Genomic DNA, 132,507 nt, shown 5'->3' with positions numbered 1-132,507 from the left:
ATCCTTGCGATGGAACTATTCCGGTCTTAACTGGTGGTGATCACACGAATCTACACATGTGATTAAATTGCATAGAACTAACTACATGTGTGCACACACACATATGCAAATGAGTGCATGTAAAACTAAGGTGGGTGTATTGTATGTTGTCAGTTTCCTGGATGTGATACTGTATTATAGTAATGCATGGTTATGTAAGACATTACCATCAGAGGAAACTGGGTAAAGGGGAAATGAAATCTCTGTATTGTTTCTTACAACTGCATATAAATGTACAATTGTCTCCAAGTAAAAAGTTTAAAAAATAAGCCTTATTTCATTTTATTCCATCACTCCCAACTCTTTCCTTGCTAATTCTGTTCATTTTTCCCTGCCCAAATCATCATGGCAACTTATATATCATTTTAAATTAATGGGGGCCTCTTTAACAGAGAGAAGAATTAACTGATGTGTTTGTTCTATTGGGTCTCATTTGTGTGAATTATCTTCCTCTCCTAGTCTCTTAGGCCTGCTATGAAATGTAGCCCCAGCCAGTCAGCACTTGACTCCCATCTGGATCAGGGCTCCATTCCATCTTCAAGAGCCAGGAGATTGCCTGGGATTCCCCCAACATCTAGTGCACACGTTGGTTTAATGTTGATCTCTTAGCTGGAATATAACTCTATGAGGATAGGAATTCATTTATTTGTTCCTTCAGGAAATATTTATTGCATGTCTACTAAGTGCCAGACACCGTTCTAGGTGTGAGGATACTCAGAGGTGTGAGATTAGTAGCTGTGAAGTGTATGAAACTAGAAGCAGGAAGGCCTGTTTGATGGCTGTAGCAGAAATTCCGGTGGGAAGTGATAATGGCTACTAAGGTAATGGTTGTGGGGTTGGAGAGAAGGACCAAATGCAAGAGATGTTAGAAAGAAGCTGACAGATGTGTATAAGGCATTAATGAGAGGCCTGAGATAAGGATGCCTCCCAGGTTTCTGGCTTTGGTGCCTCAGTCCCAAAGAGTGAGAAAACCAGAGGAAAGCAGACTCTCACCGAACAGGGGCCTCTCACTAATTCCATTTTGGACATTTCATTTGGCACCCAGAGCGTCCAAGTGGAATTGTTCAGTCAACAGTTAAGTCATGGACTTGGAGTTCAGAGGGATGTTGCCTAGAGTTAGAGATTTGATAGCTGAAGCCACAGGAAGAAATGAGGTAACTTAGGGAAAAGTATATAGAGGCAGAAGAGGAAAGAGAAGCACCAAACTGAATGGTTAGGTTGAAGAAGAGGAATCTGTTTACTCTGTTTACATAGGACAAAAACTGAGAGAAGACAGTGAGGAATAGAAGATTAAAGACGGAAAGCCCAAGAGTGTCAAATTGTGCGGAGATGTCAAATAAAAGTAGGATTCTAAAGAATCCAGGAAAGCACACCCATTCCCTGAGTTTGAGCCCCGAAGTCACTTAGGCAGCTGTGTGCTGTCCGAGGTCATTACAGAGCTGAATGAACAACCGCCTCTGGGAAACACACCCTCCTTCACCAAGCCGTCTTCTGACTATAATTTGACTATCTGGATAAATTTGCATTTTGAGAGGAAAAACAACAACAATAATAGCTAGTATTTAGCACCAACTCTGTTCCAAGTACACTTTACATGGATTATCTCATTTAATCTTCAGAACAACCCTATGAGGTAGGTTCTATTACTTACCCCATTTTATAGATAAAAACACTGAGATTCAGAGACTTTAATTAACTTCCCTAAGGTCACATAGTTAATGAGCAACTCAGTTTTATTAAGAGTCTACAAACTGAGAAAATATGCTATACTTTATCTCCAGAATAAGTGGATGACACTGATACAAACATCCTATTCTGTTTGGGCTATATTTCTCACTATAAATAGGCATTCCAGTGATATTAGCAATTGGAATAATATAGATTTGTGAGTGATTTGGGTGCAAGCAATTGCCAGTATTAGGATGTATAGACAGCTCTAAGCTTGACTGTGAAATAAACGGGAGAGATATGAGAAGTTTGCAAGAAAAGTGTATTAAGGACGTTTTTGTTGCTATTATGGGTTTGTTTTGTTTTGTTTTGTTTTAATGGGAGAAAGATTAGTTTGTTAGCCAAAGACAATGAGGTAAGGGAACACATCAGGGAAAAGGGGGGGAAATTGAGAGATTAAAGGACCAGAGGAGGTAGCAGTTCATAAACTCAAAGTACAGGCAGCAGGAATAATTTGAGATGGGAGAAAAGCTATGTCACTAAGAAATGGAAGCAAATGCAGATAAACTGCAGGAGAGGGAAGGTGCTGGAAACTTCAGACGGTCTCCATGTTCTCAGCAAAAAAGAAGGACATGTCTTTACTTTGAGGGTGGGAGACATAAAAGAAGGGACTTGAGGAGAGTGGCAACAGTGGCAAAAGCTGCTCTGGGAGAGGAAGCTGATGAGGAAGGGGGAGTGCACACAGGAAGATAGCTGGGTGGTACCGAAAGTCCCCCTGAGGTTGGAGACCAGGGACTTGTAGGGGCAACACTCTGAACAATTATGTGACTTTTCTCTAGCAACTCTTCCCAACCTGGTGTGGAAACTGAGAAGCCTGTTAGTGGGAGTGTAATTTCATGATTCAGTTAAGGCAGAAGAATAAAGGCAGAAGGGGCTGACAGGCTGTTCATGGTTTCAGCTAGCTAGAGGAAGGGTTGAAGATGAGGGTGATAGATTGGAAGGAAAAGGGGGATCAAAAGAAAGACATAAAGGAGTTGGAAAGAAAGTGGTGGTCCGAGCATGAGATATGAGAGTTAAAAATTGTAGAGGAAGTTCTGGTGAATAGTTACAACGTACAATATTCTATTAATTGTACAATTCAACTAATTGAACTGAAGTGCTTGCTGGCCAGCAGGAAGGTAATGTAATAGCTGGAAATGCTATTTTCAGCGTTGAAATTTGGCATTCAAAAAACAATTAGGAATGTCAGTGTTTAATGTATAAATGTCAAGTATGAGGCATGTTCTGCTTCCCTATCTCTGGCACAGTGTACCCATTGCCCTTCCTGTTGGCATCTAGATTCTATCATTAATATTTTACTACACCTGCCAGGCTTAGTTTTTGAATTAAATATTTTATTTTGAGATAATTGTTGATTCACGTGCAGTTGTAAAAAATAATACAAAGAGAATATTTGTACTCTTTACCTACTTCTCCCCAATGGTAGCATTTTGCAAAACTATAGTATAGTGTCACAACCAGGATATTGACATTGATACAGTCAAGATACAGAACATCTTCATCATCATAAGGATCTCTCCTGTTGCCCTTTTATAGTCACATCCACCCTCCTTCTTAACTCTAGAAACTTCTAATCTGTTCTCTATTTCCACAATTTTGTTATTTCAAGAATGTTTTATAAAATGGCATCATACAGGTATGTAACCTTTTGAGACTGACTTTTTTTCTCTCAACATAATTCTCTGGAGTTTCATCTAAGCTGTTGTGTGTATCAATACTTCATTCCTAAAAAAAAAAAAAAAAAATACTTCATTCCTTTTCATTGCTGAAAAGCATTCCATTGTAAGGATATACAACAGTCTGTTCAACCTGTTGAAGGACATTTGGGTTGTTTCCAGTTTTGGACTATTATGAATGAAGCTACTATGAACATTGATGTACAGGTTTTTGTGTGAACATAAATTTTCATTTCTCTGGGATAAATGCCCAGGAGTATAATTTCTGGATTATATGCTAGTTGCAAGTTTAGTTTTTTAAGAAACCACTGAACTGTTTTCCAGTGATGAGTACCATTTTACATTGTCATTAGTGATGTGTGAGTGATCCAGCTTCTCCCCATCATTGCCAACATTTGGTATTGTCACTATCTTTTTTTTTTTTAGACATTCATATAGATGTGTAGTGGTGTCTCATTGTGGTTTTTTTTTTTTTTTTTTTTGCGTACGCGGGCCTCTCACTGTTGTGGCCTCTCCCGTTGCGGAGCACAGGTTATGGATGTGCAGGCTCAGCAGCCATGGCCCACGGGCCCAGCCGCTCCGCGGCATGTGGGATCTTCCCAGACCGGGGCACGAACCCGTGTCCCCTGCATCGGCAGGCGGACTCTCAACCACTGCGCCACCTGGGAAGCCCTCACTGTGGTTTTAATTTTCATTTCCTTAATGGCTAATGATGTTGAACATCTTTTCATGTGCTTATATCCCTCTTTGGTGAAATTTTTTTTTTATGCCTTTTGCTCATTTTCTATTTGGATTTTTTTAACTGTCGAGTTTTTTTTTTTTTTTTAAATCAGCCATGAACAAGATTTCATGGTGAAATTATTATTATTATTACGTTTTGTGGTACATGGGCCTTTCGCTGTTGCGGCCTCTCCCGTTGCGGAGCACAGGCTCCGGACGCGCAGGCTCAGCGGCCATGGCTCACGGGCCCAGCCGCTCCGCGGCATGTGGGATCTTCCCAGACCGGGGCACGAACCCGTGTCCCCTGCATCGGCAGGCGGACTCTCAACCACTGCGCCACCAGGGAAGCCCAACTGTCGAGTTTTGAGAGTTCTTTTTATATTCTAAATACAAGTCCTTTGTAGATCAGGACAGAATTTTCTCATATTGAGTTTAAGATATATGTGGATATCTCAGTGGAAATGACCAGCAGGCAGTTGGCTGCATGAGTCTGGAGGTTAGGAGAGAGATTGGGGCTGGACATTAAGCTCTGGGAGTTGTGATAGCACAGTTGACATAAAACTGGAAGGAAGACAATATTAGAGTTAAAAGGAAAGAGGGCCAAGAGAACATTTGCAGATTTAAGCAGTGAAAGAACTGAGAAAGAATGGTTAAAGAAGTAGGAGCAGATAGGAAAGTGGTAAGATGAAAACCAATGAAAACTAGAATCTGGTTTTTGCTTTATTGTTATGGGTAACATCTAGCATTAAAAAGAGATCTACAAAGAGATGACGTTCACAAAACTGCCTTAAAAGTATTTGAACTACAGTTTTCATCAAATGCAATATTTAAAACATTAAGTAATAATATCCCTCCAGAAAGTAGGCATAGAGGGAACTTACCTCAACATAATAAAGGCCATATATGACAAACCCACAGCCAACATCGTTCTCAATGGTGAAAAACTGAAAGCATTTCCTCTAAGATCAGGAACAAGACAAGGTTGTCCACTCTCACCACTATTATTCAACACAATTTTGGAAGTTTTAGCCACAGCAATCAGAGAAGAAAAAGAAATAAAAGGAATCCAAATTGGAAAAGAAGAAGTAAAACTGTCACTGTTTGCAGATGACATGATACTATACATAGGGAATCCTAAAGATGTTAACAGAAAACTACTAGAGCTAATCAATGAATTTGGTAAAGTTGCAGGATACAAAATTAATGCACAGAAATCTCTGGCATTCCTATACACTAATGATGAAAAGTCTGAAAGTGAAATCAAGAAAAGGCTCCCATTTACCATTGCAACAAAAAGAATAAAATATCTAGGAATAAACCTACCTAAGGAGACAAAAGACCTGTATGCAGAAAATTATAAGACAGTGATGAAAGAAATTAAAGATGATACAAATAGATGGAGAGATATACCATGTTCTTGGATTGGAAGAATCAACATTGTGAAAATGACTCTACTACCCAAAGCAATCTACAGATTCAATGCAATCCCTATCAAACTACCACTGGCATTTTTCACAGAACTAGAACAAAAAATTTCACACTTTGTATGGAAACACAAAAGACCCCAAATAGCCAAAGCAATCTTGAGAATGAAAAATGGAGCTGGAGGAATCAGGCTCCCTGACTTCAGACTATACTACAAAGCTACAGTAATCAAGACAGTATGGTACTGGCACAAAAACAGAAAGATAGATCAATGGAACAGGATAGAAAGCCCAGAGATAAACCCACACACATATGGTCATCTTATTTTTGATAAAGGAGGCAAGAATATACAATGGAGAAAAGACAACCTCTTCAATAAGTGGCATTGGGAAAACTGGACAACTACATATAAAAGAATGAAATTAAAACACTCCCTAACACCATACACAAAAATAAACTCAAAATGGATTAAAGACCTAAATGTAAGGCCAGACACTATAAAACTCTTAGAGGAAAACACAGGCAGGACACTCTATGACATAAATCACAGCAAGATCCTTTTTGACCCACCTCCTAGAGTAATGGAGATAAAAACAAACATAAACAAATGAGACCTAAAAAGCTTTTGCACAGCAAAGGAAACCATAAACAAGACCAAAAGACAACCCTCAGAATGGGAGAAAATATTTGCAAATGAAGCATCTGACAGAGGATTAATCTCCAAAATATACAAGCAGCTCATGCAGTTCAATACCAAAAAAACAAACAACCCAATCTAAAAATGGGCAGAAGACCTAAATGGACATTTCTCCAAAGAAGATATACAGATTGCTAACAAAAAGGATGCTCAGCATTACTAATCATTAGAGAAATGCAAATCAAAACTACAATGAGGTATCACCTCACACCAATCAGAATGGCCATCATCAAAAAATCTACAAACAATAAATGCTGGAGAGGGTGTGAAGAAAAGGGGATCCTCTTGCACTGTTGGTGGGAATGTGAATTGATACAGCCACTATGGAAGTTCCTTAAAAACCTAAAAATACAACTACCATAAGACCCAGCAATCCCACTAGTGGGCATATATCCTGAGAAAATCATAATTCAAAAAGAATCATGTACCACAATGTTCATTGCAGCTCTATTTACAATAGTCAGGACATGGAAGCAACCTAAGTGTCCATCGACAGATGAATGGATAAAGAAGATGTGGCACATATATACAATGGAATATTACTCAGCCATAAAAAGAAATGAAATTGAGTTATTTGTAATGAGATGGATGGACCTAAAGTCTGTCATACAGAGTGAAGTAAGTCAGAAAGAGAAAAACAAATACCATATGCTAACACATATATATGGAATCTAAAAAGAAAAAAAAAATGGTTCTGAAGAACCTAGGGAAAGGACAGGAATAAAGACACAGACATAGAGAATGGACTTGAGGACATGGGGAGAGGGAAGGGTAAGATGGGATGAAGTAAGAGAGTGGCATGTACTTATATATACTACCAAATGTAAAATAGATAGGTAGTGGGAAGCAGCCAGATAGCACAGGGAGATCAGCTCGGTGCTTTGTGACCACCTAGAGGGATGGGATAGGGAGGGTAGGAGGGAGATGCAAGAGGGTGGAGATATGGGGGTGTATGTATATGTATAGCTGACTCACTTTGTTATAAAGCAGAAACTAACACACCACTGTAAAGTAATTATACTCCAATAAAGATGTTAAAAAAAATAAAATAATAAAAAGTTAAGTATAAACATGTTAACTGTGGACGTATACACACTAACAAACGTAGTAAGGTAGATAGCTAGGGGGAAGCAGCCGCAAGGCACAGGGATTTTAGCTCGGGGCTTTGGGACAGCCTGGAGGGGTGGGATGGGGAGAGTGGGAGGGAGGGAGACACAAGAGGGAAGACACATGGGAGCATATGTATATGTATAGCTGATTCACTTTGTTATAAAGCAGAAACTAACACACCATTGTAAAGCAATTATACCCCAATAAAGATGTTAAAAAAAAAAAAAACATGTTAACTGCTGTTATGGAGTTTATGATCAAGTAGTTTGACAATGGTAACTGTGTAATATATAGTTATTTTTTTAAAAATTGAAGAAAAAATTCAATTAGGTTGAGTATTAAAAAAGCAAAGAAGTTTATAGGAAAATTCTTCTAATTATTAATACAAAACAACTTTCACCTGAATTTCCCCCAAATAATTTGAACTTTCACTTTAAACTCAAGAGCTAGTAAATCTACCCATGTTAAAAAAACAACAAAAACCCGTCTTTACGTTTTGTACCCTTAAACACACAGACTGCCCCTGTAGTGGGTTGAACAGTGTCTCCCCAAAATTTGTGACTACGCTTATTTGAAAATACAGTCTTTGCAGATGTAATTAGTTAAGGATCTCATCCTGGATTCAGGGTGGACCTTAAATCCACTGACTGATGTTTTCGTAAGAGGAAGAAGAGGGAGATTTGGGCACAGAGACACACAGAGAAGGCAGCAATGTGAAGAGGAGGCAGAGATTGGAGTGATGTGTCTACAAGCCAAGGAACACCAGGGATCGCTGACAACCAGAAGCTTTCTCCGCAAGCTAGGAGAGAGGTATGGGATATTTTCTCCCTCAGAGCCTCCAGGGGAATCAACCCTGCTGACACTTTGATTTCACACTTCTGGCCTCCAGAACTATGAGAGAGTATATTTCTGTCATTTTTAAGACACCCAGGCTGTGGTAATTTGTTACGGCAGCCCTAGGATATTAATATAGCTCCTACCCCTCACCATTTCCCCAGGCCCCCAAAGATATCATTAAACATTTTAAAAACCCATAGATTTTTATCACTGGCACTTACTACATGGAGAGAACAAAGCTGTGCTTAGAGCTCGTGTTTTAGATGCTTACAGTTCTAAATGCAAACTTGTTTTACTTAACTTAAATTGCCAATTATTTAACTTTGTGCTGGCTGCTTATTGTCAGTTCTCCTCTATCCTCTTCCAATTAATGTTGATTAGTGTAAGTTCATTCAGTCAGTTAATATTTGCTTCCTACAATCAAACACACTTTTGATTGGTCTGCCTGAGAGAAGAGGGCTGAGACTGAGGTTAGTGATGGTTGCTTCAAAACCTGTCAAGTGTCTCTATAATTAAAAATCCCCAGAGTCTAAGCATATTACCTCATTGGAGTTGTTTACTTTTTATAATTACTTATAAAAGGGAAGTTTGAAAAAACAAACTGCTGATAACTGTTTAAAGTAATAACCACAATGAAAACACATTAAATTGACCTGTTCTCTGGCCTGGTTTTAACTAGATGCAGGGTTTTGATAACATGTTATCTTTAGAGTTCGGTTTCTGATCACACATTTTCTCAGGCTTGGCCTACATTTTGATTTTTGGCTATTGGGCACCTCTGTGGTTTGAGGCTTCAAAGCTGACTCTAATGGTGTGTTACACTCTTCTCAAGATTTAAATCTTTTTTGCTTTGGATAGATTAGGACTAAATATTAAATAATATCTTTAAGCATTTGTGTGTACAAAGTCGCCTAAATTTTAGAGGGTTTAAGTTTTGATGTGTATCTTGATTTAAAAATATATTTAAAATTAAAATGTCCAATCACAGAACAATCTGTAATGAAAACTTGCATATATGTGAGAAGTACTGTTCTAAGTGGGGTTGAAGGCTGAGAAGGCCAAGGAGGAAGGTGCAGATATCCAAATGGACAAAGTCCTCACCACCTAATAGGGGATACAAAATCTTTGCAAAAATTTTATACAAGACAGCGTCTAAGATTCAGAAGCAACTAACTTAAACTTTTGGAAATATTCCTATTTTCTTTGGTAATTCCTATAACTATATTGTAATTATTATGTAGGAGCTTAAAGCCTAAAACAGAATCCTCCAAATGACAAATGTTTTCATCTGGAGCAATGCACTCAAATTATGTTGGACAAATGAGCAGAATGAATTTTTAAAATTACCATATACTGGGCTTTCCTGGTGGTACAGTGGTTAAGAATCTGCCTGCCAATGCAGGGCACATGGGTTTGACCCCTGGTCCTGGGAGATCCTCCACGCCGCGGAGCAACTGAGCCTGCGAGCCACAACTACTGAAGCCCGCGTGCCTACAGCCCGTGCTCCGCAATTAGAGAAGCCACTGCAATGAGAAGCCCACGCACCGCAACGAAGAGTAGCCCCCGCTCGCCGCAACTAGAGAAAACCTGTGCGCAGCAACAAAGACCCAATGCAGCCAAAAATAAATAAAATAAAATAAATAAATTTATGAACAAAATAAAATTACCATATACTTACTATTTAACAGAGAAAGTGAAAATCAATATATCATCTTTGGATTTGCTCTCCAGTCATATAATCACAAATTAAATCAAATTAAATAAGCCATTGAGCATTTATTTAAGCCAGGGTTTCTCAGTCTTAGCACTGTTGAAGTTTGGGGCCAGATAATTCTTTGTTTTAAGGGGCTATCCTGTGTCATATAGGGTGTTTAGCAGCATCCCTGGCCTCTACCCATTAGATGCCTCCCCTTTCCAGCTGTGATGACCAAAATGTCTCCTGACACTGTGGGATAAAATTGTCCCCAGCTGGGAACCACTGTTTAAGCCTTGGGAGAGAAAAGAAGCAAACCCCTGCTCCACCCTCCAACACGTGTTTTAAACCTACCTTAGTTTTTTCCCCAGTTTTATTGAGATATAGTTGACACACAGCAATGCATATGTTTAAGGCATACACCATAATGATGTGACTTACGTATATTGTGAAAGGAGCTTAGTTTTAATCCTTATCAACTACTCCTGCCTTACTGTACTTGCAGTATCTTGAAATTGTTTCTAGGGTTGCACTTATCACAGTTCATTACTATTTTAAAACATGAAGCTGTGTCCTTTCCTGTCTGTGAATTCTTCCAGGACAGGAACAGTGTTTTTACCTCGTCTGGATACAGTGGAAGTCCTCAAGTTGTATGACCTTTTGTGTTGGTTAAAGACAAGAAAAGTTCTCAAAATAAGAGTTTCCCTGTGGTTTATTTCTTTTTAAGGATATGGAATATCTGTTTGCCTCATGCCTTTGAGATTCATAATTTTTAACTCATCTTAGATATTTCAATTAAAGTAAAAATGCAGTGACCATACTGACACTTCGTGATGATGATTCAGCTTTGGGTAAGTGAACCAATTTATACTCTCTACCTTATTATTCCTATTTTTAATCAGAAGACACCTGCAGACTAAGTAACACAAGTCATTAGGTTTCAGCGTCCTTTAGTTGTTTTGCCGAAATCAGCCTAGGCCTGGTCAGGACACTTAACGTCCACCAAGGGCGCTCTCCAGCCCCTGGATATTAATACGAACAGAAGCACACGACTTTCTGTGGGCGTGCCTAGGAAGACCAGTCAGCAGATGTGTGTTAATTTTGGGGCCTTCTTTTCAGAGGAATTTAACTCCACCCTCCGTCCGGAATGGAAAAACAACGCCCCCATTCCCGCCCTTCACCACCTCCTGGCCTCCTCCCACTTGCCTTTTGGTCTTCTGTTTTAGAAGTTATGATTTTTCCTAGACAGCTAGAGGAAAGTCAGGTACCAAAAGTGGAGTTCTGTTATTTCATTTGTTCTGGTGGGACACTGGAGAGGCGATCACACTTTGTAACTGGCTCTCCAGGAGAGTACCAATGTAGCCCTGGAAACTTCAGCGCCTGCGTTGGGCTCCAGGTTTGATTGACAAGGACGGGCCGAGGGAAAACGCGGTGGGGGGGGCGAGTAGGCCACAGGTCGAGCCCGGGACAAAGAGGTTTTTGGCTGCCACCAAGGAGAGGGAAGGGTTCCTTGGGGTAACTGGCCTTTGTGCGCTAAGGGGCATTTCGTGAGGTCGTTTTTTCATTCGGAGAGAGGGCTGGCGGGCGGGCGGGCTGGTGGAGGCGGCCGGGCGGGAAGAAGGGCCCGGCGAGGAGAGGGCGCTGGGCCGGGGTGGGGGCTGTGCCGTCGTCACGTGGCCTCAGCCACCAACGGCTTGGGGCTGTTCTTCCGGGTTGGAGGCGCCGCGCCGCGGGGCTGGAGCCCAGGTCTGCCAGCGCGGCGTCCCCTCGCAACCCGCGGCCGCCCGGCCTCCCTGCCAAGGTGAGCGTCAAGGCGCGGGCAGCCCGGGCGCGCTCCTGGGGCGCAGCTGGGGAAGGGGCGCGGGGCTGGTCCAGAAGATCCCGGCGCCCGCGGAGAAGGAGATCTGTCAAGGAGCCGAAGGGGGCGGGGTCGGCAGTGACCCCTGCACGTGGTGGACCCTCGGGAGCCTTGGGCCGGGAAGGAGAACCGTGCCTCGAGGGCCCCCTTTCTTGTCTCGAGCGGGGGCGACGTGGAAGCAAGTGGGGGATGGTGGATTCGAAAACTGCGTCTTCGCTGAGGGCAGGGAACGAGGTGTCAGCTGTGCAGGTGCAGATTTTGGAGCTGTGTGGGGCGGCGGGAGTTGTACGGGGTTGTTTCAGGTTACAGGATGGAAGAAGGGAAGGAGGTCATAGAGGACTCTTGGTACGGGGTGCACCCAGAGAGGTGGCACCTGGACGCTCCGAAATTGTGCTTGAACCCGGAGGGAATTTGGGGTGGGTGACTGGCTGGAGACACAGTTGGTGTCGAAAGTTGTGAGTGTATGTCGGAGGCGGGCTGGTGGTGGTCGGGGCATGCCTCTATTGGGCCAAGAGTGGGGCCGGGGTTGGCAATGCGGGAGAGACAGCGGAGGGGGCAGAGCTGATTCGAACTCCGGAGGGGGAATGACTATTACGCCGCCTCGGCCAATCGGCTTCCGGGGAAGGTTATAAATAGCGGTCCCGGGCAGATGCCAGCAGGGTGGCAGTTTAGTTGCAGAGGGAGGAGCTGAACCCGTGGCTTTGGGCGAAGTCACGCTGCCTGCCAGTCTAAGCTTTTGTAGGGTATTGTGTCCTTGGTTGGTATGTCTCGTTTTAGAAGTGTAACTTGTTTATTAAAGTTGCAGGCGTCCTTTATTCGCCCTCTGGTGCAGGGAAGTCCTTAAGGAATCTGTAAGGAGTCTTGTAGGACAGGCTTTGTTAGGAACGGTGAGGCTTGTGTGCTTTACTTTAAAATATTTCTCTCTTCTCCAGGGCACCCTTTTACTTGCAAACTTTGGCTTTTTTTTTTTAATTGAATGGACGGTTTAGGATTGCTTTCTTATTAGCAAGTGTGCTCAGGCTGCTTAGCTTTGCTGATGGAATCACTTTTCCACAAAACTACATAGCATTTAATTTTTTTTTTTTTTTTGTGGTATGCGGGCCTCTCGCTGTTGTGGCCTCTCCCGTTGCGGAGCACAGGCTCCGGACGCGCAGGCTCAGCGGCCATGGCTCACGGGCCCAGCCGCTCCGCAGCATGTGGGATCTTCCCAGACCGGGGCACGAACCCGTGTCCCCTGCATCGGCAGGCGGACTCTCAACCACTGCGCCACCAGGGAAGCCCAGCATTTAATTTTTAAAGGAAATTTCCTGAAGCTCCTTGGAGAATGTGTTCATAGATCCCCAGGCTTCAGGTTACCTAGCCCTAGTTATTCATTCACTCAAACAATACTTGTTGATTTCCTCTATTTTGTGCAAGGCACTGGGCCAGAGGTAATAAAGTGAACACTGATAGCAATGAAGATACTGTGTCCTTTTAATCCTCACAATAACCCTATATGATAGGTGCCATTATTATTTAACCCATTTTAAAGGTGGTGAAATCAGACACAAAGAAGTGACTTGCCAGGGTGACACAGCTAATGCGTTGCAGAGTGGGGCCTTCCAACCAGGAGTTCACCCTCTTAGCCTCAATACTATCCTCTCTCAGGTGCTTGCCTCCAAGGATTTTAATCTATTAGGGGAGATATTTACCAAAATAACTTACATTAAACGGCTGTATGAATGCCATACTAAAAAAAACAGTTCTTTTTTCAATTTTGAGTTGTAAAGTTTTTCTCCATTGCTTGAAAGCCATAGAAGACATGGATAATAAAACAGCAAAGAGCTTTAAAGCGAAGATAGGGGAAAATGTGACAATTAAGATGGAATACAGTTGGCTTTTGAATAAGGGCCCTCTGTATCTGCAGTTGCTCCCCATCCGAGGATTCAGCCAACCACGGACTGTGTATATTGTAGTAATGTTAATATTTACTATTGAAAAATAGCCGCCTAGGAGTGGACCTATGCAGTTCAGACCCCCGTTGTTCAAGGGTCAACTGTACTATCTTTGATGTTAACAAGTCCTAGGCTGATAGCATGGTTCAAATATTCTCTGAATATCTTTCAGGGTCATTTTTACTTTATTTAGGCTTATGACATTTACAAGCAGTCAGGGCTAATTTTCCAGGCTCCAGGCCATGAAATAGAACTTCAGCTTTAAAGCATTGCAGAATCTCATCTAATCATAAAACCTCTAGAGCCTAATGGGGTCCTACAAAGGAGCCTTCCTGTGCTCCTTTTATAGATGAGCAGACTGAGGTGCTGAGAGATTCAGGTCAAACAGCGAGTGAGTGGCAGGCTTAGACTATACCCGGCCTGTATTCTAGGCAGCTTTGTTCTTTTGCTGATGAGGTCTGGCTAAGCCTGACCAGGGAGAATGGTTGTTGTTGGGGAGCTGGGATGATCCAAGAAGAGAAACTAGGGTAAGTGGGGAAGTTGGGATAGGACTAGGTCCTTGGTAATGGTAGTTCAAAATCTCCCTCAAGACAAGAATTATATTTTTATTTTTAAATTAAATTAAAATTTTTTTATACAGCAGGTCCTTATTAGTCATCAATTTTATACACATCAGTGTATACATGTCAATCCCAATCTCCCAATTCATCACACCACCACCCCCACCCCCCTGCCGCTTACCCCGCTTGGTGTCCATACGTTTGTTCTCTACATCTGTGTCTCAATTTCTGCCCTGCAAACCAGTTCATCTGTACCATTTTTCTAGGTTCCACATATATGCGTTACTATACAATATTTGTTTTTCTCTTTCTGACTTACTTCACCGTATGACAGACTCTAGATCCATCCATGTCTCAACGAATGACCCAATTTCGTTCCTTTTTATGGCTGAGTAATATTCCATTGTATATATATACCACAACTTCTTTATCCATTCATCTGTTGATGGGCATTTAGGTTGCTTCCATGACCTGGCTATTGTAAATAGTGCTGCAATGGACATTGGGGTGCATGTGTCTTTTTGAATTATGGTTTTCTCTGGGTATATGCACAGTAGTGGATTGCTGGGTCATATGGTAATTCTATTTTTAGTTTTTTAAGGGACCTACGTACAGTTCTCCATAGTGGCTGTATCAATTTACATTCCCACCAACAGTGCAAGAGGGTTCCCTTTTTTCCACACCCTCTCCAGCGTTTGTTGTTTGTAGATTTTCTGATGATGCCCATTCTAACTGGTGTGAGGTAATACCTCATTGTAGTTTTGATTTGCATTTCTCTAATAATTAGTGATGTTGAGCAGCTTTTCATGTGCTTCTTGGCCATTTGGAGAAATGTCTATTTAGGTCTTCTGCCCATTTTTGGATTGGGTTGTTTGTTTTTTAATATTGAGCTGCATGAGTTGTTTATATATTTTGTAGATTAATCCTTTGTCCGTTGATTCATTTGCAAATATTTTCTCCCATTCTGAGGGTTGTCTTTTCATCTTGTTTATGGTTTCCTTTGCTGTGCAAAAGGTTTTAAGTTTCATTAGGTCCCATTTGTTAATTTTTGTTTTTATTTCCATTACTCTAGGAGGTGGATCAAAAAAGATCATGCTAAAAAAAAAAAAAAAAAAAGATCATGCTGTGATTTATGGCAAAGAGTGTTCTTCCTATGTTTTCCTCTAAGAGTTTTTTGTTTTTGTTTTTGTTTTGTTTTTTGCGGTATGCGGGCCTCTCACCGTCGTGGCCCCTCCTGTTGCAGAGCACAGGCTCCGGACGTGCAGGCTCAGCGGCCATGGCTCACGGGCCAAGCCGCTCCGCAGCATGTGGGATCCTCCCCGACCGGGGCACGAACCGGCATCCCCTCGTCAGCAGGCGGACTCTCAACCACTGCGCCACCAGGGAAGCCCCGCCTCTAAGAGTTTTATAGTGTCCGGTCTTACATTTAGGTCTCTAATGCATTTTGAGTTTATTTTTCTGTATGGTGTTAGGGAGTGTTCTAATTTCATTCTTTTACACGTAGCTGTCCAGTTTTCCCAGCACCACTTATTGAAGAGACTGTCTTTTCTCCATTGTATATCCTTGCCTCCTTTGTCATAGATTAGTTGACCATAGGTGTGTGTGTTTATCTCTGGGCTTTCTATCTTGTTGCATTGATATATGTTTCTGTTTTTGTGCTAGTACCGTATTGTCTTCATTACTGTAGCTTTGTAGTATAGTCTGAAGTCAGGGAGTCTGATTCCTCCAGCTCTGTTTTTTTCTCTCAAGACTGCTTTGGCTATTCCGGGTCTTTTGTGCCTCCATACAAATTTTAGGTTTTTTGTTCTAGTTCTGTAAAAAATGCCATTGGTAATTGGATAGGGATTGCATTGAATCTGTAGATTGCTTTGGGTAGTATAGTCATTTTCATAATATTGATTCTTTCAATCCAAGAACATGGTATATCTCTCCGTCTGTTGGTATCATCTTTAATTTCTTTCATCAGTGTCTTATAGTTTTCTGCATACAAGTCTTTTGTCTCCTTAGGTAGATTTATTCCTAGGTATTTTATTCTTTTTGTTACAGTGGTGAATGGGATTGTTTCCTTAATTTCTCTTTATGACCTTTCATTGTTAGTGTATAGGAATGCCAGAGATTTCTGTGCATTCCTGCACAGAATTTTTGTATCCTGCAACTTTACCAAATTTTGTATCCTGCAACTTTACCAAATTCATTGATTAGCTCTAGTAGTTTTCTGTTAACATCTTTAGGATTCCCTATGTATAGTATCATGTCATCTGCAAACAGTGACAGTTTTACTTCTTCTTTTCCAATTTGGATTCCTTTTATTTCTTTTTCTTCTCTGATTGCCGTGGCAGGGACTTCCAAAACTATGTTGAATAATAGTGGCGAGAGTGGACATCCTTGTCTCGTTTCTGATCTTAGAGGAAATGCTTTCAGTTTTTCACCATTGAGAATGGTGTTTGCTGTGGGTTTGTCATATATGGCCTTTATTATGTTGAGGTAGGTTCCCTCTATGCCCACTTTCTGGAGAGTTTTTATCATAAATGCGTGCTGAATTTTGTCAAAGGCTTTTTCTGTATATATTGAGATGATCATATGTTTTTTACTCTTCAATTTGTTAATATTGTGTATCACATTGATTGATTTGCATATATTGAAGAAGCCTTGCATCCCTGGCTCTTTTGTGGGGTAATGGCGGACGTTGGGAGGGCTCATGCCAAGGAGTACTTCCCAGAACTTCTGTTGCCGGTGTCCTTGTTACCATGGTGAGCCACAGCCACCCCCTGCCTCTGCAGGAGACCCTCCAATACTAGCAGGTAGGTCTGGTTCAGTCTCCCATGGGGCCACTGCTCCTTCCCCTGGGTCCCTATGCACACACTACTTTGTGTGTGCCCTCCAAGAGTGGAGTCTTTGTTACCCGCTGTTCCGTCGAAGTCCTGCAGTCAAATCCCGCTGGCCTTCAAAGTCTGATTCTCTAGGAATTCCTCCTCCCATTGCCGGACCCCCATGTTGGGCAGCCTGACGTGGAGCTCAGAACCTTCACTCCAGTGGGTGGGCTTCTGTGGTGTAAGTGTTCTCCAGTCTGTGGGTCACCCACCCAGCAGTTATGGGATTTGATTTTACTGTGATTGCACCCCTCCTACCATCTCATTGTGGCTTCTCCTTTGTCTTTGGATGTGGGGTATCTTTTTTGGTGAGGTCCCATGTCTTCCTGTCAGTGATTGTCCAGGAGCTAGTTGTGATTCTGGTGTTCTCGCAAGAGGGAGTGAGAGCACGTCCTTCTACTCCACCATCTTGGTTCCAAATTCCAAGAATTATATTTTATATATATTTGTATCTCCCTCAGTTCTTGGCATAGATTCAGTGAATGTTTCCAATGGGTGGTTGAATTCTGAACTTATTTGCTCTCCATTCCCAGCCATGAATAACCGTAGAAGTGACCTGTGAATGAATGAGGAAGGTATTTATTGACTCAGGAATGCTTTAGGACTGCGATGAAATGACATATCTGGAAATGCTGTGAAAATATAAAACCTTCTATTTGAATGCAAAGAATTATTCACATTTTTGATTGCATGCCTGAACACATCTTGCATGCTCCCTCTTCCTTAGCTTTTTTCATAGTATTCTCTCCTTCTCAAATGCCTTTGCCTTCCTTTTCTTAGCCTTGTAGGAGGACATGATCTCTTTTGACGCCTGGAACTTTGGATTTGTGTTACTCTGCTTGCCGTGTTATTACTTGTTGACTTTTCTTATCTCCAAGTCTGTGACCTATTCCAGTTTAATTCTACAGATGCTCCTGACGGCTGTGCCTCTGAGACTCAGCCCTCAGTACATGTTTGTTGAATTAAAGGACATCTTAAGAATAAGCCCTACCTGGATCGCGCACTTCTGTTCCCATTGTTGCTTTCTGGTGTTTGTAGGAAGTTGCTTCCGGGAGTTGTGGCAGTAGTTATGACATAAAAAATGAGTTAGACCCTTCTTCCTCTGGAGGCTGGAAGTATGTTTATGGAGTCTGCTGGGTTTGGGTGCTGGACCCCAGGAGGGACCGCATGATGGGGCAGAGCCTAAAGGCATAGTTAGTGGAGTTAGCTGAGGTTGATTGATGGAGTTCCAGGTCCTCTACTTCTTCCCATTTTTGAAGGAAGGAGAGCATTGGGAGTCAGGGGGATGGTGGGAGTGCCTTCTATGTACCCCTGGGGATCTGCCACGGGGGGTGGTGGAGGTAGCCACTGAAGCCTCAGAAACAGCAAAGGTCGATGACACTTCACCTAGCTCAGTTAGAGCTGGCAAAAACTGGCCACTAGTGGGAACCACTGAGAGAATTCCTAGTTCTGCCCACATCTGCAAGCACAAACCTATGTGATAAGGTTAACCATGGAATTTTTCTTTCTTTTTTAACATTGGAGTCATATTCCATGCATGTTTAATTTTCTTGCGATGTACACCTAACAAACATGAATCCACCAGTCACTCAGTCAGTCTGGGTTTGGGGGGTATCTCACAGGATCAATATCCTGACGCACTGAAAAGTAGTGGGTGTTTTCTGTATAGCGTGGCGGCTAAACAAGTACTACTGTATTGTACAGCATTTTAGACAATCTAAGGGAAATTCCTGGTAATTTTGACTTTATGCAATTTTTGCTGGACAAGCTGACTTAGGACAGTAACTTTCATGTAAGACGTGACTGGACTTTATAGCATTTTTTAAAAACTTTCCAGCTACATTAAGGATCAATTAGACTTATGTGACCTAGGCTTGGAATTCAATAGTGAGTTTATAACTACAATCTAAGTGGGAAAACGGATTCCAAGTTTTAAATACCTGAATTAGAAACAAACTTTTGAAGCATCTTCTGTAAGTAAAGGACTTGGCAAATAAATTCATTGTAGATGCCCACATTTAACTGTTATTTTCCAACCTCTTTGAATTAGCTTTTTTTTTGTTTTTAATGTTTTTGATGTACGAAAGGCAAAGTATGTCTTTCTCAGCACAGAAATGTTTCGTTTTCTTTCCTTTAGTGATTTACCTTCAAGGAAATTGGGGATTCAGAAAGTTGGGAGCTCCTGTGAACATGGCGAACCTACTGAAAACAGTGGCGACTGGCTGTTCCTGCCCTTTCCTTAGCAATTTGGGGTCCTGTAAGGTTCTACCTAGGAAGAAGGATTTTTTACGAACATTTCATACTCAGCAGGCGCTGTGGTGTAAAGCCCCTGTAAAACCAGGTAAAGTCTCACTTCACGTCATAGGAGCCAATAGATCTCCTGATGACAGATAAAATAAGACATGCAGTTTTACAGCCCTGTGTTTGACAGTGATCATTTTGAGTAAAAAACGAAATGAGTGCTTTCTTATATTTTCCATGCATGGAAGTTCCTGACTGTCAGTGCTAACAGAAAAGAAAATATAATAGAAAAAAAAAATGTCAAATCAGTTGAGTTGTACCCAGGAAACTATTGCTCATAGTATCCATTTCTCCTAGCAGCTCTTCCTCTTTCCTGGTCAGTGTTGGGGAATTGTACATATATGGCTCAGCTATGCTCAGGAATTAGGAACTAGGTGTATTAATTGATCTGCATTAATGTTTCTTGATTTAGTAAATGGCAACTTCATTTCAGTTGCTCAGGTCAGAAACCTTGGAGACATTCCAGATCCGCATAGTAGGTATAGGTCAGCTCTACCTTTTATCCAGAATCTCTCCTCTTTTCACCATCACCACTGTTATCATCCTGGTCCAAGCCACTATCATCTGTCACCTGGATTATTGCATTAGTCTTCTAAGTGGTCTCTGCTTTCTACTTCTGTCCCCGACAACAGTCTGTTCTGTACATGACAATGAGAATAATCTTTTTAAAATGAAAGATCATGTCACTCTTCTATTCAAAATTTGCAACTAGCTTCCTAGGTCACACAGAGTAAGAGCTGAAGTCTTCTAGTGGCCTCCAAGGCCTTCCTTGCTAGGACCCCCACTTGCTTGTGTTCTGGGGTGCAAGCCAGAAGGTTCAAAGGGGAACCTTCTAAGCTGAGTCAGATCGCTTTAGGCATCTTGCCCAGAGACCCTCCTAGCACTCTGTCTACACCTCATTGGCCAGAACTCAGACAGGTGGCAATATGTAGCTCTAAGGGAGACTTGGCCATTTAATTTTTTTATTCTACATGGCAACATACTCAAATAAAAATAGCATTCTGTTATTTTTAGGGGAGGAACAGCGTGGTTATTTAAGAGGAACCAGAAGTCTTTGCCAAATAGAATAATTCCCTTTTTGTTTGTAGGACTATTTGTACATTAAGGACGCCTAAACTGCTAGGTTTTTTGAGTTCTTTTTTTTTTTTTTTTTTTGCGGTACGCAGGCCTCTCACTGCTGTGGCCTCTCCTGTTGCGGAGCACAGGCTCTGGACATGCAGGCTCAGCGGCCATGGCTCACGGGCCCAGCCACTCCGCAGCATGTGGGATCTTCCCAGACCGGGGCACGAACCCGTGTCCCCTGCATTGGCAGGCGGACTCTCAACCACTGCACCACCAGGGAAGCCCCAAGGTTTTTTTGAGTTCTTATGTCTGCCTTTTGTAGACTTCACAGCTCTTTTCTTGTTCTCTCATGACAAGTCACTATTGGCAGGGTACCTGCCTCTGAGAGCCCTCAGCCTTATCTTCAGGTTATTTTAAAGTGATCTGAAAAGCCAGATTATCCAGTGTGATAAAATTGTGTATAAAGTAAAAGCCAATAACTACACTGAGCACATGGGAATTGTCCTTGTGAGTGAAAGCGCGGACTTCAAGATCTCTATATCAACTATGCATGAGACTTTTTTTGTTTGTTTAACTTCTGGTTCTTGACTGTTTCCTAGATAATTATTTTTTACCTCTAAAAGATGAGGGTCCTATTTATTCCTTAATATAACCACACTTTCATTACCACATTGAAAAGCATGAAAAGTAATTTCAGTCAGTATTCATATTTTCTCAATTTTTTCTTCTCTTTTTTTTTTTTTAACAGTTGCTTTGTTCAAATGGTGATCCAAACAGGGTCCCTGTGTTGTATTTGCTTGCTTGTCTCTTAGGTCTCTTTTGGTCTGTATGTTCCTCTCCTCTGTTTTCTTTTTAATTCATTTGTTGAAGAATTTAGTTGTTCTGTAGAATTTCTCACATTCTATCTAGGTTTAGCTTATTGAATTCCCTTGGTATTATTTAACCAGTTTCTCTGTCCCTTGTATTTTCTGTAACATTTAGCTAGAGCTAGAGGCTTGATCAGACCCAGGTTTGCTTTTTTTGGCAAGTGTACTTCATAGATGATGCTGTGTACTATCTGTTGCAGCACATCAAGAAGATTCATCAGTGAGTTTAGATGCTGTCAGTGTGATCCATCTATTGTGAAGTTCTCATCACTTTTTCACTCAAACGCTGTAGCAGTCATTTGATGATCATTAAGTAAATCCGTGATTTTATCAGGGGCTTTAAAATGGTGATATTCTATCATTTTATCTTCATTTATTAGTTAGAATTTTTCTATTAAAAAAATCTTTCCCTGTATTACGTCATCCCTTGGTATCCATGGGGACTTGGTTCCAGGACTTCCCGTGGGTACCAAAATCTGCGGATGCTCAAGTCCCTTATATAAAATGGTGTAGTGTGTGCACATAACCTACACACATCCTCCTGTACACTTTAAATCATCTTAGGTTACTCATAATGCCTAATACAATCAAGTTTTGCTTTTCAGAACTTTCTGGAATCTTTTTTTAATATTTTTGATCTGTGGTTGGTTGAATCCGTGGATACGGAGGGCCAACTGTATTTAGTCACTCTGAGATTGTACTGGAAGGGTGGGTAGATGTTTGATTATTTTCCATTATTTACTAGTTTTGCTAATCAGCTGGTTTTCTTATGTATACATTTTCTACTTCTGTTGTAATAGATGATCACAAACTTACTGCCTTCATATAACACAAATTTATTATTTTACACTTATGGAGGCCAAAGTCTGAAATGGTTCTCACTTCCAGAGGCTCTAGGGGAGAATCTGTGCCCTTGCCTTTTCCAGCTTCTGGGGACTGCCTGCACTCCTTGGCTCATGGCCTCTGCCTCTGCCTTCCAGTCCAGCAGGATAGCATCTTCAAATTATTCTTTGACTCTGACTCTTCTGCTCCCTTCTTCCACATTTAAGGACCCATGTGATTACATTGGGCCCACCCAAATAATCCAGGATATTCTCCCTGTTTCAAGGTCATCTGATTAACAACCTTAATTCCATCTGCTACCTTAATTTTCCCTTGCCATGTATTGGATTCTGAGGATTAGGACATGGATATATTTGGGAGACCATGATTCTGCCTATCACACCTTACTTTCTCCAGAGTTGACCAATGAAGCTTTTAGAAAATATTTATTTATTTATTTATTTTTTTGCGGTATGCGGGCCTCTCACTGCTGTGGCCTCTCCCGTTGCGGAGCACAGGCTCCGGACGCGCAGGTTCAGCGGCCATGGCTCACGGGCCCAGCCGTTCCACGGCACGTGGGATCCTCCCGGACTGGGGCACGAACCCGTGTCCCCTGCATTGGCAGGCGGACTCTCAACCACTGTGCCACCAGGGAAGCCCAGAAAATATTTACTTTTTGAGTTTTGAAATATTTATTATTATCCTGAACTCATGGATTTTAACATCTTTAGATGTGTTTTACTACATTGCAATTAATTATCTTTTTGATGCTCAAATTGGCTCATATTTGGCCAGTGGAAGCCCTTTGAGGTTGGATCCTAAATCCTTTTGATACGACTTCATTTGTCTTTGGTAGGACCTAGATAATTTGTGGTTGTCAGATAAGTGAACTCCAGATTAGTTTACGTGATTTAATTTTGCACATTAATTCAAGATATTTGCCAGCTTTCAATTATTTTCCTCCCTCTTCTTTTAAGTAGAGAGCAAGATTCAGCATATGTTTGCCTTTGGCCTACTGTCAATTATTACTGCTTAAACAGTGTGGGATCTAAGACTGTATGTCCAAATGCAGCTATTTTAGGTTGATTTAGTCTCTCTAAGGTCTCAATAAATTACTCTGTAGAGATAATTTGATTTATCTTTTTATTATATATATTCAGAGTTTAGATTGCTAGAGTGGGTTTTCTAAACTTTAGTAAAACATATAGAAGCAGACGCTCTTCATTAAAAAAAAATATCTGGGCTTCCCTGGTGGCGCAGTGGTTGAGAGTCTGCCTGCCAATGCAGGGGACACGGGTTCGTGCCCCGGTCCGGGAAGATCCCACGTGCCGCGGAGCGGCTGGACCCGTGAGCCATGGCCGCTGAGCCTGCGCGTCCGGAGCCTGTGCTCCGCAACGGGAGAGGCCACGGCAGTGAGAGGCCCGCGTACCGCAAAAAAAAAAAAAAAAAAAAAAAAAAAAAAATATCTGTTTGTGTCCATATATTGAGTAAAACAACAGAAGAAACTAGTCTACTTTAGCTAAGTCTGGTCTGAACCATATATAAATAATTTAACTCTGTGTTATACAGGTTCTTTTGTGTCAACACAATCACATCATGTTATATTTTGTGATGAGGGTTTATTTTTATTTTATGGATTCTTGGGAAGTATGGGAGCCCAGGAAACCCTTCATCTACTTCTTGGAAAAGTGGGATGTTATTCTGGATTTCGTGGCCATGACTCCTCTGCATGTCCACTACTGATGTTTCTACTGTTGTGGCTGCTGACCTCCCTTTGATTATCTCATGGCTGTGTTTATGAATAGCTGCTGCACCATTCTACTCTCTTTGTCCTTTTCGGTGGTCTTGCATCCAAACTCCCTTTGAGAGAACCTGATTGGGTTGGATAGTCATTGGCCAACATGGAGTGTCCTCAGGCAGAGTTCCTGTATAAGTCATCTCATGGGCTGCTGGTTTTCCTTAGGTCTGGCCTGTAGACTGTTATCTCTGACCCAGCTGCCCACCCCTGGTCTAATCAGTTGTGGTCAAGAATGGAAGGTCTTAAGATACAACACTTGGAAATCTATGACCAATCTATGAAATCTTGGCCAAGTTGTCAAGAAAAGGACTTTGGGTGTGGCAGGCCATCAAAGTGTCTAGTGTAGGATTGTTTTTCAAAATAGTTAATTACTTCTGTCTTCCTTAAAGGTAAAGACCAGGAGACCATAAACCTGAGAGGGTTAGTTAGATGAGTGGGGTTAGCCTGTTGAGTGGCCTTTCAATGTATTTTTCCCTAAGAATAAACTAAGCTAGTTATAGGCCTTGAAGAGAGCCATTTGGTTAAATAAAATATTTAGGATTTTCAGGAGAGTGGATATAAAAATTTCCAGTCATCTTATCAAAAAAAGTCTAAAAATTACGAGTATGAATCAGGAACATCATTTTGAACAGCAACCTCTATGTGCAGTATATTTTGAACAGACTGCCCATTTCTGTTTTCTGAACGGTATTATTAAAACACTGACTTTTGGTGGTGTTATTTACCAAATTTTTTTTTTTTTGTCTTTGTTGTAGGAATTCCATATAAACAACTGACTATTGGGGTCCCCAAAGAGATTTTCCAAAATGAGAAGCGAGTGGCATTGTCTCCTGCTGGCGTCCAGGCCTTGGTCAAGCAGGGTTTTAATATTGTTGTGGAGTCGGGTGCTGGCGAAGCTTCCAAGTTCTCAGATGACCACTACAGAACAGCAGGTGCCCAGATCCAAGGGGCGAAGGAAGTGCTGGCTTCTGATTTGGTGGTCAAAGTAATTATTCCTTTCCCCCTTCCATTTATGGCATGCTGACTTTTCTAAATCTTCTTGTAGAAAGTTTAAATTACCTCTTCTATGCTTATAGTTTTCCATACTTTCAAATGATGCTTTTTTTCTCAAAGAAATGGTTGCATGTTGTGAATATTCTTCATGTTCTAGTAGAACTTTTATCAGGCAATGTGACCTATATTTAACCATGAGAAAAGAAGAAGTGATCTTCCTTTTTACATTTGCTATGTGGAAATGCCCTTCTTATTGCCTAGGGAAAATTTGCAGTGCATGGTTCCTATATGTCCACAATACCCTCAGGTGAGTGTTTAACTGCTTCTAGAATGGAAAGGAGGCATGGAGCTCCTCCTGGGACCGAATATAGAATGATCTTCTGATACCTTGAAGGAATAGTGATTTAACTGACGTAGGTACTATTTCTAGAGAGGGAGGACTCTTCTGGAAAAAGCAATGTTACAAATAAAAAAGCAATTTTACAAATAAAATCTTAAGTAAAAAATCATGTAGAGAAAAGAGAGACTGTATCTGAACGTTAACTGAAATCCTAAGCCTTCTGTAACCAAGGCAAGTAAGGAAGTATGGATTAAATAAGCATGATTATCTGGTTAAAACAAACTGCTTACTTTTTCAGGATAGACCCGCTTTTTTCCTACATTAATTTCTAAGGGGAACTCAGTCGCGTCGTTTTTTTTACATACAGTCCACTGAATAACTTGATAGGGTCTTAAATCATGTTTTTTGCAGAGACACAAAACTTTTCTTCTATAGAAAATTAATAACAATATGATATGGAGATAAATAGTAATTCAGTTTAAGTTTTTAAGTGTTTAGGTATACTGATACTTGGTAATGTAACTTGGTATAATAAAAGAGCTTAGAGAAAATAGAAAAATGAGTATAATCCATTGTAATGTATGTTATAGGGACCAAAACCTTTTGAGATGTCACACAAAAAAGGATTAGTAGGGTGCACATAAGTTTTAGAAATGCTCTGTGGTGTTCCTTTTAGGGATTCACAATGTGTATGAGCATGTTAAATGCACTGAGAAATCCTATAATAGAAAAAGTTAAGTAACCTTATACTTGTACTAATAAACTACTTGATCTTAGGGTCTCTTTTTTGAGTCAAGTCTATTAATATCCTGAGGAACTAGAGACCCAAAAAGCACCTTCAGGGAAACGTTCTAGTGGCTTAACTCGCTCAGATGTCAACAGTCTCAGCTGAGCATTTGATAGGGGCCAGGAGAATTAATTCAAAGTTGTCCTCTAATTTTTATTAAATCTATATTATAGATTCTCACTGAGGAAAAATAGACCTTGTCAGAGAGTCTTAATTAAAGTCCAGAACCTAAAATCACATGCATCACCAGATCAACAACTGAAATGGGAATAACAGATAAAGGTGTCTCATAGGTAAATTGAGATGAAATGCTGTGAAATGACAGTATTGACCCAGTGTTTGTGTTTCCTTTTAAAACATAAGTCTCAAAGCTGTTTTTCTTTTTCTGTGCTTACTAGCCTAAAAGCACTATTGCTGCAAATTGGGAGCTAATGAAATCATATACTTTAAGATTGATTTTAAACAGGGATGTGAAACACATTTTAAAACACCTTTTTAAATGGAATTTTTAAAAAGTTGGCTTGAAAAAGTGGACGGTTGAAACTTCCAAGCATATGCAGTGTGTGTTCATTGACTGATACTTAACAGAATATATTGTAGCTTTTTGCTTAAACCCAATTCAGTAAGGCTACTAGTTTGAGTTGTGTTCATCTATAAATATTCTTCTGGAATTTTAAGGTGACATAAATTGATACATATTACCATGGATATTTTAGTTTATGTTGTTCTTAACTTCTCACCACTCCAAATGTTTGTGCTTGCCAAAATTAACAAGAGTTGAATCTTTGAACACACAACAAAAACTTCCTGCCTGTTTATTCTAATATGTCTTAATTTTACCAGAGTAATAGATTTTGGGAGAACAGGTTTGTTGTAGAACCTACATATTTTTTTACTGCTCTACCTGTCATCATCAAACCTGTCCCAACACTATTTCCAGGTATGTGTGCTCCTTACTCAGGACCAGGTCATAGGTTCAGTGAGATGATAGGTGGCATAGATCGTTGTGTGCTTTATTTTGTTTAGGAATTGAGTCAGAAATTTATTGCTGAGAGATTACTTCTGGAGTGTTATTTCAATCATGGCATATTATTTTAATTGTTTTGTTTACTTAAAAATATTATAGAGGCATTTACATTTTTAATTGGTGATGACTTTTTTTCTTAGGTGCGAGCCCCTATGCTTAACCCAACGTTAGGTGTTCATGAAGCTGACCTTTTAAAAACATCGGGAACACTGATTAGTTTTATTTACCCAACCCAAAATCCAGACTTGCTAAATAAACTTTCCAAAAGGAAAACTACAGTTCTGGCGATGGACCAGGTTCCAAGAGTCACAATTGCTCAGGGATACGATGCGCTAAGCTCCATGGCCAACATTGCTGGGTAGGTTGATTCTTTTCCATTCCAGCTGAACAAAAGCACAATGGTACTATAGAAACACTCTCACTGTAGCTCTTCTCTCTCACAATGATTTTACTTGTAATGATTGTTGGAGATTGCAGCCTTCTGAGAGTGCACTTAAATTATTTTGAAGACTTGTATTGTTTCACAGTCATCAGTGGGAAATGGCTCTTCACTTTGCATGCTATTGTACACTACTTTTTAATCTTCATGGGGAGAAGGGAAGTGGTATTTCCTTCCACCAAAGGAAATGACTTTTTGTTTTTAATGAAATGCAATATCTTAATATCTGTTTTCATGAAAAACTGTATAGTAAGTAAACCATAGTGTTAGTAATTTCTAATTATCCAAAAACCTTAATATAGTAAACTCATATTTTACTGAAGTCGATAGCAAGGGTAGTTAGTGATAACAATTTAGAACAAATGATTTAAAATTCACATAGATCTAGTACTGTTTTTTAGACTGTTAGTCATAAAGGATGAGAAAGGGAAAGGGTGCAATGTAGAAAGTCTTATTTTTAGTTTACTAATTATAAGGCTTCTGAGTCTATGCTAAGAAAGTACTTCTGACTTCCGAATACATAATGTCCCAAATTTTGTTCTTTGGAATTTATCTGTACTTTAACAGGGATACACTGTATTTCATGTGTGTGTGTATATATATGTATATTTTTGTATGTATTAGGTTGAAATTACTGTTTTTTTCCTCAGTTTTATTACAGTATGACTGACATAGAACATTGTATAAGTTTAAGGTGTAAACAATGATTTGCTATATATATATATATATATATATATATATATATATATAGTGAAATTATTACCACAATAAGTTTAGTTAACATAAATCGCTGTTGTCATAGGGTCAGAAATGGTTGGATATTAGCAGTTTCATATGGTTCAATCTAATATATACATATTGGTAGATTTACCATTTTAATGAGCTTTTACATAGGTAAATTTATAAAATATTTAATGAATAGGGAAAATGCGTGCGCTTGAGGCAGTTTCATCTGGTGTCAAAACCCATATTGGTAACTGAGGGCTAACTATGGCCAAGATGGCAGTAAACTTCATTTGCCCACCAGCACTAATTCATTCCCCATTGATTGCCTGGACCACTGTGTATAAAAGAATTCCAAGGCCCAATCAGCTCAGAGGAATGTGGCTCTGAGTAACCCTGCCTGCCACGGGGCAGGGATAGGAATAGCTATGTGAGTACAGTGTATTGCTGACTCTGCCTGGAGAGTGGGAAAAATCTGGAAGTCAGATGATGCTTATGAAATCAGCTCGTCTAAGAAGCCTGTTGAATTAGATTTTAACCATGAAAACTATTAGTAGTGACAACTTGCTAATACGAATGAGGCACCGAATTTATTTTTTAAATATTTTTTATTTAAAAAATAAAACGGCGCATGAAAAAAGACTAACCTGAATAGACTCTTAAAGCTAACACATGAACTGAAAGTTTTCTTAGGTTTCATATCTTAGATGTAGCATATCAAATGTGCCACAGATTCCACTTTGGGTTTCAACTTGTTCACATTTGATATAAATGAGATGCAGTAAACAAAAAGGACAAGTTAACAACACATTTTGTTGTCCTTATGTAATATGGCAAATGGTTGGTTTGAAGATATATCTTGTGATGTGAATTAATACTAAGGGACAAAATAAACTTTTGTCATATTTCTTTAGTTTCTGGAAGAGTTATGCAATATGGGACTTAAAATTTTATATAGGAAATGTACAACGTAAAGTTTTAAGGGTGCTGTTGATTTTTGTCATGTGAAATGCACATGTGTGAAAGCTTATCCCCACCAGTAGCTCTAGATCAGTGGTTTTCTGCTGCAGAATCTTTTGAGCGTATGAAGCAGTATAAACAAATCCAATAAGAACAGAGTTGTCTTCATTGAATTGAGGGATGGAAGGGTGTCTAGAAACATTCTCTCTCTGTTCTCCATCCCAGCCACAATGGCCCCAGAGTTGGCTGAAATTTGAACTTTTGGGGATCCAGGGACACAGTTTAAAGAATCGCTGTCTTACGTCCTGAGCTGGTATATGCAAAAGGCATAGTTTGAGATGAATCACCTAGTATACTTACCCATACAATGTGTGATAAATCATTATCTAACTCACACACGCAGCTGTATTACCGTGAAGACACCCTCCTTCTAGTTCCCTGATGTTCATTCTGAGCCTTTTTGCCTTCATCAAAAACAGGCCCACTTTTATCACCTTTTCCCACTATCAACGTTTTCTTATACATTTCCTGTGTAATCAGTCTCGTTTTTGTTTTTTTCCAGTATAACAACTGAATCTTTTAAAACGTTAATTCCAAAATTAATTCCTTATAGTGGCCTTTGAATCTTTATCATGTTTGCTCTCTGAATATTTCTATCACTTGGATTCAAAACTAACAAATAATGTAATCATTAAAATATTTTTCTGCTCTAATATGATTTAACTTAAAGTAATAGTGGTAACTGTTCCATGCTTTTGCATTAATTATTATATCAAGTATTATTTTACAAAAATATGACCAGGGAAAGGGTTTTTTTGTCAACTAGCAGGTGGATCTTATCATTATAATATTTGCATTATGATATTAATCTTTGTATCATAATGTTAAGGTAGACTGTGTGTTACTGAGAGTGCAAAAGTGCCTTTTAAGTATAAAATAATAGAATGAAATTAATGTAATAGGAAATGAAATTAGTGTAATAAAAATATCCTATTAAAGAAAAGGTGGTATAAATTACTAGTTTTTGATACATAGAGCATTTCTTTAGCTAAAAACATATTTACCAAGCACTTACTGTAACAGGTTTTATGATAAGGGCTTTACCTGCATTATCTCATTTAGTCCTCACAACACTAAGAGACTCTTTTTGTTCCCATTTTAGAGATGAGAAAACCAAGGATTAGAGAACTAAAGAAATTTGCCCAAGGTCACAAAGCTAGTTAGTGATAGAACTTGGACTTGAACTGAGGTCACTCTATCTCAAAATCCCATGGTTTCAATCATTAGAGATCAAGGGAAGTGTTTTATGTTGTGAGGTTGGAATTTTATTATGTACAAGCATATAGCCAATCCATTTTTTTTAATTTGAAAGATTTTTTCCTCTATTATATAAAGATTACACAGTCAACAAGGAAAATTTGAACGATAAAGTAAAACAGAAAGTTTGAAGTATCTGTAGTCCCAGCTGCCAAAGAAAACCATTGTTAGCATTTTCTTGTCTTCCCTTCATTTTTTTTTTATCCCAACTGAGCTTCTGTAGTGCTCATTACAAAGAGGTCAGAGAGCGTCACGGGTAAGAGTGTGCCTCTGTAGGCAACATGCCAGGGTCAGACGTCTGGCTCTGCCATTTACTAGCTGAGAGACCTCAGTCAAGTCTCTTCACCTCTGTGTGTCTGTTTCCTCACCTATAAAATGAAGATAATAGTTATACTTATCCATAGAATTGTTGTGAAGATTAGGAGTAAGCATATATACAGCACTTAGAACAGTTTTTGACAGATAGTAGTCACTATAAAAATGTTAACTATTATTCTTTAATAATTTCTCCTATATAAACTTAAGTTCTTTAATTTTATAGAATTATTTATCCATTTATTTTTCTATTTTCTTAAGCTACAAGGCTGTTGTACTAGCAGCAAATCATTTTGGACGTTTTTTTACTGGTCAGATCACAGCTGCTGGAAAAGTTCCTCCAGCTAAGGTAGGTAAAACTTTAATGTTTCTTCATACTATGAATTAGGCAAGGGTATTGTAGTTTTTTTTTTTTTTTTTTTTTTTTTTTTTTTGGGGTACGCGGGCCTCTCACTGTTGTGGCCTCTCCCGTTGCGGAGCACAGGCTCCAGACACACAGGCTCAGCAGCCATGGCTCACGGGCCCAGCCGCTCCGCGGCATGTGGGATCTTCCCGGACCGGGGCACGAACCCTTGTCCCCTGCATTGGCAGGCGGACTCTCAACCACTGCACCACCAGGGAAGCCCGGTATTGTAGTTTTTAAATAGTTATTTAAAAATTTTTTGTTTGCAAATTATGATGTTCATGTCATATACAAATATATGGCAGAGCCTCAAAGCTACTTAAGGTTACTTGAAAACAACGAATTTTGACATTTCTGGAAGTTCAATTTTTTTTTCCTGTTTTTCACTTTCTAACTTGAATTCTTAAAGGGATTTTGGATGACTTGTTTATTAGTAATTGTTTAAAAAGCCTCGTGATACATTCAGCAAATTCTCAGCTTCCCAATGATTGTGACACATTGGCTCAGGAAAGACTTGGTTTTCTCACTTTTTGCCAAATTTTGGGTCAAGAGGACAGGAAATAGTAGGTGGTATAATCAGGGTGTTTGGCAGGGGGAAAGGGTGCAGTTTCTTTAATCTATATTGAGAGCAGAGAAGAGCAGTTGATGAGAGGTGGTGGTGCCTAGGTGAAAGAATTGATTATGCTGTGAGCCTTCGAGGCCACGGACCCTAAATAATAGTGTAAGCCTTTCAGCAAAGTATAGGAAACAGGACCTTAAATGTTGTCATCTATCTGCAGAGTATACTCTGTAGGGTACAGGTTTACTTGGTGCTTCCTACTCTTAATTACTTTGTTATATCAACCCAGAGCTCTCACACAAAATAAATCTCCTAGAAAAAATGAAAAAAAGATAATAGCAGCTTTGAGAAATCTAGTTATACATGGCTTTAAAAACAGACCAGGTGAAGATGGTGGCACGCGGTTCAAGTGGAGGCCAGAAAACTTAACAAGAGAGTATGAGCAAACAGCAAGAGGTGTGATACGTAAAGTGATTACATCTGACTTCTTTCTCAGGGTCGTAAGAAAAGGTCTGACCCTCATGGTGGCCAGAAGTTGGCTGCTGTTCTTAGACTGGCTGAATGCTTTGATGCACAAATCCACTACTCAGTTTTGGTTAGAATCTGTCTGGAAGGTGAGAGGAAAGCTGTTAATATAAGGGATTAAAAAGTGAAACAGAAGACAAGAGGTGTAAAGGAAGGAGAATCAGTCAGCTTTTAAAAGGTGGAAAAGTGACTCTCTTTACTGAAAATTTAAATTGCAGTTTAAGGGATTTTAGTTACATGTCAGAAACACTTTCCTGATATTGAAGAATTGGACAATAGATGGACTTATCAAGGTAGATTGCTTAGGGACTTCCCTGGCAGTCCAATGGTTAAGACTCCGTGCTTCCACTGCAGGGGGCGTGGGTTTGATCCCTGGTTGGGGAACTAAGATCCCGCATGCTGTGCAACACAGCCAAAAAAAAGTAGCTTGCATAATATTTTATTTGGGTTTCCTTTAAACATGGAGTGTTCTTACATGTCTAGAATGAGCTAAAATCAATCGGTTGATGGCTTTTGATGTGCCAGGCACTGTTCTAGTAGCTGGGGATATGGCATGAACAAGGCAAAAAAATCCCTGCCACAGAAATTTACACATAGTAGGGACCACAGCGAAGAGATAAATAAACCATCAAACACATATGGGATATCATTTTAGATATAAAAGAAAGGAACAGCATGATATGGTGGTGAGTCATAGGAGCAAGCTACTGTAGTTAGGGTGATGGGGAAGGCGCCTCTGACATTTGATTGGGACCTAAAGGACGGGAAGAAAGAAAGCGGGGTTCAGGATTCTAGGCCAAGGGAATAGCACACATAAAGGTGCCGTGATGGGAAGGAATTCAGTGCTTCTAGGAGAGTAAAGAAGGCCATTGGTCTTCGAGTGTGGTGAGCAAGGTGGAGAGTGATCTGAGATGATGTTGGAAAGGTAGGCCAGGGCTGGATGATGTGGAGCCTTTCTTATAGGTCATGTTACAGAGTTCAGATCCTCTTTTTAAAAAAAAAAATATTGGGCTTCCCTGGTGGCGCAGTGGTTGAGAATCTGCCTGCTAATGCAGGGGACGTGGGTTTGAGCCCTGGTCTGGGAGGATCCCACATGCCGCGGAGCGGCTGGGCCCGTGGGCCACAACTACTGAGCCTGTGCATCTGGAGCCTGTGCTCCTCAACGGGAGGGGCCGCGATGGTGAGAGGCCCACACACCGCGATGAAGAGTGGTCCCCGCTCGCCGCAGCTGGAGAAGGCCCTTGCACAGAAACGAGGACCCAACACAGCAAAAATAAATAAATAAATAAATAAATCTGTTTAAAAAAAAAAAAAAAAAAATTTATTTGTTTATTTATTTGTTTATTTATTTATGGCTGTGTTGGGTCTTCATTGCTGTGCGCGGGCTTTTCTCTAGTTGTGGCAAGCGGGGGCTACTCTTCATTGCGGTGCGCAGGCTTCTCATTGTGGTGGCTTCTCCTGTTGCAGAGCACTGGCTCTAGGCGCGTGGGCTTCAGTAGTTGTGGCACATGAGCTCCGTAGTTGTGGCTCGCAGGCTCTAAAGCGCAGGCTCAGTAGTTGTGGCGCACGGGCTTAGTTGCCCTGCGGCACATAGGATCTTCCCAGACCAGGGCTCGAACCTGTGTCCCCTGCACTGGCAGGCAGATTCTTAACCACTGGGCCACCAGGAAAGTCCCAGATCCTCTTGCAGATGTGGGAATGTCTGATTTAGGACTGTTTAGGAAAAACTCCACTCTTGCTCCTGTGTCTCTCCTTAACTTTCATATAGAACACTTCACTTCTGATAACTTCCAGTCACCAAATGTGTGGGGATCTTCCCCACACCAAGTAATTCTGTGACACCAGCTGGGTGCCCTACAATTTCACTTAATTCTGAAACTATCTGTGTGGAGATAGCATCAGATCTCACAGGTTAAGGACTCAGGCCCACAGGACTGTCCCCACTCCCCTTCAGATGCCAGTCACAAGTCTAGGTTGTCACCTGTGCTTCTGACAGGTTGGCCGTAAGTCATAAGTTCCCACAACCCACCTTGGGTTCAGTTAATTTGCTAGAGGTGCTCACAGAACTCAGGAAAACAATTTACTTCCTATTTACCAGTTTATCATGAAGGACTATGATAAAGGATGCAGATGAACATCCTGTTGAGAGAGATGACTAGGGAAAGGTACGTGGGATGGGGTGTGGGGCTTCCGTGCCCTCTTTGGACACCATTCCTGGAAGCTTCCGGAACCTCCTGGAACCCTGTACTTTTGTGATTTTTATGGCGCTTCATAACGTAGGCATGATGGATCATTAACTCCATTTCCAGCCCCTCTTCCCTTTTTGAAGAATGGATTCTGTGTCTTAAATATGGGGTCTTCTGTTATTTCTTTTCTTTTTTTTTTTTTTTGCGGTACGCGGGCCTCTCCCTGTTGTGGCCTCTCCCGTTGCGGAGCACAGGCTCTGGACGCGTAGGCTCAGCGGCCGTGGCTCATGGGCCCAGCTGCTCCGCGGCATGTGGGATCTCCCCGGACTGGGGCACGAACCCGAGTCCCCTGCATCAGCAGGCGGACTCTCAACCACTGCGCCACCAGGGAAGCCCCATTTTCTTTCTTTCTTTTTTTTTTTGCTGTTATTTCTTGATTCAGGATAACTTGGCCCAGTCCTATGACTTTTACTTATTTTCATTTCATTTTTTTTTTTTTTAGTGGTGGTGGGGCTTCAGTGTGTGGAGTGGGGATTGGTGCCTTGGAGCCCAGCAGCGTCTTGTTCCCTCTGGTCCCTCTTTGTCCCCCTTTCTTGTAGACCCCCCAGAGAAAGCATTTACATTAAGATCAATTCACATAATCTCTGAGACACTGCCCAGGGGTCACCAGAGCACAGTTCCACTAGCCTAGTCTTCTTAAAGAGGCAGAAGAAGTGGGCGTGATGGGTGGGTGGGAATTTATAAACTTCTCAGTTTCTGTGGGTGGCCTTTTTTTTTTTTTGACTGCGAAGTATAATACGTCTTTTCTCTGGAAGGCCCATTCCAGATGACATTGTTCTTAGTTTGTTTCTTAGAAGGCGGAGAGACTCTTGTTTCTGAGGAATTCTATGATTTTCTTGGCTCTGATCCTTCCTTGGTTAGGGAGATTAGTTACATTGCTTCAGATTTCAGGTGCAGTTCATTGAAAGTGGATCAAAATTAGGTGGTTGGTCACCTGCTGTTCCTTTTAGAAGCTCAAAATAGGAGTAGGTGTTTCACCAAAGTTGTACCCGTCTTTGAAACTTATTTTGATATTTTGTGAACATAGAAAACCTTAAAATTTGAGAGGGGAGAGGGAGCTAGAATACTATAATATATAGTATTAGTAGAAGTAACTTTGATAGTGTGGGAAAGAACCTGTCAGTCTTTAACATACGTAACACTGATGGTGCTGTATGTAGCTTTTACACTGAGATGCTGAGTGTCACACTAGTTTTAGTGAAGTTTTTGGCCTTTGCCATCAGCTTTAAAAAACTTTTTAAAACAGTGGTGGTCCGGGGGAATTCCCTGGTGGTCCAGTGGTTAAGAATCCGCCTTCCAAAAAAAAAAGAATCCACCTTCCAACGCAAGGGACTTGGGGGTTCGATCCCTGGTTGGGGAACTAAGATCCCACATGCCGCGGGGCAGCCAAGACCCCGCGCGGCAACTACTGAGCCGGCGAGCCACATCTAGAGAACCCGTGTGCTGCAAATACGGAGCCTGCCCACCACAACTAGAGAGAAGCCCCTGCGCTGCAACAAAGAGCCTGTGAGCTGCAACAAAAGGTTCCACATACCGCAAGGAAGATCCCGTGTGCTGCAACTAAGAAAGAAAAAACCTGAAAAACAGTGGTGGTCCAGGTACAGAGTAGCCTATCCACACAGTACATTTATTCAGGGCTGATCACCAGCACCACCTGTTGTATTACTGCGTGCTGACTGTGTACCCAGCCCTGAGAGTTACTAGCGGATGATTTTACATAATCAGTTGATCATGAACTTTATTTAAAACATATGGGTTCTGCCTTCTTTCCTAGATTCTGATAGTCGGTGGCGGTGTGGCAGGGCTGGCCTCTGCAGGTGCAGCAAAGTCGATGGGTGCGATTGTTCGGGGATTTGACACAAGGTGAGGGCTTTACTAGTGATTGCTGTGAAGGTAAAAACGTTTTGTTTTAGGTGGATGTTATGCTTTCCTTTTGCAAATTGAAGTAGCACGCTGAAACTGCTCTGTAAGCTCTTTTCATTTAAAAATGTATCCATTTGTTCAAAGTTAACTCAAAGTGAAAATGTATTACTCAGTGGAAAAAAAAATTTAAGGACTCAGGCCCAGTACAGCAGAAATAATTTTTAAAAGTTGCAAATGAACCGCTCACACTCAGTCTTGTATTTTCATGTAGATTAGCAATGGGACCAGAGTTCTCTGCATCCTGACTTTCTAACATGTTGCTCTACTGTGTTTTATTTCTGCTCAGAATGTGTTTAGTCACTAGGTAGGGCATGAACAAAGATGTTTGTGAGTGTGAAGAAGGGGAGTAGTATGGGAGACATCTTGGAGAGTAGACTGGGGTGGCGGGGTGAGGGATGTGCTGGGCATCCAACAGACGGAAGCAGATAAAGCTGCTTGGGCAGCAGTAGAGCCGCCAGGTGAAAGTACTTGATTATGTTCATTGCATATTTCTTTAAAGCAGACGTATCATCATTTTCCTGGAATTTCTTTAAAGCGAAGTTCAATTAAAATTGTTCTTCATTTCAGAAGATACTAGCTTTTATTACGTGCTTATTGAGTATTGTTATCATTTATGTGTTCTAATACTTTTTTAAGGTTGAAACATGTAGTTAGTTATTATCAGTTGAAGTCAGCAGAGGAAAAATACCATTGCTAATCTTGAATATAGAATAATGAAAAAGAAATGCAACCATTCAAAGTTAAAAAGAATATGACATTTCAGAGTAAAGACTGTTCCAATAGAATATGGCTTACAGGGCTTACCGGGAGTTTAGAGGGGTGATGTGCTGATAAAATGCTGTCTTGCTGAAATGAGAAAAGGCATTTCTGAAGTAACCAGGACACAAGCCAGGGATAGCCACAGTTAAGCATGTCATTAGTCCTAGCTTTTAATTTTTAATGTTTGCAGATGTGAAGTTATTGAAGACCCCCCAAATCTGGCAAAAGTAGGCTGTTCAAGTTTTCATTGTAGTGGAGAATACTATTAAAGTGGAAGTGTATATATTTGACTTGGAGATGATGTGAAACTCAGTGTTGAGTTAACTACTGAGAATTTATAAAAGTTATGTTGATGTCTTTGGTTTAGATTATGTAGAGAGTAGACAGCTAGAATATAGCTGTTGCTTAACTTCAATTTTATTTACAGTTTATTAAGATAAGTATACAGTGAAGAAAGATGTGGCTGATCGGATGTAATGCTTTTCTTATAATTATAGCTCATTAGTTAATCTAATCACTATCTTGAGACTGGGGGTTAGTATCATGTTATAAATATGAAATCTAAATATATTGGAAAACACACTTGATTATAAATTCTTGTTGGAAAACTGAATGGTGTTATTTTCAGTTAAACATCCTAAAAACTTAAGGACAACTCATTGCCTAGCGATATTATATGGGTGTGATTTTCTAAATTCTTTCAGACAATAACTAGGAAATTCCACTCACTGCCTATTGTCTCTATTACAAAGTTTATAAAGTCTTTACTTTCCTTGTTTGGTGTGTATTCCAAAAAGCTTTATTTGCAAAAGCAATTGGCCGGTCAAGAGCTTTAGTTTTCAGATACCTGTACTAAATGCTTACTCTCTTCCAGGCATTGTGCTCTATGCTTTATTTTATTTGTTCTTTATTGTAAGTATATGAAATAGGAATAAATAACCCTATTTTACATAATGTTAAAAGAAATATAAATCAGTTTAATAACTTATCCAGTTTACTTTCTTTCTGATTGTAAAAATGCTTATTCTCCCAATTCAGAAAAATATAAAAAAGTACAAAAAGTGAAAATAAAATACCCTACAACCCTGCTAGAGATAACTATTAACATTCTACTATATATGTTCCCTTTTCTACACATTAATTAAAAATGTAATTTTACTAATAGTACTACTTAACTTACTTTTTTACTTTTTTTTAACTTAGCAGTAGGTCATGAAGCTCTTTACTTATCTGCAAATATATTTAATGGCTGCACAAGATTCATGGTATAGAAATACAGTGACTTGGGGCTTCCCTGGTGGCGCAGTGGTTAAGAGTCCGCCTGCCAGTGCAGGGAACACGGGTTTGATCCGTGTCCAGGAAGATCCTACATGCTGCGGAGCAACTAAGCCCATGAGCCACAACTACTGAGCCTGCGCTCTAGAGCCCGCGAGCCACAACTGCTGAGCCCATGTGCCACAACTACTGAAGCCAGCACGCTCTAGGGCCCGCATGCTGCAACTAGTGAGCCTGCGTGCTGCAACTACTGAAGCCCGCACGCCTAGAGCCCGTGCTCCATAACAAGAGAAGCCACTGCAATGAGAAGCCCGTGCACTGCAATGAAGAGTAGCCCCCGCTCTCCACAACTAGAGAAACCCCGCATGCAGCAATGAAGACCCAACGCAGCCAAAAATAAATAAATAAAATAGTAGGCATTTCTAAAAGTTTTTAAACCTGTATCCCTTTGAGTAACACCAACTCAGATTGGCCTAAACTATAAGAAAATGTGTTATCTCTCCGAAGTGAAAATCCATGGAAAGGACTCCCTTTTGACACTAGAGGCAGCCGCTGGTCGGTGCCATCCAGGACCAGGTTCCTTCTGTCTCTCCTCTCTGCTGTCCTCAGCTCTGGCTGATCCCCCCTGTGGTCACAAGTTGACCTCCGCAGGCAATCTGGGATACAAGCTTCCTTGTTCAAGTCAGCAGAAACGGAGAGAAGCTCTTGTTCATCCATGCCTTACCTTTTCTGCCCTGCCTTCATTATCCCACCTCTGTGTCTGCTCCCCGACCATGACAGTTGCCAGGGGACTGATGGGCTCAGTCCACTGTTTCCCAAACTTCCGTTAAGGCAAGAATTACCTACAGCTCTTGCTAAAAATAGAGCTCCTGGCCCCTCTGCTGGAGATTGTAATTCAGTGGGTCTCGGAATGGGCCTGGGAATTTGAATTTTTAACAAGTGCCTGGAGCGATTGTGGTCGTTAGGGAGGTTTGGGATTCACTGTAGTGGGATGGATGTTGGTGAGTTAAACACTGTCCGCCACAGAGCTGAGAGCTTTGTTGGCTCTGGTTTCCCAACTAGTACACAGAACTTGGCTAGCATTTATTTATTTATTTTTAAACTGAATGTATTTTTACATAAGTTAAATGTGTCGGCTCTTCACATTTTGCCATTTATGCCATTTATAGATCGCTTTTCTCAAACACAATTTAATGAGGACTAGGGGCAAAAATCACTTTGTAACAATATTTCTAAATAAAAGAGTCGCTTATGTGGGAAAAGTCCCCATAAGTGAAGACCTCAACTTGAGTGATTTGAATGATGTCAAATCTGAACGTAGGTCAGATCTCACATCATCAACAGTGGGACTACTGTCAAGAAACTCTACTAACTGATGACTGGAGTTGGCAGTAGTGAAATTCCTTTTGTAACTTAACTAAGTAAGAGTTGGAATTTCCTATAGTTTTTTTTTTTTCCAGAAAAAAATATTATCATAAGGGTGTTACCTGCCTTTAGAAAAAAATTCAAACGGTCTGGTCAGAGACCTCAAAAGAAAGTTTCTACTTTTGAATACATAGAGTTTTCTTAAAAATGTGTATGTAAATGATGATCTTGATTTCTGTATTAAGGACCTGAAATGACCACTGCTTTCCCTTCAATAATCACCAGGGCCGCAGCTTTGGAGCAGTTCAAGTCTCTGGGTGCTGAGCCCTTAGAGGTGGACTTGAAGGAATCTGGTGAGGGCCAAGGAGGATATGCAAAGGAGATGTCCAAAGAGTTCATTGAGGCTGAAATGAAGCTATTTGCTCAGCAGTGCAAGGAGGTGGATATCCTTATCAGCACAGCACTTATTCCAGGTGTGTCATTACATCAGTGGTTATCGATAAAGCACTTTTACTAATGATACTTTAAAATGAGGGTGAATAATTGTTTAACGTTTGCATTTCTTTAAGTAAAGATTGATTTACTTTCTAGAGAATGAGAAAGCACATGAAAGGCAGAAAAGACAAAATCACTGTGGCCCCTGGACAAACACGGTCATTAATAATTTGTATATTTTCTTCCAGTCTTCTGTGTATTTTTTATCTATGTTCATAGATCATATTCTGTGTACAGTATTATATTTGTAAGCAGTTTGCTTTGTTTACACCCTTGATAATTGTTTTTTAGTTTATTTCTGTTCTCTTTGTTAAGATACTACATTTCTATTGTAGGAAATCCAAACAGCACTGAAAAATATGAAAGAAAAAGTACAGATTGGAAGTTCTACCAGAGTGACCATTATTAATATATATTTTTAAAAACTTATTTATAATTTTTAAAATTTTACTTATTTATTTATTTATCTTTGGCTGTGTTGGGTCTTCCTTGCTGCGCGTCGACTTTCTCTAGCTGCCGCGAGCCGGGGCTACTCTTCGTTGTGGTACGCGGGCTTCTCATTGTGGTGGCTTCTCTTATTGCGGAATACGGGCTCTAGGCGCGCAGGCTTCAGTAGTTGTGACTTGTGGGCTCCAGAGCACAGGCTCAGTAGTTGTGTTGCACAGGCTTAGTTGCTCTGCAGCATGTGGGATCTTCCCGGACCAGGGCCCGAACCTGTGTCCCTTGCATTGGCAGGCAGATTCTTAACCACTGCACCACCAGGGAAGTCCCATTATTAATATTTTGATGATCTTTTTTTTTTTTTTTTTTTTGGTATGCGGGCCTCTCACCGCTGTGGCCTCTCCCGTTGCAGAGCACAGGCTCCGGATGCGCAGGCCCAGCGACCATGGCCCACGGGCCCAGCCGTTCCGCGGCATGCGGGATCCCCCCGGACGGGGGCACAAACCCGCGTCCCCAGCATCAGCAGGCGGACCCTCCACCACTGTGCCACCAGGGAAGCCCTGATGATCATTTTTTTATACATGAGAAAGAGAGGGGGACTTTGTGTGTGTGTATATATACTTATGGAATTTCCCGTATATATTTTTTACTAAAGGTTATGATGCTTTGTTACTTTGTAATTACTTCCTTTGACTTGTTTGGTCTTTGCAATCAAATCATGAGCTCTTTGATGGCAGGAATTACTTTTTAGTCCTTTACAACATCCTCTTCTAAAGAATAGATGCTTGATGTCAAACCAGCCAGCATTTATTAATCAGTAATAAACAGTAAACAGTAGCTTGATCTAGCAAGATTTGGGAGTGAAGAAACTCTCTACCTTTTATATTCCTATCTCCTCTCCTGTCCTTTGCTTCTGTTAGTAAATAATGAATACCATGCTGACTCTAATTTTTTTCCCTTTCTAAAAGAAAGTGGGCCAGATAATGAGAACTTACAGGGTTCGCGTTACTTGTGTTCGATCCTCCTAAAGGAGCCTTGCTTTCTCTAGGGGACCGTGGAAAATTAGGAGAAGCTGCTTTGTCATGAGGTTCTGGGAAAGGAGAAATCCTCTTCTGGCACCCCCTTCCCCCAATCTGGCTGATATACACCCAGGGGCAGGAAGCTGATTGGCAGCATATCTGTGAGCTTGTGGGGGAAAACGTGCCTTTCAGGCTCTTCTTTTTGTCCTCTGTTTACCCATGTGATACCCAGTGGGTGAGCTCTTCTCTCCAGACATCCCTATCCCACCGGAGCTGGCTAGATGAAGCAGACAGCGGGAGAGTGACATGGGCTCAGCCCCTAGAAGAATCTGTGTGTGTGTGTGTGGAAATGAGGCTGGGGTTGGTTACTGGAGGTGGGTGCAGATCAGACAAGGCAGGGGCCACAGGTGGTGTTTGAAATCTGCCAGCGACAGTAGGACTCATGGACAGGTGGTGGCAGGAGAGCACTTCAGGATTCATCCTTTCCTTTTGTGGCGGTGGCTTCTGGCTCAGCTGTTGCAGGTGGCTTTGAAGGAAGGATGGGGTGGCTTTTGCTGTAGCCACCATTTGACCTTTGAAAGGTAGTTGCCTGTTGGGGAGATGAGCTGGGAACTGACTGGATGTAACAAGTGGCCAGTAGAGGGTGCTAAAGCATTTACTCATGCAGTAAATGGTGAAGCCCTGAAAGCCCTGAAGCTAGTAGTTTGAAATCATTCTCTTTATAAAGAACTGAGTAGATCCACAGACATAGAAAACAAACTTATGGTTACCAAAGGGGAAGAGGGTAGAGGGATAAATTAGGAGTTTAGGATTAACATATACATACTACTGTATATAAAATAGATAACCGACAAGGACTTACTGTATAGCACAGGGAACTCTACTCAGTATTTTGTAATAACCTATGAGGGAAAAAGTCTGAAAAAGAATATCTATATCTATATATCTATATATAAGAACTGAATCACTTTGCTCTACACCTGAAGCTAACACAACATTGTAAATCAACTAAACTTCAATAAAAAAATAAAATAATAAAAAATAGAAAAAATAAAATATATGTCACTAGGTTAAAAAAAGAACTGAGTATACTTTGGATATAGTATATAGAATTATTATTGATGGTAAATCTTAAAGTAAGTTATAGAACTCAAGACTTCTTGTATAAAACACATATGGACTTTTAGGACCTACTCCCCATAGTATCTTTTTTTTTTTGAACAAAAAAAGGGCATGTGGACAGTTGACTAAAATTTAACCTCTTATTTATTTATTTTGCGGTACGCGGGCCTCGCACTGTTGTGGCCTCTCCCATTGCGGAGCACAGGCTCCGGACGCGCAGGCTCCACGGCCATGCTCCGCGGCATGTGGGATCCTCCCGGACCGGGGCACGAACCCGTGTCCCCTGCATCGGCAGGCGGACTCTCAACCACTGTGCCACCAGGGAAGCCCTAACCTCTTATTTTTTATAAGTAGTTTACAGTAAGTGTACCTTAGCAGCAGTTCAAATTATATGATAGTGTTAAAGAGGACTTGTTGAAGAAGGTTTACGAGTCTGTTCTGCTGAGCCTTTCCTGTTTTCAGTCTTTTCTGAAGCCATCTGGTCAAAGCACTTTAAACTTGCACAAAGTCCCTGACCAGTGGATTGACCCAGGTTTCATACTCACAAGGCTGATTTGAAAAGCACCTTTCTGTTACTTTTTTGGTAAGCCCCCCCAAAAGAGAAAAGCTAATTTGAATATAATAAGGAAGATGATCTTTTTAAAGGTCTTACATATCCCTAGGGGACTGAAACCTGAAAACCTCTGAGCATTAAAAAAAAAAACAAACTGAAAAGATTATATAAAGGGCATTATATATATATATGCCCTTTGAAAAACAGTGTCCTTGGCATTGTACCCTTACTGGTGTTGGTCCTGAGCCTTTGCATAAGTCACCTGATGGTGTGTCTTGCTTGTGAAAGACTCCTGGAGCAGAAGTTGTTCTAAAGTTTTCCTTGAGTGGATCCAAAGGGGATTAAGTTAAATGTCAGAAGTTCTCCAAGTTGCAATTCCTTAGACCGAGATCCTCACGGCTGTACTGAAGACCTGGCATGGATAAGAACGTTGAGAGAGGAACATGGGCAATGAGCTCGCTTCAGGTAGCAATCCTGCAGAGCTGGTAAATTTTCATTCCTCCTAGGCACACGTCAGTCAGTGGGCTTGGACACACAATAATGTTGTACTCGTGAGGATCCTAGGTAAAATGAAACGTTTCTGTAGCTAGCTACTTATTATGCTGCCTGGTGTCTTGTACCACTGTCTAGACCCCCTCAATTGGGTTGGGCGATGGATGCAGGGCTAGCATTTCACTTAGTGCAGGTAACTTCAAGAGAGGGCCTAGCGGACAGTCTCATTTTGTGGTGCTGTGCCCACGAGGGAAAGCTCCCAACCTTCCTGTCCAGCTCCGTGACCTTTAGGGTTACCACTAAAAAGTTCGGCAGCCCTCCTCTCTGATAACGTTCAGGCTGTGCTCATAATCTTTTCCAGTAAACCTTTTGAGACAAGGAGATTTTTTCAGCTTTCTTATTGTTCTGAAACCCTTTTAGAGAGACTTTTCATAGACTTGGAAGGTTTAATCAGGAAGAACCTGAATCAGGTTGAGAATCTAATTCGTAGATTAGGGATTACGGGATGGGGGTGTGAGGAGGAATCACAGTGGTTTAGCAGTGACTGTGTGTTAGGCAAATTTTGCCTAAATTCCTGTGAGAATTAGGAGTACTGTGGGGCACGCGCTAAATCTACCCTGACAGAGACAACTCTCTCCATTTAGAACCTTTCCTGATGACGCCTAATTAAAAATCATAAGCGTCATAGGGTCATCTGGCTTTCCTGCTCTCCCCTTCCCCACCTCAGGCCCTGCCCTCATTTCGTAATTGAATCATAGCTCCTGGAAAGCCTGGGGTTTTGCTTAGTAATGACAGTAACTTGGACCACTCAGGTTCCCAGCATCATTAGGTAAAGGCATCTAAAGTCCTCAGGATTGGATCACCTCCCCTCCCTCCCCACCCCACCCTTACCGGTACCCTAAATTTTGCACCCTGTGGTAAGGTATTTCTCGCCTTTCAGTTTCTAGTCCTGATTGAGCTTTTGGATCTCATGTGAAACTCATGTCTTGCTCTCTGGGCCTGATTTCAGTCATGCTCGCTGCTATTATCTGCACAAGGAGGCCAAGGACTTTCAGGCCTTGCACGTATTGTTCCTTCTCTTTGGAATGCTGTCCCTGCCCTTCCCTGCCTTTTTTTTTTTTTTTTAACATCTTTATTGGAGTATAATTGCGTTACAATGGTGTGTTAGTTTCTGCTTTATAACCAAGTGAATCAGTTATACATATGTTCCCATATCTCTTCCCTCTTGCATCTCCCTCCCTCCCACCCTCCCTATCCCACCCCTCCAGGTGGTCACAAAGCATCAAGCTGATCTCCCTGTGCTATGTGGCTGCTTCCCACCAGCTATCTATTTTACATTTACTTATAGTATATATAAGTCCATGCCTCTCTCTCACTTCATCCCAGCTTACCCTTCCCCCTCCCCGTGTCCTCAAGTCCATTCTCTAGTAGGTCTGTGTCTCTATTCCCTGTCTTTTGAAGTCCTACTGAGCTCAGTAGTTTCTCCAGAGTTCCTGCCGTCTCCTGCTCCGTAGTAAACCCTCTTTTTTCTGCATTCATAGCATTTGCCCGTGCCTCAAATTCCAGTAGTTCTCAGTCTCACTGCCCTCTAGTTGCCCTGTCTCATCTCTGCCACGAGGGTGCTTACCAGGGAGCCTTGTGTACAGCTGTGGCTCAGCAGATGTTCCTGAGCTAATGTGGGTTCCTTCCTTAGTTCTCAGTTGGTACAATCCCCTTTATTTTTCTGGTGCTATCCAAGAAAGAACACTCTTGGATAGGAATACTGCAGAGGCTAGTTTAAGACTGGGAAGCTAGCTTTCTTAAATTTTCAAAAGTAGGACACTTGCCACGTTTGCAGTTTGAGGTGTTGAGCTAGGCCTCTCAGGAGGTAGAATTAGGAAGTAGTGGGAAGGTCTGTTCAGGAGTTAGAAAGTGTACTATCATCCAGGAGGGAAGATATTCATTGTTTGATTATAAATTATGATCCCTTAGGCCATATATCCTTGGGCCTCTTTTTAGGTATGATCCAGATTAGGGTAACAGTCCTTTTTATTTTTATCTATATCAGATAGGGTCTATAAGTATACACCCATCAAAGGAGCTTTGTGGCAATTTTGCATGACTCTGGAGAATTGGGAGGGAGTGTTTTCCCTTGATATACAAGGGCCTCACACATGTGAGACCAAACCTGAGGGATCTCACAGTCTCCTGGAAAATCAACATTGGTTTTGCATTGGATGCTGCCTGTCTCTTTGAAGCCATCTTTCATATGGAGTAGAAATATAGTACAAAAGAGTAACTTTCCGTAGTAATTTTTTTTTTTCTTTGCGGTACGTGGGCCTCTCACTGTTGTGGCCTCTCCTGTTGTGGAGCCCAGGCTCCGGACGCGCAGGCTCAGCGGCCATGGCTCACTGGTGCAGCTGCTCCTTGGCATGTGGGATCTTCCCGGACCGGGGCACGAACCCGTGTCCCCTGCATCGGCAGGTGGACTCTAAACCACTGCACCACCAGGGAAGCCCTCCATAGTAATTTTCACACTTGTTCTTTTAGGCAAGAGAATAATTGATATAGCAGTATACTCTTCGTTTGTGAAATTCCACAAAGATAATATTGTTTTGATAACTACACAAGGACTTTCTCTAAAGTAAAGCTTTATTTTTCAGATTATTCTTTTCATTCTGTAAACATTGTGGTCTTACAGGACAGTGATAGATCAGGGATTTTCAACTTTTTTTGAATTATTTAACTTTCTTTTACTGACTAATCTGATTCATCTACCATCCTCTCCTCCTTTAAATGCATTGTATGATTGTATGGAATTTTGTAATATTTCTTGTACAGAGTTTCATTTGTTTTGAGAATTTGGAAGGACAGAGAAAAATACTTAAATGTTGCAACATCAAGGGCTGGTAACCACAGGCTGTCTATACACGTCTTGGTAGCTTTCAACAGAGGCAGGGCAACTTGTCATCAAGAGGAAGATGCCAAAACTGTGGAGTTTTCCATCGTCATTTATCAATCTTGACTATTTAGAGTGTGTTTGAGCACATTTAGTGAGTGACTGGGCCAAATTTAACAATGACCTGGTAGGAAGATTTATGGCCCAGAATTATCTTCTGGTTTGGTCTGTTATTTCTCCCAAAGTATGTTGCAAGATTGGAAAGCACTGTGCTTCCCTCTGTGGCAGTCCCTGAGTTGAAAAGGATTGGGAGACTGAGGCTGTCCCGTCTCTGGTGAAACAGCACCCAATAGATAGAGTTACAGCTACAACCAGCACTTTCCACCATGGGCATTTCTGTTTTTCCTTATTTCCACTTTCTCTATACTTTCTTATGCCTCAGTATTAGCTAGGATGGTCTAGCTGCTAAAACAAATTCACGCAAAAGCTCAGACATTATAGAAATTCACTTCTTGCTCAGTTAACAGTAATAGGTGGTTGATGCATTGGAGGGCAGCTCTCCTTCAGGTGGTCCTCTGGGGATTCAGGTACAGCAATGTTGTCATCAATGTTATGAGGCCGTGAAGGTCGCTCAGGGCGCTGTCTCTGTTCCAGCCAGCTAGAAGTAAAGGGCCAAGGAGGAGTGTGCATGGGATGCCCAGAAGTGGCATACACCACCCCTGCTCACATTTCTTCTGCTAAAGACCTAGTCACATGGCCAAACCTAACTACGAAGGAGGCTGGGAATGGTTGTCTAACTGTGCCCCCAGGAATAAGAGAACATTGTATTAGTTTGCTAAGGGTGCCGTAACAAGATCTCACAGACTGGGGAGCTTAAACGACAGAAATTAATTTTCTCACAGTCTGGAGCCTAGAAGTCCAAGATCAAGGTTTCTTTTGAGGCTTCTCTCCTGGGCTTGTAGAGGGCCTCTTCTTGCTGTGTCCTCACATGGTCTTGGTGTCTTTTTTGTGTCCACATTTTCTCTTGTTTTTAAGGATACCAGTCAGATTGGATTAGGGCCCACCCTGATGGCCTCATTTGATGTGATCATCTCTTTAAAGACTCTATCTCTAAATATAGTTGTATTCTGAGTTACCGGGGGTTAGGGTTTCAACACGTGAATTTTTCTGGGAACACAATTCAGCCCGTAACAAATGTGGATTTTGGTGAGGAACTAAAAGCTTCTTTCCTCTTCCCCAGTTTTTAATATTATCTGCTTATGTTTAATCCATTCTTTGGCAATCAGATCATGGATTTAGAACCAGACAGAGTAGATTCAAATTCCAGTTCCACTGCTTAACAGCTGTGGCTCTCTGAACCTCAGATTCCTCATTTCGGAAAAGGAAGTAAACCTTTTTATGTTGCAGAGTTGTTTTGAGGACTACATGAAGAAAAAAGCCCAGTGTAGGGCCTGGCACATAGAGCATTAGCATAATCACCTTTCTTCCATTGGTGATGCTTGGTCTTGCAAATGGTATCCAGACTGAAAAGCTTATTGACTGTTGCAATAGAAAGTCCAGACATTCTTGAGCATTATGTGGCATGTCAAAGATGTTCTCTGAAATCATCAGGCTTATGGACATACTCATGAAGTTACAAAAACATTGCCATTAGGTGGTAATCTAGCATGGATTTCACTGTGGAAAACGATGGCTTAACTTGCTTTTTATCTGACTTTTCTGAAGATATCTATTTCATTAAGGCTTTTCTGTCAATCTCATTCTGACCTAAGTTTTTGGGTTTTTTAAAAAATTTTATTTATTTATTTTTGGCTGCGTTGGGTCTTTGTTGCTGCGTGCGGGCTTTCTCTAGTTGCGATGAGCGGGGGCTACTCCGCTCTTTTAAAAAATAACCTCCTGGGTTATTTTTTAAATAACCTCTTTTCTCTTTTAAAAAATAACCTCCTGGGCTCCCCTGGTGGCGCAGTGGTTGAGAGTCCGCCTGCCGATGCAGGGGACACGGGTTTGTGCCCCAGTCCAGGAAGATCCCACATGCCGCGGAGTGGCTGGGCCCGTGAGCCATGGCCACTGAGCCTGCGCATCCGGAGCCTGTGCTCCGCAACGGGAGAGGCCACAACAGTGAGAGGCCCGCGTACCGCAAAAAAAAAAAAACACCTCCTAATTATTTTATTAACAAATGTATAATAAATATTCATTAATTTTTTTAGGGATTGGTAGCTAATGTACATCTAAACATGTATTGGAGGGAAAACAAAGAATGTTATAATTTATATAAGAATATTATTTAATGTATTATATATTTATATATAATAATATTATATAATATATGTGTTTCCTTTTTATGTTACCATTTAGGTTTGGTAGGTTGTTTTCCTTTTTTTGAGAATTCCCATAGCTATGAAGCCATGGTAAAGCCTTGACTGATTTTGATTTTTATCTATACAGAATTTTGCAGCTATGGAGGTAAATTATTGAGGTAATCCTCAAAAATTTTTTATAAATGTGTTCTTTAATTATTAGGTAAAGGCTTGTTTTTAGGTTTCTTCTTTAAATAGATCTTTAAGGATTTCTCTTATCTGCTAAAACATGCTGTTGACTAATCATATTTCCTACGTATTACATTTAGAAATATCTCAAGGCATCCAATCTGTAACAGTCAAGTTTTTGCCACCTGGCTTTCTCTCTGGTTCCTTATACAAATAATTAGGCAGAGAAATTTTTTATCTAGTTCCAGGAATAGAACTCACGTATAAAGCTTGACTGGTTAAGCTTGGGTCAGAATCCCTTTATGTTCATGAACAAAGCTATCTGTAGCCTCTCTAGTGGTAACAGAGATAGAGGGATTGTATCGGTGTGTTGTTCTGTGCACCTCGGGGCTGGCAGAATCAGAGACTTATTAGATCAGTGGGTCAAATGTTCAGCAGTTTTTTGCCACATCCAATCTATTACATAACCAATTATCTCTTTTTTTTCATATGTGTACATATATGTATAAAAAGCCTTTTGTCCTTATCTGTAACATTTTTATAGTTTAAGACTCAATATTTTGGACTTCCCTGGTGGCACAGTTGCTAAGAATCCACCTGCCAATTCAGGGGACACAGGTTCGAGCCCTGGTCCGGGAAGATCCCACATGCCGCGGAGCAACTAAGCCTGTGTGCTACAACTACTGAGCCTGTGCTCTAGAGCCCGTGAGCCACAACTACTGAGCCCACATGACACAACTACTGAAGCCCACGTGCCTAGAGCCCATGCTCCACAACAAGAGAAGCCACCGCAATGAGAAGCCTGCGCATCGCAACGAAGAGTAGCCCCCGCTCACTGCAACTAGAGAAAGCCTGCGTGCAGCAAACAAGACCCAACGCAACCATAAAGAAAGAAAGAAAAAAAGAAAGAAAGAAAGAAAGAAGAAGACTATCATAAAGAATGTGTTAAAAAAAAAAAAAAGACTCAATATTTTAACCCCATCTATGATTTTGTTATTCCAAAAGAGCCTTTGGTGTGTATCAGTTAGGGTGCCTTTGGCTGCCAGAAGCAGAAATTCCAACACAGTCTGCCTTAAACAAGAAAGGAGATTTGCTGGGTTTCGTAGGTGAAGGAAGCCAGTTATAGCTGGGTAGGTGTGGTCGGGGCCCTGCCGTGCCACTTTGTCCTCTTTTAGCTCTGCTCTCTCTGAGTTGGTTTCATGGTCAGGAGCAGAGGCAGGCCTCCACTGTGCGCAGCACACATCCGGAGGGCAAGGCAAGTCGTTCTGATGGCTCCCTCTTGAAGAGCAAGGGAACTTCTTTTTCACAATCCCTTAGCACGCTTTCCCTCATTCTTATTGGCCTTGACTGGGTTACATACCCACTTCTGAACCAATCCATGTAGGCAGGGCAATGAGATGCTCCTCAGCCTACACCTGGATTTCTGAACTGGTATTCAGTAGGTGCTGAGATTACCCTTAGGCCAGCAAGGCCTGCCTCTGCAGTAGTTTCAGGTCATTTCTCCTGAAGGTCATGGACTGTGTGGAGAAAATGGAAATAAGAGTAGTGACAAGAGGATGCTGGATAAACACTAGTGCTCAGTATAAAATTGTATGCTTAGAATGACATTTCTTACTGTATAAATACTAAGTTCAGAACATTTTTACATGCTCTGTTTTACATGTAGTCAATATATAGTATTGTGTTACATTAAAAATTATCCTTTATTTATAGTACTTGTTCATGAGAAATCTATTTTGGTTTGGAGACATACTCTATAATTTATATTATTAATCTCTTTATTACTATACTGTTAAATATACCATGTTCTTGTTAAAGCAGAAAGTTTTTCTTTTTCTTTATAAATTTATTTATTTATTTTTGGCTGCGTTGGGTCTTTGTTGCTGCTTGCGGGCTTTCTCTAGTTGCGGCGAGCGGGGGCTGCTCTGTGTTGTAGTGCGCAGGCTTCTCATTGCGGTGGCTTCTCTTGCTGTGGAGCACGGGCTCTAGGTGCACAGGCTTCAGTAGTTGCGGCTCGAGGGCTCTAGAGCACAGGCTCGGTAGTTGTAGCGCATAGGCTTGGTTGCTCCGCGGCACATGGGATCTTCCCGGACCGGGGCTCGAACCCGTGTTCCCTGAATTGGCAGGCAGATTCTTAGCAACTGCACCACCAGGGAAGACCAGAAAGTTTTTCTTGAGCCTGCTTAATTTGATGGCTTACAGGCCAGGAAGTTAGGAATTTCCCCATCTGATTAAATGCCATTGAATAATTCCGGTAAATAATGCTAAATGCTCTTGGGAATTATTATAAAATTTTGTGGTAAGCCTTTTTCATCATGGTGTCTTGTTGTTCTTAATATTTTTAGTGGTTTCCTATTAATTTTTCTTCCTTTCTTTTTTTTTTTTGTGATTAATGTTGTTTGTGAGGGCTTGATTCTTTTTCCAGTAAGATAGAATCTGAGAATTTATTGATTTCAAATGATCACGTTAGGCCTGATTTATTCAGAGAGGTATAATATATTGCAAAACTTTCCAGTAAATCTTCAGCTGTTGAGATTTAGTTTAAGCCAAATCTCTCTTTTTTTAATTTACTGTTGTAGAGAGGCCAGTGGTATATTCTTTTGCTGCATAGTGAAAAGTTGTTAAAGTTATTTTTAGAAAGAAGTAATTTTTTTTCTAGAAATCTTTGAATTTACTACTTTAAAAACTGCATCTTAGTATTCGTTTAATGAGAAAACACATGAGTATGAAAAGATACTATGAATTCAGTCACATTTCAGAATAACTTTGTGTGAATCACAGCCATACGTACATACATCTAGAAACAGTGCACATGTGTGAGGCATTTTTTTCTGTCTATTGTCAGTTCTGGGTGCACACAGAGATTCAAGGATGCCTTACACTAATCTATGGCGCCTCCACTCACCCTAAATAATGGCCATCCAATTGGGAAACTTTTAGATGAGTGCTATAAGTATCTTAGCTATTCTCCTAATAAAAATGTTCACTAATCTTTGAATGCAACCTCTTTCAATCCTAAACTATTAGACGTTAGAGCTGTAAGTAAAGCTTTCCTTCCCCATCTAGCCTGCACATGGTAGGCACTAAGTTACTGCTTGAGTCTATGAATGGATGAATCCTTGAATGATGACTGTGAGTGCATGATGTCCTACCATTGTCTTGGCAAAAGTATGGAAATAAACTTCCAACTGGGAGGGAACTGAATAATCTTATCAGGAACTTAATGTCCATGAACCATAAGGAACCAAGAAATATTTCATGAAGTTGAACATCTTTCACCCACAGTTTGTATTGTGCCAGTAAATATATTAAAATTTTTTTTTTCTCCTTGTTAATTTTTTCGATCAGTGATTTTTGGGGGAGGGTGGTTTGAAGAGATGTAACAGTCTTGGTCTTTTTGTATATCTCATCTTTTGCAGATAAATGATAAAATTAACAGAAATGAGCAGTCAAAAGGGGAAAGCCCAATTGTGCCTATAAAAAAATACCTCTTATCTGCCTTCTTTTATTAACTCTTCTGCCTTCTACAATCCTGTCTTGAAACACCTGATATGCTCATTTGATCTTTTATCCTTGTGTCTAGGATCTGCACAGGGCTGTCACTGGGGTAATTATGGGACATCTCTATATGGGACATCTCTAATTAAACATTGGATATATTCTTTTCTGTGTTACATATTATAAAAAAATCTGTGCACATCTTCCTGTCTGTTATCCATCCTTAGTTATGTTTCTGCCTGCCTGTATAAGTGTTTGGATTCACTCTTTGAAAGGCTGTCCTAACTGTATAGCTTCCTTTGCTGTTGCAGGGAGGGCAGAGGATTTTGAGTGCGGTGTTTTCAATTGGTAAGTTAACAGACTGGTTAAGGGCATTTCTAAGTTATTTTAATTCTTCTAGTGCAACTCTTTAATCTCTGTCCTCAGCTTAAACGGGGAAACTTTAAAACTTTATGCTTTATCTGTTTATAAAAATAGTATGACTTGTTGGAAATGCAGTAAAGTACAAAGTAGAAAATAAAGATCATTTGTGATCCTTCTACTCAGTGAAAAATACTCTTAACATTTTACCATTTTCTTTCAGCCTTTTTTCCATGCATTTTTATCATGTTAGATGAAGATAAAATATCTTTCTTACTTTCTCCACTTAATATTATTATATCATGTTTTCTCCCTTAACATAATAAGTCAGTAAGAACTCTTTGCAAATATATTTTAATGGTTTGTGGAATTTTCTTGTTTGAATGTGTTGTATTTAATTTAACTGTTCTCCCAAAGTTAGCCTTTTCATTTATTTCCAGTTTTTGTCAATTAAAAATAATGTTCTAACATTTTTTTTTTGCTTTATTCTTATATCTATACTTTCATTGATTTCCCCAGGATTAATCAAACCTTAGAAGTAGAATTACTGGTTGAATGAATATCAATGTTTTTGGCCTGTTGATACACGCTTGATCTACTATGCTTTGTTGAAAGATTATACAGTTCATAATCTCATTAGTAGATTTTCCAGCTAATTGTTTCATTTCAGAAGTATTTGGATTTTGTTGACTCTTTCAGTTTGAGGGCAAAAATGTATCTCACTCTTTGTACTCACATTTCTTTTAGTCTTACTGAGGGTGAACTTTCTTCATTTGGTTATTACCATTCTCTTTGAATTGGCCATTTGTATTTGCTATTCATTTATCAATTAGGATCTTAGTGTTTTGTTTTTATTTAAATTTCTGTGAGTTTTTTTGTATTAATTTTTTGTCATGTTTATTTTTTTTGAGGCTAGTAATACATACCTTTTTCATATTTAAGCCTATCGACATTTTCCTTTGTAATTTTTCCCATTGCTGTAAATTTAGGAAGTACTTTTCAATCCAAAGACAGGAGAGATATTCACCAAGTGTTTCCTCTTCTTTATGGGTTGATTTTTTTCTTTTCTTTTCTTTTTTTTTTTTGTGGTACGCGGGCCTCTCACTGTTGTGGCCTCTCCCATTGCGGAGCACAGGCTCAGGACGTGCAGGCTCAGCGGCCATGGCTCACGGCCCAGCCGCTCCACGGCATGTGGGATCTTCCCGGACTGGGGCACGAACCTGTGTCCCCTGCATCGGCAGGCGGACTCTCAACCACTGCGCCATCACGGAAGCCCTTCTTTTATAATTAATTCTGACCTATAGAGTTCAGAGTTCAGTTTGAAGTAAGATAATTAGGTTTGGGTAGTTTTTTCCCCCAAAACCTAGCTAATCATCTTATTCCTTTTGTTCCTTCCATTTTGTGATGCCGCACTTACCTTACCTTACATTTTTATCATCGGAGGCCGTCAGGGTAGGATAGTATTTTGAAATTTCCTTCTCAGTCTTTCCCTCCCTTGACCTAATCTTTTGAGGATTTGCTCATTTGGAACTTTTTTGTGCTACTCTGCTCCTCTTTTGGCTCCCTTTCTTCCCCTCTTCTGTTTTTAATTTTCATTTCTGCACTTTTCAGAATTTTCCAAAAATTAATCCACATGTGAGTTCTTAAAGGCAGCTGCATTGTTATATTCATCATTGTATATTCCCTGTAGGCCTTATTGAATTTTTAAAAGTATAACATGAAAACAAGCTCTTCTAGAACACTTGGGAGATAAGAAAAAGCTCAGGAAATAAATTAGTCTTACTACTCAAAGACGTCCTGTTATTGTTAAACATTATACTCTATAGAATTTGCTAGGAACTATATATGTAATATTGTGTGTGTGTGTGTGTGTGTATCTACACACACACACACACACACACACACACACACACACACTTGAAACATTCATACATATGTATATGTAAATTTTTTTTTTACTGAATGGGAACATCCTATACATACTGTTTTGTTGTGTGCTTTTACTTGTAATAATTCCATGTCTTTTAAACATTCCTCTGTAACTTAAGTCTATCTTTTTAACTTACCCTCCAGTTATTTGGCTATGTACTAAGTAAAATACTGTTATGTGAAAGAAAATGCTATCCTTTCAAAAGTGGTTGAATTTCAGAGTGATAATATGGACGGAACACCTGTTATCTCTGTTATGACACGCACGTGTGTGTGTGTGTGTGTGTGTTGTGTCAGCCACTGCAAAACTGTTCTGTGAAGGTTGAATAAGTAAAATCAAAGAAGAGAAATAGGTGGTACATCAGATGTTTTCTAGGGAGCCTAAATGGTTTTGGCCACTTGACGTCTTACAAAGTGGGCAACATTACAGATGCAGGGTCTGATCTGTAGCTATAGATATCTCAGAAGGAAGAAGGAATCCAGAATGTCTAGGGCGGGAGAAATTAGTTAGATGCCAAATCCAATTTGTGAGGTCGATGGTTGTAAAGTTGGTGTGGTTAGAATTCAAAGGGGTTGTGCCTGGATACAACTTGGTTCTAGCCAGAAGAGTAGCTTAAGGCACGTCGACCTAAGACTGGAGGGTACAAGTAAGGTGGGAGGAAAGGCTGTGGCAAATGAGAGTCTGGTTAATAATGAAGAGGCTCTGGACAAGGGCTGGGGGTGGGTGGTGATGACAGTAAATACCTGCAAAGTACAGGTTAGCCCTTTAAACTCGCCACTTTATGTAGATGCAGCCACGTCATCCAGAGCTTTACATCACTGCAGTGCTGGTCAGCATGACCTTTAGTTTGGGACGAGTCCTCAGATGCTGTTGTTTGCATCCCCAAATTCTCATGCTCGAGTAAAGTTTAAGTATTCAAGGTACCTTTAGTGGACTACAGTGCGGGAGGGTAGAGGAAAGGAATACGTAATTCCAGAGAATTTTGAGAAGTGGCGAAACTACCAGGACCAAAGGGTGTTGTCTTTGGGAAAAGATCTCCTCATTCTTGTTCTTTTTCATGGAGACCCAGAAGAGAGAACCAGAGCTTCTCTAACAAACCATTGTGGCTGGAGCAGAAGGTCCAGTGGGGCAGTAGTGAGAAGAAATGCTAAGAAGAGTGCTTCAGCCCGGGGAGAAAGGTCTTGGGTAATAGGAGGCTTAGGAGTTGGACTTGATCTTGGAAGTATAAGGTTCGCATTGAGAAAGGAGGTACACCCACACGTATCTTTACAACTTTGTTTTTCACATGTGCTACAAAAAAAGGTTATTTTTCTTTTTTGAATCACATATATTCCAGTCAAGTAGATTGAAAAGCAGATTATTATCATGCAAATTTTACTTTGAGTTGATTTCCATTTATAAAACTGACAGTGCTTTTACTAAAATTCTGTAGACACAGAGTTGAAAACTTTCGAAAGAAGAAAAAAAAGGTAATTAGGCTATTAATTCTCTGCTTTCCTGTGGCCAATCTCGCAAGTTTATTTCCTTTCTCTTTTGGCTTAGATATTTACACTGTTTTATGAAACTTGAACAAGGTATTATACCCACAGTGTGGACCCCTGTTGAACATATTAACTTATGTTAGCTTGAAAAATCCTTATGTTTAGTGCTTTATCCTCTATGTAAGAATTAGTAAACGATTTATTATAAAATGTGAAATATCTCATGAGGGGCAGGCTCCCTGAGAACAGGGATCTTTTCTGTTTATCTACCAGTACACTCCCAGCACCAGGCATGGAGCTCGACTCACCAGAGGTGCAGAATAAATAGTTGTTGAGTGGGAATAAAAGTGTATGAGTGGTTCCTAAGATTTTTTTGGAGTTGTGGTATCCTACTGTTTCCATTTCATGGCACTTCCCTGTCTCTCCTCGAAGTTATCCTGTGTTAAATTAAGGTAGATTAATATAGCATGTGCGAAAATCTGGTGACATTGGTTAAGACGACTGGAAATACTCTATTTTGTCATTCATAGATTACTATTGAATGTTCCCTTGACATTTGTGATCTTTATGAATCGTCCAATTTGGGTGCACATAGTTTCCTTACTAGCTTATTTATTATGCATTTTTAAAGAAACAGGCAAAATGTTGATCTCTTCATGAGTGGTACAGGGTGTAAACCAGTTGGGAAGAGCAGTGCTAGCTGAAATTTCCATGCTTAGCAAATGACAAGGCTTGCTCTCTGGCTAAGCGGCTCCCTCCCACCCGCTGGCTTTGCAGCTCACACTCATCCTATTTTTTCCTTAGGAGACTGACCAGTCTCACCTGTGTTATGAACTTTAGCGGGTCTCTTTGAAAGAGTTATATATTCAGATGTTAAATTCCTGGGTACCCAGAGACTACTGTAATAATTAGAATATAAAGTTTTAAGAAATTACCATGTAATTTGTACTCTTTTCTTTGGTTTTATTAGGTAAAAAAGCTCCCGTTTTGTTTAGTAAAGAAATGATCGAGTCCATGAAGGAGGGTTCAGTTGTTGTGGATTTAGCTGCTGAGGCTGGCGGAAACTTTGAAACCACCAAGCCAGGAGAACTTTATGTTCATAAGGTACAGCACAAAGCTTCCTCTATCTATGAACCTGTTCCTATACCTTTATTGATTTGTGAGAGGGTGTTTATTGCTTTAAATATTTAGAGAAACTGAGGCCTGAAATTTTCTAAACTTAAAAACAGTCACATTTAAAGCTCCTTTTTTTTTTGCGGTACGCGGGCCTCTCACTGTTGTGGTCTCTCCCATTGTGGAGCACAGGCTCCAGACGTGCAGGCTCAGCGGTCATGGCTAATGGGCCTAGCCGCTCCGCGGCATGTGGGATCTTCCCGGACCGGGGCACGAACCCGTGTCCCCTGCATCGGCAGGCGGACTCTCAGCCACTGCGCCACCAGGGAAGCCCTAAAGCTCCTTTTGAAATATGTATTTGTGAGTGTGTGTGTATATTTATAAAGATTTGTAATTTCAGAACTTAGCCTTGACTGAGAACTGTCCTAAGAAAGAATATGGGCATTTAGTAACAGACCTTTCTGACTATATTTTTGTTTGTTTAGGGGATTACTCACATAGGCTACACGGACCTTCCCAGCCGAATGGCCACTCAGGCCAGCACCCTGTATTCCAACAACATCACCAAGCTCCTGAAGGCCATCAGCTCTGACAAAGACAATTTTTATTTTGAAGTGAAAGATGACTTTGACTTTGGTACAATGGGTCACGTCATTAGAGGAACTGTAGTGATGAAGGTAAGTGAAGAGATCTGTTTCTCCTGTGTTTTCATTATATATTTGTTTTAGGATTTTTGTTTACAGAACGATCCTATTTTGGAATTGGGATATATTCTAATAAAGTATCGATGTGTTGGGTTTATGCCAATAAAAATTGTTTAAAAATGTAGAACAGTTTAAAGAAAAATATTGCAAGATTTATATACATGTGTGACTCACCTAAAATATGCATTGCTTTTTTTTTTTTTTTTTTTTTTTTTTTTTTGCGGTACGCGGGCCTCTCACTGCTGTGGCCTCTCCTGTTGTGGAGCACAGGCTCCGGAAGCGCAGGCTCAGCGGCCATGGCTCACGGGTCCAGCCGCTCTGCGGCATGTGGGATCTTCCCGGACCAGGGCACGAACCCATGTCCCCTACCTCAGCAGGCGGACTCTCTACCACTGCGCCACCAGGGAAGCCCCCTGCATTGCTTTTGATAAACAGAAACAAAAAAACAGACAAAAAACCCAGAATTGAATAAAGTAAAAATTAAATATTCCCCCTCCCCCACCTATCTGCTTTTAAGTTTGTTCTGTATTCTTCCTTATATGTTCTGCACACGTACTAATTGTACATCTATGTGTGTATGCACGACACAGACATTATTTATATACATGTGTGATATATATTTATATAAAGTGATACTATAAATTACGTGAATTTCTATATTTATTTAAAATTACTTTTCAAAGAAGAGTTTTTCCCCAACACTGGATTGACTGAATGCTGGATTGACTTTAAAAAGTGCTATTTTTCTGATTTCTGTTAGGATGGCGAAGTGATCTTCCCTGCTCCCACACCGAAAAATATTCCTCAAGGTGCCCCAGTAAAACAGAGGACAGTGGCTGAGCTGGAGGCTGAAAAAGCAGCTACTGTCACACCCTTCAGGAAGACGATGACATCAGCTTCTGTATATACAGCAGGTGAGGGTCCCATCTATGAAGATTTAGTCCAAATTCTTTGAATTTTGTGAGTTATGTATTAATTGTCAAAATTAGTAAATGAAATGCTGTTGTCCTTTGTTGGATTCCATCAGGACTTGGGCCTGTTAGAAGCAATTTTCACATACATGTCATCTGTCCCACCTCTGTGGATGTGGAGACTGCATTGTGTACCCTCAGAGATGCAGGCACTGGGATAAATGCTGGATTGAATGAGTGTGAAATAATACATAGGCTGTTAATACTTTTATAGAAAACATTTAAAATATTGTTAATATTTTTATATATATCAAATATAATGAGTATTGATGTATGACAGATTGTGTTGGTGTTAAGTGCATGTAAATGTGGTTATTGGTTTATTTTTTGTGGTTTATAAAACATCATTTGTGATTATCTGCACCTCTGGGTAAGACTGGGGAACCAAATATTTGCATTGAAGAATAAATAGTAAGTTATTCACCTAGTAAAAAAAAATTCAATTAAAAAATTTTTATCTCTTTCTTTACAATTTAACATAGATTCTTTGTTTTCTAATTCACCTTCATGAAGGCAGTAAAGAATTATCGTAAAATAATGATAAATATTCATTCTGGCTATGAACTGTTAGAGTCTGAAATATGGATATTTGATTTTAAATTGGTTTCTGTCGCATAGAATGAAGTAAAAATGTTTAGATTTGCTTAGAGCCAAAATAAAAACAAAACAAAAGCAAACTATAAAGAATAAGGGCCAGTACAAAGCACACAGAATTCTTGTAGCCTCAGCATTCTCCAAATTCCCATGTGAGTCCAGCTGTTTTAAAGCTAAATATGTAACTCTCCTCGAATAAAGAGCAAGTCTCAGCAAAATGACTGAAAAAGCCTTTAGTTGTGAACATTGTAAATAGATGGAGCAGTGTCCCTATTTGCTCTTACTTGTTAAAAAAAAAGAAACCATATTACTGTATTGTGCATGGAGAGTATTGTCAGCAGGGTTGTAAATTTCCATTTCTCTTTACAATTCATAAGGAAATGTAGCGAGGCATGAATGATGATTTATTTTTCTAGGTTTCTTTTATGTTTATTGAGTCAAGGTTTATTGCATTTTAATAGATATGGCATTGGCATAGTCCAGTGAATAAAAGGATGGCTTTATATTTATTTTCTGTACCCTAAAACTTCCTCCTTTATAATAAAACCAAGCATTTTTGTTGTGTATTTGTTAGGAATCTATTTGACTAGCATTCTTCAAAGAATGTGATTTGCTTTTTTTCCCTTTTCTTTTTTTCTCTGTTTTCTTTTTCCTCTGTTATATAAACTAAATGTAGCACATTTGACATTACTGAATGTATTATAGAAAAGACTTTAGTTTATTAAATAGTTAATAAGAAAACCTGGGGCTTCCCTGGTGGCGTGGTGGTTAAGAATCCGCCTGCCACTGCAGGGGACACAGGTTCGATCCGTGTCCCGGAAGATCCCACATGCTGCGGAGCAGCTAAACCCATGCACTACAACTACTGAGCCAGCTCTCTAGAGCCTACAAGCCGCAACTACTGAGCCCATGTAGCACAACTACTGAAGCCCACGTGCCTAGAGCCTGTGCTCCGCAACAAGAGAAGCCACTGCAATGAGAAGCCCATGCACTGCAACAAAGAGTAGGCCCTGTTCACCGCAACTAGAGAAAGCCCTCACGCAGCAACGAAGACACAACGCAGCCAAAAATAAATAAATAAAATAAATAAGTTTATTAAAAAACAAAAGAAAAGAAAACCTTCAGATGTGGGATTTCTATCTTAGATGCCCAACACAATTGACTGCAGGTTATGGTAATTTAGTGCTTCTGAACTAATGTGGGCACTTAATGAGTGCTAGGCATTGTGCTAAAACACTTTAACGTGCCTTAGCTCATTTATTCCTTGTAAGTACTCAGTAAAGTGGGCATATTATTATTTTCTTTTTCCAGATGACGACAGAGAGGGTTAATAATTTTACAGATGAGGGTACTGGAGCACAGAGAGGTTAAGTAACTTGCCTGAGATCACACAGCTGACAAGCAGTAGAGCCAGGATTTGAACCAGGCAGTCTGGCTTAAGAAAACATGTCCTTAAATATAACCCTGCACAGCCCTTCTCTGATGTTTAACTGAAACACAAAACAATATTCTGTCTAACTCTCCCTCCAGATGGTTAACAGGCCATCCATTGGAACACTGGAAATCTTGTATGTGGGTAGGAAAATAAAAATTAAAACTACAGAGACTTCCCTGGTGGTCCAGTGGTTAAGACTGCGTGCTTCCACTCCGGGGGGCACTGGTTTAGTCCCTGGTTGGGGAACTAAGATCTCACATGCTGTGTGGGGCAGTGAAAAAAATTAAAAAAAAATTTAAAACTACAGTCTTATTGACTGATGTAAAGTAAAATGAATGTCAACTGCTAATGTTCCAGCTATGCCACTTATAAAGAAATAGTTTATATCAAGGGATAAAAGTACCTTATTCAAAAAAGTTAAATTCCAGCTTTCTGGTCACCCATTATCATTTGGTTTTCACTGACCACTAGGTAACCCTTTCCTCTGTTGCAGAACAGCCATCCACATGTTTGCTATTAGGAAAGGCGATAATTAAAGATGTATGTTGAGAGCTGACTGTTTGTATTCTGCACATTCTTAATTTAATTCGTATTTTTTTTTTTTTTCCTTTTCTTTGTAAAATCCTGTTTGCTGACTTAGTGTTGAGGCTGGAGCTGACTGCCCTGGCCAGCAGTCCAGTCCAGATTCAGGAGCAATTGCAAAACTTCTGTCCCGGGTGGGTGGAAGCCATATGTTTTGGGGAGGTGCTGGAGTGAATGAAATCCTTCCTACTCTCTTAAAATCCTTCTTCCTCAGCCAAATCTGAGAGTGACATGAACTTGGCCTCACAGAAGTCTGTCTTATAAAGGTTGTGTGTTGCCCAAGTAGAAAATGCTTTGGTAGATCCTTTATAGGCCTATAATTCTGGAATAAAAACACTTGTATAAACACATGTGGCACTGTCAGTGAAAGTTAAAACGGGGAAGAGGACAAGTTATACAGAGGAAAATGTGCAAATTGTTATTAAGGTGACTCATAAATTTTACTAGATGTTTAAAATTTATTTTATTTTGGGGAGTGGTGGTCAGGAAGTTGAATTTTGTTCGCAATACCTTTAACTCCCTTTCACCACCCCTCTTCCCAGTCATGGAACATCTCAAAAAAATCTCATTACTGGCAAGGGTGTGGAATTTTAAAGCATTGACTATCCCACATGTTTGTTTGTGTGTGGGTGTGTGTGTGCTTTTAATCCTCCCGAGGTTGAACTCGTGGATGTGAACTCACACTCTTTCCTCTCTTTCTCTAGGTCTCACTGGGATACTGGGTTTGGGCATTGCGGCTCCCAATTTAGCCTTTTCCCAGATGGTGACCACTTTTGGCTTGGCTGGCATTGTGGGCTACCACACTGTCTGGGGAGTGACCCCCGCTCTCCACTCACCACTGATGTCTGTGACTAATGCAATCTCAGGTTTGTTCGCCTCTTGTTTTCCCTCAATTTAGGTTTTCAAGGGCTTATTCAACTCTAGGAGTGCTTTCCATGAGGTTTATAAAGTCTGTGTTTTCCAAATTGTAGGACTTGGCATCTTGGTGGTTGTGGTGACTCGGGCTCCCAGAGGGTGCAGAGGTGGGGTTGGAAGTGAGAGGCCGATGGAGTGTGTCATACCTTTGGGCTGCTCCTGTTGCAAGCAGTGCAGAGCTACTGTTCCTTCTTTCAGTTATGATTTCCTTTAAAGAAGGGATTCCTCTGATAAAATTTGGAAACAGTGTTTTACAGCAGCAGCATGGTCCATGCAGGGTCCACACAGCTACGTGGACAGATGTGGGAGCTGCTGTGGCTTGGAAACCATGGCCCCAGTGGGCATCTCTTGCACAGGCATGGCTTTCAGGATCTCCACCGGGAACAGGTCCAATTCCAAGAAGTACTGTGCTCAGGAAAGCCCAAAGCTATGGGCTTTCACCATCATATATTTATTCATGCATAGTATTTTCCAGTTGTGTAACCACCAGAGGTCCCTTTGCACCATGAACAATGTTGTCTAGTAACATTATTGATTTATATCTTTATCAGGGGAACAGAGCTAGAAAGTAAAGGTTAAAATTCTTATGCAAGAGGAGACAATGTTTTGGTAACTCTTTGCCCACAAAAGTACTTTAGTGAGAATGTGTGTGAGAACTTTCTCCTTTATGGTGCACGTGCTTGTGAGGTCTTTCAGCGATGACATTTGATTTGGCAGCACGACTATTAGCTACTGTTTAATATATCCATGCTTTCTTCCCAGGGTTGACCGCAGTTGGTGGGTTGGTGCTGATGGGAGGACATTTGTATCCTTCCACAACTTCTCAGGGCCTTGCTGCTCTTGCTACATTCATATCCTCTGTCAACATTGCAGGTATGAGGACAGTGAAAGAACCCAGAGTGCGATTTTTAGTGGAGACACGAGAAGCAAATATAAATTAATATAAAACAAACATCCTGATTTTTAAGAATTTAATCATGCCTTTAAAAAATGTTTCACTCAGATGATAAATGCTCTGTGTGAAGGAAAATTAGTTATTTTGCCCATTGGTAAGTTTTAGAAACTATTTGATAAGAGAACACCCCTCCCCCTGAATGCCCCAAAGGTTAACTACAATGCCTACAGGTTAACTGGAAAGTTATTTAATGCATAGTTTTGAATTAAGCTGACTTAGAGCTATCACCATAACATCTTTAAATGGGTATAATTTTAGATAAAACTTTAGCCTTTTGCCTTATCCTGGCCTATGTTCCTGAAAACTGAAAGCCTAGCACATCACTTGTATATGAAACTCATTTGATGATATTTTGTAGCTATAAATTCTTTAACGTGTCCAAACAGACCTGGTGCCAGCTGATATGGTATTTTTTCTTTTATCACTTATTATAGGGTTTAACAAACAGAATAACCTATTAGAAGAAAAACCCTGGCCTTTGATCTTCTGCATTCCCGAGCTGTTTGAATGGCTGTTTATTGTTAGTCATGCAGAAATAGTTGGTTTTATACTCTGAGAGCAAATTTGCTTCCTAAATGTATTAAGGGTTCCTCCCTTCAATGTAACTGGCTTGAATAATAGAATAACTTCTAATTTCGAGGTTCTAAAATGTTACTTAAAATGATATTTATTCCTAGACGATAAAGATGTGCTTAAAATAGAAAACTTGTAGCCCTTTAAAAATTATGTTGCTCAATGAGATACCTCTTTCTGTTTTATATTTACTTTGATAAGGTGGCTTTCTGGTGACTCAGAGAATGCTGGACATGTTCAAACGTCCCACCGACCCCCCAGAACACAATTACCTGTATCTGCTCCCTGCCGGTACCTTTGTTGGAGGATACTTAGCTGCCCTCTCCAGTGGTTATAACATTGAACAAGTAAGAGTCTCTTTTGAAAGCTTTTACTTTTGCACTGTGTCTTCATCTCAAGTAGACCTAACGTTATCATTACCAAAATTCAAATTCTATCAAGCAAATACGACAGTACCTTTTGAAACATCTTGGTCAAATAGAGCATCCTCATCCTCTAAGAATCAGGACCTTGGATTCTAGAGACAGATTGGCCTGCCAAGTCTGCGAGGATGGGCTTACCTGTTTGTCCCTAAGTTTTTCCACATGTAAAAAGAGGCAAGAAGTTTATTAGTACCCTTTTTATGTATCTGGCTGGATTGTTGTAGGGATACAATGAAATAATCAGTAAAAAATTTTTATTATTAGATATCCTTAGCCCTTTTCCTACTTACTTTCTTCCCCTGTGGATCCAGGAGATGTTATGCCAGTGCATTTTAAAAAGCTAATTTTAAAATGCATGCTGTGTAGAGAAACAGAAATAATCAAGTTGAACTTTGAAAGTTCCATGTCTAAATATAATTTATAATAGAGACTCAACTTTGTTCCAAACTCAGTCATACCTTTCTTTTCAATGACTATTTCAGCCTCTCTGACAGCTGAAAAATCATGTCTCCTTTGGTTTCTGCTGTTTCTAACATGAACTATTTGTTGAATGAACACAATCTTTTTTGAGAAGAGTTAGAACAGTGAGTCAGGGAGACTTATGTCTGCATCCCAGATTTGCTATTTACTGATCGTTTGCCCTTAGAAAAATTATGTAGCCTTTTTAAGCACTGGTTTTCTCTTTTATAAAATGAGGATGATGATTCTTTCCTCCCGTGACTCTCATGAGACTGAGTTACAGCATAAGTAAAGTATACAGCATGGTCTCTGGCACTTACAACCTCAGGGGATGGCTCACTTATGGCATTAGGTCAGGTCTAGATCCCATAATAACTCCATTTAAATTTAGGTACTTTTATATGCATTTGTATGCTATCAAGTCCAGAAGAAGCCAATGTACATAAATGGTATAATTGCAAGTACAATTTAAAGTATTTAATATGATAATATCCTTAATGGATAGGAAAATATATTGAAATATTTAAAAAAAGAGCTCTATTGGTCCTTCTATTGTCTGAATTTAAAATTGTCCTTAGAGAATCATGTTTCCTCAAGAGGAGTTCTCCTTAAGCTAGTAGACTGAAGGTTTTGATAATCTCTCTCTTTCTCTTCCCTTTCCTTTGAAAAGATTGTGTACCTGGGCTCTGGCCTGTGCTGTGTTGGTGCCCTGGCCGGGCTTTCCACCCAGGGAACTGCGCGTCTTGGCAATGCATTGGGCATGATTGGGGTGGCTGGAGGCCTGGCAGCCACCCTTGGAGGCCTAAAACCGTGCCCAGAACTGTTAGCTCAGATGTCTGGAGCAATGGCTTTGGGCGGTACCATTGGTAAGCACTTGTGGGTTTCTGCCTTTATGTAAGTCCATGCCCTTTGAACACCTGACGGCAGTTAGGCTCAGAGATTTAAGAATACTTTTTTAGGAGTAATTGCACTTCAGTTTCTGAATATACATATTTCTGTTTGAGGCCCATATTGATGAAGGAATTAAATTGCCTTAATGGAAGTTGCTTCAGTAAATATTCTTTTGGCAAAAAGTCATCACAGTTGGTGTAATTCTCATTCAGAAGTAAACATTTTGAAACACTGAGTAATATCAACTGTGTCAAAAGAGTGGGCTGAGAAATGCCTTGTGCTCAGTTCTTGTTTTCCTTTATTGACCCTGTCCCGTTAGCTGATAATTGAACAGGGAATTGGAATACTTATATGTGTGCTATCTATAGGCTCATCTTTTATTCTGCTGGGTATAAATAACAGCAGAAGATTCTGCTTCAGAGACCTGTTAAAAACGTGAAAAACACGTGCCAGCATAAAAAACACTCTTTCAGTCTTATTCAGTGGTGTGCTGGGGTTGGTTGTTAAATTTTCAAGAATCTTTCGAGCTGGTTATTAAACACAGCTATTATTAAAAATTAAATAAATTAGAAACAAAGGTAATAATCCTAAACACTCATGACTTTCTAATGAATTCACTAGCTTTTATTATCTCTGCTTTTGAGATTATCCATGTGTCTTGTGTCTGTGTGGTAGAAATACTATGTAATGATGGGGCTTCTCTACATCTCTTCCTGAACCCATATTTAATGACATCATGTTGGTAGCTTGAGAGCAGCCATGGCAGTTGTATTTACGCCATGGAAATCAACAAATTCTATGAATCTGTGTTTCATTTATTGTTTTGTTAATTGTCCATACCTAGTAAGGTGATGGAGAAAATATTAATAATGCAAGCTTAAACTTAAAAGTGTATTTTGTCATTACACTGTGAATTGCACAAAAAAATTGAACAAATATCCTTCCAGTACTTGGAAACTATGATCAGATTCAGCAAAATTGCCACTCACATGGTTGACAGTGAGTGAAGTTCTTATATACATCTCGTTGTTTCACTCTTGTCTTACTTGTTAGAGTAAACAAAAATCTCAACCGACATTCATGTGGGAACCACACTCATTCATCAGTTGCAAGCACTAGGTTGGCTACATATACCAGAATTTGGTAACATTCTGTGAGTCAATTGGTTATATGAAACTTACAGTAAAGAGTATTGTATATATTTTTATTGTTTAAAAATTGTGTGCTGCATACATTTTTATGAGTAAAAACTCATGTATGTATTTACACACGCACGTTTTTATTCTGAGGCGCTGGTGGTTAAATACTACCAAGCACAGCATTAGCTTTACATCTCCTTTTATACTTACCTGGGAAAGCTGTGCATCCTTTCTTGACAGTCCCTGGAAAAGCACTTGAAGGAAAATGCTTGTGCTGTAGGTTCATGGCAGGACAACGTTTAGGCATGACCTTTGCAAATGTTGTGAGCCCCAGTCCTTCTATTCCCCCTACCTGTAGCCAGGCAACTCCTTCAGAGTCTCCTGATTTGGTTGTTTACTACTCAGGTATTTGCATTTCATTACCTTTGGACTTGGCTCCCATCCACTCACCTGAAAACCTAGACCGTCTTCATATTCCAGCTGTTCCTTGTGTGCTCAGGGGCAAATGTTGGCTGATAGGGAAGAGAGCCTGGGTTATTCATGCAGTGGGGGGAATTTAAGCGGTTTAGTTGGAGCTTTAAGTAATCTGAAGAAGCGTTAATCTGGGAGAGTGTTCGAAGGTTGTAAGGAACGTTGATGCTGTGTGTTTGGGTTCTTTGGAGTTGGGCATTGGTGAGGTGTGTTGAAAGAGCCTGCTATTTGAAAGGGTATTTAAGCCAGTGTTCTTGCCGGAATAGTCCCTGTAAGAGAATATTTTGCCAGGAAGCAGATAAATACTTATTAATGACAGTGATGAATAACCTTAAGAGGCCTTTTTTAAAATTGAGGTATAATTGACATATAATATTATACTAGTTTTAGATGTACGTAATAATTTGATATTTATATATATAGATTGCAAAGTGACCACCACAATAAGTCTAGTTAACATTCGTCACCGTACATAGTTAAAATTTTTTTTCTTGTGATGAGAACTTTTTTTTTTTTTTTGTGATACGCGGGCCTTTCACTGCTGTGGCCTCTCCCGTTGCGGAGCACAGGCTCCGGACGCGCAGGCTCAGCGGCCATGGCTCACGGGCCCAGCCACTCCGCGGCATGTGGGATCTTCCTGGACCGGGGCACGAACCCGTGTCCCATGCATCAGCAGGCGGACTCTCAACCACTGCGCCACCAGGGAAGCCCGTGATGAGAACTTTTAAGATCTACTCTCTTAGCAACTTTCAAATATGCAGTACAGCTTTATTAACTATAGTCACCGTGCTGTACATTCCATCTCCAGGGCTATTTATTTTATAACTGGAAGTTTGTACCTTCTGACCCCCTTCACCCATTTTGCCCACCCCCCGTCTCACCTCCCGCCTCTGGCAACCACCAATCTGTTCTCTGTATCTATGAGCTTGGTTTTTTGTTTGTTTGTTATTTTCAGATTCCACATAAAAGTGAGATCCTATGGTATTTGTCTTTCTCTGTCTGACTTACTTCACTTAGCATAATGCCCTCAAGGTCCATCCATGTCAAGATTTCCTTTTTTTTATGGCTGAGTAATATTCAAGTGTGGTCTTTATCGGGTTGTTTCTCAAAGGTCTGTCAAGTTTTAATTTCTCTTTGACTTTCACTTTCCAACAGGACTGACAATTGCGAAACGCATCCAGATTTCTGATTTACCTCAGTTAGTTGCTGCTTTCCACAGTTTAGTGGGCTTGGCAGCTGTGCTTACGTGCATAGCTGAGTACATTGTAGAATATCCACATTTCGCTACGGATGCAGCAGCTAATCTTACCAAGACCGTGGCCTACCTCGGTACTTACATCGGTGGTGTCACATTTAGTGGGTCTCTTGTTGCCTATGGAAAATTGCAGGGTAAGTGATTCAGTATAACATAGAGGTAAATATCTATTATTTAGGGTGTTTAGGGGTCCATTTCAGTTTCAGAAAATAGCTTAGTGGTAGAACCTGTTAGGTGAAGAGTATTTGTATGACACTATGAAAGTTTTTTTTTTCTCCATAAACATGGCTTCCCTTTATTGATCCTTACAAATCTCACGAAACTTTGAAGCCATGTCGTCTGCAGACAGCTAGTGAAGGAAACTAATGCACAGAAATTCACATAGAGGGACTAGTTGACATTTGATAATATGTATGAACAAAATAACGTCTTTATAATCCTTGCTTAGAGATGCTGGTGTAGCATTCACAGAAATGATTCATACATTTTCCAGAATAGAGAGAGGCGTATTGAATAAATTTGTGTGATTAGTATACAGTACTTACTTTTAAAACAAATACACATTTTAGGGGGCTAGCCTGGCAGCTTTTGCTACCGCTAAAGCCAATCATGAAAATAGAAGTGGAGGGGAAAACCTCACAGAGCTGCTTCCAGTGTTTTCATGAAAAAGCAAGTCTCTAGAGAAACTAGTTTGTGATTTAAAAACCTGGTCTTGTCTCTCAGTAATCAAGTCATTAGAATTAAGTGGGGAACTTCCATGAAACTTAAAAATCGCAAAAGAACTTAAAGCCTACGATATTGTCTCACGCTTTGTCTTTATTATTTTATTTTTTTATGGAGCTTATATTCTTGGGGAGGAGACAGTCAAAAAGAAGGTAAACAAAAAAATAAACAGCAGTGGCAATTTTTACAAAAGAAACAAAAAGGGGCTAAGAAAAGGAGAAGATGTACCATAAGTAAGATGTTAGTACATGCTTTGTCTTTAGGACCAACTAGCAAACAAGGACCCTTCTCCGTTGGGCTCAGTTGATAGAATCAGAAAGGCTAATGTTCTAGGACTCTGTTTTGACATTTTCAATAAATAAAACCACACTTAACTTCTGTATTGGTCATACGGGGGGAAAAAATCACTTTTCATGATTCCATGACAAAGAGTAAGGAAATTGTTGTGTGATCAAAGTAAAGGACAATTAAGTCAAGCCCTACTTTTCCTACTTCCATTAATATTTATGTGTAAGAACTCTAATTTACTTTTATGTTTCAGTAGCTGGTGATATAAAGTGATATTTTAAGTAGCATGTTTTTATCCTAATGTTAAATTTTGGTGGTTTAGGATCAAATGACACACACTTAAGAGTGTGTGCATGTGAGGGAGTTTCTTGTGACACGTTCTAGGTTCTGATTCCCACATGCTTGGCCCTAGGTATCCTGAAATCCGCCCCTCTCCTGCTCCCTGGAAGGCACCTACTCAATGCTGGCCTGCTGGCTGCTAGCGTGGGTGGAATCATCCCGTTCATGATGGACCCCAGCTTCACCACTGGCATTACCTGTCTGGGCTCTGTGTCAGCTCTGTCTGCTGTCATGGTAAGAGGTCAGAGATGGAAAGCACATTCTTAGCGAGGAGCTAAGTATTTTGTTAGGTGACAGTCTAATCTTATTTCTATCTCTTCAAGACCCCTGATGGAATAAAAATGTTTTAAAATGCTGTTATGTATTCATCTTTGGATAGTCTGGAAAATATAGAAAAGTGTAAGGAGAAAATTACTCTTTCTCTTCACTTACTAATTCCTGTCAAAGTTGTCCCATGTGACGTCTTTTTTGCTCTGGGGTCTTTTTACTGGATCCATGTGTTGGTGAATGGGAATTTAAAAAGCCAGGGGTTTCATTTCTGTTCATTAGGTAGGTGCCTGCTGTGTGACAAGCCCTATAAAATAAGTGTCAGAGAGTCCCTGCCCGTTAGTTGCTCTCACACATTTGTTGGAAGCTCTGATACCAAACCAAATAATCATATGAAATGAAATGCTTTTAATAAACCCTGTGTGTTCAGTGAGGGAGTTCAGTGAAACCTTTCAGGATAGGTTGGCCCCCCTCTTCCTCTCTAGTTACTGCTTTAGTATATGGATACATACGGTATTCTTTAGGTGTATGTCACAGTTTAGCATTCTATTTATAGCAGTGTATAGAGCAGTGTATAGCTCTGTGCCATTCACTGATTACTTCATGTTTGTCTAGTATACTCTTAGGATATACTTTATAGACAAGGTTTATGTTTAAAAACTTTTAAGTCATCTACAGTGCTTAGCACAAAGTTAGACATACAGTAATTGGTTAGTCACCCTAAAGCCTATCCTCAGATTTTCAAGCTAGTAAGACTGGGCTTCTATTTTAGTTTTAGCTGCTTCACTTGGCACCAACAGGACCCTCCTCATCAGCTAAAGTCATAAACACTGTGACATTTACTCAGCGCTGTTACTTTTTTCCGAGTGTAGACCCCTCTCCAATTTTTGCCTGCTCTTCATCACTCCCTTTTAGGGATTTAGGGATTTTTTTGCACAGGGGTTGTGGTTCAGCGTTTGCACTTGTTATATCTGTAGGAGAGTTGGTCCGATAGGGGTCACTCGGTCATTACCAGGTGTGGAACTTACATGTAAATGTATTAATTGGAAAACCGGAATGATTAGGAGCCATGATGCTCAGTGTCAGAGGTTTCTTTTCTTTGCATGAATTTTGAGCTCCGCTCTGATTTTTGTGCTAGGGTGTGACTTTGACGGCTGCCATTGGGGGTGCTGACATGCCCGTGGTCATCACTGTGCTGAACAGCTATTCAGGCTGGGCCCTGTGTGCAGAGGGCTTCCTGCTCAACAACAGTCTGCTGACCATCGTGGGTGCGCTCATCGGCTCCTCCGGTGCGATACTGTCCTACATCATGTGTGTGGTAAGGAAACAGCCAATGGAGGAAAAGGAAATGCTGTTCTGAAAATGAGGACCTGTTTGTCATTTATTTGCAGTAAAAACGACTGTGTTGGTTCTTTTTCTCTCCAGCAGAAATATCAGAGTGTTTCGTTTGAATACATTTGCCATACTGCTTTTAAAGTACACAAGTGTAGATAATTTGGAAAATTAAATATAAGATAAAAATCTTCTAACTCCCTCCATCTGGTGCTAAACACTTAAGATTTTATTTCCTTCTATTCTTTTTCTTTGTGTATTACATATCTGTGTGTTTACTTATCTGGTCATATTGTACACTGTCTTACGTTGAATTTTTTTTTTTTTTTTTTTTCCCCCGGTACGCGGGCCTCTCACTGTTGTGGCCTCTCCCGTTGCGGAGCACAGGCTCTGGACGCACAGGCTCAGCGGCCATGGCTCACGGGCCCAGCCGCTCTGCGGCATGTGGGATCTTCCCGGACCGGGGCACGAACCCGTGGCCTCTGCATCGGCAGGCGGACTCTCAACCACTGTGCCACCAGGGAAGCCCACGTTGAATTTTTTTAATCTTCCAAATTATAGTCTTACCACTTTCTTATCATTAAAAATGCTTTTTAAATATGATTTTAAGGGTCTTCATACTAATGTAGAATATGGATATTCAAGATTTATTTAATTTTCCCTAATGCTGTACTTTAAGGTTGTTTGATTTATCTTTCTCTTTGTACCTAAATACATTTTGGCACTTCTGATTTTTGTCTTAGGATGATTCCTAGAAGTGAAAGGGTGTGCTCATTTTTTGGGCTCTGCCTACTTACTGCTGTGTGGTTTCCAGAAAGCTTGCTCCAATTTACACTCCCACTCGTCATCTGTGAGAGTGCCTATCTTGAAGTTTTGTGGTCAGCATGATTTAGAAAAAAAAAATAACAAGACACATACTTCTTAGCTTCCTTTTTGTTTCTAATTCTCTTCTTAATGGCAAGAAGATATCCTGCAAATAATTAAAGGTTGGACTAAAAAACTTTTTCAAATTATAGATATTATTCTCTAAATAATAGCTTTGAATGGCTGTGAAAGGACAAGCATGAAACTGGGTGAAGTTAGAATGCGACTTTATGCTGATTAATAACTCAGGCAGAAAAATAACTTCACCTTCATTCTTTTATTACAATTTAAAAAATACCTTATTTTACAACTCAGCATTCCTCTTACGTTTTTAATTGAAAAATCTCATTGTAAATTGAATGCTGAAGTTATCTTTTCATAATAAAAAATTAGTTTTCTTTGGCTATATTGTAAAAAGCAAAAATTTGAAAGCCTAAGTTCAAAACAAGCTGAGAGGTTTTAAATTAAATCCCCCAAGTTCAAGGAGTTTGGACAGGTGTTTCCTACTGGAAAAGTGTCAGGATTTGGAGTTTTTATTTATTTAAAAATACATTTATTTATTTATTTATTTTTATTTATTTTTTTAAAAAAAATACATTTATTTATTTTTAAATTTATTTTTATTTTTGGTTGCTTTGGGTCTTCATTGCTGCGCGCGGGCTTCTCGTTGTGGTGCGCGGGCTTCTCATTGCGGTGGCTTCTCGTTGCAGAGCACGGGCTCTAGGTGCACGGGCTTCAGTAGTTGTGGCTCGCGGGCTCTAGAGCGCAGGCTCAGCAGCTGTGGCGCAGGGGCTTAGTTGCTCCGCGACATGTGGGATCTTCCTGGACCAGGGCTCGAACCCATGTCCCCTGCACTGGCAGGTGGACTCTCAACCACAGCGCCACCAGGTAAGCCCGAGGATGTGGAGTTTTTAAAAACAAATGTTTATGAAGGAGAAAAATTTATTCAGTTGTATTAGAAATAGTTTTCTCTAAAAATGAACTTTTAACCCTTAGTTTGACTTTGCTTCATTTGGTGAATTTCAGTGACCAGCAGGGGGCAGCAGATTGTCATTAATACTTAAACTTAACGGTTTGTCAAAAACTGATTTTAAAATTAAATGGGAGTATTTGTATTTTTACAAGGCCAGTGGCATACTTATGGGGAGAGGAAGTCGGGGCTTGTATATAGTTCTTGGAGTGTCAGCATGGGTACCTTCTTATCTTTATCCTTTTTCTCTTAAATGGTTTTCTTTAGGTTCTTAAATTTATCAACAGTATTTCCCAAATTTCTGTCTGTGTCCTTTATTTCCTCTCCTTTCCCTTCTTTATTTAGTTTCTTTTATTGTTGGTTATAGTAACTATAGTAATCTTTGCAGTAGCATTAACTAGAATAAAGTATAAAAGGCATTTGTTGAAAGTACTCTTTTCTACATGTGCTTCTGTAATTATACCATCTTTCTCTTAATTTTTATCCATTCTTTCATATTTCTTGATCTGTTTTTTCTACTTCTTCTGTTTCTTTTCTTTCTGTTTCCATTGCCTCAGGCATGCCATTCCACTGTCAGCATACCTCAGATATTTTTTATTCCTATATTGTATGTAAGGCTAACAAGGTTTCATAGCTGTCTGTGACCATAAGTATCACACTGGGTCAGATATGTTTTTTGTAATAGTAAATAGTAGTAATTTGGATTTGAAAGCAGTTGAAGCTTTAATTTTTAAAAAATATTAGTTGCAAAAATAAAAGATGTTTAATGAAACATCTTTCATTAAGGAAATAGAAAAAGATAAATAAGGATATAAAATAATCTATAATCCCATTACCACTTAACTGTTAACACTTAATATTCTAATTCTTGTCTTTTTTCATATGTATATATTTAAATACATTCTATGTTAACGTTTAATTTTCTAACCAATAAATTTTAGTGTCTACATGTAATTATATCACAAACATATACCATAATTTATTTATCCAAGTCCATGATATTAGTTGTTCTTAACATTTTTTTCCTGCAGTATTCTTCCTTGTGTCTTGTTTATTATTTTCTTAGGTCAAATTTCTATAAGTACAATTACTTGATTAAACGGAATAAGATCTTTTTGTTGGCTATAGATATTGATAAATTGATCTCCGAAGGACTCTGCAGTCAAAGCTCCCACCAGTGATGTGCAGAGTGCTTGTTTTACGCTCATGTTCTACTCCTGTGACTTATTACAAAACAGACAAGACAACAACAAAAACACACCTGCATGGTTTTCAATTTCAAAGATAGAAATTTCCTTTTCTTCTAGGTTTTCCTGCTCTGACTTCTCACATTAATACTCATTGACTCTTATCTTTATTATAAGAAATTGTTTATTTCTTATAATAAACTGTTTATTATAAGAAACTTTCTCCATGGCTTGTGCTTAGCAGCTCAGAGTGGTTCATAATAATAATACAAGTGAAATAGCTCCTCGTAATTGGGCATAGTAGAATATGCTGGGTGCTTTACAAATATTAACTCTTTTGATCCCCAAACTAATTCTGGAGGTAGGAAATATTATTCTCACTTTACAAGATATTTTAAGACACCATTTATTTATTTATTTATTATTTTTTATCTTTTTAAATTTATTTGTTATTTTATTTTTTGGCTGTGTTGGGTCTTCATTGCTGCACGTGGGCTTTCTCTAGTTGTGGCGATCGGGGAGCTACTCTTCATTGTGGTGCACAGGCTTCTCATTGCAGTGGCTTCTCTTGTTGCAGAGCACAGGCTCTAGGCACGTGGGCTTCAGTAGTTGCAGCACGTGGGCTCAGTAGTTGTGGCTCACGGGCTCTAGAGCACAGGCTCAGTAGCTGTGGCGCACGGGCTTAGTTGCTCCACGGCATGTGGGATCTTCCCGGACCAGGGCTCGAACCCATGTCCCCTGCATTGGCATGCGATTCTCAACCACTGCGCCACCAGAGAAGCCCTAAGACACCATTTATTATTCGCCTTTGTGTTTATGGAGCCTGCCCTAGCACCTGGCACATTCAAATGAATATAATAATTGTTAAATGAACATTAGATGAATATTCTATTTGTTAGCTCATTTCACATTTTGGAATCCTCTCCAGATAGGTTATGGTAGCAGAAATACTACCACATATCAAACATCTATTAATATTACTAGTATGTTTACCTTCATTATTTTATTATTTATTGAAGGAAACATGCAAGTCCAAACCAGCACAGCATGGTTTTATTATGTGAGAGGGAATGGAATGCACCCTAAGTGTAATCAGCATCCCGAAAATTGAATTTTTGTTCTGACAAAGAATTCTTTTGGGTATCCTCTGAGCCTAATGCTTGGTTACACAACACCCAATATTATAAAAGCTGAAAAATGTTGACAGTGTCAAACAGCCAGCTCAAATGAATGATTTGCTTTATATCCAGATGTCGTATAGACATTAAACTCTATGATTTTGCAGTCCATTTACTTGAGATAGTGTCCAGATTGCCTGGGATATAGAAGGCTTACAAAAATGCAACAGCATTCTCAGAGCAAATTTTCTGATTTTTGCACTTTGCTGCTTGTTTCCAAATGAAAAGAAAACAGAATGAAGTAGATCAAAGGCAAACCAAAAATAACTTTTTTTTGCCTTGCAGTCAACTAATTAGCACCTACAAAGCATTGAAATGAGAGATGCTAGTCAATGGTATACATGTTGTTATTGCTTTGTCTATTTTATGACCTTTCCTTTGTTTTCATATTTATTTCTTAGTTTGCTTGGAATTATGTGAATTAAGGATCTCTTTAATGTAGCATACAATTTTCATTACAGGACTTAATAACTTGAAAGGAACAGTCTTGGACAGTGTTGCAAATACTTTGTCTTGGAAGTTGGCAACTCTTCAGTCTTTGGATCAGTGGTCACAGGATAGTCTCATTAATCACTTAAGCAAGCAAAAAAAAAAAAAAAAAAGAAGGAAACAAAACAAAACCCTAAACATTTGTTGGAACTGTGATGTTGCATTGGTAAATTCAGAGATGAAAATTAATTTAGTTTAGTTTTTAAGAGACCACATGGAATTAGCTTAATGGTGATGTGATTGTGGATATGTATTTAACAAGTTGACTTTGATTGTTAAACTACTGTGTGGTTCCCTAATTTCTCTTTGTAAGATACCATCAGAAGTGGGTACACATTAATAAAATGTCCTCAGAAATTCTTTCCCTCTCCTCCATTCAGTTTTATAGGAAGAAAAGGAGGGTTCCTTTTAAGCCAAGTTAAAGTGGTCATATTCTTCTACATCCTGTGCCTCTGTCATCTCTCCCTTTATACAGGACTGTGTGATGCAGGTGATGGAGCCTCTTTGTACATTTCACTTTTTTTTTTTTTTTTAAAGTTATCTACTGCAGAAATATCTCAGTGTCTGAAATTGGCCTTTGAATCAGTTTTTAAGGGCAAGAATTTGGTAGAATGTATTTCTGGTAATTTTGTTTCAGAATCCTGTGATTTAAAACTAGAAAGGATTTATCAAAATCAGCAAATGTTGAATGTTTGGGAAGTGTCAGGTATGGCTATTTGGATTTTCATTCAACCTTGGATTTAAGTATAGGAGGTTGTGTTAAGAATTTAAAACTCCACGTCGGATTGAGATGAAGAACTTAATTAAAAGCATCACTTTAATTTTTCTCTGACCCTCTTGTCAGTAATATGCATAAATATATTCTGAACTTTATTTTATATGTAAGAAACTTAGACAAATCCACCAGACTCTGGGCTTTGTGAAATGTGAATGTTATATCTGATAAATGGGGTTAGGTCAAAAGAACAATTTAAAAAACTCTGACAACATTTTGATCCACATCTTTGAAACTTATCGTAAGTCAAGTGTGGCCCTTTGCTCATCTTCTCTGCTCGTTTCTTCCCTGCCTTTGCCTCTGTCCCACTTCTGCAGTATATGTAATTCTCTCTCCTAAGGTGGTAGCAGGCTTGCCTATCTTTGGATGAGTGGTCATGTTTTTTTTTCTCTGATGTGTTCCTTATCACTGAAAATCTCCAGGTGCTTTTTTTTTTTTTTTTTTTTGCGGTACGCGGGCCTCTCACTGTTGTGGCCTCTCCCGTTGCGGAGCACAGGCTCCGGACACGCAGGCTCAGCAGCCATGGCTCACGGGCCCAGCCGCTCCGCGGCATGTGGGATCCTCCCGGAGCGGGGCACGAACCCGTGTCCCCTGCATCGGCAGGCGGACTCTCAACCACTGCGCCACCAGGGAAGCCCTCCAGGTGCTTTTTGCTCTTTAAAAATAAAGTGTTGTCTTTTTTTTTAAAGTATAGGTTGACACTTATATAGCTTTAAAATAGTATAACTGATGGATCAATGATATGTTTATTACAACCCTTAAAATAGGATTTAATTTTTTGGAATTCTTTATGAAGTGATACATTCAGCTATGATCATTTAGAATGACTACTTTGATCACACAGTGATTTGAATTCTTAAAATGTTTTTTTTTTTTTTTTTTTTGCGGTACGCGGGCCTCTCACTGTTGTGGCCTCTCCCGTTGTGGAGCACAGGCTCCGGATGCGCAGGCTCAGCGGCCATGGCTCACGGGCTCAGCCGCTCCGTGGCACGTGGGATCTTCCCGGACCGGGGCACGAACCCGTGTCCCCTGCATCGGCAGGCGGACTCTCAACCACTGCACCACCAGGGAAGCCCCTTAAAATGTTTTTGATTACTCAAAACATCTAGCTTCCCGTCTTTTTTTTAACCACCACACCTCTAGAGGTCTCCAAACAGTTTTCAAAACCAGATCCGTTATTGTCACATATTCCAGCTGTGGTGTTTGTATGGTACTTTGTTGGATGATTGTAAATGAGCATGCAATAAATGCCTTCCTCTTACTTTTTCCTGACATTATTTTTCTAGTTAAAAGATGGGTGTAAATTTTAGCGAAGCAGTGTATAAACTAACTCATTTACCTTTTTTGGAAGTGAAATATTTTAGAAGGCTAATGATGAATCCAGTCACTTCTGTTATTGCTTCATGGAGCTGTAGTTGATTTGGAAAATAAGACAGTATCAACTCCCACATTTCCTTTTTTCCTGATGACAGAGGGCAGCAGACTTCTAAATGATAGGGATCCCTGTCCTTTGATTCCTCCCTGTTGCCTTTTGACAGCTTGCAGCTGGTATCAGAATTCACCTGAGATCTGTAGAGTCACCTTGTAAAATTTCTTATGGCTATCATTCTCTTTTACTCTGGTGAAATACATGTTAATATGGAGGTAGAACTTGCTCAATCAGTACACAGATAATAATGACTATATCTGAGTTTTTCACATATATGTCAATATGACTGGTAATTTTCCATTACATTTTTAAAAATTTATTTTGACTGAAAAGATATCAGTGTACACTTGATTTTATAGAAAAAAATGATGTGATTTCCCAGATGTCTTCTTATCATTTAAATTTTTGAAATAATTTTCAGAAGTTAGATCAAATTGGTTTGGATAAAATGTTTTATGTGATCAAATAAGCCTTTTTAAATGATTCTGAATACCATATACACAGGATTCATACCGTTTTCAAAAGTTATGTGGATTAAGCTCTCACAGCTACAATTTTACTCTCCAGGCAATGAATCGCTCCCTGGCTAATGTGATTCTTGGAGGCTACGGTACCACTTCAACAGCTGGTGGAAAACCCATGGAAATTTCTGGCACACATACAGAAATCAACCTTGACAATGCAATTGACATGATTCGAGAAGCTAATAGCATTATTATTACTCCAGGTAAAAAACCAAAACCCCAAAGCAAACAAACAACCTGTAATAGCTGTTGTAATTGATTACATTAAAGTAATTTCTTGTAATAGGGAAATAAATCAAAGTGGAACGTCTTCACTTTTGAAAACTTAATGGAAATTTAGAAGCAGCCCTGTGATTACTAAGTGAAAAGTACTGAGAATTCTTGGCTTAGGTTAATATTTTGGGAGTCACATAGAGATTCTGTAAATTGAGGTAGTGGATTCTACCTGTGTCGTTTTGTGGTTCTGTACAAATGTTTAAATCATCTTTGAGTCTTGGTTATTTTTTTTTCTCATTGGTAAATTTTGGGCCTATGTCAGCATTAAATTAGTATATGAAGGTGTCTAACTTACTTGTTAGACTCGCTCAGTAAAGGTTGGTAAATGTTAATATCTTTCTTTCCAAAAGTAAATGTTTAAAGAATCATTAACAAGGCCCAGTAGAAAGGACTTCATCTAGGAGTCACAACACCTTACTTCTGTTTTTAATTTTGCCTCTGACAATTGACATATGTGGACCAAGTCAGTTAATGTCTTCAGGCCTCAGTTTCCCAATTTTCTGAGGTTTAGCCCAGTACTTCTTTTTTTTTTTTTTTTTTTTTTTTTTTTTTTTGTGGTACGCGGGCCTCTCACTGTTGTGGCCTCTCCCGTTGCGGAGCACAGGCTCCGGACGCGCAGGCTCAGCGGCCATGGCTCACGGGCACAGCCGCTCCGCGACATGTGGGATCTTCCCGCATCGGGGCACGAACCCGTGTCCCCTGCATCGGCAGGCGGACTCTCAACCACTGCGCCACCAGGGAAGCCCCAGTACTTCTTTACTCATCGCAGAATGCCGTTGTATTTATTACAGGCAATACATTGATTCCAGATTAGGATTTTTAACTCTATCATGCTATCATAGAAGTTTTCTATAGAGAAAGTGAATTGATTTGATATGTGGGTAGTTTGCTGGTTGGTTATATACGAAGATGTAAATAAATAACAGACCTTAGCAGGATTGAATATTCAGGTGCAAGCCTTCTCAAGTGGGGGCAATATCATTTTCTAGGGGCGTTTGAAACACGTGGGTTTGGGGTTTTGGTTTGTCTCCAGGACGGGGCTGCTACTGTCAGCTGGTGTGTGGGAGCAGGTAAACTAAATATTCTGTAAAGCCTGGGACATTTCTGCGGCATGGCTTGTCCCAGCCAGAGCGCTTTGGCATTACCTGTTGAGAAACGCTGTGCTGGAGTGTGAAGGGGGAGAGTAAGAGACAGCACTCTTTTCCCTTTAGGCATTTTCCATCTAGTGGAGAAGTGAGATAGATAAATAATGCATGGTGGGTTATGATAGGGCTGAACTGGATGATATAGACACTTTTTCTACCATGGGAAACCTAAGAAGGACTGTTGGGAAGTGAGGATTTGTATGGGGCCCTAGAGGATGGATGGCACTGGGCGGGGGCAGAGGGAGTACCTTGAGCAGAGACTTGGTCTTTGGAAAAATGAGTGTAGGAAAGTGGGGACAGATGTGAGATTCATTGCACAGAGAGGAGGGACAGAGCACAGGGGTTCAAGGGGAAGGGAGATGACTGACATTTTCGGTCATACCTGTAGGACCATCAGAAATACGGAACACTTTATTCATTTATTTATTTTTTGGCAGAGGGGGAAGGTTTTAAGTTCTTATTTGGAGACGTTAAGTTTGTGGTGGAGCTGGGACAGCGGACAGGCTGAACTCGAGCTCAGTGAGCCTGGAGACAGGTTGGGAGCCGTCAGGTGGTTGTTGAAGCCGTGGGATGGGCTGAGATTTTCCAAAGAGAGAATGAGGTGCAAAGTTAAAGCCCTGGAGAGCTTCATCATTTAAGGGCGAGGGCACAGAAGGAGAAGATCTGTTCAAGAAAATCGAGGAAGAGTAGTGACAGAGTCAGGAAGGGCACCAGGGGACTGTCATGTTATCAAAGCCAAGTAGGGAGACAGTTTGAAAATGTTTATGTGAGAGCAAGTGAGAGCCTGTGCACAAGTGTGTGTGTGTGTGTGTGTGTGTGAGTGTGTATGTGAGATGTGTGATATGTGATGTAGGGAGCGAGTGCCTAGCAGTGTCAGACACTGTAGGAGACTGAGAAGGGACCATGAGAATTTGAATTTGAAATTTAGGCCAATATTTTTAAAAGTCCATATTGTAAGTTTTCTGTTTTCACCTCTAGTCCTGTGAACTGATTGCCCGTTTTGGCATAAAAATATGTTTCAATCAAGAGAGGAATTGTAGTCCATACAATCTGAAATAAAACCACATTCTTCTGTGTTCTTAATGTTCCTTGTAGGCTACGGTCTCTGTGCGGCCAAAGCTCAGTACCCCATTGCTGATTTGGTAAAGATGCTCTCCGAACAGGGCAAAAGCGTCAGGTGAGTGCTTGCAGTTCGTGTGTGAAAGGAAAGGAAAAGAGATGACCTCCTTTAGGTGACTGTTTCTTCAAGTGGAGTTTTACCTGTGAATACTAGGTAGAGAAACTATTATAAGTTGTAAAAGACTCTATTCTAGCCTTAGGCTTACCTGTTAGTTGTCGCTACCTCTGATAGCCTCGAACCTAACTCTAGTCTCATTTTAGAAAAGGAAATTTTATTGTACTAAATTCCAGGATAGTTATCAGTAGGGAAAAAGAGAAACCTGGTTTCTCTGTGGTTTGATTTGGGGAAGGAGGTCAAACAGGGCATCTGAATCACGTCAAGTTGTGTCTTTTTGGTGTCTGTTGTTTACATTGAAGAAAAACATCTCAAACGAGTGGTCTCTGAAGGGTGAGACCCGGTGGTGAAACTGTGGCTGGTTAGTAGTTGACTGATAAAGCTCTCACACTCAGGCTGGAAAAGACTGCAGAAAAATTTCTTTTCCTATATATAAAATAGGTAATCAATAAAGCCGTACACTTTTTGAATTGTGAATTGGAATGGCAGCTGTTCTTGCTACTTGCCATTTGGGCACTGGACTCTGCTCTTGGGCGGATATTAAGCAGAATGGCAAAGTCAAGGACTCTGCATTTCTAGATTATTCCCCATGACCTTGGATAAAGGGTTTTGTGGGGTGCAAAAACGGGGCGGAGGGTGGTGAACCCTTGCAGTACTTTGCGTCTGTTCTGCTCACCTTTGGATCCACGTTCTGGAACTCCACTGTTAGGAAGCAGCGAAGAAGGGACCGTCTGGAATTGTCCCTGGAGCATAGCTGCTTCATGTTGCGTGGGGAGACGGGTTCCCTAGCAGTTTCACTGACACGGTACCGTAAGTCAGAGCGACAAGACAACTCTCTTGTTAAATACAATTAGTTTGTTCACCAGGATGTTAATGTATGTTGACAAAACAGTTAATGTCTGTTAATAAAAATTCCTTTGAGCTGTCAATCTTACACGTTTGTCTGGAGGCAGATGATAAGAAAATAAGCCACAGTGTGCCTAGAACTAGTCAGACTATCTGTGCCAGACTGGATGCAGAGTCCTATAATCTTCAGCTTGAATGTCCCAACTATTAATAGCGGTAAAAGAGACTTAGATGATGAAATCAGAGGGTTATCTAAAATATTTTAGTGTCAGCTACATTTTATTTCTTCCTTTCTTCTCACCCTTTTTTTCCTTCTTCAGTCCTTTTCTTGCTCTTGACCTATATAGTGAGTCTGTGCTTTTCAAATACACAGAATCAAAATACTGTTTCATAATAGGACCATCGTTTCTGTGATGTAGACGGTTTCCACGTTTGGTAAAATCTTAGATGAATTGAAGATAGAAAATGAGAAAAGGCATCCTCTTTGTTTTCTAATTTTCACATAAAAGATCTCATTTTCATAACTTATTCCTGTTTTCATAGAGGGTGTTAAACAGTGCTTCCCTTTTAGTCGTAGTCTTGCCACTTAAAGCATTTGCAGACCTGCAAGTGGAAAGGATGTGTTACAGAATCTTTCATGATTTTCCTAAAAAGAAATTGTTTCTCTTTATTCAATCCACATGTGAAAAATTCTAATGTATTAGTAATGCCTTCTATCACCACATAACTGTTTAGGAGATGAGTGGCAGTCATAATAAAACAGAGAAAGATGGCTTTCATGTCTTAGTTATCCTTAGGGAGGGGAATGATTAATTTGACATACCTCTCTTATTACCCACTGGTCAGTCCAGGTTGTGGGGGCAGGTTGAGCAGCTTGACGGAAGGCAGGATGTGAAAGGAAAGGAATTAAGAGGGAAGGAAAAAAATCATCTGAAAAAAAAAGGGATAAGACAAATGAAATTTTAGTTTCTGACCTGATTAAAATTTGAATTTTATCCATGAGGACATAATATAAACTGCTGTTTTAAGAGGAGGATTTCTGTCACACTGCATTGGAAGAGTAATTATTTGACTTAAGATTTATAGCAGATATTTAATTAAACATATATGAAGGGTTTCTCAGTTAGAATTTGTTTTCTATTGAAGTAATTCTGTGGCCAGAGCATCAGGCTTTTCATGAGAGCTTTTGTTTCATATAATCGTCATCAATTTTTCAAATAAGTTATGAATAATAAATTTATTAATAATTTATTATGTAGGATCAGAATAAAATTATTGGTCAGCCTAATCTCTACTTGTGAGTTAGGAAGAGTAAGCCATTTATACTGATCTATTTCATATTAAAGATGAAATATATATTAATATGTCCAAGGGTTTTTTTTTTGACTATAATATGTTGAATTTTCAACGTGGGCTTTGTAATCAGTTATGTAAATCTCACATTTGAATTAAATGGAAGAGAACTATTCTTGCTAACATGATGAGAGTATATTATCATATTTTTCCTTCCTAGTGTCCGTGTGGGATTTTTTTTTTTAAAGGGAATATAGCAACTTCGTTGATTTTGCTTTATTTGTGTCATCTTGCCATAGGAGAGATGCAGATTTTCTTTATGAAGTTAGGACTGTGTATATACATGGATGTTAGTTTTTTCTTAAGAGGCAAATGTCTGTTTGAACAAGAGATGGCTGCAGCGGTTACCTCGTATTTTAATGAAATAAATCTGTATTTACAGTTTGTGGTAATTTAGTCCTTTCATCGCTCTGTGGAGCTCCCACGGTGTTCATTGAGCACAGCTGCTGGGCCTCTGCTGTTAGTAGATCTTTGTGCCTCCGGACCCCAGCATGCCCAGCATCCAGATGTGGTGACATATTAGCACACATTCCGCATGGAAATGTGCCAGTGTGGACATACGATTGTCATCAATTAGTTATGCCCAAGTGGTGCCAAGAAAAATTGCATCTGTCATACAGTCTGTCTGGCTTCATGGCCCATGGTTGATTTAGAGACACTCCTGTTTTCCTTTACTCTGGCCATAGTCATAACATGCTCGCAGAGAGTTGAGATTATCTAGTGAAGCACATGACGTTTCATGACAAGAGCTCATTTCAGAATGTCATGGAAGTTCACTGACTTAGCTGTTCTTTAGTGGCCAGGATATTGTTGCTTCCTGGGCACCCAGAACACCTAATTTACGCTTGATCTCTGAAAGCATTTTATTACAAAAATCTTATGATACAAGAGCACAGACATTTTTTTCTCTTTATTTCCCAATCTTTGGATTGATGTGATAGGCTTTTCATTGTAAAGCTGAGATAATCTTTCCAAGGAATAATTCTTAGAAAGAGGTATATTTTCTTTTCTTTTTGCAATTAATCACTGCTTGATTTTCTTTGTATAAAGACATTATTGCTTTTAAATTTATGAGACCACCTTTCAACTTCTTTGATCGACTCACTGATGTTATATATTGCTTTCGTGTTAATGTTCAACTCTATCTTTCTATTAATAATTTATTGATAGAAACTTATTACTAGGTACTGAGAATGCAAGAATGTGTAAGCCCCAGTTCCCACTCTCAAAAGTTTATAGATATAAAGAGAACAAATTGATCAACAAATGAATCAGTGAATGAATTCCATTTAATGTGATAGTATGCTAAGAAGAGTAGAGTACAATGAAGGTAGGAGTGCAAAAGAGAAGAGTAGATAAGTGTCCGGGGGATATTTTAAACTTTTTATACTACTCATAACATGACATTTTTTTTTGCATGTTTTAAAAAATAAATATTTATTTTTTCATCCTCTGTCTAAACACATCTAGCTGTCAGTGGTATATGCAGTTTAATAGTGTTTTACAGTCTTGTGTGACCTGGCTATAAGTTTAAATATATGTTATTTTTACTAGGAAACCCATTCTTTGGAGACAGTTGAAGATGAAATATTTTGTTGATCTAACTGCATTTTCCTGTTTTTCATGGATTAAATGTAATCTAAATAAACAAGAGTTCGGCCGTCTTGGATTTTGTTATGTTTTGGGGTACAGGAAGAGCTAGGACATGCAAATTTATCAAGTAATAAAGGTACATGCGTCTGACAGTAGAAGTTAGGCCAGATAAAAGATCCAGTATAGTAGTTAAATAAAGAAATAGATATTATTTATGAGTTTCTTACCAGCTTTGCAGTACTTTCTTATCAGCCATGACTATTCATGTTAATGACAATTCACCGTACGAATAATTATACAGTACTTTGTGCCAGGCACTGTTCTAGGTCCTGAGAATACATCAGTGAATACAAAGATCAAAATTCCTGACCCTGTGGAGTTTTACATTTGCTGGGAACTTAGATAATAGGTGTTAAGATATTCTGAATTGAGGACGCTTATAACCTCATTGTATTTCCAATTCAGATGCTAGTTGAAATGATGCAGAACAGCAAGAGCATAGGTCATTATATCTGAGTTTCAGAGTTACAGCTGGCACTATTTGGTGATGAGTTAGCCAGTGCTTCTGGTTTTCTGAAAGAATACGGTGTGTTTCTTTGCACGGAGCCTGCCTTCTTGTAAAACATGGTGACAGGTGGGTGGGTGTGATGGGAGTTATTTGTGTAATTAGTCAAATGAGTGAAACTTTTGGTAGAAGAGAGGAAAGCTAAAGAGTACATGTGTATTCACTTACATCTCTATATTCAATCTATGGTATAAAATTGCCAGTAATCCCTCAGAGCAAAATATGTATTTTAACATCTTTATTGGAGTATAATTGCTTTAAAATGGTGTGTTAGTTTCTGCTGTATAACAAAGTGAATCAGCTATACATATACATATATTCCCATATTCCCACCCTCCCTACCCCACCTCTCTAGGTGGTCACAAAGCACCGAGCTGATCTCCCTGTGCTATGCGGCTGCTTCCCACTAGCTATCTATTTTACATTTGGTAGTATATATATGTCCATGCCACTCTCTCACTTCGTCCCAGCTTACTCTTCCCTCTCCCCGTGTCCTCAAGTCCGTTCTCTACGTCTGCGTCTTTATACCTGTCCTGCCCCTAGGTTCTTCAGAACCATTTTTTTTTTTTTTTAGATTCCATGTATATGTGTTAGCATACAGTATTTGTTTTTCTCTTTCTGATCTCATTTTATTGATTTGAGTCCTCTCTCTCTTCTTCTTGATGAGTCTGGCTAAAGGTTTATCAATTTCGTTTATATTCTCAGAGAACCAGCTTTTAGTTTTATTGATCTTTGCTATTGTTTTCTTTCTTTCTATTTCATTTATTTGTGCTCTGATCTTTATGATTTCTTTCCTTCTACTAACCTTGGGTTTTGTTTGTTCTTTTCTCTAGTTCCTTTATGTGTAAAGTTAGATTGTTTATTTGAGATTTTTCTTGTTTCTTGAGGTAGGATTGTATTGCTGTGTACTTCTCTCTTAGAACTGCTTTTGCTGCATCCCATAGGTTTTGGATCATCGTGTTTTGGTTGTTATTTGTCTCTAGGTACTTTTTGATTTCCTTTTTGGTTTCTTCAGTGATCTCTTGGTTATTTAGTAATGTATTGTTTAGCCTCCATGTGTTTGTATTTTTTGTTTTTTTCCCCCAGGAATTGATTTCTAATCTCATAGCATTGTGGTTGGAAAAGATGCTTGATATGATTTGAATTTTCTTAAATTTACCAAGGCTTGATTTGTGACCCAAGATGTAATCTATACTGGAGAGTGTTCCATGTGCACTCAAGAGGAAAGTGTAATCTGCTGTTTTTGGATGGAATGTCCTATAAATATCAATTAAATCTATCTGATCTATTTTATCATTTAAAGCTTCTGTTTCCTTATTAATTTTCTGTCTGGATGATCTGTCCATTGGTGAAGTGAGGTGTTAAAATCCCACACTATTATTGTATTACTGTCGATTTCCTCTTTTACAGCTGTTAGCATTTGCCTTATGTATTGAGGTGCTCCTATGTTGGGTGCATATGTATTTATAATTGTTATATCTTCTTCTTGGATTGATCCCTTGATCATTATGTCATGTCCTTCCTTGTCTCTTGTAACATTATTTTAAAGTCTATTTTATCTGATATGAGTATTGCTACTCCAGCTTTCTTTTGATTTCCATTTGCATGGAATATCTCTTTCCATCCCCTCACTTTCAGTCTGTATGTGTCTCTGGGGTCTGAAGTGGGTCTCTTGTAGACAGCATATAGATGGGTCTTGTTTTTGTTTCCATTCAGTGAGCCTGTGTCTTTTGGTTGGAGCATTTAATCCATTCACATTTAAGGTAATTATCGATATGTATGTTCCTGTGACCATTTACTTAATTGTTTTGGGTTTGTTTTTGTAGGTCCTTTCCTTCTCTTGTGTTTCCCACTTAGAGAAGTTCCTTTAGCATTTGTTGTAGAGCTGGTTTGGTGGTGCTGAATTCTCTTAGCTTTTGCTTGTCTGTAAAGCTTAAATTTTCTCCATTGACTCTGAATGAGATCTTTGCCGGGTAGAGTAATCTTGGTTTTAGTTTCTTCTCTTTTATTACTTTGTATATATCATGCCACTCCCCTCTGGCTTGTAGAGTTTCTGCTGAAAAATCAGCTGTTAACCTTATGGGAGTTCCCTTGTATGTTATTTTTCCCTTGTTGCTTTTAATAATTTATCTTTGTCTTTAATTTTTGTCAATTTCATTTCTATGTGTCTCGGTGTCTTTCTCCTTGGGTTTATCCTGCCTGGGACTCTCTGCACTTCCTGGACTTGGGTGGCTATTTCCTTTCCCGTGTTAGGGAAGTTTTCGACTATAATCTCTTCAAACATTTTCTTGCGTCCTTTCTTTCTCTCTTCTCCTTCTGGGACCCCTATAATGTGAATGTTGGTGCATTTAATGTTGTCCCGGAGGTCTCTTAGGCTGTCTTCATTTCTTTTCATTCTTTTTTCTGTATTCTGTTCCTCGGCAGTGAATTCCACCATTCTGTCCTCCAGGTCATTTATCCGTTCTTCTGCCTCAGTTATTCTGCTATTGATTCCTTCTAGTGTATTTTTCATTTCAGTTATTGTATTGTTCATCTCTGTTTGTTTGTTCTTTAATTCTTCTAGGTCTTTGTTAAACATTTCTTGCATCTTCTTGATCTTTGCCTCCATTCTTTTTCCGAGGTCCTGGATCATCTTCACTATCATTATTCTGAATTCTTTTTCTGGAAGGTTGCCCATCTCTACTTCATTTAGTTGTTTTTCTGCGGTTTTATCTTATTCCTTCATTTGGTACGTAGTCCTCTGCCTTTTCATCTTGTCTGTCTTTCTGTGAACGTGGTTTTTGTTCCACAGGCTGCAGGATGGTAGTTCTGCTGTCTGCCCTCTGGTGGATGAGGCTGTCTTAGAGGCTTGTGCAAGCCTCTTGATGGGAGGGACTGATGGTGGGTAGAGCTGGGTGTTGCTCTGGTGGGTGGAGCTCAGTAAAACTTTAATCCGCTTGACTGCTGATGAGTGGGGCTGGGTTCCCTCCCTGTTGGTTGTTTGGCCTGAGGCGACCCAGCTCTGGTACCTACCAGCTGTCTGGTGGGGCTAATGGCAGACTCTGGGAGGGCCCACGCCAAGGAGTACTTCCCAGAACTTCTGTTGTCAGTGTCCTTGTCCCACGGTGAGCCACAGCCACTCTCTGCCTCTGCAGGAGACCCTCCAACACTAGCAGGTAGGTCTGGTTCAGTCTCCTATGGGGTCACTGCTCCTTCCCCTGGGTCCCAATGCACATACTACTTTGTGTGTGCCCTCCAAGAGTGGAGTCTCTGCTCCCCTCAGTCCTGTCCAAGTTCTGCAGTCAAATACTGCTAGCCTTCAAAGGCTGATTCTCTGGGAATTCCTCCTCCTGTTGCTGGACTCCCAGGTTGGGAAGCCTGATGTGGGGCTCAGAACCTTCAGTGGGTGGACTTCTGAGGTGTAAGTGTTCTCCAGTTTGTGAGTCACCCACCCAGCAGTTACAGCATTTGATTTTATTGATATTGCGCCCCCCTTACTGTCTCATTGTGGCTTCTCCTTTGTCTTTGTATGTGAGGTATCTTTTTTGGTGAGTTCCAGTGTCTTCCTTTTGATGAGTGGTTCAGCAGTTAGTTGTGATTCTGGTGCTCTCGCAAGAGGGAGTGAGAGCACGTTCTTCTACTCCGCCTTCTTGAACCAATCTAGGAAACAGTACTTTTTTGCCTTAATAGTATCTATAGAAGGGTTAAATGTGGCCTTTTGAAATTTGACACTATTCGACACTTGAATATTAACTACGACCAAGTTGCCAATGTGTGCGCTGTTGGCAGTTATTGGCCTCAGTCTATATTGACAATATAATTTCTCTAGTTTTTTTTGTGTAGTTACAAGTACAAAGAATTTCTGGCTTTCATTGGACCATATTGATACTTAGTGGGATTTCAAGCTAAAAATTAGAAAATTAATTCAGAAATGTTGATAACAAACCACATTTGTTTTAGTGTAAAAATTTGTGTTTTTTTTAAATGTAAATGATCATTAAAAATGTGCAGTTTTTTGAGCAATACAGATGAGCATTTATATCACAAAATGTATTTCAATAGACTATTATAGTTTCAGGTTACATTTATTAAGGGCTTATGTATGCCAGGCATTGGTCTAAAGTATAAAAAGCTCTTTACATGAACTGTCTCCTTTAAATCTCACAATAATCCTCTGAAGAGGCTTTATTATGAATCCCATTGTACACATGAGGAAAGTGAGGCACACGGGTAAACTGTCCAAATGTTTTGAATGCAGGCAGTGGCACTCTAGAGCTTTTAACTGCTACTCTTTACTACTTCCCTGAAATCTTTCTCTAAAAAGAGATGATAGAAAGTTTGAGTCAGTGTACTTTGTTGGGCACACTATGTTCCTTAAAACCCTTCCTGGGCTTCCCTGGTGGCGCAGTGGTTGAGAGTCCGCCTGCCGATGCAGGGGACGCTGGTTTGTGCCCCGGTCCCGGAAGATCCCACATGACGCGGAGCAGCTGGGCCCGCGAGCCATGGCCGCTGAGCCTGCGCGTCCGGAGCCTGTGCTCCACAACGGGAGAGGCCACAACAGTGAGAGGCCCGCGTACCGCAAAAAAAAAAAAAAAAAAACCCTTTCCTTCCCTCCTTTTATTTGAGTCGCTCTAATAGAGTGCCAGGTACTGTGGGAACTGATAAATAAGACACAGTTCCTATTCTCAAGTTGCTCCCAGTTTGGAGAGCACAGTCTTCAGCCAGTTCCTATGCTGCAGTGCATCGTAAAGAGGAGGAGCATAAAGAAAGAGTTCTGGGAGCATGGAGGATTTTTCTGTGATCGCGTTTTAGTAGTTATTCCCCTTCTGTAGCATTACGTTATGGACAAGGACAGCTGATCCTGTTTTGTGAAGCATGTATACAATAAAGATAATTTTCATGGTTCATGGGGAAGAACCAAAAGGCTGGTAGGCTTTGCACTTTGGAATTCTGGATATTCTTTATGTGGTGACAGAATGTTGATGAGCTTTGGCCCTTAGTTCCTGGCAGTTGCTGGTCATGGGCAACCAATGTCCGATATAATTAACTTTAATCCATACTTTGAAGATTAGCCAGTTGCATGAGCCAGAATTGTTGTAAATTCACATGGACTCATCAGCCTGCACATATATATTTCTCCAAATTTAGTGTGTTCTGTCATTTCTCTCAAAACATTGGCATTCTCTTGGAATAGCCTGGCATGTGTTCCTTTCCAACTTTAGATTCTTAAAGTTTACTATAACAAATTATTATGCAAACAGATATAAAGTGATCTGTCCTTTGGGATATTCAGCATAACATGTTAGTTAGCTTTATGATTGTTTACCCTTCACAACTAGCTCAACAGAAACATTGTCTTTACGCAGTCTGCAGCTAATCAAATATTACAATAATAAAAATACATTTGGAGGTCTTTAATTTCTAATTTGGACCAAGACACCTCAGTTAAAGCATAAAGATGATTGCCAGATGGAATAATTTAAAGATAAGCAAAGGCAGCATTAAAAACAAATAAATTAAAATTTTTAAAAAATTACTGGAATCAAGGAGGGATACAGAATTGAAATACAAAAGTAAACCACAAAGTGTGTATTGGTTTACTCAGCTAAATTAGAATCTCTAGTTCATGGAATTTTAGGACTGGAAAGGGAGTTTGCGGTAGGCTGAATAATGGCCCTTAAGATACCCACCTCCGAAACCCCCAAACCTGTGAATATGTTACCTTATATGGCAAAAGAAACTTTGTAGATTCAGTGAAGATTCTGAGCTGGAGAGATGATTCTGAATTATTTGGGTGGGCCAATGTAATCACTAGGGTTCTTACAAGAGCGAGGAAGGAGGGTCAGAGTCCGAGAAGGAGGTGTGACAATGGAAGCAGAGGTCAGAGAGATGTAGCCTCAAGCCACGGAATGGGGGCCTCCAGAAGCTGGAAAAGGCAAGGGACGGATTTTCTCCTAGAGCCTCTGAGAGAAGTGCAGCCCTGCCAACACCTTGATTTTTTAGCACAGAGAAACTGATTTTGGATGTCAGACCTCTATAATCAATTTGTGTTGTTTTAAGCTACTACAATTGTGGTGATTTGCTATATCAGCAATAGGAAGCTAGTACAGACCTTAAATGTCATGTAGCACAGTGACTCTTAGTCTTTCTTAAGCCTCACCAATCAGGTTTTTGGGAGAGGAAGGGACCTGGGGGAAACAGGAAGCACTTGTTGATGCTCAGAAGGATTGGGAGATTAGGAGAAATTTTTTTTTTTAATTTTATTTATTTATTTAGTTTTTGCGGTACGTGGGCCTCTCACTGCTGTGGCCTCTCCCGTTGCGGAGCACAGGCTCCGGACGCGCAGGCTCAGTGGACGAGGCTCACGGGCCCAGCCGCTCTGCGGCATGTGGGATCTTCCCGGACCGGGGCGTGAACCCGCGTCCCCTGCATCGGCAGGCGGACTCTCAACCACTGCGCCACCAGGGAAGCCCTAGGAGAAATTTTTGGTGTCCAAGATTTACTATGAAGATCTCAAGAGAGCACATTCACTGCAGTTAGTAGTATAGGACTGAGGTAGAGCAATGTCTTGCAGTTGTTCTGGGAATCCTCAGTTCCACCAAAGCTGCTGCTCTCTCTTACTAGTAGTTTTTATCCCTCCTCCTCCCATGAATGAAGAGCTGTCTCAGCTATCATAACTGCCTTGACTATGTCCACTGCCAGCCAACCATCCTTTACATTTATTTGTGAAATCCTCTTGAATCCATTTTGTCCTGAATTGGTGGTTTGTATGTCAGCTCAGATTAATGAACCTGTCTCTGCCGGATCCACAGAAAAGCCTGAAACTTTCCCTAACTAGGAAATTTGTTCTAATTGTTGACAGAAAGTAGTTTTTTTAAGTTAATTGCAACTCTTTCTCTTGCGTTTGAAGACTATTTTCTTCTGTTTAATGAAAATGAGGAATATTTGGTCAACTTCTGTTTTATTTGGTCTGCTTGAAAATCAGTTTTGCTTTTCTTTTTCTAGCCAGTTTATCTTTTTTCACTTAGAGCATGTTATTTTCTAAGTTGTTAGGTATTTTGTGTTTCTCTGGAAACTTATCCAAGTGCCCTCTGATCCTTTTAAGCTGCAACTCCCTGAACTAAATCTAGTTATTTAGTTTTATCATTGGATCTAGTCAGTGGTAGAAGATAGAGTACCTTTTCCTGATGTGTGAAAACAACCCCGCATTAATTTTGAATGTTGACTTGAAGTTGACAGTTGAAATACAGATTGGCATTAACTTTGAATACAAATCAGCTGATTAATGCAATTTGATATGTTAACTATATTACTAAGAACCTCCATAATGTGAAATGACCTTTTCAAACTAAAATTTTTGACTTTAAGATGTGTTCTTTTGGAAATTATTTTGTTTCATCATTATTAAAAAATAATGACACATGAGGGTCCCTGAATTTAATTATAGAATCTCTGCTTTTGATGGGGCACATTCTTTGTGCCTTTAGTTCTTCCACTTGATATTTAATTGTTTTGTGTTTGCTTTTGTAGGTCCTTTTGTTTTCTTGTGTTTCCCACTTAGAGAAGTTCCTTTCGCATTTGTTGTAGAGCTGGTTTGGTGGTGTTGAATTCTCTTAGCTTTTGCTTGTCTGTAAAGCTTTTGATTTCTCCCTCGAATCTGAATGAGATCCTTGATGGGTAGAGTAATCTTGGTTGTAGGTTCTTCCCTTTCATCACTTTAAATATGTCCTGCCACTCCCTTCTGGCTTGTAGAGTTTCTGCTGAGAAATCAGCTGTTAACCTTATGGGAGTTCCCTTGTATGTTATTTGTCGTTTTTCCCTTGCTGCTTTCAATAATTTTTCTTTGTCTTTAATTTTTGCCAATTTGATTACTATGTGTCTCGGCATGTTTCTCCTTGGGTTTATCCTGTATGGAACTCTCTGTGCTTCCTGGACTTGGGTGGCTAGTTCCTTTCCCATGTTAGGAAAGTTTTCGGCAATAATCTCTTCAAATATTTTCTCAGGTCCTTTCTGTCTCTCTTCTCCTTCTGGGACCCCCATAATGCAAATGTTGTTGCGTTTAATGTTGTCCCAGAGGTCTCTTAGGCTGTCTTCATTTCTTTTCTTTCTTTTTTCTTTATTCTGTGCCGCAGCAGTGAATTCCACCATTCTGTCTTCCACGTTACTTATCCGTTCTTCTGCCTCAGTTATTCTGCCACTGATTCCTTTTAGTGTAATTTTCATTTCAGTTATTGTGCTGTTCACCTCTGTTTGTTTGTTCTTTAATTCTTCTAGGTCTTTGTTAAACATTTCTTGCATCTTCCCGATCTTTGCCTCCATTCTTTTTCCGAGGTCCTGGATCATCTTCACTATCATTATTCTGAATTCTTTTTCTGGAAGGTTGCCCATCTCCACTTCATTTAGTTGTTTTTCTGGGGTTTTATCTTGTTCCTTCATCTGGTCCATAACTCTCTGCCTTTTCATCTTGTCTTTCTGTGAATGTGGTTTTTGTTCCACAGGCTGCAGGATTGTAGTTCTTCTTGCTTCTGCTGTCTGCCCTCTGGTGGCTGAGGCTCTCTAAGAGGCTTGTGCCAGTTTCCTGATGGGAGGGGCTCGTGGTGGGTAGAGCTGGCTGTTGCTCCCACTTGATATTTAAAGAACATAAAGTTAAAATATTCTGTACACTAAATATTTTGTGTATACCAAACAGTGCCTTAAAATACATAAAAAATTAGTTTCAATTTAAGTTCTTCTTGGCTGAGATTTGGTTAATCTTGGTAATTTATTTTATTAGGTATTATAAGGAACTGTTAGCTGGGGAGAAAAAGAAATACAGACTCTGCCCACTTAACCAAATGCCCATTGAGCAAAGTATCCAGATGTTCTAATAACTACTTATTGTTGATCAATTTCAATAAAGTAGCTGTCAGAGAAAGCACTGAAAGTCTTAACTGATTTTTTTTCTTTCTCTGTTGAGCTCTCTTTAAGACCTTGCAAAATCCTGCTCCTCATTCAAGCTTTACTCCTTAGACTGAGCATGTGCTGCTGGTTTTTATCTGAACCAAACTTTATTATGATATTGGCAAAATGGTGATTTTATAACCCCACTACATTTATCAGTTGATGGTCCACCACTATAGGGGAGAGTGTTCCCACCCTCCCTTCCTTCCTTTCATCCTTTCCTTATTGACTTATGAATCTGTTATCGCTCTTGACTCATGAATTCCCACTTTCCACAGTGGGTTATAATCCATGACTATCCGTATTTATTTATTTAAAATTTATTTATTTATGGCCGTACGCGGGCCTCTCACTGCTGTGGCCCCTCCTGTTGCACAGCGCAGGCTCTGGACGCGCAGGCTCAGCATCCATGGCTCACGGACCCAGCCGCTGCGCGGCATGTGGGATCTTCCCGGACCGGGGCACGAACCCGCGTCCCCTGCATCGGCAGGTGGACTCTCAACCACTGCGCCACCAGGGAAGCCCTATCCTTATTTATTTTGATGTTCAAATTACTTTCTTTATACACCTTAGTGTCATACGTGCCTTTAAAGACCCAGGTCCATGTCATTCTTTCATGCGCATTTAGTTTGCTTTGTGCTCTGCCTTCTTTCTCACTTTTTGTAAGGATTACACAAATTCAGTCTTTCCTCTTTTTTACAATTCAATTGTTTATTACATGTTAGTGAGCTTTACCTTCTCTGAGTCTGTTATTGTCTTTTTCTTACTGCTTCTGTTATTCCCTGTGAACCTAAGGGATTGTTCATCCCTCCCCATCATTGAAGAAAGGTTTAAAAGTCCTGAACTGGAGACTGTGATGCTTGTTTACAAAATCAAGCACCTCTGAAACTTCATTCATCATGCCTTTTCTTTTTCTACATTCATGTAATCAGCAGGCTTAGGAGTATATTTTGGTTATTTCAATATACTGCATTTTTCTCTTTTTTATATTCATGCTTAAAATTCTATATTATTCTTTTTTTTTAAACATCTTTATTGGGGTATAATTGCTTTACAATGGTGTGTTAGTTTCTGCTTTATAACAAAGTGAATCAGCTATACATATGCATATGTTCCCATGTCTTCCCTCTTGCGTCTCCCTCCCTCCCACTCTCCCCATCCCACCCTTCCAGGCTGTCACAAAGCACCGAGCTAATATCCCTGTGCCTTGCGGCTGCTTCCCCCCAGCTATCTACCTTACTACGTTTGTTAGTGTGTATATGTCCATGACTCTCTCTCGCCCTGTCAAAACTCACCCTTCCCCCTCCCCATTTCCTCAAGTCCGTTCTCCAGTAGGTCTGTGTCTTTATTCCTGTCTTACCCCTAGGTTCTTCATGACATTTTTTTTCCTTAAATTCCATATATATGTGTTAGCATACGGTTAAAATTCTATATTATTGTTAAAATATTAAAATGACATTCATGTTCAGGATTGAGGGTTAGTATTAATAACTTCCATTTAATGAGCGTACAGTTTGGTGCCTGGAGAAATTTTTTTTTCAAATGTTTTATCTTATTGCCATTGTAAAGGTATTAAAATTTTAAAGTAGACATCTCAACTCAAGAGTCTGTGTAACATTTTGGAAATGCTTTCTTTCCAAAAAAGCATTTTCCTCAGATGCTTGAGGCAGTTTGAAAATAGCTGCAGTAGTGCTGAATATAGTTTGTGTTAACTACACGGAGAGTATGAACGTGAATTGTCAGTATTTTGCCTCATTTCTTTTGTTTTCAGGAGTGATTAAAAACCCTGGTTTGGAACAGACAATGACATTAGGATAGCAGTGTCTAGCCAAAAAAAAAATCTTGTTTTTAGAGAATATTTAAAAATTTTTACTCAACTGTTGAACTGTTACATTTCCAAAAAATGATTAATTTTATGTATTAATTTTATTCTCACCAAAATAAAGTAGTAAATCAACTATACTTCAATAAAAAAAATAAAACTGTAGGTAGCCCACTGAGGGAAGAGATGATAAATGTCTTTTAAAAGAGTCTTACATATACACACCACTATATAGAAAATAGATAACTAATAAGGACGTACTGTACAGCACAGGGAACTCTACTCAGTACTCTGTAATGGCCTGTTTGCGGAAAGAATCTAAAAAAGAGTGGAGGGACTGCCCTGGTGGCACAGTGGTTAAGAATCTGCCTGCCAGTGCAGGGGACACAGGTTCGAGCCCTGGTCCAGGAAGATCCCACATGCCACGGAGCAGCTAAGCCCGTGCACCGAACTACTGAGCCTGTGCTCTAGAGCCTGTGAGCCACAACTGCTGAGCCCGTGTGCCACAACTACTGAAGCCCCTGCACCTAGAGCCCGTGCTCGGCGACAAGAGAAGCTACCGCAATGAGAAGGCTGCACACTGCAATGAAGAGTAGCTCCCACTCACCGCAACTAGAGAAAGCCTGCACGCAGCAACGAAGATCCAACACAGCCAAAAATAAATATAAATAAAAAAATAAAAAAGAATGGATATATATATGTATAACTGATAAACTTTGCTGTACAGCAGAAACTAACACAACATTGTAAATCAACTATGCTCCAATAAAAAAATTTTAAATGTCTTAGATTATTAATAGTCCATTCTATACAGTTCATTCTACCTCCTACCCCTAGTAATTTTTCAGAACCTACTTCCCCAGCATTTAAGAGGTGCTGGTAAATGTTTTGCATTGTTGCAGGTACTTTGTGTACTAAGAGACATTTTTTTCTCCTATGTCCATGCAAATACTTAATTAAATTTAAAAAAATTTATAGCTTATAGTATTGTTTGAAACTTTCTGGGTGCTGCTCGGTTTTTCTCAACACTGTAAATTGGATTCTTAGAATTCCTTATTTCACCCATTCAAGCAGAGATAAATAGGTATTTCTCAAACCTCTTCTACAGAGTTTAATATAGCCCTTGGCATGATGTGGGCTTGTAATAACAGCTCGTTAGTACTCTATGGGAAAATTGAGAGAGAGGGAGCTATTAAGTAACTTACTGAACATCATGTAACTAGTTAACTTGAGCTACTAACTAAACAAAAATACCTCTTAAATGCTTGACTATACTGCCTATATTGTATAGTAGTGAAAAGACTCTTGAGGCAGAAAGACCCGAGTTTGACTTACAGGTTAGCTATACTAGAAAAGTTGTGCAAATTGTATAGCGCATCTCAAAGAGTCAGTATTAGTCATTGTGCCAAAATATATGGCGGCAGCCCCTCTTATATATATTCTTGCTCTCTTCTTTTTTTAAGGTACAGGAATGTAGCTCTAAAGCCCAGTTTATTTAACTAAGTCCTGGATTTGAATCAGCTGCTCTAAATTCTAATTCTTGATGGAGATTATTAAAGATGATTAGGGATAGAATGAAATAATATATAAGAAATTTGTAAATTATATCACAATATAAAAGCATGAAGTATTAATTTATTTTAAATGAAGTTAATTTTTTCCCACCATAAAGTTGTTCATTCTCATAGAAAATTTGGAAAACATTTTTAAATAGAGGAGAAGTAAAATGATTATCTGTTGTACAACCACCTAGAGATAACGGTTTTGTTTCCTTTTAGCCCTGAGTTTCTGTTTTTTTAAACATAAGTTGATTATTTAGGAACTTTCAGCAGTCCCAGAATGAAGATTATATAAAAGAGAATTTGAGGGACTTCCCTGATGGTGCAGTAGTTAAGAATCTGCCTACCAGTGCAAGGGACACGGGTTTGATCCCTGGTCCGGGAAGATCCCACATGCCGTGGAGCAGCTAAGCCTGTGCACCACAACTACTGAGCCTGCGCTCTAGAGCCCGTGAGCCACAACTACTGAGCCCAGGCACCACAGTTACTGAAGCCTGCGCTCTCTAGGGCCTGCGTGCCACAACTACTGAGCCCACGTGCTGCATTTACTGAAGCCCTTGTGCCTAGAGCCCGTGCTCTGCAACAAGAGTAGCCACTGCAATGAGAAGCCCGCACACCGCAATGAAGAGTAGTAGCCCCAGCTCGCCGCAACTAGAGAAAGCCCACACGTAGCAATGAAGACCCAATGCGGCCAAAAAAAAAAAAAATTGATTAAAGAGAACCTATCATTTGATACCTTGTTTTCCAATTACAAGCTCCGCAGTAATTCAGGCTCTTCATTATCAGATTGTCTTCATTATCTTCATTCAAAGATGTAGAAAACCATATATCAGTTATTTGGACAATATAAACAGCCATTTTATAGCTCTTTTCAGGTCTGCTTTTGGGAGGGGTCAATTCCTATACTTTTTTAATCTGTTCCTAACAAGGACAGTGTTACGAGTGGGGAGGTCTGGCTTGGCAGCAGTTCCTGTGAAAAGTAACTGGGCATCTTTTTCTTTTTTTGGAGTACAACTGCTTTACAATGGTGTGTTAGTTTCTGCTGTACAGCAAAGTGAGTCAGCCACACGTATACATATATCCCCTCTTCCTTGGATTTCTTTACCAATTAGGTCACCACAGAGCGCTGAGTAGAGTTCCAATAGGGCATCTTACATAACTGTCAGTGATAAAAACCAGCAGTGTGGTGTGGGAGCTGTTACAGACCTAGGCTACTGAAAGGGGCCTGAGGGTATGACTTTCTTGCTGTGCCTTGTGCATCTAGATCACATCCAGCATATTGTATTTACGGTGGGGGACTGAGGTTTGAGCTGGACTGTGACAATATAGGAACAGGTGACTAGGACAGCAGTGAGTCTAGAAGTCCTGTCAGTCATTGAACGGTTGAAAGAACTGAAGATGTTTTGCTTAATAGGCATCCTAGGTTAGCTCAGAGGAATCCACATGTGAAAGAGGGAGTAGACCCTCAGACTACAGACCTTGGAAAGCAATGAGTTGGGGGTTCTTTTTGGTTTAATATAATGAGCGTGTGTGTGTGTGACATGATATATATATATATATATGTGTGTGTGTGTGTATATGCACATATATATATATATAGTTATTGGGATTTTCTAGTAATGGAATAGAGCTAGAGTGGAGTTAGTTTCTGGTCACTGAAGGTATTTAAGCTGAGGTTGGATGGATCCCTGCCTAGAGGTAATATAAAATGCATTTCTTCACTGGATTCATTCATTCATTCACTCACTCACTCACTTTTTATTTGGTCCTTCCTGTGTGCTACGGACTGTGCCCAGTGCTGAGGAGACAGAGATCAATACTGTGGGCAAGAGGTTGGATTACATGACTTCAGAGATCCCATTATGGCTGTGGCTGAACGAAATTGCTTGATGTTTCAGTTTCTTTTGCCTTAATAAAAGAGCAGATATCTGATTTGCGTATTACTCTGCCTTTTAAACACTCCAGCGTGTTACTATCACATTTCTTCTGTGATGTGGAGTAATGCTGCATATTACTTGCTGCAAGTAGGCCTTTAACTTCTGTGCATGACAGTGTTTTTCATGGCAAACGTTTAATTCCAGGCTGACTTCAAAAAGATTCAAAAATTATGAAGTATCATGAGAGAACATAAGGCTTATTAAATGTAAGGTGATATTATTAATGTTGTTGGGAGTTCATTGAACTTAAAGCATATATGGAAGAGTCAGGTTCTAAAGTCACACTTATTTTTTTGAGAGGAGTTACAGTTTGTATATACTGAGATCTTGAATCTCCAAACCTTACCATCTGTAGATTGACCGTATATCTAGACGGATTCTATTCCTGCTTGTAGAGATCAGATAGTACCGGGAGAAGCAGAGATGCCAAGAACAAAGTGTGCAGATTTGGAGGTGATATTGGGGTCTCTGTACATTTCGGCCCATCAAGTAAGGCCAGCTGTTCATTTGTTTCCTGTCTAGGTTTGGAATTCACCCAGTTGCAGGCCGGATGCCTGGTCAGCTTAATGTGCTGCTGGCTGAGGCTGGGGTGCCATATGATATTGTGTTGGAGATGGATGAGATCAACCATGATTTCCCAGGTAAGTGATGGGGATAATGGTGAAGTTTAGGTGTTCTTAGTATGAATAGAGTGATGCCAGTCTTAGGGCATAAATTGTGGGATTACTGAAGACCTACTAGTCAGATGAAGAGTAACCTGCTCCTCGTAAGGATGCAGTTGAAACTAAATAAGGGAAAGACAATACTGAAAAAGGTGCAACAGATTTGTAAGCAGCATGGGTAATTTTCTCCCTCTGAGGAGATCTGAAGGATGGGGAAAATCTTGGGAGGCAGTGCAGTGGACTGCATTGCAGAGGGATTTGGAACAGACCTGGCTTTGGAATCCAGGTCCTGAGTCTCATTTGCTTGTGGCCTTGAACTAGGTACTCAACCTCAGGTTCCTCATTTATAAAATTGCTTCTGCTGATGATTTCGGGTCTGATTCTTGCCAGTGTCTGAGATTTTACTGGTTTTCAGTTGTACCACCTCATGGTCAGTAAGTAGTTTTCTGTTTTCTTTAAAGTACTAGGACTTCACTAGATAAGGTGTTGGACTTTGTGGCTGTCACTGGGTAGATGTTGAATGCTAATGATGTTTGGCCCAAGATCATGTTTGTTAAAATTAAACCAGTTCCCTCTGGCACGTATCCACTGTAAACTTAAAAAGTACTGTTTATTAGAGAAAAATAATGAAATTGTGTGTATGTCTAGGTTCACGTGGCATTTTTGGCAGAGTTCTAAGGTACCTTATATTATGATCCTTAAAGAGGGAATTTAGACCATTTTAATTTTATGCCCCCTTTCAGATTTCACTGTTGCTAAATTATGTGTGAAACCTGCCAGTTCCAGGAATTATGGACACAGCTTTAATATAGTACAGACTCTTAGACCATTTTCTTTTAGACATTGAATTGCATATTAAGTAGTCATTTTAAAAGTTGAAAATGGAATGCAGATCTTTTTTTTTAACATCTTTATTGGAGTATAATTGCTTTACAATGTCGTGTTAGTTTCTGCTGTATAACAAAGTGGATCAGCTATACATATACATATATCCCCATATCTCCTCCCTCTTGCGTCTCCCTCCCACCCTCCCTATCCCACCCCTCTAGGTGGTCACAAAGCACGGAGCTGATCTCCCTGTGCTATGTAGCTGCTTCCCACTAGCCATCTATTTTACATTTGGTAGTGTATGTCCATGCCACTCTTTCACCTCGTCCCAGCTTACCTTTCCCTCTCCCTGTATCCTCAAGTCCATTCTCTACGTCTGCATGTTTATTCTTGTCCTGCCCCTAGGTTCTTCAGAACCTTTTTTTTTTTTAGATTTCATATATACGTGTTAGCATATGGTATTTGTTTTTCTCTTTCTGACTTACTTCACTCTGTATGACAGACTCTGGGTCCATCCACCTCCCTACAAATAACTTCATTTCTTTTTATGGCAGAGTAATATTCCATTGTATATATGTGCTACATCTTCTTTATCCATGTCACAAAGAAAGAAAACTATAGACCAATATCACTGATGAACATAGATGCAAAAATCCTCAACAAAATACTAGCAAACAGAATCCAACAACACGTTAAAAGGATCATGCAGCATGATCAAGTGGGATTTATCCCAGGAATGCAAGGATTCTTCAATATATGCAAATCAGTCAATGTGATACACCATATTAACAAATTGAAGGAAAAAACAATATGATCATCTCAATAGATGCAGAAAAAGCTTTTGACAAAATACAGCACCCATTTATGAGAGTGCAGGTCTTTAATGTTACTGGCAAGATCATTTTGGGATCATAAAAGAGCTATAAAGTCAGATTAGGCAGATCCATTGAGGGGAGGAAAGCATAATAATGCAAGCTCCAGTCAGGGTGCTCAGGTTCAGATGCAGGGCCTATTGCTTTTAAGCTGTGTGACATTGGCTAAGTTACTGAACCTCTCTGATAAAGCTCTTTGTACAGTGCCTAGCACAAGTATTTGTCCTATAAATATTAGCTTCTGTTGTTGTTGTTATAAAGTAAGGTCACCATAATTTGCCTGAAAGTAAAAGTGACCCTTTTAATTTTTATATTTTCTTTTATTATGTAGACACTGATTTGGTCCTTGTAATTGGAGCTAATGACACTGTTAATTCAGCGGCTCAAGAAGACCCCAACTCTATTATTGCAGGCATGCCAGTCCTCGAGGTCTGGAAATCAAAGCAGGTAAAGTTTCAGACTTGTGTGTCATTCTAATAATTAAAGGTCTCTTAAAACACATACACAGAACTTTCCTTGGTCACTTGATGAGAAATGATGATGCCTTTTAGGAGGCTCAGGAGTTAGAGTAGATTTAGGGTCCAGCTCTCTATATCCAGCTTCTGTCAGTTCTGTGGTCACCAGAGAACCTGAGTGAATGCCCTGATCTCGATTAGAACTAAAAGAGATTATCTGGATGGATTAACACAATCTGTAACTACAGCTGAAAAAGGACCTGTGAGCTTTTGGGATGAGTCTGGCTGAATTCCAGGCCGAGTCCAGTGAAGCAAATGGCTTCCCTCCAGGACAGTGAGTCAGTATCATTGCCTTCACATACGAAGATGAACACATTTTTTCATTTAAGTTTTTTGAAAGGGAATTTGTATGTTATGGAGTGTACAGAAGAAAGGTGATTTAGAAAACCAAACAATAACATGGAAGGAAGCAAGCCCTGCTCACAGCACATTACTTCTGAAAAAGCTGATTGCTAGATTGTAGAGAACGCAAACGCTTATAAATTTCCCTCTGCCCCGACTGTGGGCAAGTCTCTTTACCACTCTCAAGTCATATCTGCATTTTCAAAATCATTATAACGTAACGTATATTTTCCCTTTAGTTTGTCTCTCTTTATTGTAAATGTGTGAGTTTTCAACATAGTATTTGTGGTGAGTGAGTAGATATGACATGCACTTGTTCATGTGTATATGGACAGTTGCATTGATCACCAATATTTGAGTTTGTAGGGTACATTACTGTATCAATGGTATATGGAACATGAATAAATTTGCTCTGCTTCCATTTTTGAATAGACTGCGTGTCCTAAAAGACCATAGGAAGGCTTTTCATTTCATGAAGAATTGACTTGATATTCAACAGGACAGCAACATCCACAATCCGTGTAATTGTAAATGTGTAGAACACATCAGTATTAGAGATGGATGGACTTACGCCTTCATTTTTCTTCGTGGAAGCATTCTATTAGTCATTAGCTCTGTTCTGTGACACACTAGATTGCTCTTTGGGTTCTTGTCTTATATCCTTTCTGTCTCATATCCTTTACTTTAAAGCAGTGGACTAAGAATCATACCATTTTCCCACTCAACTACATTTATCTTAGGATGGGTAGTAGAAGCTTATGCACTAAATTTGTTCTCTTTAGCCCATTCAGAGAAAGATGCTTATTTTTCTGACTAGAAAACGTTATACATAGTCTTTATAGAGAAAAGCACTGAGAGAAAAAATCACTTATCACTTGGAGATATACTATTGTTAACATGACCTTTTCTCTAATGGATATAAGAGTACGGGCACATTTAAAGAATTAAAGTTAATACAGAGTAAACATGCATTTAAAACTACTCCTTGTGTATTTTAAGTCTTTGTAGTAAAGAATTAGTAGTGGTACCTGCTTTGTTCAAAGTCAGGGCAGGGCAATGTTTGTGTGCAGAACAAGTCCTGGCCAGGTCTGTTAAATACACCGTCTCACTTAATCTTTGGTTCTTAGGTCATTGTTATGAAGAGGTCCTTAGGTGTTGGCTATGCTGCAGTGGACAATCCAATCTTCTACAAACCTAACACAGCCATGCTTCTAGGCGATGCCAAGAAGACGTGTGATGCCCTTCAGGCGAAAGTTAGAGAGTCCTACCAGAAGTAAAACATAAAGATCAAGCTGTTGTCTAAAAAAGCCACCTCTTCACTTGTGGGAACAGGCAAATAAGTTATTAACATATACAGCTGATACACATCTATATCAGAGCTCTTGAAAGAAAAGGAAGACTCTGAAGAAAGCAAAGCAAATACAGGGAAAATTTTCAAGAGCAGCAATCCCTCAATTTTAAAAAAGGATTGACAAGTCTAAATGTCTTCCTGTGCATAGTTTTTGTGTTATGAATTCCAAAAGTATTTTACACAAGGAGAAGGAACAGCCTCATTTTAGATGTAATCCATTTGGATTTTCCTCAACAGTCAGCAGTGTTTTAAGAAATTAAGTCTTTATGATTTTTTAGGACTTATATTATACATAGATTTGAAAAAATCTGACTCAGTGTAAACATTACAGCCACCTGCGTTTATGTGTTTTCAACAAATGTGACTAATTTGAAACTTTCATCAACTCTTGAGCTGTCCTCTTACCATTTAACCATAATCTGAATTAAACATATCAAATCAGTTTCAATTTTTCAAACTGTACTTCTGATTCTATATTTCAGGGGTGTATTTTCTCACTTCTATTTTAATACATTAAAGGACTAGATAATCTTTCAGAGATGCTGGAAACAAATTATTTGCTTTGTATGTTTCATTAGAACACCAATGAAACATATAATTTGAAATCAGCATTAATTGTATTTTTTAAACCCCATTTCCAATTGGAGATCTCTCTAATTTCGGTCAATTTATAATGTGTAGTACTGTGTTAAGCGCACTTGAATGGAATTCAACTATTTGACTAATAAAATGAGTTCACCATGTTTGCATAGTGATGTAGCAATTGTCTCTGGTGACGAAAGGTTAAACTCAAGTAATTCTGCCTGTTATTTATTTATTTATTTATTTTTAAACATCTTTATTGGGGTATAATTGCTTTACAATGGTGTGTTAGTTTCTGCTTTATAACAAAGTGAATCAGCTATACATATACATATGTTCCCATATGTCTTCCCTCTTGCGTCTCCCTCCCTCCCACTCTCCCCATCCCACCCTTCCAGGCTGTCACAAAGCACCGAGCTAATATCCCTGTGCCTTGCGGCTGCTTCCCCCCAGCTATCTACCTTACTACGTTTGTTAGTGTGTATATGTCCATGACTCTCTCTCGCCCTGTCAAAACTCACCCTTCCCCCTCCCCATATCCTCAAGTCCGTTCTCCAGTAGGTCTGCGTCTTTATTCCTATCTTACCCCTAGGTTCTTCATGACATTTTTTTTCCTTAAATTCCATATATATGTGTTAGCATACGGTATTTGTCTTTTTCTTTCTGACTTACTTCACTCTGCTGCCTGTTATTAATATCTGAGGAAGATTTTGCTACCATGAAATAGATGAGATTAATCTGTTTAACTGCTTGGAAGAATAATTTTTTTCCCAAATCAGAGTGTGTTTTAGGGTGTTATGTAAATGATAACATTTGAGAGAAATGGTGGCACTTTTTAGCTACCTCTTTGTTTAAGCGCCAGTAAAGATTATGTCTTTTTAGCACCAGTAAAGATTATGTCTTTTGCAGTAAAAGTGTAGATTTTCTTCGTGACTTTGCCATTATGCCAAAATCTCTGTATAGGTTGAATGTGTGAAGAATATTTGGAATATCTCTCTCTATATATAATTAATTTGGCATTAAGTTTCTTGAAACAATTATTAACATGTAAAAAGTATCTCTAAATCAGAAAAAGAAATAACTGGTGTGAAATTTTTTACTATAATACTCATGTTTATTGAGTTTAAAACTCATAGTATTTGTTGGTTTAGTAATCAGTTTCTTTCTTGCTGTGCCTGAGATTAAGATCTATTTGTGTGTGCATGTGTTTTAAATCAGGAAAGACTCCTTTTTAATTTTTAAGTGGTAAATGCAATTTGTTAATGGATCTCAGGTCATTTGTAACCTCAAGACTGAATTATATCATGAAAGTTCTATTAGAAGAAAGTAAATAGTATCTTGAGTCATGCCCTTTTCCTTTTCTCAAAGTAGTTGTAGGTATATCTGGGAAGCAGCAACTTGGATTTTTTTTTTTTGAGATAATTCCTGCATTCAATTTAAATTAAAATAATTATACTTGGATTTATTTCCATCATTTATAGTAAATATTTTTATATATTTTAAAAATTTAGGATGATCTCATTTCTTTGGTACTTGCTAATCCTTTGTCATTCAGTTGTGTTAATTGAATTGAAAATTCATGCTCTGGTTGGTTTTATTTTACTTTATTGTTTAAGTGATTTAAGGGATTTTTGGATATTTAATTTCTTAAAGTAATACTCCAAAAGATTGTTGATCTTGGGTTATTAATTATGGTGAGGTCTAAAAGCAACAAAAATAATTTTCGTTCATCTTATTTTATTATTCCTCCCTTTCTGATAAGTCATATAACTGGTAAATAATGACTTATTTTTATTCTGTATTGATCTGTTGTTCACTATGTCTTTTTGAAATTCAACTAGAAATAATTTTTTTTTTTTTTTTTTTGCGGTACGCGGGCCTCTCACTGTTGTGGCCTCTCCTGTTGCAGAGCACAGGCTCTGGACGCGCAGGCCCAGCGGCCATGGCTCACGGGCCCAGCCGCTCCGTGGCATGTGGGATCCTCCTGGACTGGGGCACGAACCCGTGTCCCCTGCATCGGCAGGCGGACTCTCAACCACTGCACCACCAGGGAAGCCCTAGAAATAATTTTTTAAAAATCCATTATACCCTACAATCTGTTACCAAAAAAAAAAAGGCAGTAAAGTGCTAACATTGATTTGTCTTTTTGCCCTTATTAACCATCCTTTATTTTCTCATGTTTGTCTTAATTTGGGAGTTTGTGTTTAAGTTACGCATCCAACTAAGGAATAGTATATAGTAAATGTATAAGTTTTTATACATTCTATCTATCTATCTTGATTTATCTATCTAACCTTGGACAGTTTTCTGGTACATAAATCTCTTTATCATTGTGTATACTCTTCTTTCTAGGGTTGTAATAGAGAGACTAATAGAGAGGACTAATCTGTTCATGCAGTAGACTTTCAGTTTTTCCTGAGCCAATGAATATCAGTTAAGTATTTGGTAATGAATCTGGAAGGTGGGCCTTGGCCTTTCTGATTCCATTTAAGTCATTACCCTAACTTTCAGATTTTACTGTTTTCCTATCCAACACAAATATGGGATATATTATGTATCATTTAGCTTTAGGGTTTAATTCAATTTATCTGATCCCAAAGCCTTAGTTTGTATAATTAATAACTTATAACCCATATGTTCATCTGACTTAGAGGCAAATTTTCTAGTCCCCTAAGGCATAAGTCTTTTTAATTAAGGCATTTTAGTACTGGAAAGTTGGACAGCTCTTTTGTATAGATAGGGGAGAATAGTTCAGATATCTAATTTATAGCTCTTGCCAGTTTTTGAGAGTCTTTGCCAACAAATATTACTGGGGCAGAATGTAAAAAACAAAAACAAACCCAAACCCAAAACTTTACTCCAGTGGCAGCAACTTTCATAATCCAGCTGCTCTTTAGAGTCTCAAGGGAAAGAAGAATTAGGTTAATTAACAAGGAGAAAAAAAACCAAAACTTTTTTAAGTGAAATTTTTGAAGTGTTGATTTACTAAGGCAGCAAAAATAGTAACATTTGAATTTCAAAGCACTCAAGATTGCTGTTCTTAAACTCTTATTTCTTAGATTTATGTATTGGGCTGAGGAATTGAACCATTTTCTTCACTATTTAAGTAATTATAGACGTTTAACATGGTATATACTGTAAGTCTGGATGCAGATCTTTTGGATGCTGGTAAAATAGTGATATAGATGATGAGACAGTAATTAGAATGACCAATATTTGAAACTGTTACATATAATGATTAAGATAGTGGTAGGAAAAAACAGTTGGATCATAGTAGGTAATTCATTTGGGGGAAGAGTGGAAAACCATATTGGATCTCGGTCATGTTGATTGTCAAAGCATATGACTGCCTTGTTCTATATGAAATATTTGTACTTCATATTCTTGCCAAAGATTACAGCCTTGAGCTCTGCTTATCAGTTCTTTCCAAAAGCCATCTGTGAAGAATCATACTAATGGAAAGATTGCTTAAACGATATGGAGTCCAGTTTGCCCCTGGATATTTCAAATTTCACTCACAGACCAACTTCTTCAGAGAACTGGGTGCTTGGGCTGCATTGTCTTGGTCACTGTGAGTAACAAAGACATGAAGGCTCTGGAATGGAGAGGGTGCTGGTGAGTTCAGGGGGGAAGTCCATGTGGCAGCAGTGGACTGGCAGGGACCAGAAGTGGTTGTCACGGACTTTGAGAAGAATTGAGGAGGGGATGTGGATTTGGGGTATGCAGGTGACACCTGAGGTGATGGTGGCCAGTTCCTTCCCCTCACAATGGAGAGGAGTGAAAAGGGGAGTGAGAACTCAGCAGGGGGCCAAGGGTGCTCCTGTTTCCTCTACTATAAAGATGGAAGAGGAATATCTGATAAACTTTTTCTCATTCTCCTTCCTGTTGCATTTGGGAAGATGAAAAACACAGCAGCAATGTGATCTGATGTACGGGATAGTAAAAACCCATGGAATGAGTCATTTAGGAATTGAAATAAGGCCATTTTTTCCCCCATCCTCCTACTTTGTTTTTGGTTTACAGTAGGAAAAGCAGAACTTGGAAACTTCTACAGTAAGGTATAGGACTACATTAAGCCTGTGAACTTTGATTTAAACCAGTCCTTTCCTGGAACTGATTTTCCAAATGCCAGTGAGTTGCTATCCACCAGCCTTGGCTTTTTTCTTGCTTCTTTCTCCCAGTTAGGGAGTGCGCTTTCCGGAGTTTAATACGGTGGCTAAACCAGTACAGCAGAGTCTTGTGCTGGTTAATTCTATTCAGACCTTGCGATTCTAGTCCTCTACTGCACACACAGGGTTAGAACTGAAAGGTCACATCTAAACCTCTCCAGAGAAATGGGAGAAAGTTGACTAAATACATAACTCCTTTGAATTATGTCAGCAGGGTGATGATTTTTTTCCCAGAGGGATGAAACAGAATGTCATGGCTTTATCTTTAGAATGTTTCGTCACTACTCTCCAAGTTTACTGGAATGCTATGCTTCAGAAATCACACCTTCTAGAAAAGACCTTTGAAAGCTTTCAGGGCTTTACTGATTCATGGAAAATTTTATTCTTGCAAATTATAGTTAGCTCTGTGGTTTTACCCCATTGGGATATATATGGGCATGGAAGCTTAGGCATACTTCAGGTCCACACACTGCTTCATTAGTGTTGGGTAGAATTATAGTAACTTGGAAACGTGGTCTCCTAAAGATTAGAATGATCATTGTAAATGAGACTAATAGAACATTTAAAGACTATGGCAAAAAATCTTATGAGGCTACTGTATACGTAAGAATTTCAGAGTACCTATACTGGCTTTGGTCCTTGCTGTAATGCGTCTCACCCAGAATACTGTCCGTGAAAGTAGCAACAAAGGTGGATTTTAGTGATGAACCCAGACTGAATAGTTGGATAGCAGTGTCACTATGAAAGATGTTACTGTTTTCTACATAATGAATCACTTTTGGTCCTGTTTATTACACTTCTGGAGTGTGTCACCTTTTGGTAAATTAAGCCATTTTAATAAATATATTACCATGCAGGGCAGAAGGAGGGAGGGGGGTGCATTTTTATGTGTGTTACAATTGACTTCTATTCAGTATTTAGGACTCATTATCTTGAAGCTTATCTTAGCTTTTACAAAAAAAATTCTAGATAGCAAGACTCTGCCTTATAGTTCACTTTAGTAGCTCAGTGAGTGGGTAATAGTAACAGCTATTAGTTAATGATGCTCATTTTGTGCTAGACAGCCTCCTATCAACATCCTGAGGGTTTTCAGTGCATTCTGCCATGTGGTAGAGGACTTAAACCCAGATCTGGCTGACAGCCAGCAGGTCCACTACCCACCCTGTTGATGTTTGTTAAACAAAAATAGCTGAAGGAAAGGATAGCACTCATGAAAGGGAAGATCCACATCATTAGAAACTATTTAAATACTTTTTATTTGTTTGTTTTGGTTTTTTTGCGGTACGCGGGCCTCTTACTGTTGTGGCCTCTCCCGTTGCGGAGCACAGGCTCCGGACGCGCAGGCTCAGCGGCCATGACTCACGGGCCCAGCCGCTCCACGGTATGTGGGATCTTCCTGGACAGGGGCACGAACCCGTATCCTCTGCATTGGCAGGCGGACTCTCAACCACTGAGCCACCAGGGGAGCCCTTAAATACTTTATAAAAAAAACCCATTTAAAATTTCAGCAAGAAGATGCCAACCACTTACAGGAAGAAATGTGAAACAAGTGCCTACTCTCCTTATATAGCGTAACAGAAGTTGCTGGTTATCCAGTCAGGATTTGTCCCTCCACTCATTCTCTCCTTTTGCCTCATATACAAAAGCCTAAATCCTGAGGATGCTTCCTATTCAGGAGCAGAATAAAGGAGACTGTGGAGTAGGTGCTCCACTTTCCAGGGTTTTGCTTTCCAGGACCATACCTGCTATATTTCCTTGCCTGCTTTGACCTCCGGCACCTTCCCACCTGACAGCTAGTCAGGCCACAGTTTTTTTGCTGGGAATTTTCACAAACTGGCTTTATTTTTCTATAAATGAAGTTAATTCCTCAGACCTTCCACGTTTGCTGGTGGTGGAAACTTGACCTTAATTCAGGGCGTTTCGTCCTCCTCCTCCCGGGGGCACATCTTCATTCAGAGGCAAAGCGGGGTGGAAGTCTGGCATCTTCTGAAATGTATATTGTCTTGTATAGTCCTGGTTACTAATATATTTGCATCTTGACATCCTCTACTAAATGAAATCAAAGAAGTTACAAGATTGTTTAAAGCAATGTGGAATGGGGAGGAAGAAATACATAAGGTGAAGGATATGATAATCTCAATGTATTTTGGCAAATTTCTCCTATTACTATTTATATTTGGGGTGAAACTTTAAAAATAAAATACAATTTATATTTGGGGATAAACTTTTTCTCCTCTGTGTGAAAATGGAATATTAATGTTATTTCCACAAAGAAAGAAGTAGGTGTTCTACTGTTTAAATAATTTGAAATGGAATTGATCCAAATGATTCCAGCAAAGAAGTTTTAAGGAGGAGTCATTTAATTATTCTCCTGAGAAAACCTGAATTGCTTCAGAAATCTGTATTTTTAAAAATTTAGTGAGACATTGAGTTGTTTTGGGGAAGGGATTTTTGTTTTGTTTTTTTCCTCCCTGCCCTGTGAGGAATGTAAAGTGCTCTATCATCTGATTTCTGTTAGTTTATCAGCAGTGCTTTGGTGTTAAATCTATAGCCAAAAGTTGAAAAGAAGCATTCGTTCGTAGTCGGAGCACATCTGAAACAAAGCAAGGTCGAAACACAGCTCTTTTGATAATTAGCGTCTTTTTAAGGACACAGGTTAGCGTTTCTATCCCAACTAATTTTTTTTGTCCTGATGAAATATCTTTTTAGAAATAGTGATTTCTGTGTATGTTTTTTTTTTTTTCTTTTTTGCGGTACGCGGGCCTCTCACTGTTGTGGCCTCTCCCGTTGCGGAGCACAGGCTCCGGACGCGCAGGCTCAGCCATCATGGCTCACGGGCCCAGCCGCTCCGCGGCATGTGGGATCTTCCTGGACCTGGCTACGAACCTGTGTCCCCTGCAACGGCAGGCGGACTGTCAACCACTGTGCCACCAGGGAAGCCCCTGTGTATGTTATTAATTGTAATTTTCAACTAGTGAAATTGGAAAACAGAGCATCTCAATCTTCCTGTAATTACCCTGTGGCAGATGGAACAGCAAGAACCATATCTTCTTTCAATTAACTATTTTTTTCTTACATTATGGGTGGTTGGTTATTTCAATAATGTTATGGTTCCTATTTTATGTATAAGCTTTTGTGCCTCTGGAATAGTATTTTCCCCCCATGGAATTGCAGGAAATTGAGCAAAACAAAGAAGGTATTAAATCACGGCTATTTAAAGCTGCCATGATTTAGTATTTTCATGCTACCTCTTGCAATAGACTACAAGGGAGAACATGGGGCAATAAGGAAGAGCTTAGCTTAATAGGTGTTCCCAAAGTACCTGAGCCTGAGGATGAGAGGGGCTTGTCAAGGTGGAACAGAGCGTGAGAAGAGTCACTGAGCATGGGGGACCATTTACTTCTGTGATATGGGGAGGAAAAACCCCTGGGAAGAGAGAAACCAAAGGAGCATTTCATGAGATGGATGAAAGCCAAACTACTGTAGATTCCAAATATGGAGGTAAGGAATGTCCAAGGAGAGAAGAATCAATCACTGGCGTGATATTTTTGGAAGGGATGTGGAGTAAGGAGTTGCAATTCAAAGTAAAAGAAGCCATAAAAAGAGCTAATGGTAGCAGTAATGACATTTTCTAGATTAGAAGATGATGTGAGAAATTGCTTATACTTGAAATGTTCTGAATTCTGTTCCCTCCACCATTGACTTGGTTTGGCCTCTTCTCTGTAAGTATAAGTTATGGAGGTAGCTTATAGAAGAGAATCATTGCCTGGGGAAGAGTAGGAAATTCTGGTGAGCATTTGCAGAGAAGTGTTCTGGAAGATAAATGAGAGGTGATTAGGCACACAGGGAAGGAACAGGTAAATATTTAAATGGAGGAGAAAGCATGTGAAAACTGAATCAAGAAAATTCAAAGATAGTCATTCTCTTCCAATGTGGATCACAATATAGTTTTTTTATTAAGTGCTATTAATGTTTTAAATAAAACTTGTGCTAGAGGACGAGTATTTTCTAGGTTATTTGTGAGGAGGAGGCTGGGGGTCATGACTGTTGAAATAGTCACTTTTTTTTTCTTAAATTATGGGTGCTTGGTTGTTTCAATAATGTCATGGTTCCTATTTTATGCATAAGCTTTTTGACAAATAGCCATTTGTCAATTTTGCTTTCCTTATGCTGCTTTCAAGCAAAAGTAAAATAAAAATAACATTCCTAGGATTTTTTACAATATGTTCCTTACATAAGTCATTGAAGTTATCATGATCAAAACATCTCATTTAATGACTTCAACCATTTCTCCTAACAAATATTAAAATTAGATGAATCACATTTCACCACCTTTTACAAACAGATTGAATGGTAGATTCAGTTAGTGATTCTCCTAATAAATGATTCCTTTTTCCAGAGGACATCATTTACTACCATGGGGGATTTAAAACACTTGTAAAATCTGTCTTCTTTGTGGCAGAGAGTGGGGGTGTGTAGGGAGAATGTTTGAACATTTGATAAAAAGAGAAGGCTAAATTTTTTTTTTTTTTGTGGTACACGGGCCTCTCACTGTTGTGGCCTCTCCCGTTGCGGAGCACAGGCTCCGGACGCGCAGGCTCAGCGGCCATGGCTCACGGGCCCAGCTGCTCCGCGGCATGTGGGATCTTCCTGGACCGGGGCACGAACCCGTGTCCCCTGCATCAGCAGGCGGACTCTCAACCACTGCGCCACCAGGGAAGCCCAAGGCTAAATATTTTTAGTGATGCTTTGGTGTAGTATATGCTCACATACAGAGAAATACAACATTTTTAGGAATTCAAAGAGCACTCATTCTTGCATGTGGGGATCAGTCCTTCTTGCATGTGGGGATCAGTCCTTCTGCTTTGGGCAGTGGGGCATTAACGAGTGATGTGCAGACAGAGTCTTGATAAGTGCCTGTGCCTTGGGGCTTGGCCTTTTTGAAAGTTCCCTCCTGGGAGCCTGTTGCCTTGATATAAAGAAGCTGGGCTGAATCACGAGAGGCAACTTATAGAGAGTCTTGGAGGATTGGTGTTGTCTTGGACTTACCAGCTGAAGGCAGCTGCATGAGCTACATCCATGGGGCAGGAGAACCACCAGCTGAACCTTGCCAGAATGTCTAACAAACAGAATTCTGTGAAATAACAAATTGTTGTTTGGATGTGGTTGGTTACACTGCAGTGGAACACTGAAACAAACTATGACAAAGCATTAAAAGCAAACTTGGTTCCCTTTTTTTTTTTAAACTATGCATTAACTTAGTTCTGACTATTCCTTTTTCTACCCCTTCCTTGGATTCCTTATTTCTTTCCATTGTCTCCACTTCCCCTTTTCCTGTGGAAGCATGATGGTCATTCTTCTAGGCAGTGTGAGTTGGGAGACACTTGGAAACCCTGCTTACCCCAGAATATCTTCCTTATCAGTCTGTCCTGGTGCTTGAATCTTCAACATTATTTAAATAATGATTTTCCCGCTAAGCTAAGAATTTACATCTCCAATGATGAACATGCAACTATCTGGAAACATAACATTATTCTTTGTCATTCACTACTGAACCAGGATTAGTTTGTTAGTTTCCTTTCCCAAGAAAGGGCTAAAGGAAAGTGACTGCTACCAGGCCCTTGCTTGCCAGAGGGCCTTGCCCACACGTTTACTCCTGCCTGCTAGGCTCTCCCCTGATTTTGCCATCCAGTTAACTATGACTCTTCCTTCAGCTCTTGACTCCATTGATACTTTCTTAGGGAAGTGTCCCAGAACCCCCAATTAAATCAGTTCTCATGTTATATGTATGTATAGAACCAAATATCTCTTCTTCAGAGAAATTTTAATTCAACTTTTTTTTATATGTAATTATATTTGTACCTCCTGGAACTATAAGCGCCAAAGGGATAGAGATCTTGTCTAATTTTGCCCACTGTAGTATCATCAATACTTAGCATATATTCTGACATCTGGAACATATTCAATACCTATTTGTTGAATGAATGAATGAATGAATGAACTGAGATTCTGAACAATTAAATCTTCTCTTACCTCTGTACTTTTGAAATTTTTGTGCCTGGACTGGGTGTTTTGTTACTGTTGTGGGCAAGAAAGCAGGCGCATGGCATTCTAAAAGCTCCATGAGATATTTCAAGAGGGGAAATAAAAGCTAAGAGCGCTACGCTGAAACTAAGACTTATTAGAGCAATGTGGACTCCCTTACAATGCCTCTTCATTTAAATTCTAACCCATGGATAAAAACATTCCCAGAAACAAGAAAACTAATAAGAGCTGACATGAGTACTAGCACGCATTGTAAAAACATCACTGGGCTGCCATAAAAATTATTTCTGTTCTTCCATGCAATAATAGTTAAAAGCTTCCTTTTCTTTTATAATTAAACAATTTTGGATTTATGAAGGAAGAACTATAATGCTTTTTTAATTGAGGTATAATTGCCATATAACATTAGTGTCAGGTCTACGACATAATGATTCTATATTTGTATACACTGTGAAATGATCACAATAAGTCAGAACTGTAATGCTTTAATACACTTTGCAGTTCTCAGATTTATCTTCATTAAAGTCTGTAATAATTAAGTTGAACAGAAAAAATGCTTAGAGTGGGCTTACTAATATGAGCAGAAAAAGGAAGCAATGGAGCTTTATGTTTTATTTTAACATTGCTATTCTGACTTTGAATGGGTTGAGCAAGAAGAGCAATCATGGGGCTTCCCTGGTGGCGCAGTGGTTGGGAGTCCGCCTGCCGATGCAGGGCACACGGGTTCGTGCCCCGGTCCGGGAAGATCCCACATGCCACGGAGCGGCTGGGCCCGTGAGCCATGGCCGCTGGGCCTGCGCGTCCGGAGCCTGTGCTCCGCAACGGGAGAGGCCACAACAGTGAGAGGCCCGCATACCGCAAAAAAAAAAAAAAAGAAGAACAATCATGATTTAACCAGTATTCCACTTATGAATAGCATTTTTATAATTCTTTGAAGGCTGTGAGTCAAAAGCCTCCAGTTTTATTTCTTTAGGGATAACTGCTATATGTTCTTCAATTTAGAATATGTGGGAAGTAATTGACCAGGGGAAGCATTTCCCAAAATGTGACGGGAATGGCAGGTAAGAGAAAAATAGGTTCTATGGTTATAGAAGTTTAGAAATGCTGGATTAAACAAAATTCAATGGTAGTTTTCTCTTTTTAATCACAGGACTGATATGTGCTGTAAATCTCCAAGAAGAAAGGATATAATATACAGCATTTCCCATTGTTATCTGATCACTGAATTTTTAAATTTAATTAAGCATTTTTATTTATTTATTTTTTGCTTAACATGTTCTTTGGAATTTAAATGTATTCTGCTAAACACTTTGGGACATGTAACCCAGAGAGAAGCCTCCTCTTACACATATGGGAAGGTATAGAAATTTACCAAACCCCTGGTGACATTATTTCTCTCCTGTCGTTTCCCTTAACCACAGCCCTATGAGCCTCCTGTTCTAGGAACTACTTAACTGTGTTTCTGTTCCTACAACTGTGCTAATTATTTTTTTTTTTTTACACGGACCTCTCACTGTTGTGGCCTCTCCCGTTGCGGAGCACAGGCTCCGCGGCCATGGCTCACCGGCCCAGCCGCTCCGCGGCATGTGGGATCTTCCCGGACCAGGGCACGAACCCATGTCCCCTGCATTGGGACAGGCAGACTCTCAACCACTGCACCACCAGGGAAGCCCAACTGTGCTAATTATAACAACAGCTAAAACTCATTGAATACTGCCTATGTGCCTGGCATGATTCTAAAGATTTTCAATGTAATAACTCATTAATCACAACAGAACAATCCTTTCAGTAGGTATCTCATTTTACAGATGTGGGAGCTCAGAGTTCAATTAATTACGTAGGTGGTGGAGTCAGGATTTGAACCTGGGCTGTCTGGCTCCACTCTGAAACAAGTACTATGCTGTCATAGAACTGATTTGCCAACTAACTTTTTTTTCTTATAAATTTATTTTACTTATTTATTTTTGGCTGCGTTGGGTCTTCGTTGCCGTGTGCGGGCTTTCTCTAGTTGTGGTGAGCAGGGGCTACTCTTTGTTGCGGTGCGCAGGCTTCTCATCGCGGTGGCTTCTCTGGTTGTGGAGCACAGAGAGGCTATAGGCATGCGGGCTTCAGTAGTTGTGGCACGTGGGCTCAGTAGTCGTGGCTTACGGGCTCTAGAGCGCAGGCTCAGTAGTTGTGGTGCACGGGCTTAGTTACTCTGCGGCCTGTGGGATCTTCCCAGACCAGGGCTCGAACCTGTGTCCCCTGCATTTGGCAGGCAGATTCTTAACCACTGCGCCACCAGGGAAGCCCATTTGCCAACTAACTTTTAGAAAACAACTTCTTGGTAAGTTGGGAACTATTTGTAATTTGTGAACTCTTTCGGATTCTAAACAAAGAAGCAAAGAAGTACAGTTTAATGTACCAGTTTGACATTCGCTTAACATCATGCATGTGTTTGGCAGAGTCAATTTTTCCGAAAGATTTCTTCACCTTTTAGAAATACAGAATCTGTCATTTTGACATGGTGCCATGAGAAGGATCACTCCTAGAATATGAACTACTTGTTTTTAAGTGCAGGCTGCTCTTGAGTTTTCCTTTTCTTTCTTCCTTCCTCCCTCCCTCCCTCCCTCTCCTCCTTCCTTCCTTCCTTCCTTTCTCTTTCTTTCTCTCTTTCTTTCTCTCTCTCTTTCTCTCTTTGTTTCTTTCTAATACTGTAGCTATAGATCTTGTTACGTACTTACACATACATATCCATACAACAGGCTACAAATAATTCGACTACAAAAACACATCGTGGTTCTGGTGTTAACTACTTCTCCTTCTTTACTGGAAAGTTATGAAGGCTGTTGTCTAGTCTGGTTTGGGCAGATTCTCTGTCCTGCCTCTATTTCTGGCTTTCCTTTTTGTTATTATCTGAGTTCTCCATTATCTTCTGAACTTCTTTATTTCATGCTATTCCATGTTTCCTGTAGATGTTGATGCTTTACAGTAGAGCTGATCAAATTTTTGCAGAAAATTGCCTTTCTATCCACAGTTTAGACTCCTCCTTTCTTTATACTAGCCCAATATTTCTGCTAAACTATTTTCTAGTTCCTCTATATTACCTTAGAACTAGTCTTTCTGATATGCTTATTTATATAATACAGGTAAAATTAAAATAAAATACAAAACCATATGGATTATTAGGGGCAAAGCATAGCTGAAGCTGTATAATAATCTAAGGAAACTAATATTGCTTCTCAGTTTTAATTATAGTTTTGGTTTTTGCTCGCAATTGCATAAAATTAGCAAAGTTCTCTAAAGCAAGAGAACTTAACGTTAATCCAGTACTAGTTTATCTTCTCTACTTAAATGCTATTTTCTTTCCTTTACCAGTCAGGCTCTCAAGTGGGTAGTTTACTTTTGCTCATACTCTTTTTAGGCCTCAAAAACCTTTGTTGTTGGTTCCTACCCTAATTATTTAGCAGAAATTACTCTCTTGAAAGTCAACCATGATGCCCTTATCACCAAATGTAAACCTCAGAACTCATTTTCTTGAACATGTCTAACATTTGACACCATTGACCAGCCAGTATGGAAAATGTCTCCTTTTTTAGGGTCCTACTACTGTAACTACTGTAATTAATTTAGCCTGTGAGCACATTACCTCTTTGACACTTATTTTTATTATATTGAACTTAACTAAATCCTTAACCCTTTCCTTACACAGGCTGCTGATAATTAATTTCTCTCCCATTTACACTTCTTTACTTTTCTTTTTTTTTTTTTTTAACTTGTTTGGGCCTATTTTCTTTTTTTAAAATATTTATTTTTGGCTGCGTTGGGTCTTTGTTGCTGTGCACAGGCTTTCTCTAGTTGCAGCGAGCGGGGGCTACTCTTCGTTGTGGTGTGTGGGCTTCTCATTACAGTGGCTTCTCTTTGTCGCAGAGCACGGGCTCTAGGCATGAGGGCTTCAGTAGCTGTGGCACTTGGGCTCAGTAGTTGTGGCTCGCGGGCTCAGTTGCTCCCCGGCACGTGGGATATTCCTGGACCAGGGCTCGAACCCATGTCCCCTGCATTGGCAGGCGGATTATTAACCACTGCACCACCGGGGAAGTCCCTGGGCCTATTTTCTATCCTTGAGGATCAGGAACTTGAGTCTGCCATTCAAAGCGTTGGCTGTTCCTTCTAACTTTGTGTCATTCACTTTTTGTCCAGAAGCGTATCTTTAAAAGCTTTGTTAAATGTTTTCCAAAAATACGGAGAAATAGGAAAGTGACTAACTTAATAAATGTACAAAAATAGTTATGGGTTAGTTTTGGTAGCGTTTGTTTCCTATGAACTAATCATGATTCACACTCAACACTGGTCCCTTTTTAGATGCTTATAGTCTGAGATTTTAAGAATTTGTTCTAGAATGTTGTTGAGGACAATTAGTATATTTCCAATCCATCATTTTCAATATCAACTTCTTGCCATTTCTGGAAGGTAAGGAATATATTTGCCCATGATCAGTCTTGTAGCATTTTTCCTGATTCCTCAAAGATGGCTGACGACAGAGTCATCAATCTCAAGGTGTGTTCTGAATTTATACTTGGATATAGTATGTACGAGTCCCATTTGGGCACATTGTAGAGAAGTTAGGAGGTTCTTTATAAAGTCTCTCTTCTACCTTTTCCAGCTAAAGTTCAATATACTTTACACAGAAGAATGGAAAATAGGATTCGAGGAGATCAACTTTGCCTCTGCTCCTTGTTATTATGGCATCAGCTACCATGGTTCGAAGACTTTCACCTCTCATGCTCTCATTTTTATCTAAATATGATTTAAAGAGCCTAGTTTATTGTTCTATTGTTCCACAATCTTGACCTCATGTTATATTTTACCTTCTTTGACAACTTTATTATACCTCTGTGCCACTTTTAAAATACTATTCTTGATTATGAATCCTTTTATGATGTTTACTTCCTTTTTTTTTTTTTTTTGTTTACTTCCTTTTAAAGTTCGAGATCCTAGGAATGCCGTGCATTGTCTTTCTTGCATAAAATATACCCATAAGTATCAGCTAAGATTTCCAAGTTTTTTAAAAAATTAGGGCAAGAATCTAAAAACATCTTCAAACCAATTTGAATGCAGAATTCTTCTAGAATGTTCTGTTTCCCCACAATCGTCTACACTTGTCTAACTCCTACCTAATTTGACAGCAGTTTTCGAACTTATATTTGATTGATTGATGTAGTAATTATTTAAGTTGTGTAGTTAATATTGTGTAACTACAACTAAAACTGGCATAAACATATTTTGGAACAAAATCCAACTGCCTCTTGTTAAGCATCCAACTCAGCTGGTAGGAACAGATGTTCATGAGTGTTTAGAAAGCCTTCTAGCCCTAAGCATTCACTGTGCAGTGAGTATGAGTCAATATATTTTATAGCCGTAATGGAGAGCTTTGGTTAATGTGGTGAGTTGGTTAGAATAGATTAGAATTCTATAGCATAGAATAGGTTAGAATAAGATGTGTTTCCTTGCCTTCTGAGGAAATTGCAAAATGGAAGCCAGTTCTTTCTGACCCTTCTGATTAGAATTGATTAATTGTAGTATAGTGATTCTATATTACATTATACTCTATCATAACACCTGTAATACTTTGTTTCCCTAAAGTCTGTACTTACTAGACAATGGGCTCGTGGAGGGCAGAGATTGTCCTTGATAAATGATTAGGTGAATGTATTTAAGAAATCATAATGTGATACATGAAAAGAAGGAGGAAAAAAGCAGAACGTGGGCTGATATGGAAAAACATATTTCAAAAACCATCCAGGGTTATTGGTACTGTAAAATGTGCCATTTAAAATGCTGTCTAAGGACATATAGTCAACAGTAGCAGAAAGGCCAATGGAGTTGGAAATACAAAGCAAGCTAATTCTAATTTCTAAAAATTTAAAACAATAAGAAAGCTTGAAATACATATTTTAAACCTTAGCTGTAATGTTTGCATTTAAAAAATCTTCTGTTTGAGAACAGTGATATAAAATGGTGCTAACTTAGGCTTTATTAGTACAGATTAAATCCTGTTCACCAGGAAGAATCATTCTGTAGTTATTCTGTTTCTTCACTAGATGGTGCTTATGAGCTAATGAGAAAAAAGATTGAGTTCATGGTTTATTCATTTAAGGGGAAACACAAACTTGTGAATTAAATAGAATAAGGCAATAAAAAAATTAGAAAAATTTAAGACAGCTCTTTACAGTTGTTAGACCACTCGGAGAAAAATCTCATCTTCCTTTCTGGTAAAAATGTTAAGCTCTAGGGAGAAAAAAAAATTGTGCATTAAGATCATTAAATCACCAAATTCTGAAGGTTCTGTGGGCTGATTGTCCAAGTCTAGGGAACTAAAAAATTCTCCTTACTCTCCTTAAAATACAACATTAATCTTTGGCTGGAAGTAAAACCATTTAAATTGTTATATGATGACAGTATCATTTCATTTCATAATGTTATTTTGTGAAATGGGTTGTTGACTAGATTTTAAATGGTGTCTGATAGGCAATATTCCTTTACTTCCATTTAGAGGTATTAGAAGTTAAAAGTGTAGAAGTTAAAAGGGAAGGCTCTGGATTCATACTGCTTGAGTTTAAACCCCAGATCTGTCACTTACTAGCTGTGTGATCTTGGTACTTTACTTCTCTAACCTTCCTTTTCCTCATCTTGCAAAACGAGGGTGCCGTGGTTTCCATTTCATAAGATTACTGTGACTTAATATATGTAAAAGACTTAGAACAGGTGCCTGGGACATAGTAAACCCTCAAAAAATGTTAACTTTCATGACATTTCTTATCATTTTTCACTTACTAATGAAGACTGATAAGTTCCCAGTCACAAAACAATTCGGGGAAATACCAATTTAATTACATTAACGCCCTTTCCTTCCTTTCTCTCATTCTGGTATTCTAACCTATTCCTTCTCTGCCTCTATCTATGAAACTGACTTATATTTTACCAAATTACTTATTTTGGGAGCAGACTGTCGCTTAAAGTTCAATAGAGGCATTTATATTCTAATGTGTGTTGTTTGGGATAGCTTAACTTCTGAATTTCAGGAAAAGATGGTTTTATTTCCTCATTCTAGTTTCTGAGACTGAACAATTGCAGTGACTGATAGCAAACTTTTCCTAGAGGAGCATCTGTTGCTGACAGGTATCTGAAGGTTGCCACAGTGGTTGGCCAGTATCATGGCAAAGATAGACAAATATATGAGGCAGAAATTATTCAAAAGAAATATATATATATTGTCAAAATAGTGGCAATACAGATGTGAGAAAAACCATGGAAGGACAAACATTCGAATAGATATATTAAAACTGAAGAAAGTCTATGTCCACTTTTAGGAAGAAACATGAACAAATGCATGAGTCAGTTTTTGTCTACAGTTCTATTTTTAGTGTGTATGGACCCTGGTGCCCCAATTCACAGTTATTAACATGTGATATGTTTGATAGGACCTGTGTCCTTTGCTCTCAAATGTAGGAGATGATATATGAACATAAGATGATGGCCACAGGCGTCTGGTATTTACCAAAGAGTTACTCTGTACTGGGTGTGGTGGTGGGAATTCTACCTGAAGTATTACATTGAATTCTCACTGCAACTCTGCTAAGAAGCTATCATCCTCATTCTAGAGTTGATGAAATTGGCATTTGGAGAAGTTAAATAGCTTTTCCTAGATTACATAGTCAGTGAACAGTGGTGCTAGTATTCAAACCCAGTTCTGTCTGACTCCAGAGCCTCAGCATTTACTGAGATGTCAGTTCAAACAAAGACATTGTTTGAGTTGATTCTGGAGGTATAGACGGCACCCTAAATGACACATTTCCTAATTGGTCTTCCCTGCTGAGACATTAACTTGTCGACACAGGGCATTATGCTTCCTTAGTTCTCCTCATGCCTGGACAGTTAAAGAATCAAATTGTCCTTCATAATTTGAAGATGATACCACCGGCTATGAGGCTGTGGCTGAGAAAAACCAACATCTGACAAGCAGTTCTTTCCACATCATGTATACATGCAGATTGCTCTTTGGTTTGTGGCTCAAGCTCTGTTGGTAGAGCCTCACTTCTGTATTTCGTTGTGCCAAAGTGTGGTTAGCTGAAGCTTAGTTTGAACAAGACTGCACTATCACTGATGCTATATACTCATCAGGGCCATTTTTAGCTTTGCCACACCATCCTTTGGACTGAAAGTTCATCAGAAGTCTTTAAGCCTCCCAGATATTATATGCAAGACCTGTTTAAATAGTGTGCTATGGTCCCTTTTAAAAACATGTCTTGTCCACCAGATCTGAGTTGTAATGATTCACTATTTCAAGGCTAGTGGACCAAATGAACTGCCAACCTTTGCTACTGGGTCTTGCCATTTGTTGTTCTCAGGCCTGAGACACGTGTTCACAGGATAGGGGATGGTGGCTGTGTGTTAGAGTTAAAGGGAGGTTTGGTTACTCTCTCTGTTTTTATAAAACTTCACTGTGGTCTGGTGCTTGACTGCTCTTCAAGGGCTCACCAGTTTGTACTTCTCATCTAGTCACCCTATGACCAATTGTCCATGTAGATAGACAGCTGGTGGCTGAGATTAGGGAATGCACTTGATGACAGCAGGCCATGATGGCTTGGCATTCACCATAACAGAAAACAGCTGCAGTGAACTCATCTCCTTTGTACAGCACCATCCCTCCTCCAGATCTTCCTTCTCCTCCTCTTTTGGGAAACATTTACTGAATGCATACTGTAAGCCAGGCATTAGGCTAAGTCAGCAATACTCAACTTCTGCACCTTTCACATTTTGGTCCAAAAAAGCCTTTGTGGTGGGGGGCTGTCCAGTGCATTGTACGATATTAAGCAGCATCCCTGACCTTTACCTACTAGATGCGAGTCGCAGCCTCCCCTCCTCCCCTAGTCATAACAATAAAAATATCTCCAGACACAGTACTAAATGTCCCTGGGCGGGGGGCAAAATTACCAGTTGAGAACCACTGGTCTAAGGATATTATCTAATTTAATCCTCATAACAACTCTGTGAAATGGGTAGAATTACTTATTATTTCCCATGCTTTTCCTTCTACCTAGATTATCTTTGCTTCCACTCTCCATCTAGAGAAACATCTTAATCTTGATAGCCTGAGCTCTAATGTCCTCTCTTCTATGACGTTAGGGCTGGCCACAACTCATATACCTACCACTCCCACTCCAACAAGGTGCCAGAGCATTTTGTATTTATAGGTAGAACATGAATGTAACAGTAAGTGACCTAAAAATATGAAAAGGAAAGAAATAAGATTGTATTCTGAGTTAAAATGTGTAATAAATGCATACTATAACATAGACTTACAAAGTTACCCTAAAGAGACCGAATTGTTCTGTGGCTTAAAAGATTTGACTATTTCCTGTAAAAGAATTACTGGATTCAAAGAAAAAGCTTTGTCCATTAGAATAGGGCTTATATTCATAGAAATAAAGTCAGAAGCAACCACTGATGGGTAAAGTAGGTCCTGTCAGGCCAATGTAGCACCCAGTTAGTCTGCTGGTTATATCTACTGTGGAGATTGGGCCATCAGAGTAGTAGAGCCTGACTTTGTTAGGTGTTTGATCATCCTTTAAACTGTTGTCTCCCGAAGGATGGGGCACATACCACTGGGCATAGTCAAGATGATGTAGGTAATGTATGTACGTTCGTAAATAATGTAGACTTGTGCGGTGAGAATGTTATCCACTTAAAATTTCTACCAGATGTTCTGATACAACAAGCAGAAAGTTTAATTTTGGGGCTAGTATGTCTTTAATGCCTGATACTAATCTTCCTTTTAAGTATAGAGAGAGCAGGCCTCAGGCTTAGAAACTTCCTTCACAGGTAGTAATAGTTTCTAGTTAAATTTAATATTATTGCTTAGTTTCCATTTACTTTTATTTCTATAATATATTTTCTTGAATTGATCAAAGGCAAATGATGTTAGTTTTCTATTTCAGGCAGTGATTTAAAGTTTCTTTTAAAACTAATAAGAAAACAAAATGAACCCATTTCAAGAAAACATTAAATAAATAATCATATAGGTGTGGTAAGCAGGTATGGTGAAGTCAGGTAGGATTAGGGTGACCAACTCATCCTGACTGGAAAACAGAAAGGACTGAATCCCACCTCAGTTCTGCTTAAATTGAGACCCTAGGTCACCCTAAGTAGAATATGAGAATGCTTGGTGTTTCAGAAATGCTCTGGCACTCATTCAAATGGCAGGAAATGCAGTTCAGCTCAGATAATTCTAATGAAGAGACTTACAGAGGTGTGAACAGGTTGAGAGATCAGACAGTGTATACTGAGGTGGTCCACAGAGACTAGAACAGCTGGAAATTATTACCTACCTGGAGGAGGAAGTGGTGTTTCCAGGCTCAGAGCCCAGAGAGAGTGGAGCTGGACCACAGATGTTGAGATTCCCAGTGGCAGTTGTGGTCTTGAGGGATGAGGCTTCTGCCAGATAAATGGAATCAAGCAAGGAGGGAGCAAGGAAGAAACATCCCAACTCTTCCTTTTCCCACTCTCTAATTTCATGCTGGTGCCTTTCAGTAGCTGAATCCAAACAGAAGCCTCTGGCCAGGAGGGTAGGGGCGTGTATACAGGCCATGGGGGCCAGCCTCTCTGGATATAGTGCAAAGCAAAGAAGGGCAGAAAAATGGATCTGGAGTAAGGGAAGGGAGCAGAGAAAAACCACATAAATTCCAAGTTCATTAGATCATCTTCTGGTACGGCTTCTGATGTAGGTACACTGAGAGAATATGCTGGTCGGCCTGACCCATGAGTGTTTTTCCTCATTAAATATTGATGAATCAGCATGTTGGTTTTTTAAACCGGGATTTTGTAAGTGTTGTCAGAGTAAATTTCCCCGAGTCTGATGAACTCTGGGATCCTGTCGGGATGGTGCTCTGGAGAAACAAAAAGATTCTGGGCTTGGAGAATTCACCATAATGCTGCCTTGTGCTAGATTGTGTGAGCAGTCAACGGGCCTCCCTCAGGCAGAAAAGAAATACTCCAACCACTTCACAGTTGAATGAGCTGTACTTCTTTGATTAAAGTTTTACAGTTATTATCTCAACTTAAACACTCTTTGAGTTATCCAGTTGCCACAGGGAGTGAATTTCTCACCCATGAACGTACCTTGTTCAAGAACTAGATTGTACCTCTTATACCCAACATATCACGGTGGTTAAATCCAGAGTCTTCAGTGTGTCACATAAAGTTCTTCAAAATTTGGTTCTTGATTTCCTCTTTAGTTTTTGCATGGTGTACCTTTTTGGGATAATTTTACTTTCAACTTTTCTATGCCCTTCTGTTTTAGATATGTTACTTGGAAATAGTTCGTTGCTTGATTTCATTGTTAAAAATCTAGCCATTTACATACATGCACATATATACACACAACCACATACATATTTATAATTATATTTATTCCTCTTTATATATTGAAAACCATAAATTCACACCAATATTCCATCCCCATTCTAGCGGGGTTCTATTTTTCTCTCTTTCCATATTTGTAACTCAACAATGAGAAAACTTGCTCACATTACCCTAAATATATTTACTAACGTGACCAATCCCGCTGTAGGTATCCAGGTTCCTAATGCTGCTGGGGCACCGTGCCAGGGGATGCTCTTTTTACCACACTGGTTCTCCAATATGTTATACGCACCTGCTCCCCTTATGTGAATGCTCTCCTCACCCTGCTTGGGCTTTGATACCCTCAACTAGCTGCCTGCCTGCATGGAACCCTCTTCTGTTCAGATCCTTATTTCCCCCTGCTGGGCTACCTCTGTGTGTGGACATCCTCATGATCCTGCTTAGGTTTTCACCTCTGCACTTGGTCACTCACCTGTATGGACACACTCTAGTGTCCAGACTGTAGTAGTGGTTTGGATATCCTTCTTGCCTCACTTGGGCTCTGATACTCCCTGGCCACTTTCCCTTGTGAAGGTCCTCCTCCCCCTGTTCCGTGTCTTGAACCTAATGCCTTATCCCTGGCCATCCCCTCCACACCCATGTGGACTCCTTCCTCATCTTGCATAGGACACCTCTCTGTTGGACACCCCATATCAGACCACTCTATTGCATGGATGTCCTTCTCACCCTATTTGAGCTAAGACTGCTCTCCCACGTTGATCCTCTCTTTATGCTGCTTGGCCCGTGATTCCCTACCCCGAGCCACCCCTGTCTATGGATGCCCTCCTTCCCTCAGTCCTCCCCTCAGTAAGGCTCTGACTTCCCACCACAGGAAGCCCTCCTGTGTGGATACTACTTACTGCGCTCAAGGCTGTGATACCCTGTTCTGAGCTACCATACCTCCCCCAACTAGGGGGAGCCTACCTTGCTTTGCTTTTCCTAATGGCTTTAGGACCCAATTTCTAGGGATGAGAAGATAAGGAAGGAAAGAAAAGGGAAGGGAAATAGGAAGAGCTGACTTATATTTTTAAAAAGATCTCTCTGCTATTCTGTTGAGAGCAGACTGAAGAGGACCTGAGACAGAAGCAGGGATCCCAGCTGGGAGGCTAGTCGTCTCTCAGTAAAATGTCGGTGATTCCAGTTAGTATGTTAACAGTGGCAGTGAACAGTGGTCACATTCTATACTTATTGTCAAGACAGTGCCAATAAGATTTGCTGATAGAGTGAAAAGAGTTAAGGATTACTTTAAAGTTTTGGGCCTGAACAAGAAGAAAGATGGTGTTGCCATTTATTGGAATGAGAACAATTTGGAGAGGAGTAAGTTTTGGGGTCGGAAATCAAAAGTTCAGTTTTGGACATATTAAATTTGAGATGCCTTTAATCATCTAGATGGAAATGCTGTATATAAGAGGCAGGAGTTTAGGGAGACATTGGGATTGAGGGTCATAAGGGTATAGATGGAATTTATAGACTTAAGCTCATCTTCGAGTGAGTATAGAGAACAGGAGAGGTCTTAGTACTCTAACATTTAAAGTTTTGGAAGATAAGGAACAATCAGCAAAGGAGACTGAGTAAGAGTGGTCGTTGAAGTAGAAAAAGAACCAAGAGGGAGTGACGTCTCCAGCCAAGAGAAGGAAGCGTTTCAAAAGAATGAAATAAGATTGCGGATCCAGCAGAGAGGAAAACTGGTGATGCAGAGGTGAGTAGAAGCAACTGCAGAAGCCATGACCTTGATTAAGTGAGAGCAGGCGAGAACCACGGAAACATGGAAGAGTTGGTCCTTGCTAGGAGCATGGGCAGTTCACCGATTCTAACAGGCAGGGAGGCAGGGTATGCAGAGTGGTAGGTGCGGTGGGGGGAACACATGGAAGTTACTCTTCTGATGGCTTCTATTTTCTCAGTAAAATAGGAACTAAAGCCCAGAGCTGAGGGGGAGGAGGCAGAGGAGGTACTTGCAGTTTGAATAAAGAAGTGTGAAATAGATTTCTGGGCAAGTAGGACAGTGAATGGACCAGGGAAATGAGAATTGCCAGGCAGTAAGAAGAGCCCTTTTTACGTAGCTGGAAATAAGTGTAAAGTGACACCCATTGTATGGTGGTTTGCTTTTCTCTAGCCACATTGAGTTTCTCAGGCTATGCAGTGTAGGCAGAAAGTTGGATTTTACTACAACTAGAAATTTATGAAAGGGGCGAGGGAGTTGACTCTGAAGTACCTAAAAAATGCTAGGCTACTGAAATATTGCTCATGTAAAGTTCTCAGGGGTTTTGTATTAAATTAATAAATCAGAATGTTTAAAAAAATTAATATGTTAGCCTTTGGTAAATGGGAAATACTAGATTCTCCAGTTGGTTAAACAAAACAAAGCAAAATCTAACAACTTTACTGAAAATTTTACATTTTTGTTTGATATCAATTGATTTATTCACTCATCAAAAATTGGTTGTTTATATATGTGCCAGGGTCTAGTTTACAGCATTGGGGACACACAGAAGAATGAGACATGATCTCTACTGGCTTGGAGCTTGTATTTTTATTATTTGATAAATAAAATTAAGAGCTTATACAGTAATTACAAGACAGAATCCTAAATACTAATAGATGATAGGAATAATAGGAAGGGTTCTAGAATCTGACTTACTGAGCTCTTATTCCAATTCCTCCATGTACTTGCTATGTGAATTTCAGAAACGAATTGAACTTTTCTAAGCCTCGGTTTCCATGTTATACAATGGGGATAATAATAGTACCTTTTTTGTAGGGTTGTTATTAGGATTATGCTATTTAATGCATTTTGGACACTTAGTAGAGTTATTAGCTCATGATGAGTTCTCAATAAATATTAGCTATTATTGTTATTATTAAGACAAACGTATACAAAGTGTTTTGCAAATACCAAAGAATGAGCAACTGACTGAGGCATGTTTACACTATTAGTTTGTTCCATAAATGGTGTTTGCAAAGCAATAGGTGAGAGTTAGCCTACCCAAATTATCATACACTAGAAATGACCTTCCTAATAAATTTATGAAGTTATACTATAAAAAATGGACAACCAAGTACAGTTGGTCCTCCATATCTCCGGGCCTGCAGATGGAAAATATTTGGATAAAAAATTCCAGAATGTCCCCAAAAGCAAAACTTGAACCTCATGCTGGCAACTGTTTACATAGCATTTACATTGTATTTACATTGTATTAGGTATTATAAGTAATCCAGATATGATATAAAGTATACGGGAGGATGAGCAAAGGTTGTATGCAAATACTATGCCATTTTATATAAGGGACTTGAACACCCTTGGATTTTTGGTACGCATGGGGAGGGGTCCTGACCCAATGCCCCTAGGGCATTGAAGAAAGTCTGTATTTACATGACAAAGAGAAATGTAAATGTATTTTAGAGGCGAGATAATGGATGAGCACACGATGTGGGCATAGACATGGGAACTGCATATCAGACTGGGCAGGAATCAATGAGAAACAGTGATGTGATAAGAGGAGTGATGGAAATTCATCCATCGAAACTGAAACTGAACTGAAACTTCCACTGACCAACAGTTCTCTTCACCCAAGGCATTTTCAGTAATGTAATTTTAGCTCTTGAATGTAGAGTTAGATATCCGTTCCCACCACATCAGAGGAAACTTTTATTCAACATTGATAAATGATCCATAAAGTGTTCATGTTTTGTTATGCAACTGAAATAGTCTTTAAAATGGTTTGTTGAAATCCTTTTTTCCAGTTTTGTAGCAAAATAGTTTTAGAGCCTCCATCTTAAACGGCTAGAAAATTTCATCAATCCATCTTATGTAACTGTAATAGCTACTATTTATTTAGTTCTCATTATGTGTTTTACTAAGCACTTTGTGTGTGTGTTTAAGATCTTCTTTAAAGCTTACAACAGCCTTGTTAAATAGGCATTTTCATATCCACTTGACAAAGTGAGGCTTAGAGAAGTTAAACAGTCTGCACATGGGATACACACCTGGGTAAGTGATGGGGAAGTAGGATTTGAATGTAGCTTTTTTTTTTTTTTTGCGATACGCGGGCCTCTCACTGTTGTGGCCTCTCCCGTTGCGGAGCACAGGCTCCGGACGCGCAGGCTCAGTGGCCATGGCTCACGGGCCCAGCCGCTCTGCGGCATGTGGGATCTTCCCGGACCGGGGCACGAACCCGTGTCCCCTGCATCGGCAGGCGGACTCTCAACCACTGCACCACCAGGGAAGTCCTTGAATGTAGCTTTGCCTGACTCCAAAACTTGTGTGCTTCCTATGACTCAGAAGTATTTTTTTCAGAAGTTTAATTTTTATCATTTAAAATGGTATAACTGGGGACCTTCCCTGGCGGTCCAGTAGTTAATACTCTGTGCTTTATCAGCTGCATAGTACAGGGAGATCAGCTCGGTGCTTTGTGTCCCCCTAGAGGGGTGCGATAAGGATGGTGGGAGGTAGACGCAAGAGGTAGGGGATATGGGGATATGTGTACATATATAGCTGATTCACTTTGATATACAGCAGAAACTAACACACCAGTAAAGCAATTATACTCCAATAAAGATGTTAAAAAAATAAATAAAATAAAATGAAATGAAAACTATTCAACAAGTAAAAGCAAACAAACTAACAAAAAAGGACTCCGTGCTTCCCCTGAAGGGTTTGATCCCTGGTCGGGAAAATACCTTGTATTTTCCATTTAATATAGTTTGAAGTTATCGCCTGTATCTTTGGGAAGAGATTATGTTGATCAACTATTAGATTTTATCCAGCCTTATGAGTGGTAAATGGTATGCTGTAATTTTGATTTATATTTCTCTTATTATGGGTGAGGTTGATCAGATATTCATATGTTTAAGGGTCATTTGCATTTCATTTTCTGTAAACCACTGTTTCTCAGCTGCAGGTGA

The 132,507-nt window shown here is 39.7% G+C and overlaps 1 protein-coding gene across 7 annotated transcripts; it reads left to right on the top strand.

Annotated features, from left to right (window-relative positions):
* Positions 1 to 11,061: 11,061 nt before the first annotated feature.
* Positions 11,062 to 106,118, top strand: NNT (nicotinamide nucleotide transhydrogenase). Of its 7 annotated transcripts, none has more exons than XM_032627069.1 (22): positions 11,062 to 11,189; positions 19,285 to 19,488; positions 24,752 to 24,981; positions 27,284 to 27,501; positions 31,159 to 31,246; positions 36,405 to 36,493; positions 40,238 to 40,425; positions 57,678 to 57,811; positions 58,306 to 58,497; positions 59,285 to 59,438; positions 62,811 to 62,972; positions 63,784 to 63,894; positions 64,751 to 64,896; positions 66,101 to 66,296; positions 69,087 to 69,320; positions 70,610 to 70,770; positions 71,942 to 72,121; positions 79,595 to 79,754; positions 82,068 to 82,149; positions 101,323 to 101,441; positions 103,494 to 103,609; positions 105,147 to 106,118. In XM_032627069.1, the coding sequence occupies exons 2-22, from the start codon at positions 19,338 to 19,340 to the stop codon at positions 105,294 to 105,296; spliced, it is 3,261 nt and encodes a 1,086-aa protein (XP_032482960.1). In that variant the 5' UTR covers positions 11,062 to 11,189; positions 19,285 to 19,337; the 3' UTR covers positions 105,297 to 106,118. The 7 variants fall into 7 exon arrangements, with proteins under 7 accessions (XP_032482960.1, XP_032482959.1, XP_032482958.1 ...); XM_032627068.1 differs by having other exon boundaries at positions 11,130 to 11,321; XM_032627067.1 differs by lacking the exon at positions 11,062 to 11,189 and adding an exon at positions 11,629 to 11,726.
* Positions 106,119 to 132,507: the final 26,389 nt, after the last annotated feature.

This window comes from Phocoena sinus, chromosome 3 (genome assembly GCF_008692025.1).
Source record: "Phocoena sinus isolate mPhoSin1 chromosome 3, mPhoSin1.pri, whole genome shotgun sequence".
Classification (NCBI taxonomy): domain Eukaryota; kingdom Metazoa; phylum Chordata; class Mammalia; order Artiodactyla; family Phocoenidae; genus Phocoena; species Phocoena sinus.
This window is presented reverse-complemented; position numbering and strand designations above follow the sequence as displayed.

Coding starts and splice junctions, on each gene's coding strand:
- NNT (XM_032627069.1), top strand. CDS start 19,338: ATGGCGAACCTACTGAAAACAGTGGCGACTGGCTGTTCCTGCCCTTTC. Junction 27,502..31,158: donor TCCATGGCCAACATTGCTGG/GTAGGTTGATTC, acceptor TATTTTCTTAAG/CTACAAGGCTGTTGTACTAG. Junction 69,321..70,609: donor TGCCTATGGAAAATTGCAGG/GTAAGTGATTCA, acceptor GCTTGGCCCTAG/GTATCCTGAAATCCGCCCCT.